Here is a 144,179-nt window from a genome sequence, read left to right as displayed (position 1 = left end):
AGAAGACCACTCCTTTCCTGATTTTCCGCAGACGCCACACTGGATGATCTGAAAATTACCCTTTCTCATGTGCGTGATATCATAAAAAAAAACAAGACATCTCAGAAGCATGTGGACCCGATCTCCTCCCGGCTGTGCTATTAAAACATGTTTCGCTGATGTTGCTCCAATCCTCTCTAAACTATACAACAAATGCCTTAACGAATCTTGTTTTCCTGACTGCTGGAAAACTGCTTCTGTGATACAAGTTTACAAGAATTCTGGTGAAAGAACTGACCCATTAAATTATCGCCCCATTATCCTCCTCTTGTTTTTCGCCAAAATATTGGAGTCCATAATTAACAAGCTCTAGTCTATCACTTTACAGTATAGATTTTGTCAAGCCTATTCTACAGCAGATATCCTAACTGTAATCTCTGAACATACGTACCATACACTGGACAAAACAGGGGAGGGTAGAGAGATAGTACTCGATATATCTAAGGCTTTTGACAGGTCTTCTCGTGAAAGTCAGATCATACGATATCACTGTACGAATACGTAACATAATTAGATCCTTCTTAAATAAGAGAATAATCCAGGTTGTCCTCGACGGTCGTACATCTAAATAATATGCTCTTAATGCGGGTGTACCTCAAGGGTCTATCCTTGAACCTTTATTATTCTTAATATTCATAAATAACCTCCCTGATAAAATAGTCTCTGAGATGGGCATATTTGCTGATAACATCACACTCTATAACAGGCACGAGGGGAAAACAAATGAATGGCAGAAAAACTAGAGAAAGACCTCTAATCTGTACTGGAATGGGGACAAAAATGGATGGTCACATTCAACGCAGTAAAGACTACGCTTGTTTCCTTCAATAATTACAAGAAACTTTCTCAACCAGCAATAGCTATGACTAAAGATACATTACCTGAAAGTATCACGAGGTTTCGGCCAACTATTCCTCTGGCCTTCGTCAGGTGGTAACTGCGACGGGATAGGAACTCCGAATCTCCTAACTGCATCCTCAGCAATTACTGCTTTCAATAGTTGTCGTTTCATCACATTTTGGCCAACTAAGACTCTGGCCGGCTTGGATAGGATTGAAACCGCTATCTTCAGACAATGTTCAGCTGGAACTGTAGAAATTCAACGTCCCTATCCACTGCGCCAAGGGCCCCGAAGGTGTACCTCTACAAGGTCACCATTCGCCCATGTATGGAGTACTGTTGTTACATTTTGGCTGGTGCAACTACTGCTAGTCTCTTGCTCCTGGACAGGGTTCAAAAGAAAGTCGCCAACCTGATAAGAACTGAACTGTCATCTAAGATTCATCCTCTGCCCCATCGACGAAATGTTCCATTCTTCTGCCTGTTCTACAAGTATTTTAATGGTAGATGTTCCGACGAACTACAAGCCCTTGTACCCCCTCGACGTAAATACCCCTGACAAACCCGACAAGCAGTAAAATCACACCCTTACACAGTAGAGATCCATAGATGTAAAAAAAAAAAAGCCTTCTACTCTAATAGTTTCTTCCCAGAACTGCTAGACTTTGGAACTCCCTTCCGGGTTCCTGTTTTCTCGACTGTACTGACATGCAGAAGTTTAAGTGTTATTTGAACTGACATTTTGCTGCTCAACTCCCTACATAGTATCCCTGCAACTTATGTCCCTGATAGTAGCCTCCTACATCAAAGTGGCACTGCGCTTTGTTTGAGGTGAATTTCAGCCGTGTTAATTATTGTTTTCCGTTGTATCTTCTCGGCCATGCCTCTAATTCCAATCTCTCCCATAATCTTTTCAAAATTTGTCGATATTGTTCTTAGTGCTCCTATTATTATTATTATTATTATTATTATTATTATTATTATTATTATTATTATTATTACTGGTGTTGTTGTTGTTTGTTTGTGTTTTATTTTGTTTTTCTTTAGCAATTATTTCTGTTTTTATTGCATTGGTTTTGGGGCGTTTTTATTGCTGCTGTTAGTGATGTTTTCTCTTAAAATGGTCGCTGTTTAATACGGAAAATAACGAAAGCCAAAAAGATTCATAAACATTCGTTATTTTTACGCCATTTGCTTTGAAGGGTTAATTAAGCCTGCAAAACCTTTTGGGTGTATCAAAGCTAATAAAACGAGCGACGCCAGGGAGACGACCACGCATGCGCGCCGACTTCTGTGTGTGCGTTTGCACGAAAACAACGCTAAGATTGTGTGCCTTAATGCAGGCGCTAATGCATGTGTGTGTGTGTGAACGTTTGTGCGCGTGTGTGTGTGTGTTGAGTGTACATGAAAATCTATACTTTTTTACGTATATATTCCTTATAAAATAGTCCAGATCGTTACAAATAATAAGCTCATCGAAAATGTATTTCCGGCTTCATAGCATTTATCCTGTAGAATTACATTCCAGTTACTACAAAAATCAGTTCACAATTATGATTTTTATTTTTTATATGCATTCATTTATTTTTAAATAAATGGTCATCTCATTTTTATTTACCTTTTTCATATCGAAAAAGGTAAATACAAAATGTTGCCTAGATTTAAAAACAAAGAAAGAAATTTCAAAAATAAAATAAGGCAATAAATGAATATAGATAACAAAAATTATGATTACGAACTGATTTAGAGGTAGCCTGAATGTAACTCTAGATTATATATATATATATATATATATATATATATATATATATATATATATATATATATATATATATATATATATATATAAGTAAACTAAAATAAAAAGATAAGGAGTAAAGTTATATAGACCTTTATTATATTTTCAAATCAATAAGGACAAAAGTATTAGGTTTGTTTTATTTTTTGAAAATATTTTTCAGGTTCATTTATTATATATATATATATATATATATATATATATATATATATATATATATATATATATATATATACGGCCGAGTAGCTGAAACAATAATGTAACTTAACAGAAAGATACGGTAATAAAAAATAAAACGCATATTTGCTCTACAACAGTATTGAGCACTTTCTTCAGTTCTTATTAATTACCATTTCCACTATGTATATATATATATATATATATATATATATATATATATATATATATATATATATATATATATATATATTCAGGGTCCTCCAATGAATCGGGAATATTGTAAAAATTAATTAGTTATTGAAAAAATAGATTTTAACAACGTTATTATACATAAATGGAATCTACATTTTTTACCATTTTTTTATACTGCAGAAGCAATATAGGTAGCCTTGTGGAAGGGGGGTAAACCTTGCGAAGCCATGCTTAAGATTTTTTAAGAAAATCGGCCTCAATTGAATAACTTTTAAATGAGAGACGAAGCCCATTTTCATCCGAGCGGTTTGTAAACAAACAAAACTTCGGGTATTGGGCGGATAGAAACCCTTGTTTGCTTCATGAGAAGTCACTTCATGCTCAGAAACTTACGATATGGTGAATTATGCCTGTAAGGGACATTATTGGTCCGTTTTTTTTATGAAAGTGAGGCTGGTAACGCAGTCACTGTAAATGTTCTGAGCTATATTGAGATGATAAATAACTTTTTTAATCATCAACTCGTTCGTTTTGCAGTGGATGAGTCCAGAATATTTTACTAGCGATACTGCGGTGGGCTTATATAGCTTCGTTTCGAGGAGTTTTCTAGTTCTTCTAAAGTATTCCTCTCCAATTTTCTCTTTCATTTCTGTTGCTTTGTAGCTATCATGTTCATCTAGTGCCCTCATCTCCGTTTGATTGGCTAATATCATACCTTCCGTTGCTCTCAGTTTTCTCCTTCTCGTCATCAGGTGCGCACACTTTTTCATGCCGAATCCCATTCGGATATCCTAACTGAAGATTCTGATTGTGTTTATTAGCGTCTGTAATTCCTTCCTAGTTTCTGAAAGCATCTTCAGGTTATCCATGTACATTAGATTATTCATTAATTCATTTATTATTATTATTATTATTATTATTATTATTATTATTATTATTATTATTATTATTGTTGTTGTTGTTGTTGTTGTTGTTGTTGTTGTTATTATTATTATTATCATTATTATTATCATTATTATTATTATTATTATCATTATCATTATTATTATTATTATTATTATTATTATCATCCTCATCATCATTATTATTGTTATTATCATTATTATTATCATTATTATTATTATTATTATTATTATCATTATTATTATTATTATCATTATTATTATTATTATTATCATTATTATTATTATCATTATTATTATTATTATCATTATTATTATTATCATTATTATTATCATTATAATTATTATTATTATCATTATTATTATTATTATTATCATCATCATTATTATTATTATTATTATTATCATTATTATTATCATTATTATTATTATTATTATTATTATCATTATCATTATTATTATTATTATCATCATCATCATTATTATTATTATTATCATTATTATTATCATTATTATTATTATTATTATCATTATTATTATCATTATTATTATTATTATTATCATTATTATTATTATTATCATCATCATTATTATTATTATTATTTTATTATTATTATCATTATTATCATTATTATTATTATTATTATTATCATTATTATTATTGTCGTCATCGTCGTCGTCGTCGTCGTCGTCACCATTACCAAGTGTAAGAATTATTTTCCGTTAGCTTTGGAAATAAAACGAATGCATAGGGTTAAAATCTAAATAATCCCAGAGGTAGTTAGTACGCTGGTATCAAGACGTATTTAAGGGCATTTGAAAAAAACTACAAATCCCCGACGCGTTGGTCGACCTTCAGACCTACTGACTGAAGTTTGAGACAGAGAAGCAGAGCAAATACACTGAACTGGCCAGAGAGCTCAAGGGGATTTAGAAGAGTAAGAAAATCTGGATAATTCCAATAATAGTTGGAGCACTAGGAACAATACCAAAAAAAAACTTTGAATAAAGAATGGGAGAGATTGGAATCGGGGGGGTTAAGATACAACGGATAACAATAATGAAAACTGCAGAAATATTAAGGAAACCCCTTGAATGTGGAGACTAATACACATGACCTCCAGGTACAAATTGGACATGCAGAAAACGCTACAGATATAAAACACAAAGGAGTATTACGTTGAATCATGAAACTGGAACTGTATATGTGTAAGTTAACTCTTTGCCTTTCCCCCAAATTTGTGTGTCACCATAAACTGAAACCACATCAAATAAGGGAGGAATCTCAAGGAGGCTGGAAAGACCGAGGAGAGAAAGCACTAGTCAGACCTCTGCTGGATGAGTGCAAAGAGTACTGGAACCTTGGAAGGTTTTTTGCCACCCAAATTCCAGTGAAGATTAATGATCGTCGCCAACTAGAAATGAATGATAAGTGGCTGTTGCAATAACGCAAATCCATCTGTAATGGTTATCGAAGGAGGTGGAGAGTACTGGAAATCTGGGGAAATTTGTTGCCATTCAAATTCCAGAGAATCCCGCAAGTTATTTTCAAAGAGAAATCTTTGGTGACTTGTGTGACTACTCCTAGTGAGTAAAGTCATAATAATGATAATATTAGGTTGGTGCAAAACCAATATCGTTTTCTCACATATGCTATTTTTATATATGATTTTTACAAATGAATTCCTTGTTATATATAACCATTTAATATATCATTTTGAAGCACGTTTTTCACTCTATCGAATCGTGTTATTCGTTACCGTTCTCAGTCTCTTCATTCGTTTTTTTTTTTTGTTTTTTTTTTTTGCAGACTTTTCGACAGCATCGACAAAACTGAAATCCGCAAATCTTCACAAAACCACGCGAGAAGTTGCTGTGGAACTCGAGGTCGACGACTCAACAGTCATTCACCATTTAAAGCAAATAGGGAAGTAAAAAAAGTTGGATAAATGGTTGCCACATGAATTGAATTATTAATTGATAATTAAAAAATCGTCGTTTTGAGGTGTTTTCTACACTCATTCTCGCAACAGAAACGACCCGTTTCTCGAGCGGATTGTGACGTGTGAGAAGAAGTGGATCCTCTATGACAACCGGCGACATTCGGCACAGTGGTTGAATACCGAAGATGCTCCACAACACTTCCTGAAACCGAAATTGCACCAAAAAATGGCTATGGTGACTGTTTGATGGTCTACGGCTGATCTCATCCATCACAGCTTCAGAAACAATTACAGCAGAGAAGTACTGCCGACAAATTGATGAAATGCACCAGAAGCTCCAACGTATGTGCCCGAGATTGGTCAATATGAAGGGAGCAATTCACCTTCATGACAACGCTCGACCGCATGTTGCTCAACTGACCCTGCAGAAACTGAACAAATTGGTTTACGAGACTCTTTCTCATCCGCCATATTCACTGGACCTCTTCGTCCACCGATTATCACTTTTTCAAGCATCTCAACAACTTCCTGCGCGAAAAATGCTTCAAAAGCCGAGATGATGCCGAATCGGCTTTCAATAGCTTCATCGCTTCCAGAACGGACTTTTATGCTAATAGGATAAATAAATTTGTTTCTTATTAGCAAAAAATGTGTCGATTCTAATGGTTTTTATGTTTGCATACGACTTTGTGTTATCGCAACACCCGTTTGCCATGACAATTGGTCTTGTCTGGGATTTGGGTGGTAATAAACCTCCGCAAGGTCCCACTACTCTCTGCAATATTTTAGCGAAGACAGTGCTCTCTCTCTCTCTCTCTCTCTCTCTCTCTCTCTCTCTCTCTCTCTCCTCGGTCTTCCCCTCCTCCTCGACACTTCACAATTATTTTGCGTAGTATAAGCCGGGGCTGATACCCTTTTAGGGGGTAGTTCATAACCATTTTAATAGTTTCAGTTTTCTTGGTTTTATGTGGTGTTCCTTCGATTTCTTTTTTGTCTTACTTCTACTACACTTTCTCTGTGTCTAGTAAGTGTTCGTAACTTATAGGAGTTGGTGGCCGCATTTAAGGATTTTCCTGAAGATTTCAGCTGTTTCCATTACCATTTTATAGCCTCAGTGTACTCTTTATTATTATGATTATTAGTATTGGCTTACAAGGAGCTTTCGCACAAATTATCAAAGATCTCTTCTTGAAACCAACCTGTCGCGTTCCCTGGAAACTGAGTCTCCTCAGATTTCCAGTACTCTCCACCTCTTCCGATAATATTTGCGAATAAATTTGCATTATCGCAACAGCCGCTTTCCATTGATTTCTCCCTGGCAGCGGCAATTGGTCTTCATTGGTATTTGAGTGGCAATAAGCCTCCCCAAGTTCCCAGTTCTTTTCGTACTTGTCCAACAGAAGTCTTGTCAGCGCTCTCTTCTTAGTCTTTCCATCTTCCGGCTATTTGGTATCACTCTTTGGGGGTCGATGAATGGAGGGATGGAATAGCGGATTTTTAGATATGCAGCTTCAATGTTTTTGTTTCCATGTAATCCTTCATCTTTGGCCTTTGCCGCAGATGTGCATTAGTCTCCGCATTAAAGGGTTTTCCTTAATATTTTAGCTGTTTTCATTATTGTTATTCGCTGTATCTTCCCAACCATTCCTCTGATTTCAATTTCTCCCATTCTTTTTAAAAGTTTTTCGGGATAGTTCCTAGTGCTTATTATTATTATTATCATCATCATCATCATCATCATCATCATCATCATCATTATTATTATTATTATTATTATTATTATTATTATTATTCGCTAGGAGCTCTCACACAGGCCATCACTAGCGATCACTCAATGGCAATAATCTGTAGTATACTTTGGAGTCTGAGTGACAAGTCTGATCAGATTTCCTGTGCTGTTCGCCTCTCTCGATAGCTAGCACAGATTGCTTCACGTTATCGCAACAGCCGCTTATCATTGATCTCTCGCTGGCAATGCCCATTAGTATTTCCTTGAGTCTATGTGGCAAAAAGCCTCCTCAAGGTCACAGTGATCTCCGCGCTTTTTCAATGGAGATTTAATGTTCTCCTTTCTTGTCCTCCTGTACTCTTTACTACTCTTTGATGTGGTATCATGCGATCAAGACCCATTATTTTAGGGGTGGAGTACTTAACTTTACATTTTGCGATTTCAGTTTTCTTGGTCTCTGTGGGCCGTATTCTGTTTTCGCTTTATTTCTATTACAGTATTTTTAGAGTTCGTAGTTTATGTGGGTTGGTTTACGCATTCTAGGGTTTTTGTTAAGATTTCAGCCGTTTTCATTATTGCTAGCAGTTATATCTCCTCAGGCTTTCCCTGATCCCAATTTCTCCAATTATTTTTTTTAATAACGAGACCATACCTAGTGTTTCTACGATTATTGGTGTTTTTTTGATTTTGTTTATATTCCAATTATTATTATTATTATTATTATTATTATTATTATTATTATTATTATTATTATTATCATCATCATCATCATCATCATATAATTAACTCATCTATTTTAACGTCCCTGGTAGAGTTGCATCATCAGCTCATGATAAACACGACAAATATGTGATTACCACTTCCTTTGAAGCCATACCTACATGCTTATTGTGTTAAATGCTTCATCTATACGCGTCTAACCCAAAAGGAAAATGGCATATATTTTGACATCCTAAAACCAACTTCAGTCAATCTTGGCTCTGAATTCAACTTGTACCACGTGATATATGTACCACGTGATATATGTACTCATAAAATGTAATTATCAGTGATGTTCACAAAACCTCGAACAACCAGCGATTCATTTCGATTTGTCTTGGAGCAAATCCCATGAGTCAGTCAATGAAAACGGAACGATGCGGGGGTTGGGCCTAAAACAAGACATTCCATCCTCAACCCACAAGCAGCGACCATCGATGAACCTCCAACTAGTCGGATGAACCCTTTATCTTCGTAGAAATGAGATGGAAAAAAACGGGGTAGCCAAGCGGACTACAACTGCCAGGGTAGAAGGGTTGATGTGTATTCATTTCATATTGTAAAACAAACATGCGTGCATATAAATATATACACATAAATAGACGCGCACGCATACACATTTACAGGAGACACACATATTCCGACAAGAAGAAGAAGAAGAAGAAGAAGAAGAAGAAGAAGAAGAAGAAGAAGAAGAAGAGGGAGAAAAAGTTTTCCATTTTGTCAAGTTGCCATGATGATCTAACCCCTTCTCTTCTTCGTTCTTCTTTTTGTTAACTTCTTCTTTTTCTTCTTCGTATTTTTGTTCTTTTCACTTATTTTTTTCTCTTTTACTTATAACTACTTGAACTTTCTCCTCCGTTTCATTTTCCATTCGAACTTATTCTTCATCCTTTCTTTTCCTTATTATCTACTTTCAAACTCTTCCCGACACTCTTCTATTATTTCTCTTTTCATATCAACCAACTCCCTCCTTCTTCTTCATCTCGTCCTCTTCCTCCTTTTATCCTTTATCATTTTTTTCCTCTAACGCTTTTTTTTAAACTCTTCTCAGGTCTCGTATTCTTACTTACATTTCTATCTTTCTTCATTTTCTTTTTTTTCCCCAATTTTCTCTTCGTGCCAATCCTAATATTTCCCAACCTTTTCTCTTCTCTCAATTTCTACCGCAATATTTATACTCGCCGTTTCTCTTATTACCGTTCCGACAAATTTGAACTGACGCCTGATTCCGATGAACGCTCGACACCGGACCCGTCCAATCAATCACACTACCATTGACGCCATTTTATGACAGTGAATTAGACACTGTATCATTCATTCGCCTGTCAGTTCCGGGCGGAAAGTGCAAAGCAGCGCCGCTAACGGAAAACAAGGGGAGATAAGCATCGCCCGTTCACAGCGAAAGTTCGGGATCGACATGGTCGCGTTATCCGGTTCTGGGGGTTCCCAGTACAGGATTAAGAACTCATATTAACACATCCTAACCTTATCGAACCTGGTTATCTTTCCACCTTTACCCTAACCCTAACCCTACATAATACCGACGATCGCTACTTTTATGGGAGTCGAGGAGAAGGGGTTTACTCAGAGAATAAAGATGAATTATGTGATTATAAGATTGGGTCGGGAGATGCCCGAACAGTTATTCTTGCCGGACGTGTCCGGTGGTGGCTAAAGTAAATACATGCTGAAGAAGGCCAGACCAAGGTCGAAGATACAAGCGGGCAATGAATATATTTCGTGTTGCGATTTCAATGAATCTTGTCCAGCCAAAATGATTTCGCTGGCTTTTCAATTATCAAAGAACAACGTGCGTATATAATATATAAATCAGAGATGAGTCGAAAGTAGTAGACATCTTATTTTTTTCTCTTCAGTTCTCGATATTTTCTCTCTCCATCTATAATGCTGTCTCCATTGTAATAGTTCTTTCATTTTTTTCTCGTCACATTTAAGTATCGGAAGGAGATATGAATTATACCAATGCGTCTCACGTACAGTAAAAAGCCAATTTCATCTAAGATTTTCCAGTTATTATTCATCTCATAAGATTTTGGTTTCTTCAGAACCAATTGCTTTAAAGAAACCAATAGGAACTAGCAATGTAATTACAGAAAATATAAATATACAAGTTCTTGAGTGCTATTGCGTCGGATATCTAACAATTTTATTAGTACTAACTTGGAATTTATAATTTGTCTAATATACACTGCGTATCAAATTATTAACGAGATAAAAAAATTTTACCTGTTTAAGAAACTTACCGGTAGTTTCGTACCAAAAGCTTCGGAAACGTTGGCAATGCTGAGCTGCACGTACTGTGAGATTTTCGTACTGTTCCGTTCAATGTAAACAACTTGCCATCGTAATTGCTGAATCCACGGTATTTGAGGTGTGTCAAATTATTAACAAGGCAGTTTGTTTCGTCAATAAAATGGAGCGTAAAGGTGGTTTGAGTAGTTCTGAAAAGAGTGCTATTACGGAACAGCTAGCAAAAGCTAAAACTACCATTGAAATATTGAAAATGATAGAAAGGTACCATCAAACTGTGAAGAACTTTGTTAAGTACCCTATAAAGGTACGTAAGAGAGCTGATAAAGGTAAATCTAGAGTTGTTTCACGCCGTTCTCTACTCTAAATTAAACATGTTGTTAAGAACCCTAAGCAGACAAGTCGAGAAGTCTTTTACCAAGCCGGATTGAAGAGTGTCTCAAAAGGTATCCGATGTCGCCTTCTGAAAGAAGTGGCAAAGTTTGTTAAGCCTTTGACAAAGCCTACATTAAAGCAACATCACATACAAAACCGATTGAAATGGGCAGAGGACAACATGAAAACGGATTTTTCCAAAGTTTTGTTCACGAATTAAGTGCGTGTCACTCTTGATGGCCCAGATGGCTAGAGCAAGGGATGTGTCCTAGATGGACGACATCGTCATCAGCGTTTAAGGCGCCAACAAGGCTAATGATTTGGGATAATGATTTGGGATGGGATTATCGGAGGTACTTTAGTTGACCCATGGAGAGTCCCAGAAGGCATAAAAATGACGTCAAATGCTTACATAGCTTGTCTGAAGGAGCACTTTGAACCATGGCTGAAAAAGCAAAAGGTTGAGGTTCAGAAGAACCATTATTTTTATGCAGCAAACAAAAGCAAAGAATATTTGCAACAACTGGGGTTCTCTGGGCTATGCAAAATTGAGTGGCTTGCGAATTCACCAGATTTGAACCCAATTGAGAACCTGTGAAGTATCATGAAGCGACGCCTCCATGAAAGTGGACGCCAAGTTAAGAGTAAAGATGAGTTGTGGGGGTTATAGCGAGAAATAACTGTTGACGAAATCACAAATTTTACTAATTCTGTGGACCAACGTCTTTTACAAGACATTCATAAAAAAAAGGATCGCATATCCCCTACTAATTATGTCAACGTAGAAATTGCTATGTAGTTATTGTGTTCTATGCATTTTTCCTAGTTCTCTTAATGTTTGAAAATTATTTACCATAAACAAGTTATGGGTATATTATGTTTTTTTTTCTCAACCTCGTTAATAACTTGACACACAGAAATCAACAGACATTCCTATCTTCTGCCATAGTTTCGGTAATACTGCTTTAAATAAGTTTATTTTCTTACTGGAGTAGCTGAATAGTATTGTAAGCACTTTCGCAAAGTTTCATGTATTTTTATTCACTCGTTCCTTAAATATTTAAAAAAAATATAAACTCGTTAATAATTTGATACGCAGTGTATATGTATATATATATATATATATATAATTTTTTAATAAAAATGATTAACATTTATTTTATGCCCACAGACACGCAATCATCAGTGTAGCCAGTGATAATTACTACTGATAAGGAGATATGAACTCAGTCAAATATCACCCTTTATTTCGTAGGCTAGTATTTTACTTCAAAGTTATAGGCAATTAACATAAGAACTGAGGAAAATTAAGTGCCTGTAACTGCCAAGCTAACATACATACATGGAAAATAGTACGCATGTAGGACTTTAGACGACCCAGGTAGACTTTATCTGAATGAGAAATTAGTTATCCTAAATTTTAAAGAATCCCAAAATTTATTGAATAACAGAAGTGAAATTGCAAACGTATGCATACACAAAGTAAATTTTACTTTAGAGTAATAACACACAAAGAAAACATAAATAAATAAATTAAAAATAAATAAATGATAAAATAAATGATAAAATAAACAATAATAGCAACAACAATCACAACAATGGTTATTATAATTATGTTGTTATTATTATTATTATCTAATAAGGTGGCCGTGTGTGTGATCGTCTAAATGTTCTGTCTATTTGTGATAGGTTCATATCTAATTGTGTGTATGTGTGTTGTGTATGTGTGCGTGTGTGGCACATGTATTTTGGACATACCTTCTTTATGCGTCGTTGATCTTCCACCTGGAATTCCTCTTGTTCTTAGAGGTGAGTGGACCTGTTTTGGACGAATATTCATTCACTCCTAGACGAGTAATTGATTTTATATAGATTTATTCACCATCTAGATCGATCGCAGAAGAATGGAAAGTGAATCTTTGCTTGCGTGGTTAAGGTCTTATTTTCACACACATCAGCTGGTCCACCTCCACCCCCACCCCCTGTGAAGAGGAGGGGACGACCCGTTAAGCCGTCTGCTCTTGTCTACGTCCAAATCCAAACTCACTGACTCCAGCTAACCTGATCACGTGACTCACACGCATATCCGATCAGCTTATCTTCAGTTCCGGTAAACGTGTCTACAATATGACTTAACATTTTCTTTCTTATCTTCGATCTACTTCCTAACATTCCTTCCCCCCTTTTTTATCAAAATGTATGACGAAGACATACATTTTCTACTACCCACATTTACTAAGAAGGGAATCCTAAGCTCACCCCACTGGCAAAGAAACTGTCATACCATTATCCAATAAATTATAACATCTAATAGTTAAAATAACATCCACAAATAATACCATGTGGCGCGAATCTTTGCGCCCTTGAAGGTCAACCTCCCTGTGACCCCATGGCCTCCATCTCACACTTAGGATCATGCAGAGATCACGATAATCTCTCGTCACAACTATAATGCGTTTCCATAAACACATGACTCCTACGAGATAAAAAAAAAAAAAAAAGATTTTTCTTATAACATTACGAGGGCATTTTCCTATGTGTCCCGCCGAATTATGAATTCGGAGAAAAATCCCAGGAAAGAAAACGAAACACAAAAAGAAATTCTCCGACCATCTCGAAAATTGAATACCGAATGAACCGGTGACTCTTTCAATACTTAAGAACTAGTTGACCCCTTATTCATAACCCAGTAGTGTGTCTTTTTTCTATTTCTTACACTGCTTAAATATTCTTCCCAATTTTTTTATTATTATTATTATTATTATTATTATTAATATTATTATTATTATTAATTAAAAACTTTTTAAAAAATCATTATTTAAATAAAGATCCTCCTTCTCCATTCTGCGAAAAAAATACATGTCAAACAACAAGAAAGTCCTGCACAATACCGATTCGAGAAAACATCAATTACATAAAAATAATTATAATAAAAAAATTTTTATAAGCATCCAAAAAGTCTCATCTCACCAATAATAAAATCCCAAATAACAAAACACAGATTCGTGGAAACCCAAAATTGTCCACGTCATCAAATTCTGAGGTCGGCTGCATCACCTTTACCATTTCACAGAATATCATCAAAAATAAAAAAAAATCACAGTTGTTTACAAAAAGTACATAGACATTTACAATTAAAATACATAGTCGTTTACCAAAAAAAAAACGAATGACTTATAAACTTCAGACAATCCTTCATCAAAACAAAACTTCAACAACAAAATAACAGATCCATGGAACTGAAATTGTCCACGTCACCCAACTTTGGGGTTTTCTGACAAAGAAAAAAAAATCGCATTTTACTTATCCGAGAGATTATTATTATGGCCATTTCTGCCATTTCCTCCTCTGCCCCTTATGCTACGTCAAGGGAATTCCATTTGCTCGCTGACGCTGGACAGAAATATCTTCCGCTCTGCCACATCGGAAAAACTTCTTTTTTTTTCCAGGTCGGTACCCGCGACTGCCTTCAAGGCATATAGCTTAGCAGAAAACATCGGGATTTCCACACATGAATTTTTCCATGTTGATCCTACTCGAAATCAACGGAAATCCCATCACTCATAGACACTACTTGTGTTTTTTCTTTTCTTAATCTAAAAAACATGCATTTTAAAATTTCATTATACAGTTTATATGCATTTACATACAATGAATAACATTTTTCCACAGCAAAAAAAAAAATCCTAAGAAAAAACACCGTACAAATTGGAAAAAAAAATTTTCACATTGGAAGAAATTGTCCATTGTTTCTCACAAAAAGAACGCCAAGTTTTACAATTGTTTAAAATTGTGATACTGTAAGTGTGTGTAAATGCTAGCCGTCTTCTCTTGTTTACGTCCGAATCCAAACTCACTGATTCCAGCTAACCTGATCACGTGACTCACACGCATATCCGATCAGCTGACCCTCAGTTCCGGTAAACGTGTCTACAATATGATTTAACATTTTTCTTTCTTATCTTCGATCTACTTCCTAACAATTATAATAATAATTAATTAATTAATTAAATAATAATAAAATAAATAGACTAGTATAATCTAAAATGTAACCGAACATATCTAAGCCTTTCTATAGTCAAACTAGATCACTAACACAAAGAAAAGGGGCCTCTACCCCCTCCAAAAACGAACGAAGTAAAGTGGGGAATTAGAAGTCAAGTTAACCTTTGCATGTTATTCGCAACCATTGTCTACAATAAATGGGTGTGTGAATAACAAAGAATCTGATTGGATAACCAGCAAACACGTGAATATATAAAAAGATGAAGTAACATTGATTTCATGGAATTAACTGACGAATCAATATGAGGAAAAAAACACGGGAATTCTGTGTATCTTAATTGCAATATATATTTTCTAAATCGACTACTGTATGCATATAATATCTTTAAAATAATATTAACAATTTTAAAACCTAAAGGAAATAATGTTTCATGCTTATCCAATCATTAGTGCAGAAAATAATAATTGTTTCTGGTCGGGAGATGCGAATCAAATCAACAAAACTACCTTTGAGATCGTGAGCTAGCATCTTTCCTCCGGGCCAACAGCAATCAATATCTAAATAGAAGGAAATTAAGTAGTTATGAATTCCATGTCGACGAGCGAAAAAACTAACAATTATGAAAGTATTTGACGACAAGAGCTCGGAATTATGCATTTTCACTAAAGTCTTTTTTTCTCAATTCCCTAAATAGGGCTCAACTTTAAATTCTTCAAGGGACTTTATAACTATAATATTTTCATATAAATTATTAACACTTTTTATACTTACAGACAATAGTGATTCATAGATTATGCACTTATTAATGTAGGAAGTGATAATTACAGCTAATCGGGATATATGTGTGCGTATATATACATAGTAAAATTCCGCCTCTATTATTCGAGATTGCCAGTTGCTCGTTAGCATATTGCATCAAACCTTATTTCTTGAATTTTATCATCTTATTAACTCATACTGTGAGATTTTTTCTATGATTTTAAATTGAACAGCTTTTAAATTGTTTTTGATAATTATAGAAAATGTTTTACTTGTTTGTTTGTTTTTGTCTTTTTGTTATTTTCTTTTTGTGCTTGTTTTTTTTTTAATTTTTTTTTTTTTACTGCTCCTCTCCATTGAATTTGACACCCTAATATCTGCATTGTACGTGAATATTTAAGGAGTAATATTTTGAATTCTTTTAAAACACTTTTGATATACATGAATATACATTTTGTGCACGTAGAGCGCTGATACACCTGTCTTCTGTGAGGATTTACCTATTCAAGAATTCAGATTCCGTTTAATTCTTTGGATTATTTCTTCGGTGATTTTCAGACTCATTACGAACATTGAAATTTTTCTTCTGGGTTATTCTGCACGGGAGTGTACTGGATATTAATCTCGTTTCATTTTAATCTGAAGTACACATAATTCTTGATAAATTATCTTCCAGGGATTTGAGTTGATTTACATTTTAATTTTTTTTTTCGTACTTAATTTTTCCTGCTTTATTTATATTTTATTTTTTTCTCCTCGGAACTTTATTGTAAGTGTTTTTGAATTTTTTTTAATTGTCATTTTTAAACTTCTTAAAAGAATTTCAAATTTTTTGACATTTTTTATATTTTATAAATTAAAAAAAAAACTTATTTTATTTTCTTATACATTCCTTTATATATCTTTAGCCTTTACTGCTTTTCTATCCCTATTTTCTTTTATCCCCATCATATTACCCCCCCCCGTTATAAATTTTTTTCCAATTCTAACCTGAAAAATGTTTCCATTTCTAGTCTGACTCTTTTCAAGGTTGGAGTTGACTTTTTACATTGAAATTTGTATAATGACGGCTTTTTCTTCTAAAGAGAAGAATTTAGCTTCAAAATGTCATGGCCCAAAGAGATTTCTCCCTTATTTCCTTTTTGTAACCCTTATTGATATATTACAATGTAATCTCCTATTTACTCTTTATCTCTTAATTTATTATACATATATTGTATAAATTGATAACATGATATACATATATTGTATAAATTGATAACATGATATACATATATTATATAAATTGATAGCATGGTATACATGTAATGTATAAATTGATAACATGATATACACGTATTGTATAAATTGATAACATGATATACATGTATTGTATAAATTGATGACATGATATAAATGTATTGTAAAAATTGATAACATGATATACATATATTGTATAAATTGATAACATGATATACATATATTGTATAAATTGATAACATGGTATACATATATTGTTCATGTATTTTTTAAATATATCATGTTATCGATTTATACAATACATGTATATAAAGTGATCAATTTAAACTTTAAATCGATAACATGATATACATGTATTGTATAAATTTATAACATGATATACATATATTGTATAAATTGATAACATGATATACATGTATTGTATAAATTGATAACATGATATACATGTATTGTTTAAATTGATGACATGATATACATGTGTTGTATGAATTGATAACATGATGTACATGTGTTGTTTAAATTGATGACATGATATACATGTGTTGTATAAATTGATAACATGATATACATGTGTTATATAAATTGATACCATGATATACATGTATTGTATAAATTGATTACATGATATACATATATTATATACATTTATAACAGCATATACATGTATTGTATAAATTGATAACATGATATACATATATTATATAAATTGATAACATGATATACATGTATTGTATAAATTGATAACATGATATAAATGTGTTATATAAATTGATAACATGATATACATGTATTTTATAAAATGATAACATGATATACATATATTATATAAATTGATAACATGATATACATATATTATATAAATTGATAACATGATATACATATATTATATAAATTGATAACATGATATACATGTGTTGTATAAATTGATAACAGATATACATGTATTGTATACATTTATAACATGATATACATGTATTGTTTAAATTGATAACATGATATACATATATTGTATAAATTGATAACATGATATACATATGTTGTATAAATTTATAACATGATATACATGTATTGTATAAATTGATAACATGATATACACGTATTGTATGAATTGATAACATGAGATACATATATTGTATAAATTGATAACATGATATACATGTATTGTATAAATTGATAACATGATATACATATATTGTTTAAATTGATAACATGATATACATGTATGGAATAAATTGATAACATGATATACATATATTGTTCAAATTAGTAACATGACATCCATGTATTGTTAAAATTGATAACATGATATACATGTATTGTATAAATTGATAACATGATATACATGTATTGTATAAATGTATAACAGGATATAAATGTATTGTATAAATTGATAACATGATATACATATATTGTATATATTGATAACATGATATACATATATTGTTCATGTATTGTTTTAAATATATCATGTTATCGATTTATACAATACATGTATATCATGTTATCATTTTAAACTTTAAATTGATAACATGATATACATGTATTGTATAAATTGATAACATGATATACATGTATTGTTTAAATTGATGACATGATATACAAGTGTTGTATAAATTGATAACATGATGTACATGTGTTGTTTAAATTGATAACATGATATACATGTGTTGTATAAATTGATAATATGATATACATGTGTTGTATAAATTGATAACATGATATACATATATTATGTAAATTGATAACATGATATACATGTATTATATAAATTGATAACATGATATACATATATTATATAAATTGATAACATGATATACATGTATTGTTTAAATTGATGACATGATATACATGTGTTGTATAAATTGATAACATGATATACACGTATTGTATAAATTGATAACATGATATACATATAGTATATAAATTGATAACATGATATACATGTGTTGTATAAATTGATAACATGATATACATGTATTGTTTAAATTGATAACATGATATACATGTATTGTATAAATTGATAACAAAACAGTTATATTCTAAATTCTTAGATTTTATTCATCTTAGATCTATTTTTTCAACGTGTCAAATTTTGAAATTCTTTATAGGACCTGTTTCGTAACGTAGAGACACTATGTTCTTTTATGTCTATACTGATTGTTTCCATGTTGACTCATCAGAAAATTAGAATTTTTTAACTTTATAAAGAAACAAAAAAGAATTGAGTATGATCATATAAAGACAAAAATGTTTGAAGAATAATTGCAACGTGTGATATGGTATTGAAGCCATATTTTAATAGAAAAACTATTCAAGTCATTTTTAAATATTATCATAACGTTTCAATATTATTTTAATCAACACTAAACATTTATTGTATAATAATTTATTTTTTATTTCAAAACAACTAATATTTATTGCCTAAATTATGTTAAGTACGATAAAATCTACAAAATGAGGTTATTTGGTTGGTTTGTTTTACGGTATATCAACCTTTTTCAGGTTATTTAATGCAAATCCAGTGATTTTGAAGAACGATGTTTTTATAGAGTATATTTGTTTTGTTTTGTTTTTTTTTAGTCGGTTTCTATTTAACCCATAGTTGGGACCCTAACAGGTACTACCACTCCGGGTCAGAGTGGACCTGGGAGCAATGGCAATTAAAGGGTGGCTCCACACTCCCCAAAGCCTGCAAGCTGGGGCCTCACCATCGGATATAGTTTTAGGTCATATTCAAGACCGGGTGTATTTGGGTTTTTAATGTAAATCTTACTCCTTATTCTAAAATCATATGTACGTTTTTCTTAATTAATTTTTTTCGTATAAGCTTAAGGTATGGTACACTTTAACCTAATTATGACGATGACTAAATATTTATATTGGGAACATACCTCTGCTAAAGCAAACATCTATTGTTCGATATAATTAACCTTTTTCTTCGTATTAAAAGAGATGTCTTTATTTCTCAGCTACGTATGTGGCAAATTCAGCGCAAGGGACGTAATTTAACATTAAAAATATTCTCAATTACTTCCCTTATTTATTTCAATAAATTAATTAAAATAATTAAATAATTCTATGAATTTTAACCACGATAATTAAAGATTTATTTTAAACCAATCATACTATTATATTATATTTGCATTATTTAAACTCATTCCTATTCCTATGAATGCGACAGCTAAACGGTAAGCTTTTGGGGGAGCACTTTTTTTTCCTCCTTCACAGCTTCGAGCCTGTTTACCTACTACTTTGTATCTTATTTTATTTTATTTTTACACGTCTATCAATCCAGTTACCTACTGCGTCTGATTCCCCCATCCCCACGCTGCTATTTTTTTCGGTTGGGAGTTGTTCAATATTCTTACTACACCACCTCTCCTCGCCCGTCCTTGCCATGAGATGTTAGGGGTATCCATTCCGATAGACGTTCTTATCATGAGGAGTTGAGGATGTCTAATCCGAAAGCCGTTCATAACATGAAGAGGTTGAGGATTAAGAAGCAACAACAACAACAACAACAGTGATAATTTAATTTATTTGAGGGAGGGGCATATATGGGAACCAAGTTCTCCACACAAACACAAACGGATGACCTTTAGGCAAACACGATTATCACCCCTTTAACTCTGGTAATATCATTCTTGGCCAAAGGGGGGAGATACAGCCACCTTCACTTCTGGTTAGTATATTTCGTTCTCTTTCTTCGTTTGGACATCAAAGAGTGAAGATGTGACGATAAATTTTCTCCAGTCTGGCGAACGCCTCTCCGCCGCTGACTTCGCCGTCGACTTCTCATCAAAGACTATACACGCAAGTAACATTACTTATAATCTCTCACTGAACTCTTATTATCATTTATTTTGTATCTGCTTAAATAAATTTATTTGGTTTTTATTGTTTATTGGCATACTTCGTGTCCTCATTATTTGGCATAGAAGGTCAAACGACAAATAACTTTAATCTCCTAATCCGCCCTCTACACATGCTTCCACTGGGCAACGCCCGTTAGCGGGTACTGCTAGTATATATATATATATATATATATATATATATATATATATATATATATATATATATATATATATATATACATATATATACATATATATATACATATATATACATATATATATATATATATATACATATATATACATATATATATACATATATATACATATATATATATATATATATATATATATATATATATATATATATATATATATATATATATATATATATATATTGCAAGTTTAATAAAACAAACGACATTTTGTACGTAAAACTGACGTACTCGTTCAATTCATCCGGTCGTTCGCCTCAGTAAATTTTCGCGCCTCAACACCGCGCCTTTTGTGTACCAATCAAATTTTTTGACGGGTGATGCGCAACCATTTTGGCATCTTGATTTTACTTTCTTTCTCTTCGGCCTCAAGTTCCTTCTTTGCTTCTGATGTTGTTGTTTATGTTTTTTTTTTTTTTTCGCTCTTTTTTTTTAATGTCGTCGCCCACTCGCTCTACTAATGTCTATTTTGTTGAAAACCAAAAACAAAAAAACAAAAAACAAAAAAAAAGCTGCTGACATTTTTGAATAAGTTGTGAGGCCACGTAAAAGGAATTAGGAAAATTGATGTGTTTTGGTGTTCTCGCTTCTATGTTGAAATATTAGTTTGTTTAGGGACTCTTGTGTCTAAGAAAAGTGGAAAAGTAGAAATAAAAAGTCGATAAATATAAAGACTTAGATCATGCTCAAATAAAGTACAACTAAAGTAAAACTAATATACTAAAACGAACCACACATACACACACGCACAGACATACATTCTCATACTACTATTGTACAACTATTATTTGTAGACTCCTTTCAGTCAGGCCCTTTAATGAGAAATAATATCAGCCGTATAATCTAAACTATAAATGCAAGTTTCTTTCTGTTCAACACTGTTATGACGACTGACTACGATTGTTCGCCTGCTTGACATATGGGTTATTTCTAATCACATTGTAACCGTTCAAGTTAATTAGATTGTTCGGGTGATTTTTGTTCGGTGGTTTTTTCTTCTTACTACTGTAGGTAGATAATAATTAACTATTTATTACATTAATTATTATTATTATTATTATTATTATTATTATTATTATTATTATTATTATTATTATTATTGGCTCACATGGAGCTTTCAAACAGGTCGTCAAAGATCTGATTGAAAACCTGTGGTGTTCCCTGGAAGTTGAGTGACAAGTCTTCCCAGACGTCCAGCACTCTCCACGTCCTTCGATAGCATTTTCAAATAAATTTGCGTTATCGCAACAGCCTCTCGCCATTTATTTCTCGCTGACCTTAAATGCTCCAAAAACTAAACCTCTATCTTTTCACAACCTGCCACAATTAAAATAATCGGCTCTTGTTATAATAAATATAATTTCTGGGACTGACTGTCACTCCTGGCTTGAAATGGAAGACACACCAGAGCTGCTGTGAAAATGTTTGGATCATTCTATTGCTCAAGACAGTATCTCACTTCCGGTGAAATTCTCTACTTATACAAAAGCTAAATACATCATAAGATGGACTACTGTTGCCATATCTGAGGAAGGGATGCTCAACAGATGCCTGAACAGAGTATAAAACTATGTTTGAAACACAGTATGCGAGGGCCCTTTCGCCCCCTCTTTAACAGAGGGGATGCTGCGAGTCTTTCTCTGCTATTCTCATGACAGGTGCTCGATAAAGATTCAATCTATGGCCCAAACTCTAATCAAGTTCCATCATTAGCAATCACCACGATGATGTCTCACAGACTACCTGACACTCATTAACACTTATCCCATATATGTCAGTCAGTCTGGATGGAACAAGCATAGGGAGAAGACAGATTTGGATATCTTGAAATCGGTTTGAATGAAGTGACGCGCTTATAATAAGGATTCGTTTTGTTTGCAGTAAATACATACTTGGGTGCATAAACCAATTTTCTTTCATAAGAATATTTTGAGTTATTGATTAATTGACCCATCTTTTGTGGTTGCTGATGTTTAATTGGAGATCGAGATTTTCCAGTGCCAGATCACTACAAGACATGCAAACATCAAAATGTCGATTGCGAGAGCAAGGTATGAGTGTTTTTACTAGCGGGTCATTGGGGATAAGTTTCATTTAGTAAATTTACCAAAATGATCCAATGATAAAATATATTATAAATATTAAAGAATCAATATTTATAAAATTATTTTATAATATTAATATATATATCTTATATTAAGTCTTAACTGTTTGTTAATATATATATATATATATATATATATATATATATATATATATATATATATATATATATATATATATTAAAATGTTTGACTCATTTCCAGTTAACTTACACTTAAAATTTCAAGTGTTTAGACCAAAAATCGGCGAAGGAATTTGGTAAAGTCTGCAAACTTTGAATCAAATTTTCGCTCAAAAAAAATAAAAAGCTTGCTGCGTGTCTGAATACCCTTTATGTAAAATTTTAAATATTTAGACCAAAAATTGACTGAATAGTTTGCTAGAGACTGCAAAGGTAAAATATTTTGAACTTTGACTCCTTGGTAGTCAAATTTTCAGCCAAAAATCAATTAAAAAGCTTGCCCTATGTCTGAATACACTTTATGTAAAATTTCAAATATTTAGACTAAAAATTATCTGAGAGGTCAATTTTTTTTAAACTTTGACCCCTTAATATTTGTTCTTTTGGTCTCAAATCAAATTAAAAAGTTTGATCCATGTCCAAGGAACTTACATCTAAAATTTCAAGTGTTTAGACCCAAAATTGCCGGAGGAGTTTAACAGAGTTTTCAAAGGTCAAATAATTGAACTTTGACCCTGGCCTAAAACCGATTAAAAAGATTTTCCCAAATCTCAATACCCATTATGTCAAATGTGGAGTCTTTAGACTGAACATTGACATAATGTAATTTGGTAAGGAAATGTACACACACAGACAGACAGACACACACAGACAGACAGACACAGAGACAATTTCAAATATCGAGAAATATGTTTAATTATATTTCATTTTTTATTTATACCAGACCTTTGTTTTATTAAGCTCAATGTAACTACAGAGCATATACAAATAAATGACAAAAGCGCAGAATCTTTCGGGTAAATATGTAAATTGTTTAATTTATTCAGTTTTTATCTCATCAGAAGAAAATGAACTTATCAATTTTAAAAGAAAATAAAGGAATATGAGTATTATTACACAATCCGAAAATTGGAAGAGAAGTTACAATTATTTTTCAGTTTATTCCGTCGTGTTTGAATTTTTAAATTAAATAAATTGAAATAATAATTACATGTATGATTCTGCGCTACGAAACATGTGCTGTCAAGAATTGAGCACTTCAAAGTACTTAAAGAAATAAAAGTTAGATGATCAATATCTTGAAATTTGGAATGTAGACTTTTGTTTTATATATATATATATATATATATATATATATATATATATATATATATATATATATATATATATATATATTCTGTATCTTTTCTTTCATCAATCATAAAAGGTTGATTTATTATGACTTATAGTAATCAAACCATTTTCTCAATTTATCTGTCAGATTTCGTTTTCCTGTTTTCGACATTTTGACTTAATGCCAACATTTTTGGAGATACAAAAGCGAAGAGAGAAAAAAAGGAAAGAAACGAATAAAACAACATGGCAGTTGGATGAAAAAAAATCCGCTTTATTTGATGGTGAATTAATAAAACAAATTTAATTGCCTTGTTTGTTTATGCCCCGTTATGCTGTCTTGCTTGATTTATGGAAGGCCGAAAGTGCTACTATTTACGTCTTTTTTGTCTGAGTGATTTGTTAAAGTATTTTCTGAATTTCTTTTGTAATTGTGTCTACAATATAACAAAAAACAACAAAGAGTAATATGAAGAAGAGATTCTCACTTGATTTCTCTAATTTCTTTCTGCCATAAACTAGAAATGCTTTAAGGCGCCTTAATATTGGGTGTTTTCTGACTCAGCATCCCAGCTGTTTTTCGTCTAGTATGCAAGAAAAATTGTGCATTGGGTTTCATTTCGAATTGTGGCCTACACTATATATATATATATATATATATATATATATATATATATATATATATATATATATATGTTTTGTTTTTTTATTACCGTTTTATCTGCTTAGTTATACATGTTTCGGTTACCGAATCGTATTAACGATCCAGTAACTTCATCAGACATTACAGAAATGGTTATTATGATTGGAAAATTATATCAGAAGAAGCACGAAAAAAAATGGAAAAGAAAAAAAGGTGGATGGAGATCGATAACAGTTAAGTTTTAAGGTTAAATAAACATTAGACGGTTGTAGGGATTCGGTGGGAGGTCAAGAATTTCAGCTAGACATGAATAGGAATATAGGGAGGGGGAGAGAGAGATAGAGAGAGGGGTAAGGAAAAAGAGCCGGAGAATTTTAAAGTTATGTTTTAATATTTAATAAATATTAGAAGGTGGTAGGGGTTGGGAGGGTTAAGCTGTTCAACCAGACACGGATAGGAACATATTCCTATCCGTGTCTGGTTGAACAGCATAAACCGTAACCGAAACATGTGTAACTAAGCAGATAAAGCAGCAATAAAAAATAAAATATATATTTGCTCTGCAATAGTATTGAGCACTTTCTTCATGTTTTTACTAATTACCATTTTTGCTATTTCTCTCTTTTCCCCGTTCTCTTTTCCTCTCTTCCTCTCTTTTATTCTCTTTTCTCTTGTTCATTCTCTTTCTCATGTATATAAAACAATTAAACTAACTCTGTTGAGACTCGTTGTTAAAGTATCTTATTCATTGAAACACACTTAGTGGGTTTGTTGTTGTTTTTGTTTTCTCCAGTTAATTGGTATTATTAATCATAGCCTTCGTAATAGTAAGCCAATCACTGGAAATTGACGTCACGTCTGAGGTCCTAGCAAGTAAGATCTGTCAAAAAGTCAGACTATTGATAATGAACAAATGTTTTTGTAAAAAACATTTGAAAACTTAAAAACTTGCATTGGAAACGAGACAAATGAGAAACGCAACTGAAACTGAACTTATTCAATATTAATTTTTAAAAATGAGAATTAATTCAAACGAAAATGTGTTGTTTCTGCGAATAAACATTTTGTTGTTCTAATGAAGACTAAAATTCGTTTATTATTTACTTTGCATATATTAATTTATATATGTATATATGTGTGTGTGTGTGTGTGTGTGTGTGTGTGTGTGTGTGTGTGTGTGTGTGTGTGTGTGTGTGTGTGTGTGTGTGTGTGTGTGTGTGTGTGTGTGTGTTACTTAGAAATTTGCATTCAACGACAAATAAAATAAAGGAATACGATTCCATTTGAACTGAAACTGAACTTTATTAAATATAAATTAAAAAGCAAAAACATGTATGTAAAATTATTTATATTGAAAACAAGGCCGATTTAAATACTGCAAAACTGGATTCTGAATTCAATGAACAATTAAGCAATAATTAACAAACAAATTAAAATCGAATGATAATTTTTTAAAATGAAAATGGTTTAAATTCAAAGAAATAATTTTAATATAAAGTTACTAATGCGAAAAGATATCTTTTAAAATATAACTTATAGAAAAATGTGTTGGATTTGTTAGTTGAAAAGGGTTTCTAAATAATAACGTTATTATTTCAACACGACCCGTATTCTGCATCAATACCAAAAACTGATTAATGAATTTTGAGTTTTTATTTAGAATTCGACTTAATAAAAAAAACATAAATAGAGAAACTAAAAACAAATCTTTATGGTGTACATACTCGTCATGAAATGAAGAAGTCATATTCCAAAAAATCACTTAAATTAATCAATATTTTAAAATTAAAACATGAACCAATAGCTATTACGTTACGCATGCACATTCGTGATGCTGTCGTTTGACCTTCACCTGGTAAATTCCATTTTTTAATTTTCACACTTTTGCACCGATTTTCCCCGGCTAAAGTCCAAATGTGAAGTTTTGCATGGGTTTGAATATGCTAAGTTTCATTCTGTAGACCAAAAACTGACAAAGCAATTTGGTAGGCAAAATTTGTTAAACAAAAATATATACGTATACATAAATATATATGGAAACAATTTTGTGTTTACTATAAACGTTTTACGCAAATATTATGCAAGTATAAATCATGTAGAACATCTGCATGAATATAATTACACGTAATAGTTAACCAGAGATGATCATCCTATAAGAAAACCGAAAAAAAACTAATAGGGAATTAATCAAAATGAATGTTTAAAAGAATATGTAAATTAGCTAGATCTTTTGCAGATAAATGCAATTCCACGATCCATATATAACAAAATTTTGAATAAATAGAAAAAATGTTTTTTAATATGAATATCAATACAAAAAAATATATAGGAATATAGATATATTAGTAAATCCTTCCCTCGTACACTACCCATCTTTCTTTCTTTCTTCTATATTCCCTATCTCTTTTTCTGTCTTTCTATATCTTTGTCTCTGTCTGTCTGTCTGTCTGTCTCTCTCTCTCTCTCTCTCTCTCTCTCTCTCTGTATATATATATATATGTGTGTGTGTGTGTGTGTGTGTGTGTGTGTGTACATACATATATATATTCAATCAAAACATGAGTACAATGTCCAGCTTCATTGTACTTTTATTATAACACACGACAAATCAACCAAATTCAAATAAAAATATTTTTGTTTTTGTAATCTTATCAAATGTTTTAGTCGTTTCTCTCTTTCCACCCCCACCCCCCTATTTATCTTGAATAACAATCTTTGTCGTTTAAAAAAATCTTTTTCCGCGTTTCTGACGGGATCTTCACCCACTTTTTTACTTCATTAATTGCGGTATTTTACTTTTTACGTTGCATTTTTTTTCTGTTGTAATTGTTGTTGTTTTAAAGTCCTGCCTCTCAGTCGGGTTAGTCCCGCACCTTGTTCTAACCACGCCCCGACATGCCACGCCCAAGTGAACCGCATTGGATCATAAATGTCGTCTGAAAAGGCTTGAATTTTCTGTGCATGAAAACATTTTTTCGGTACAGACACACGCACACAACGTGGGTCTGTTTAAGGATGGGCGGAGAAACAAGAATTACACAAGAAATATTGGTACTCATACTAACACACGCAAAACATGCTCTCACATATACATGAACACCTACGAATACACCGACGTATACAGACGAAAATGATCTTTTTTTTCTTATACGCATGCATTCCCACACACATACATACAAGTATACTTCCGCATACAAGCACACAAAAATGCATACATCTACATAGCAATATACATGAACACAATGTAACTGAAATTCACATTTGAATGCCTATTAGGAAGAACTTGAATGTCTACTACACACTATCCACGAGTGTCTAAGATCTCTTATCAGGACAGCCTGGTATGAGCATAGTTTTGCCTACGACTAAATATTCAAATCACATAGTAATCGCGGCCTAAGATCTCAGTATAGTTAACCAACATTGGCTTTTACGGGGGATGGTACACCTTTTCCAAGTGCTATTACCTCAAGTAATAGCACTAAGCTGGACACTCCATCAGACTAGATGAATTCTTGCCCTAGAATCCAGAGATCACAAGACGGATATAACATATTTAAATGGCCAATTTGGGAGAGGAAAACCATGTTCTTAACTTCTTTACGAGCTCAACATTTGAGACGCAAAGGAGATTAAATGGAATATTCGAATATCTGTATCTCATATAGAGATCAAGTGTTTGCCCCCTAAGAAAGGACGCTTTGATTTTTTAGAACTTCGACTGAAGTAAAATGAAACAAATGTACATACATATATGCATATACACGCAATATGTAAACCGACGAATGTAATACATACCAACACCTTCGTCTACACTTGAAGGGTATTTGAGACGTAAAGGGGATTAAATGGAATATTCGAATATCTAAAAAATCTCATATAGAGATCAAGTGTTAGCCCCTAGGAAGGGGCCCCTTGATTTCTGAAAATTTCGACTGATGTAAAATGAAGCAAAACACACGTATACACACATACATACAAACACACTAACAGACCATCAAGTAAACGTATCCATGCAAATGTCTAATTATTTACTCGCCTCTCAATGAGGGTACATTTAACACACAGTCATTTTGATGAGGATGATGAAGGGCGGATTAGCGCATCGCAATGTCCACCTACACACATGTCCCGTTAATAATGAACCTGCCCCTCTCAGTTTCATGGAAGATTTGGAATTTATAACCGGTAAGATATGCTGACAGGTTTGTTCGAATCTGTACGTGTGGGGGGGGGGGGCTACCGAGTGAAGAAGGCTAGTAAACTGAAGAATCACGTGACATATATACAGATATATACACACCTATATATATACATATATATACATACACACGCACATATATAAACACATATAAATACATATATGCACATATATACACACGCATATACATGTGTATATATACACACATATATTTTTATATTATTGTCAGTTCACCCCAAACAAAGCACAGAGTCACTTCGCCGTGAAGGGCTACAATTTGGGACCAGATTTACAGGGATACTATTTATGGGGTTGGCCAGCGAGATGCCTGTTCATAATAAAAATGAATTTCTGCATGTCAGTACAATCAGGGAAGCAGGGGTCCGGGAGGGAATTCCAACATGCAGCAGTCCGAGTAGAAGGCTTTAGGACATCTAAGGATCTCTACAGCGTAGAAGTTGGGATGTTGCTGCTTGTCAGGTTTGTCGATGGTAATAGTGCTCAGAATTTGTCAGGGCACTTGCCATTGAAATACTTGTAAAACGGGCGCAAGGATTCCATGTTTCGGTGATGGTACAGAAGTTGGAGTTTAGTTGGTAGTTCAGGACTTATTAGGTTGGCAACTCCTTTTTAAACTCCGTCTAGGAGCGAGAGACTAGTGGCAGATGCACCCGCCCAGAAGTGGCAACAATAATCCATGCATGGGCGAACCGTGGCCTTGCAGAGGTACAGGATACTCTCAGGTGTGAGTAGCTTTTTAACACGGCATAGAAAGTCCACCTTCCTCGCAGCAGCCTTGGCAATTGCCTCAATGTATTTGTTCCAATTCATGTTGCCTGTGAATGCCTCGGAACTACTATACACACATATATACACACACATATATATACACATGTATATGCACACATATATATACATAATATGTTGGAGTCCATAATAAATCAAGCTCTAGTCCACCACCTTACGGATGCTAAACTTCTGTCAGACTATCGATATGGATTAAGACAAGCCCGTTCTACTGTGCATATTCTAACTGTAATATGTGACCGTATATACCATGCACCGGATAAGGCAGTGGGGAGGGGTCAGTTGTCCTAGATATATCTAAGGCTTTTGACAGGGTATGGCACGATGGTCTTCTCAGAAAAAACAGACCTATGGTATTACTGGACGAATACTTAACATAATTAAATCCTTCTCAAATAAGAGAAGAACCCAGGTTGTCCTCGATGGTCGTACGTCTAAACGATATGATATAAATGCGGGTGTACCTCAGGGGTCTATCTTTGAACCTTTATTGTTCTTGATATTCATAAATGACCTCCCTGATAAAATTTTCCCTGAGATGGATATATTTGCTGATGACACCATTCTCCATAACGGGCATGAGAGGAAAACGAATGAATATATATCCAAGGCAATAGCGGAAACCTTAGAGGATGACCTCAAGTCTGTAGTGAAATGAGGACAAAAATGGATGATAACGTCCAATGCTTCCAAGACAGAGCTCGTTTACTTTAATAATGACAACAAACCTTCTCAACCACCAATAGCAATGGCTAAAGATACATTGCCTGAAAGCACTTCTTTCAAAGTCTTCGACTTAACGTTCACAGGGAACATGAGTTGGAACAGATACATCGAGAGCTTTACCAAGGCTGCTGCGAATAAGGTGGGATCTTTCTATCGTGCTAGAAAGTTACTTACGCCTGAAAGTATCGTATACCTTTACAAGGCCACCATTCGTCCATGTACGGAGTATTGTTGCCACATTCGGACTTGTGCATCTGCTACTAGTCTCTCACTCCTTGACAGGGTTCAGAAGATAGTCACCAACCTGATAGGTCCTGAATTGACATCTAAGTGTCAACCTCTGTCCCATCGACGAAATGTGGCATGCCTCTGCCCGTTGTACAAGTATTTTAATGATGGATGCTGCGACGAACTACAAGCCCTTGTACCCCCTCGACGTAAATACCCCGAGAAACCTGTCAAGCAGCAAAATCCCACCCCTACACAGAAATTCCTAGATGTAAGAAAGTCTTCTACTCTAATAGTTTCTTCCCCAGAACTGCTAGACTTTGGAATTCCCTTCCGGGTTCCTGTTTCCCCAACTATACTGACGTGCATTTACATGATGGTCTGTTTGTGTGTTTGTATGTATGTGTGTATACGTGTGTTTTGCTTCATTTTACATCAGTCGAAATTTTCAGAAATCAAGGGACCTCTTCCTAGGGGCTAACACTTGATCTCTATATGAGATTCTTAGATATTCGAATATTCCATTTGATCCCCTTTACGCCTCAAATATCCTTCAAGTGTAATGTGAACAGATATCTTGCTGCTCAACTCCCTACATACTATTCCTGCAACTTATGTCCCCGACATCAAAGTGGCACTGAGCCTAGTTTGGGGTGAAAATGGAATATAAAAAAAGAGTTTTTATCAGAATGCCTCTGATAAGTATCAAAAATCAATAATCGAACAAATCCATTTAAAGAAGGAACAGTTCGATTTTGATCAAAGTTAATATTCTTATACAGCCTAACATCACAAATGCATTTGAGAACTTTTATCACTACACAAGCAAAAGGACCCAGCGTATAAAATTAACAGTAAGTTCTTTGATAAGAGAGGGGAACGGTTTGAAATTAATATTTCTGTTTATAGCTAATAGAACCATGGTACTTGAATTTGAGATTTAAACTTTAATTCGAGACATTATATTTTTTTAAAATATAAAAAGTACAGTAAGTTCTCTACAGTACAATGTAGACTACAGTGTATCTTTGGCTAAGTGACTGCAGGGAGGTATGTGAAGCTACTAATCTCCGACTAGAGCAGGCAAACAATCGAGTTAATTTTAAAAAATCAGCGATTTTGTCGATTTCAATGACAATAAAAGTATTGAAAGCGTGAAAAATTCGTTGATCTTCGTTCAATCCCGGATAATTTCAGATATCCCTGCTATTATAATATAAAGGATATTTGATTTCAGAAAAAAGATAAAATCAGCAAACGGTGTGAAGATGAATATATGTAGATTTATTATACCTCGAAACGTCTTCTTTTACATTATATATATATATATATATATATATATATATATATATATATATATATATAACTGAAATTTTGAAATACTTTCAGATTACAAACTGCATAATACTGCAAACTTAAAGTCCATATAAATATTAGTATCAATATTTATAAGACAATCCCAACAAGATAAGAAAGCTCAATATACGAGATAGAGCAGTAGTATAAATGAAAATTTTGAACTAAATTCTGTAAATTACAAAATTTAAGACAAATTTATTATTCAACAAGGAATACAAAAATTTAAAGTGTTTTTCCTTAATCCATAGATTTTCAATATATGGCTCATCTCATCAGAGGAAATGTTTTTAGCAAAATAATGTTTATAGGCAGTCATAAATTTTGCTATTTAGCAAATAAATGTGCTAAATAGCTTCTCTTTTTTTGTTTGCATTTTTTCTATCACGTGGTTTTAGTTTATTTTTAGTTTATTTTTTATTTTTCTGTTTACTACGTGTTTTTAATTTAGTTTTAATATTTATTTTTTTCTCTCTATGCGTGCTTTCATTTATTTTAATTGCACCACGTATTTACGATTCCTTAGCACTCTTTATCACCTACCTTTCCTTGCTTAATCTTCCACTTCACTCCTCCCTCATGCATCGTCGCCAGTATTCGTCTCCAATTCTTCTTCAGCCTTACATATTCACCTTCTTTTCTCCTAAGATACCCAACCCACTAGATATGCCATCTACTGCCCACTCTCACACTCTTACTACCGCTCTCCTTCCCTTGATTTTTCTTACTTTCACTGTATAAAGTTTCAAGTTCTGTTTAAAAACGCTCATTTACTAAACGACTATGGCCGAATGAATCGACCGAAATATCGTTCAAATAAATAAAACTCTGAATATAATGTGGTACCACCAAGATTATTAGCAGTAATTGTTTTACATTTCAAATATTTTATAATTATTGTTGTTAATCTAACCAAATCAACTATCTATTCCACATACAACCTCACGGTCATCCCCCATCATCTCTATTCCATAGCTTGACCCATGGTTCCCCCCCCCCATCAAATTGGTATTATTCATGAAAAACGGGCTTACTGAAACGATTTCGACCATAACCCTTTATGACCTGGTTGAACTAATTCATTCAATCGTAAATAAATGAATATAACGGCATAAATAAAGTTACAATTGATTTAAATACGCCTTGTACGTATTAGTTCAGTATCTGTGTATCAGATTGCAACTCTTCATTGCTTGTATTCAGCATGTCGCCATCTGCCTCAAAGAGTGAAGGATTTCGTTGTTGTCATAAACACACCTTTTCCAGCGCTATGAATAATCAAGGTAAGTTTATGAAATGCAAAAATTCTCAGTGGTAGTTTAATTATTGAACTTCATATTTTTCTAGCTTGAAGACAATCATAGTATGCAACTTTTTAAATAAAAATCAACAATGAATATTTTTTTAATCATCTACATCATAATTTAGGTCATAAAGGGTTAATTATATTTTAGTTTTTTATCTCTGAGTTTTTTTTCTGATTGGAGTTTCTCTACATGGGATTAAACCAATTTCCCTCACTCTAAGGATCTTCCTGTGTTATATGATTATAATTGTCTTAAGCAGTCAACTCCTCATGCACACCTCAAAGTGACCAGTCGGAACGACGAAGACTATCTGACTATCATGGAGGGATGATGGATCACACACGTTGAATAATGAAGCAAGGGTTGCGCATTCCCTAATCACTCATCTCCTGAGTCAACTACTTGATTCCAATGGCAAGGAAAACTCCAGGGCGACTGAAAACAATGTCAAGATAAGCAAGTAGCACATACAACACTTTGCTGACTTTATTTTATATTATTAAACGTAATTATGTCGTATATACTACCAAAATATATAACTTGCCGAACCGTGTACATATATATATATATATATATATATATATATATATATATATATATATATATATATATATATATATATATATATATATATATATATACAGGCGGCAAAACGAAAGTCAGCACTTGTAATTTTTTCAAAAACTGCAAATTTAAGCTAAATTTAATGTAACTGTTTGAACAACCTATACCTAATTTGATTGTCATCTTACATGTAATATCATGCTTTTCCAGGAACCTCTTGACATTGCCAGCTGTGTGAATGGGAGCATTATCCTGCATGAAGATGGGATTATCATACAAATTTCGACCAAAGTAGAATAGAACATGCTCAGTCAACATATTAATGTACGAAGTCGTATTAATTCGACCTTGCAAGTGAACTATAAGCCCTGGACCATTGGTACTAATAATGCGTCACACCAAAACTGAACCTCTACCACCTTGCAGCGTTTAAATTGTGCACTTTGGATTAAATTCATCTTTTTTCGACGGACGTACTGCTTACCATCACTGCCTAGCCTATTGAACTTGCTTTCGGCGCTAAAAAAAATATTTTTGAATAATATGAAGAGTCATGATATTCATTGCATCTGACGAAGTCCAGACAACGCTTTCTGTTCTTTACAGAAATCATTGGCTTGCGTCTTGCAACTTACCCTCGTAAATTAAACTCCTTTAATCTGTTCTTGACAGTAGAAAGAGAGAACTTTTTAACAAGATTGCACTGTTGTTGGATCTGGGGAGCCGTTTCAAATCTGTTTCTTAGGCTGCAGATCTTGATAGCATTGTCTTCCCTGTTAGAAGTAACCCTAGTACGGCCAGATTTAGTGTCATCACGGACACTACCTGTGTTTTGGTGCTTTTGCACAGTTTTTCGTACTGTTTTCTCATCACATTTTAATCTGCGGCCGATTTGTCGATTGGATAAATCAGAAAGGTGGAGATTAATGAGCTCCTGGCGATCACTAAGAAAATGTTGTAGCATATGGACTAAATGTTACGTTTTATAACCTGGAACAACAATAATTAAGATTAGAGATGCTTTGTTGCCTGTTGGTGGATATTTTAAACTGATTTAGGGGCGATAATTTAAGTTGGTTTTAAGCAAATTTGTTGCTGCGGACTTTCTTTTTGCCTCCTCAATTTGAAGTTATTTTTTTAATTGACGTGAACACTAGAATATTTCAATTAAAGGTCAAATATGAACAGGTAAAAATATAGAGGAATAAAAGGCGAATCAAATGAGGTATAGTTCGTTTAAACAGTTACATTAAATTTAGCTTAAATTTACAGCTTTTGAAAAAATTACAAGTGCGTACTTTCTTTTTTGCCGGCACTGTATATATATGTATATATATACACACACACACACATATATATATATATATATATATATATATATATATATATATATATTTGTAGTCATCGACATACAGTCCTGTTTCGTTATATCACAACTCATCAGTGCCGCTAGACTAGCATCTCTCCCAAGCCAAGGATTGAACCTAGAACCGTCGTGTTGACAGTCGGCAGTTCTCCCACTCGACCCTGGAATCGACGACCGTAAATAACTCGTCGGAATGTCTATTTAAATAGACACTCGCCACCACTTTTTTAGTGCTCAAATCGCCTGTTCGTAAACAAACAAACAACGAGCTTCGCATTTTCAGCCAATTAAGTAGCGGGTGAGATTATTTACGACAGTGCTCTACCCAAAGAGAGGGCTTAAAAAAAAAATATATATATATATTGTTTGGTTTCATTAATAATAGATTAGGATTCAATTGATTGATGCCTCCATTCAGTCTCAAAAGACAAAGGATACCCCCTGTAGGTTCAGTTACAGATGCAATTGTGAGGCAAGGGTTGCGCAATCTACAACCACACCTCTCCTGAATCAGCAATGCTTGAGTTCAGTGGCAAGAAGACCAGGACGACTGGAAACAATGCCGAGATAAGCGGAGAGCACATACAGCACCTGGAAGTCCCAAGTGGTCACCCATTTAGTACTGACCAGGTTTAACGTTGCTTAACTTTGGTGATCAAACGGGAATCGGTGTATCAACGTGATTATGCCGTATACAGATTATGATTAATGCAATCAAAAAATATAAAACGCAACAATCTTCAATCTCAGATCTTCATATATTATGTGATTTAATTAGCTAATCAACTAGCTAGTTTTTCTTACATGAGAGTTACCACATTAAGGCTCAAAATCTAATCGAGGATAAGAGTTAATGAGTGTACGGTAGTCACTGAGACAACAGAGTATTAATAGTTAGTGGTGGAAATAGAATAGAAATTGATATTTATAGAATGGCTCAACAAGAACTTGTTAACATTGGACTTGAAGATGACCATATTGTAGTAAGCTGAAAAATAGGCCAACGGAACAGTTCCAAAAGCAGGCAGTTCTAGGAATCTCCAGAAATAAATTTTACTTGTCCTATGAATTTTTTCTGACCCTAGTCCATCTTCCGTGAATAATACCACTATCCCAGCATACCCGAGAAAAACTATCTGCATTTAACTTCGAAAAGTATATTAATACCAAGTAATATAAAGCATTTATGTACGTTACGCGCGCGCGTGTGTGTGTGTGTGTGTGTGTGTGTGTGTGTGTGTGTGTGTGTGTGTGTGTGTGTGTGTGTGTGTGTGTGTGTGTGTGTGTGTGTGTGTGTGTGTGTGTGTGTGTGGGGTCTTGTTTTACATTGTAAATCAACTCTAAATTATTCCCGTCATTGCCTAACCCCTGGTTTCGGTTGTTTCTGTGGCACTAAGAAAGTGATTTGACCTCATAAAACCGCGTACAAACTCATTCATATGTAAATGTATGGCGGTCTGATCAACAAAAAACATGATCAAACAAGTTTCTGCTAAGTTAACATTCAACTCCGCGTTGATAACAGCTTAAGTCTGGGATTTCTATTTAAATCAGCTGATTATTTTTTAATGTTCAACTCTTACTGATCGTAAAAGATAATATGAATTTGGAACGAAAGTTCTGTCCGTTTTATTTAAAAAGAAAACTAGGGCCGTTAAAGGTCAATTTTATCTAAATTGAAGGTGTTGAATTCGTTCACTTGTTTACTTCCAGCAAAGAAAAAATTCGTTATATTATGAATATAATATGAAATTCAAAGGCGAAGTAGAAAGAAATTGTCCTAATATGCGTTTTCTATTGCCACAAACATAACACAATAATAAATAAAAAGTAGTAAGGCAAAATCAAATAGCAATTTGTGAGATGCATTATTTTTTTCTGATAATCATCAAATAGTGTTATGTTGGGTCTTTTGGCTATGATCACAGCATAGTGTCTGTGTTATGTTGTGGCGGACAATGCTAAAGGTCTGAGCAATTATTATTATTATTATTATTATTATTATTATTATTATTATTATTATTTGTTAACTGTTATGCAGAAAAAGATATGCAAAGAGAATGTTTTGAAAGAAAGGAATGTTTAGCTAAACTATTTATGTTAAAAATCTAACGGAGGAATTTTAACTTAGATTTATGAACAATTACATATTAAAGAGATATTTATGTAATAAAATAGATTTAGAAATTCAATTTTATAAACAATAAACAATGGAATTGACCTGGTAACAAAGAATGTGTAGGTTTTGATATAGATTAGAAATACAAGTAAGGGCAGAACGAGGTAGCCATCCACGAGAGGAGGTCGACTTGTCAGTCGTGGAAGCATTCGATTGAGTTAACTAAGAGACGATGTTAGAACCAAAGGGAGAGAAAAGGGAAACATCCAACTGTGAAAATGAGAATAAACGAGAAAAAACAAAAAGAAGTACTGTTGTTACTGCTTCACGATGAAATGTTTCCGTGCGATGTCCAAGAGACAAAGGGAGTCACAACGTAAAGTTAGTAGTCCGTTATCAAACGGCCATTGTGTGCTTATGTGTCATGTTTATTGAACTTGTCCTGAACTAATGACTGTTATCTTGTCCATGTTATGTGAACTCTGTTTAAATATGTGTAAACACACACACACACAACAAACATTTATAACCACTAAACGATGCACGAGCATCGGTTTCATACACACGTATATTTACATAGACTTGATGTGCATTCATACATGTATATACACTTGTTATATAAACACCCAATAATACAATTTAACGCATCAGCAGGAATTCCTTTTACGAATTAAACAAATGAAAATTTGTTTGAATTAGCATGGCACAATTTATTTAATTTTAATTTTTTATTTATTTATTTGTATTCATTGTTTTTTTTGTGTTTTTTTTTTTTTGATGATTTTATTTCGTTTCTTGGCGTTGATTTTCCTATTTCTTTCTAGAATATGTTAGCCACAGCATGGATCATGTGCATGTTGCAAACATGTAATTGGTATTATAGAACCGACTGGATTCGAACTTCGCACCCCGGGTGTTCAGTGCACGTGCTTACCGACTTCACCACCGCCACCTCCCATTTCTGGATTTATAGCATTGAGTCATGATTACAAAACAAAATGAAAAGAGGTGACGCTGGCTAAGTGGTTAACGTACGAATTGACAACCTGTGTGTGTCATGTTCAAATCCAGTTTGTTTCACATAAACATTTTCACATGGATGTTGGTAACCTTCAAGTGGTCTCTCCTATAAATACTCAATGTTTTTCTAGAAAGAATTCTAACTAGAAAGATATCGGGGAAATGAATGCCAACAAAAATCATCTGATTCATTCGAAATGAATAAACGCTGCTTAACAAGAACAAGGAGCTGACAGTGGCTCAGTGGTTGACGTACTGACAACCTGGGTGTGTCAAGTTCCACAAAAATACTTAGGAACGTTGGCAATCTTCACGTGATTCTTTCCATTAGTACCCGATATCTTCTAGAAAGAATTCTTAATAGAAAGACATCAGGAAAACGAATGTCAACAAAATCATAATGAATGCTCCTCCTCCTCCTCCTCCTCCTCAACAACAATAATAACAACAAGTTTTAATGAAGTTCTGCTCATGATCAGATGAAGTTCTTCGAACAACAAATACAACACGTGATGTGAATGAATGAAAATAATGATTTTAATAACATGGACTAAAAAGAGAGGCAGAGAGAATGGGGGGGGGTAGACAGGTGGTTGCGGTTCACTTTATTTCTTCTTCATCAAAGGTGGGTCATCAATCAACGTGAACATCACAAGGTTCGTTTGATACATGTTATTCCTTATTTTGATCAGCTCTTGATAAGCATCTGAAAAAAAAACCAACAAAACTAATTTTAGATAAAAACAAAAATCGCCATTTTCTTGTAACAAGGATGTTATTGGACACATAAAAAATGAGAATATTTAAATTAGAAATTGAAACCAAAACTAATGCAATTTTAAAATCGGTAGAACTATTTATTATTATTATTATTATTATTATTATTATTATTATTATTATTATTATTATTATTAGCTATTTTCAAATATTTATATATATATATATATATATATATATATATATATATATATATTCAATTGGTTAAATCAGCTAAATGAATCCTTCGACCAACATCGATCGTCACATCTTATATAGATAATTGCGTAAGCATTAAATACTAGTGTCTGTCGGTATAAAAATAATTATATATATATATACTTTTTATTTTTACATGAGTAGTAATATGTTGCTACACAAGCATGAGCATGTTTCGTTCAGCTAGCTACCAGTAATTTAGAGACATCTTCAGACAGTACAGCTTATACAAAAGCAAAATTTGCAATATATATTAATATATATACACACACAGACACACACACACATATCTATATATATATCTATATATATATATATATATATATATATATATATATATATATATATATATATATATAAGTAAACACTCCAACAAACATACACTCCTACTTACATATCTATATCGACAAGAACAAATTCAGGCTGTGGCTGCAATATGCATCCATATATGCAGCCAAAAATGTTTTGCTTTAATCAACATTAATTCTATATAAAATTAATCCTATATATATATATATATATATATATATATATATATATATATATATATATATATAAAGCTAAATATGTGTGTGTATGTGTGTGTATGTGTGGTCACGAATAGGCTCCTATATGGTTGACTATTTTAAAAAACTGATTACATATAATGATAGAAGATGTATCGAGGATCAGGAATGGGTATGTTTGATCTGGCAGAACGGTGGTTCATTAAAATTGTGGGGTCTGCGTTCGCGCATGACCCCCAAAGTATGGAAATAAAAAATGACAAAAAAACATTTACAAGAGTTTTTTATATAGATGTACATAAGGATACTTTGATAAGTATGTTTTAACTTAAATAGGGATGGTATAATAAAATTGTGGGTTCTGCGTTCGCGCATGGAAATATGGCACAAACTTTAACAAAGACTTTTCATATCTATTTGCGTAAGTATACTTTGATAATTATGTTTCAGTTTGAAAAAATATGGTGTAATAAAATTATTGGGTGTTCGTTCGCGCCTGACCTCCATAGAATGGAAATATGTCACAAAGTTTAACAAGGTTTTTAAAAGGGGTGAGGGCCCACAATAATATCTTAACTTTAATCTTAATTCACGTTAGCTTTTATTCATTTTTTGGAGTTGAATCATATTGTGTCGAATAAATTCACCTCATAAATTCACGTTCTTATTAAAGTGAAAGCCAAAAAAAAAAGTCGGAACTTTAGACAATTCTCGACACAAATTTTGCATAACTCTGTTTTTTTCCTTCTCCACTTGCACGTGGCACTCTTTCTAAAATAGATAAATAGATAAGTAATAAAAAATAAGAACGTTACTTGTTATCGTGTCAAAAGAAGGAAAAATCCTGCTCACGTGATTACGAGTCTTTTTAAAAACATTTACATAACCTTATTATTTTTATTTATATATCTGTTTAAGCTTTTTTGTCAGTATAATAGAAGGAATTCAGTTGATTACAACCCTTTCTGCGTGTTCTTTACATTACAATAGTATAATCCTGAATCCGACGGCGCAATACTACACCGTTCAATACTGTAAAACTGAAACGAAGCTGTTCTGCTTGAAAAGGGCGCTATTTTCTTCTTATTCATATTTATATCGATTCTTTGCTTTAAAAAACTAAAGTAATTACGTTTTACTTTTTTAATATCCCATTTTGCTGTTTCGGATTATTTTACTAAAGTAAGTAAAGCTTCATTATTTTTCGAAATTAAAACGAAATTTGAGGCGATAACTACTTAAATTAATTTTTATATAAACTACACATGCCATAATAAAATATTCCTCAAGCACAAAATAACGGAAAACATTAAAATGTGTTTATAAATATTCCTTGCGTTGACGGAACTCTTAAATTGTTAACACAGAATGCTCAGGTGCCCCTCCTTCAAATTGAAAACGGGACTCTCCATTTCAAAGTTGCTGCCATTTTGATTTTTTTTAAACCGGTTCGTGAATTAAAAAAAAAAATTTTTTTTACAAACAACTTAAAAATACAAACCAATGAACTTTCTACCATAAAAGTAACTTTTATAGGCTATGGTTTATTTCTTGTACATATATATATATATATATATATATATATATATATATATATATATATATATATATATATATATAATATTTTCTCTTTGTAAGGAAACATCATTTTGTTGGTCACTCTTGGCTACGAATGGAAACAAAGTTGATATAAAAAGTATATTTTCTCGAAAATTATCTTTACTTTCATATTTTGTCTTAGGGTAAAATTTTTGAGTATCAAACCCTATCTCTTTACAATCCCTCCTTTTTATAACCTATCATACTTTCATCAATCACAGTCCATTTTCTGTAGGCTGTTTTTGAACCCAGTCAACGACGGGTACTTCTGCTAGTATATATATATATATATATATATATATATATATATATATATATATATATATATGTGTGTGTGTGTGTGTGTGTGTGTGTGTGTGTGTGTGTGTGTGTGTGTGTGTGTGTGTGAGAGCATTTTGTAAATTTGAATTACTAAATGTTAGAAAGTTTTATCAACGAATATTTAAAAAAAATAGAAGCCAATAACAATACAGATGTCTCAGCTGGTAAGATCTAATAATTAATTCGTGTCATTTGTTTTATTAGTTTTTTATTTTCAAAGCATCGCTTGATAATGCTTTGTAAAATATCATAATAATATATACGTTGTTTACATGTTTATTTTGTATTGTCTGTTGGGTTTCTGTTGCCTTGTTAACTATTTCATCCTACTTTCCATGTTGCTACTTTGGTTTGTGTCGTTGTCATGACAACTGCAGCAACCTTAAACTTAGCCATTCCTCATCGTGGCAGGATCGGTGGCAACATGCTAGTATCAGAGCTAATGGCTAATAAGGCTGATTAAAATTCAGTACGCGTAGGCATCAGGATCCTCTGGTCATCTCTGCCTTTGCATGCGGCTAGCAAAGACATATCAGATGCAGTACCGGAAATGAATAGAATGCGAGTGATATGCAACCAGTGATCAATACTGTTTTTGTTGTCAATGGAAAAAACTCCAACAAACCAGACGATCCTGAGGCACGATCTTTGTGAACTCTCTATGCTAAAGTGTGATTCGTTTAATAACAACAACCAACAGCAGCACAGTCCAAAAAATGTGATAATGAAAATATTTTTTTAATAAATTATATAATATTATTGTGTTTTCTAATATTCTCAGAGTCACCTAACGTAATAATGTTTTAAAAGATGTGATCAAGTTCCTTCTATTCAAAACTCGCGCCAACCATGCAGACACACATCGATTTGCATCTTTTTAACAACAACATTGGATTATAAATGTCTCTCTCCACCATTAATACCATTAGCAAAATGAAGAGAGAAAAAAAAAAAAACATATCTTGGCAAAAAACATATCTTGGTTGTTTAACAGCGAAAGTTAAAGAAAAAAGATTTTAATCATTTAATAACAAATATATATATATAAATGCATCCTATCTTGGGTTGAGCATATTAGGGAGTGAAATAACAAAGTGCAACTAGCGTATAAGGCAATGTTCTGTATGTAAACAAATCACGCTTAGGTCGTTTGGACAATGTTTAATTATTGTAATTTCACATACCCATCATAACAGCAGGCAAAAAGCATAACCGTTAGAAGCGTTAAGTGTTGCTTAAGCGATCGGGTTTCAATCCTGGCTTGAGATAGTTGCTAATCTAGCCGCACTGAAGAGCTGTGATACAGCAAAACCGTTTTCTGTGGATGACTATATACATATTTTTTATATTATTAAACTTTTGTTGTAAAACAACTTTTTTCAAAAAGACATATTTTTTTTGTTTTTTGTTTTTTTCTCTTCATTTTGTTAGTGGTATTAACGCCAAATGGTCGGCCCCTGGTGGAGAGAGAAAAGTATCCGTCCAATGTTATATATATATATATATATATATATATATATATATATATATATATATATATATATATATATATGTGTGTGTGTGTGTGTGTGTGTGTGTGTGTAAGATTATTTTGTTTTCTGATATTTTCAAATTAACCTTATAAAATAATGTTTTCAAAGATGTGATCAAGTTCCTTCTATTCAAAAATAAAAATACCTGTTTCTTTTTTATTTATAAAAGAAGTCAGTTCCAGGTGACCATAGCATAGTCATTTTTTCAAGTCTAATGTAAATAAGTACTCTTATATAATTAAATCTTGTCTACGTTCCATTATTACTGATCATTACGGTGTTGTCTCAACATCTACCTAACACTCATTAACTATTATCCTCGAGTGGTCTCTGGGGCTTGATAAGTAGTGAGCTCCAAGTAAAAAAAAAAAATTTTTTTTAACTCACCGCTGTTGTAAAAATAATCGAACTGTTCCGGTGATTTGTACTGGTGTACAACAAGGGTTTTTCCATGGAAATCCCAGTTGACCTGTCGGAAGTGGGTGATGCCATTTGAGGCCACGACTCCATGTGCCACATGAAACTGATCCATGAGAGCTGAGGCCGGACAGACATATTCCTTTTCAAACCGAGCCACCATTTCATCGCTCAAGGGCACTTTTACTTCCATCAAAGTAAAAGTCTTGTAATCTATAAATAAATGGAAAAAGTAACCATAATAAAACATTAACTGGCATGTTCTGGACAGACTAGACTGATCCGGATGTTTTCAAGGAGGTCAATGTGTTGAGAGATGATGTTCAGTATATTAAGAAGCAACGTTCTGAATAATGTATGCATTCTTTATAAAATGATAAACGGAAGACTGAAAGCCAGAGAACATAAGAACACAAGAAACAAGTGATTCACACACAATCCAACCAATGAAGTTCATTTCTTTTTGCTTTATTTATTAAAAACGTACAAAAGAACTATTTAAACATTGAAATATCGAAAGAAAAAAATGGAAAATTTATCTGTTTGTCTGTTAATGTAATGTAAATAAAACATTTAAATTAGTTTCAACAAATGATAAATTTTTCAAACAAATTAATGACACATTCACATTATCCTCTTCATTTCGGATCATTAGTTTTTTTAATTGATTCTAAGTATTGCTTATCAGAAATGAAATCGAAAACAAAGATCTATGTCAGGAAAATCTCATGAAAAGTGCTCAACTGAGATTCAATTTCTGGTTCCTATTTGTCAGACATTGACAACAAAATTCGTATCTCTACCACAACTGAACTTTACTTGATTCCTCTGTATCTAACATCAAACGAAATTTCCATAAGCAGACCTTTGTTTTTTCAAGAAGTTCTTCCGATCCGTGGAATATATCACAATTGGTTTCCTTACATGAAGTGACTTCATTTTCTTTGTTCTTTTATGTCTGGCCAGGAGTTGCTCGGCACTCCCTATCCAGTCTTGATAGAGTTCAAAACCGGCTTCAAAACCTAGTAGGTGATGCCGTTTTCTCTTCCCTGCAACCTCTTTCCCACAGAAGAGACGTTGCGAGCCTGTCCCTGCTTTATCGTAATTTTCATGGCAAGTGCTCAACTGAACTTCAATCTATGATTCCCGAACCTTCACAAAAAAACACTCGACTAGCTACAACCAATATAAACGATTTCCCCACTCTCTATCCGTGCTTAAATCTAAACACAGATTCCATAAACAAAGCTTCTTTCCTAGAACTTCCAGCTTGTGGAACACTGTTCCGCCGGTCTGCTTCCCTGTTGAAAACAACATGGTAGCGTTCAAACCAATAAAAACAAGTTTTTGTTGAGCCATCCCCATAAATAATCAAATTCTACTCAATTTTCACCATTAACGCTTACTACACTAACACCTTATTCATTAACCCTTATCCTCGACTGGCCTTCAGGCCTTGTTAAGTGGTGACTCAAGTAAAAAAAAATGTACCTTATTAAAATTAGAATCTCATGAGATGTTAGGGAGTTCTTTTTATCAAGGCTTGAAGGTTACTCAAGGATAAGAGTTAATGCGTGTACGGTAGTCACTAAGACAACAATGTTGTGATCGTTAATGATGTAAATTGAATAGAATTTGATTATTTAAGGGGACAGCTGAACAAGAACTTGTTTATATTGGACTTGAATATGCCCATGCTATTAGCTGGAAAGTAGGCCAGCAAAGTAGAGGAAAGAAGTTTTGTGTTTTGTCATGGAATTTGGATTTAGATTTAGGCACAGATAGAAATTGTTGATAGTGGTTGTAGCTAGTCGAGTGATTTTGTGAAAGTTTAGCAGGAAGTCCATAGACTGAAGCTCATGCAAACACTTGCCATGAAAATATTGATAGAGCATCGACAAGCTCACAACATCTCTTCTGTGGGAAAGAAGTTACAGGGAGGAGAAAAGGGCATCACCTACTAGGTTTTGAAGCCGTTTTGAACTCTGAAGGTAGGATAGGGTGTTCTGAGCACCTCCCATCCTAGATGTGGCAACAGTACTCCATTTTAGGACATATCTGGCTCTTATACAGGTAGAGTGTTGTGTCACAAGTAAAATACCTTCTGGAGAGGTAAAATGACACAACCATTTTTCCAGCAACATTGGCAACAGATTTGATGTATGTCTTCCATTTCAGGTCAGCATTGAAGGTCAGTCCCAGAAGCTTGTCGAAGCAGAGTGCTTCTTTCAAATGGGGCAAATTAGAGATCAAATAGCTGCTGGTGAAAAGATAGAAGCTTGGTTTTGAAGGCGTTAAAATTAACCAGCCATCTTTGTCCCATTGCACCATATGTCCAAGGTCATAGGAGAGAGACTCAGAAAAATCTTGGTCGTTGCTGGCCTTTGAAGTGTTGCCACAAATGATAGTGTCGTCTGCATATATGTCGATGAATGAACTCAGAATGTGATTTGGCAGATCATCGATGAAGATAAGGAAAAGAGATATATCCTTGAGGCACACCAGCATTGATACTTTGAGCTTCAAGCTTCTACCCATTGACGACTACTTGTATAAATCTATCAGAGAGAAAGTATGGTCGGGAAGACATTTACAGATATTCCACAGCTGGAAATCCTGTGAAGTAGACCTTTTTATGTCTTTGATATGTCAAGAGCTATTGCACGGATCCTATATAAAATTACAGTCAGTACATTAGCTGTAGATCTTGCAGGATGGAAACCATATTGCGTGTCAATGAGTAGGTTGTTTTTGCTGAGGTAGTTGACAATTTCTCTTTTTAACACAGATTCCAGCAACTTACTCATGACACACAGGACTAATTGGTTTGTACTGGAATGCAGAAAACCTATCTTCAGTAATTTTAAATATTGGGCAAACTAATTAAGTTTTCCAACGTGTTGAGAAGAATTTTTTAGGCATCGATTGAACAACTTTACAAAAATGGGTGATAGTTCAGGTTGCAGCTTTTGGAGTATTATGACTGGAATATTTTGCAGAACTAATTGCTTTGCTGGCATCAAAGTTCTTGAATGACAGCAAAATGTAAAATGGCAGCATCACAGATATGTGAATATTTTTGCTCAGCTTATTTTTGGTCAGAGGAGGAAATTTAGGAAGTAGGTGATCTTGAACGCATATGGTTGTGTTTCATGCAAAGTTCTTGGCAAAGAGTTTGGCTTTGTAGATGCTAACGAAATCACCTCAGACCCGTTGATGGTGGTCAGGATAGAGAATGTGCATCTGTTCCAGACCTTGCTTGTTATTCACCAAAACTCATCAGAACCAAGCCTCTGTTCTTCTACTTTGGACTTGGTAGACTGAGCATACGACTCTCTTGCGTTTTCTATAATCCTTTTGCAGTGGTTGCTGACAGTCATAAAGGGGACTTTAGTTTCAAAACATTTTTTACATTTAAAACAATTGAAGTAGTGTTTTTTGTGGCAGCACATTCAGGTATGTACTGTGGCTGGCTGTTCAGTTTCTGCTGAAATTTCTTGCAGAGTATATAGTTGCCTATGCCGATAGTTAACCAATCAGGTCAGATGCTATAGCGGACTCATTCTTTTTAAACATAGAGCGTAGGAGTAGTTCCAATATGGATATTCGGAAATTGTCTCAGTCAACCATCATGTATCGATAACCTGTTCGATGAAGAGCGATATTTTGGGTTTTGTTATATTTTGTTTTTTATCTTTACTGAAATAACTGAATGATCAGAAAATCCTAGCAGAAACAGAACCGAGGATAAGCACAGTTCATGGTATGTTGTTAGAAAAAGATCTAAAAGATTTGCAAATTGTTCATCAGCTTTGAATACCTGAGTAGGTTTGTTAACAATCTGACTTAGGTTATAAGACACGGAGAAATGATAGCAAAATCTCCCTTTGTCATCCGTTTTATTTGAGTGAACTCCCATTCAACATTGTGAACATTAAAATCTCTACAGATGTGAATGTTGGCTGAGGGATGAGCAGATAGGGTATGATCAATTTGCTTAGCGATATTCTCAGAGATAGCTACTCCATGTAGAGGATTGCATTGGAAGTTAAATGCCTTATGAAGCCATATGGCGTAAAATGTAAAATGAAAATTTTTGAGAGGAGTTGTCTATTCTGATAGTTAACCCGTCTGTTAATTCGGATGCTATATCAGACGCATTCTTTTTAAACATAAAACGTAGGGACGATTCCGATATTAACGTTTGGAAACCGTCTCACTCAGCCATCGAGTATTGGTATATTTTGATGAAGAGTGATATTTTTGTTTCGTTATATTTTTTTTTTATCTTTATTGAGACAATTGAATGATCACGAGCCACTTAACATTGTGAACATTGTGTACCCGAGTAGATTCTTTACCAATCTGTATTAGGTCATAAGCAAGTATTATGTAAGATTAAATCCAGAAAACTTTTCAGATTTCCAATAGATTAAAAGAATTTATTTTATCCTTCTTTTAACAAAGATGAATTATTTTTTCAAATAGCATTGCTTGTTTGGATATTAGCAACTCATCTATTTAATCTAATTCGAATCCAATTTATAAAGAAAAATCAGTTTAAAATAAGTATCACTTCTCTCTATCTCTTGCGTATTTACAATATGCTAATATAAATAACCATTAATAAATACGCTAATATAAATAACCATTAATAAATACGCTAATATAACCATTAATAAATACGCTAATATAAATAACCATTAATAAATACGCTAATATAAATAACCATTAATAAATACGCTAATATAAATAACTATTCATAAATACGCTAATATAAATAACCATTAATAAATACGCTAATATAACCATTAATAAATACGCTAATATAAATAACCATTAATAAATACGCTAATATAACCATTAATAAATACGCTAATATAAATAACCATTAATAAATACGCTAATATAACCATTAATAAATACGCTAATATAAATAACCATTAATAAATACGCTAATATAAATAACTATTCATAAATACGCTAATATAAATAACCATTATTAAATACGCTAATATAAATACCAATTAATAAATACGCTAATATAAATAACTAGTAATAAATACGCTAATATAAATAACCATTGATAAATACGCTAATATAAATAACCATTAATAAATACACTAATATAAATAACCATTAATAAATACGCTAATATAAATAAACATTAATAAATACGCGAATATAAATAACTATTAATAAATGCGCCAATATGAATAACCATTAATAAATACGCTAATATAAATACACATTAATAAATACGTCAATATAAATAACCATTAATAAATACGCTAATATAAATAAACATTAATAAATACGCAAATATAAATTACCATTAATAAATGCGCCAATATAAATAACCATTAATAAATACGCTTATATAAATAACCATTAATAAATACGCCAATATAAATAACCATTAATAAATACGCTAATATAAATAACCATTAATAAATACGCTAATATAAATAACTATTAATAAATACGCTAATATAAATAACCATTAATAAATACGCTAATATAAATAACCATTAATAAATACGCTAATATAAATAACCATTAATAAATACGCCAATATAAATAACCATTAATAAATACGCTAATATAAATAACCATTAATAAATACGCCAATATAAATAACTATTAATAAATACGCTAATATAAATAACCATTAATAAATACGCTAATATAAATAACCATTAATAAATACGCTAATATAAATAACCATTAATAAATACGCTAATATAAATAACTATTAATAAATACGCCAATATAAATAACCATTAATAAATACGCCAATATAAATAACTATTAATAAATACGCCAATATAAATAACCATTAATAAATACGCCAATATAAATAACTATTAATAAATACGCCAATATAAATAACCATTAATAAATACGCCAATATAAATAACTATTAATAAATACGCTAATATAAATAACCATTAATAAATACGCTAATATAAATAACCATTAATAAATACGCTAATATAAATAACCATTAATAAATACGCTAATATAAATAACTATTAATAAATACGCCAATATAAATAACCATTAATAAATACGCTAATATAAATAACCATTAATAAATACGCTAATATAAATAACCATTAATAAATACGCCAATATAAATAACTATTAATAAATACGCTAATATAAATAACCATTAATAAATACGCTAATATAAATAACCATTAATAAATACGCTAATATAAATAACTATTAATAAATACGCTAATATAAATAACTATTAATAAATACGCTAATATAAATAACCATTAATAAATACGCTAATATAAATAACCATTAATAAATACGCCAATATAAATAACTATTAATAAATACGTCAATATAAATAACTATTAATAAATACGCTAATATAAATAACCATTAATAAATACGTCAATATAAATAACTATTAATAAATACGCTAATATAAATAACTATTAATAAATACGCTAATATAAATAACCATTAATAAATACGTCAATATAAATAACTATTAATAAATACGCTAATATAAATAACTATTAATAAATACGCCAATATAAATAACCATTAATAAATACGCCAATATAAATAACTATTAATAAATACGCCAATATAAATAACCATTAATAAATACGCCAATATAAATAACTATTAATAAATACGCTAATATAAATAACCATTAATAAATACGCTAATATAAATAACTATTAATAAATACGCTAATATAAATAACTATTAATAAATACGCTAATATAAATAACCATTAATAAATACGCCAATATAAATAACTATTAATAAATACGCTAATATAAATAACCATTAATAAATACGCTAATATAAATAACCATTAATAAATACGCTAATATAAATAACTATTAATAAATACGCTAATATAAATAACTATTAATAAATACGCCAATATAAATAACCATTAATAAATACGCTAATATAAATAACTATTAATAAATACGCTAATATAAATAACTATTAATAAATACGCTAATATAAATAACCATTAATAAATACGCTAATATAAATAACCATTAATAAATACGCTAATATAAATAACTATTAATAAATACGCTAATATAAATAACCATTAATAAATACGTCAATATAAATAACCATTAATAAATACGCTAATATAAATAACCATTAATAAATACGTCAATATAAATAACTATTAATAAATACGCTAATATAAATAACCATTAATAAATACGCTAATATAAATAAACATTAATAAATACGCTAATATAAATAACTATTAATAAATACGTCAATATAAATAAACATTAATAAATACGCTAATATAAATAACCATTAATAAATACGTCAATATAAATAAACATTAATAAATACGCTAATATAAATAACCATTAATAAATACGTCAATATAAATAACCATTAATAAATACGCTAATATAAATAACCATTAATAAATACGCTAATATAAATAAACTGGATGTTTCAGCTCGTTATAAACAAGCAAAATAATATTCTGTTGATTTAGAATAAATGCTTTATGTCAAGTTGATAGTTGAATATGGTTAAATTTATTCTCATTTTTGCTTTAAATACTAATCACTGTTAATCCCAAACTGTGCATCGAACAGATATCATAATAATTTGTTTGTTTTACCTGATCATAAGATTTCTTCATTCCAAAGTTCAGCTAGATCGGCCTAATAGTTTCCATGAAAACGTGAGAATATATGTAGTTTTATGGTGACTAATTGCTAATAATCCCTAACTGTGCATTTAACGGACACCATAATGCTTAATTTGCTGTATCTTGATATAATAAATGTCCGTCCAAATTTTTAACCAAATTGGACCAGTAGTTTCGGGGAAGAGTGAGAGCAAGTGGAGTATTATTGTGACTAATCCCTCTTTATCCCTATTAATTCCTAACTATGCATCGAACAGATACCATAATACTTAGTGCGTTTCACCATATCATAATTAAGGTGCATACAAAATTTCAGCCAAATTGTACCTGTAGTTTCTAGGAAAAAGTGTAACAGACAGATAGACAGACAGACAGTCTAAGAGAAATATAATCTATATAATATTCTGCTTGACCCTTTATTTAGTCCATTGTTATGTTTTGAGAAAACTAAATGGAATTTTTGAAGGCCAAACTACTTAGCCTCGTTTTCAAATATCATAATAATATACGATAATTGTTGTAATCGTGTGAGAAAGGAACTCATAGTAATTTCGACATGCAGTTGTTCTTCACCAGAGAAAGAAGTCAGTGAAATGTTATGTTAAAAGGGAACATTCGAAAGATATAGCGCAAAAAAAAGGAGAACGTTATCTGCCAAGAGGTGCCGGACTGAAGGAGTAAATTAAAGATTGTCTTTTACAATGTGATTTTATTGCTTTCTGAGTATTTATTAATACTTATTACTTCAGTTTGGTCAGTTCTATATTTAAAATATAATGGATGCTATTTTCATAGAAATGTTAATAAACTCATATTTGCTGCGTGTTATTGGTTTTTCTGTGTAAAAAAAAATTAATTCTTTGTGCTATCCAGAAAAGATATCAGCTTTATGAAAACATATTTGTTGATTAAATATATTTCTCATTTTGTGGAAATTCCACAGGTCCTGCTAGTATAGCCCATTCTACTTCTGGCAGATTCCATTGATTAATTAGAATTCATTTGATAAACTTGAGATGGATTTTATTACAATGATGCCATAACATCCGAGAATAGAAAGTATGATTTTAATTTAAGTTGAACTGAGTTAAAGTATTGATTTGTGAAATGAATTTGGGGAAGGGGGGTGATTGTATAGGGTCAGCATGTGGTTGTGCTATGGTATTAAAAATATTGCATTCGAATTTACTCAACATTTAGAGTGATAGATGAAAAACTGCATAGAAGAATCCATCAGATTACCTGATGACGCCAATATTACATTAATGCTTCTTGATGCGATGTCTAGAACAAAAATTACCTTTAAAATATCGTAGATGGATACCGACCTAGAGTTGGGATGTACTGAAGAGGGACCATGAAGGCCTCGTATTCCATGTGCTGCTGTTTAAATATACGGTCACTGTTCATCCAATGTGTTGCTTGATCGCCATTGCGAAAGATGAGAAGATTAATGCAGTGTTCTTCAGGCCAAGTGGAATTCTCTAACACAGTTATCTGTCGAGTAAGAAAGAAAGAATGTGTTGTTACTGCTAAAAGCAAATTATGCAACGTTTTCTTACGTTTTAATTAATGGAACAAAAATATCAAATAATGGATGCCTTTAGAATACTGTAGAACCATTCGTTTTTGGAAACTTAACAACCGAAATGTTTTTTCCTCTTTTCTCGGTTTGTTTGTTCGTCCGCCTGCCTGTCCATGCCACTTTCTCTCTGAAACTACTGGGCTGATCTGGATGTAATTTTGTATGGAGCTTTGTTACAATAAGGTACAGTAAACTAAGTATTATGGTATCCATTCGATGCACAGTTAGGGATTAATATGGATTAGTAATTAATGCAGAATATTTTGGACGAAATATTTTTCCCGCAAATACAGAAGGGAAAAATTTCACAAGAAAAATTGAATAAATATTCTTAAGTTTATTCACACACAGAAATGTACATGGACAAAAACAAGTGAAATTGGAAGTTGCTGATTAATGTTGCATTTAACAGTTTCTGTAAAATAAAATATAATATTTAGATATGAAACGAAAATTATTGAACAAGTTTATGAATGTACTACACTTTTTAATCTGTTTAAAACGGGAAAAAAGTTATTGCCTGTTGACTTAGAATGAGTGCTTTATGTAAAATTGATTGTTAAATCTGGTTAATATGGTTATGTGCTCATTTTTACATTAAATATTACTCCCCATTAATCCTTACTAATCCCTATTAATCCCTAACTGTTCATTGAATAGCTACCATAATACTTTTTTTTTGCTGTACTTTATCCATGACAAAGCTCCATACAAAATTTCATCCAGATCGGCCCAGAAGTTTTTGAGAAAAAGTGGCATGAACAAACAAGCAGGAAGACAGACAAACTAAGAGAAATATATAAAATATATAAAACTTACTTTTGACCATGAATCGTTTCTTGTGGAGATAATGCTCTGCTCATAAAGTCAACTCGATAAAAGTTCTTTTGCGCTCGTCCAAATTTTTTGATACGTTGATTGGTTTTTAATGGCATATCGATCCTGTAAGGTCATTTAATGCCATGAAATATTATTTATCGTAGAGACTTACGCGTAGGTTATTTGCACTAATCTTTGGTCATATGTTTTGTTTTTGTTTTGTTTTTTGTTACTGTATAGCGGTAGGAATATTTTGAGAGATGAGCAAATTTTCTTGTACAGTCCTGTAACTTTCAAAAAATTGAATCTATTGTCTACATGAACTTTCATTCAAACCACAGTAAATAAGATGGACGAAGTGAGAGTCACAAAACATGAAAGATAATTAAAACATCATATTTGAACACTTGTTGCAACGTTTGTTTCACAAATCAACATACACTATTAAGAATACTAATAATTGGATCAGCGTTACACACTTAGGACCCTACGCCAGTAAGTAGCGATTAAATCAGCTAGTGTGAATTTTGATAAGGGTCACATTAATACATGTAAGGATGACCTAACTGCAAACAGATTTGTACTCAGAGGCAGGTGACCCAAAGTTTAAGTGGGAAGAAGGTTGAACTCTTCAAAATACTGTTATATCACAAAACTGAGCGTATGGAAGCAAGAAAGTGACAAACGGAAAGGTTGAGTTTAAACTTTTTATTTAAAGTTAAAACGATCCTGAAATGAACTTTTTTGTGCGTCAGGATAATTCGACGGTGGCGGGGCATCGGTAGGAATGCTGGTCGGGTGTTGATATGAACTTGACGATGATCTAAATTATTGTCAGGCTGAGGAGACGAGTGGCGATGGCAGGAACGTGGCTTGTATGTTCTGGCGTCTGGAATACGTGTGCGGTGGCGATGCTTAGTGTTCTGGTCTCTGGGATATGGCTGCAGCGATGGGCAATCCTAAAAGCAGGTGTCGCTGTGGCGAGTTGATGACAGTGGCTTCTGCTATTAGTGGGACACTCCTCGCTCTCTGGTGTGATGTGGTGATCTCGCGGCGGTGACGGCGGAAGTGGGGTAGTCTTCAAGGCTTGCTGTCCAGTATCACGAGTGAGATGACGGCGGTGCGGCAGCTCAGTAATTTTACTAACTGTTGTCGCTGTCAAGGGGTTGATGGCTGTTGGCTGGTGAGCTGTGGTGATCTGGAGGCAGCGACGGCGGAAGTAGGGTCGTATTTGAGGCTTGCTGTCCAGTATCATGTGTGAGATGGCGGCGGTGCGGCGGCAGCAGTGGTAGTAGTAATTTTAATAGCTGGTGTCGCTGGCGAGAGATTAACAGCTGCTGGCTGGTGATGGAGTGGTGTTTACAGCTTGACACGCAGGGCCTATCTGCCTGCTTGTCGAAAAAGCTGTCATTTTTATACTTGCGATGCGGACATAGGTGCAGACAAAAGGTGTCTTTTATCACTGGTTGGCGTTTTCACTTTTTGTTTGTTTTTCTGTGTTTTAATGTATTGTAGGGAGTCGTCTGTTTGGTGTTTGTATACATGTGTTATATCAGTTTAAAGCTAAGGAAGTTGTGAATGTGCTCTAGTAGATGTTGTACTGTTGTCGTGTTTTATGATATAATTATTCATGTTTATATGCTGCCGGAGTTGCATCTGCTGTGATGTTTGTATGTTGTATTTTGACTTTTATTTAGATGTGCGGCTTCCTTTGGTGGTTTTCTTTGTTGAGGCAAGGTGAGAGTTATTCCATTGATGTGTGTACATAAAAAATAGGATTTGAAGTTATTATGTGTGTTTAGTGTGTTAATTTATGTTGCATCAACGAACGGGGTTCGTCCTGGCGTTGCCATTATTGTCACTGTCGCTGCTCCTGCTGGTTTCTGGTTTATTCATGTAAATATGGAGGGATATGCGATATACACATCAGAGAAACAAAGGATTTTAAAAGTCTATCTTTCTCGGGCACTAATACGCTCAAGACATGGTCGGATGATGTAGAAACTTAATCTGAGCTGAATGTTTTTGATGCCTGTCCATCTGCGCGTCAACCATTTTGTTGAATAGAATGTATGCTTAAGAAGTTAAGCATTAGTCTCTTTCTCTCTCTCACCATAAGTAAATTCTCTCCAATAAAACCTTGAAGAATTCAGCAAACGTTTCCTTGTGTTTTTTCATGCATGATTAGTTTATTCATCTCAGTTAAACAGACAAGCACTAGACACAAACCACTAGACATACTAGCTATATATGAAACGGCAACGATATAAAACAGTGACAATGCAAAGAATAAAAAGACCAGCATGCATAAAACCCAACACATATATCAATAAAAAGACTTTTAGTTTATTTTTTTAATTTTTGAGATGAGGATTAATTATTCATATTATTTGGACTCTTCGGACTACTGTTCTCATCCTAAATATTATCTTCACAATGTTTTGTTCTATGTAACCTCAAACGTTCTTTAAGTGTATCTTGTCAAAACTCGGGAATCTATGGTATAGTAGATAAAGTACTTGTTAAAATTCATTTATGAGTTACACTCTTCTGGAGGTTGAAGATTCAATCCTCGAAATACAATTGTGAATTACTTCTACTAAGTCATGCCTGAACGAGAACATGCCAACCCCGTGGATTAAATAAAGGATTCCATTTGAAATTTTGTGCAGATTCCTGGGTTTGGCAGAAAGATTCCTGGGTTACATTGACCAAAACGTGAAAATGACATTCCAGATGAGAACAGTAGTCCACAGTATCCAAATAATATGAATAGACTTTTATTTATTTGGATTCTTGATTGCTCATTGCTGAAAAAATAACACATGCAGTCAATGATGATGTGCAATAATGACATAACACTAGATACATTATTAGTTTTTAAAGTCAGCAAATAAAAAGCAATACTAAAGTAGCGCTTCATTAAAAGGTCAGCGAAAATGATAAAAATTACACAAATTGGAATGACAAGATGTTTGTCCATTACTTACCTTATCAGAAAAACCAAGAAATTTTCCACCATAATTTTCGATAATCTTTTGTTCCAAGACCCAAGCATTTCGAAAGAGTTGTTTGTTTTCAAGTCCATATCGAAAAATCACGTAAACTTCATCTTTCGCAGCTGTAAACTAAAGTGAAAAAAGAATTAAGAGTCATAAATGAGAATTGCATGAATTTTGCAAACATAAATGATGCGTGTCTGCAAATATGCAGTGATGAGAATGGTTTTTTACTGCTGAGAGTTCCTGGGGTGAACATGGATGCAATGGCTGCACGTCTGAGGATGCAATGGAATACTAATGTTTTTTTTAATTTTTAATTTTTTTTTTACTCACGTCCACCCCCAATAAAGCACATCGCCACTAGGACGTAAGGGGCAATTATTTGGGACCATGTCTTGGAAAGATTAAGATGCTGGTTTATGTTACATTTAAACTTCTGCATATCAGTACAGTCAGAGAAGCAGATAGCAGGAATGAAATTCCAAAGTTTAGCTGTTCAAGGGAAGAATCTATTAGAGTAGAAAGCCTTCTGGCATTTGGGGACCTCAACAGTGAAGGGGTGTGATATTGTTGCTAAGCAGGTTTGTCAGGGATATGTACATTGAGATATGTACATTGACAAGTACAATGAGTTCATCAGAGATAATTCTATTAAAATACTTGTAAAATAGACACAAAGATGCACTATTGCAGCGATGGGATAGGGGTTGGAGCTTAGTTGACAAAATGGGACCGATTAGATTGAAGACATTTTGGGGCCCTATCCAAGAGGGAGAGGCTAGTGGTAGATACACCAGCCTAGATACGGCAACAATACTCCATGCATGGGCCAATGGTAGTCTTGTAGAGGTACAGGATACTCTCAGGTGTGAGTAGTCTTCTAGCACGATAGAGGGAACCCACTTTCTTTGCAGCAGCTTCCATAATGTCCTCAATGTTCCAGTTCATATTACCTGTGATCCGAGGAGTTTGAAGGAAGGATTCTCTTATTATCCTCCTAAAAACAACTTTATTTGTCTCAATATTTTTTATTTGCTATCTCCCTTTAGACAAGATTGCGCCCTGACATGAATATTCTTATGACAGTTTTCGAAGCCTTACCACTTCCGTGCTGGCTTATGACAAATTTGGAGTGAGTATTTTGTTTGTGATACCATCATTAAAAGATTGCTAAGACTAATGGGTTCTCTTTAACGGATCCCCCTTTCCTAAATATATTGCTTTCACCACTGCTGAGAGACTTCATCTACCCTTATATGTTAACCCACCAGAATATTAGAGGGACGCTAACAGGTGCTGCACCTTGCCTAAGAGAGACCTTGACTGTGCAAGGTAGGAGTGTTCATCTCCCTGAGGTCTTATACATACCCGCTTACCTGAATACATACAGCACACAGTATTCCCAAATGGTCACCCATCTGGTACTTGCCAGACTCAACTTCAGTCATCTAATGAGAACCAGTTTTGCAACATGATTATGGCGTATTGTAAATTGTTTAAATTATATTGCATTTTTCAATGTCCGTTAAAAACAACGTTTGGCACCATTTTTTTATTAACCATCTGTGGCTAGCTGAAATCTGGTAAAGATATTGACTCTATAATTGAACAAGCCGAGAATGCAGGATCCCCCCCTCCGCAAATGAAAATTTAATTTCACAATAACTAATGTTAGGGCAAAAATCTTTTTAAAATCCAAGGCGTGGTTATTGAGAAAAGTGCAAACAATGAATGGACGAACGTGATTGAGTTATTAAATCCAATCTTTCCTTTGTTGGGAACCAAAAATCTAATAAAATGAAATATTCTAAAACGGTAATATCTTGAGAATTTCTTTATTACCAATTTTGATAAACCATCTCTTTCATGTTTCGAAATTTTTCAAATGACGATTAATAATTGGTAATATTTGAATGATTCGTACTATCAATCTCATCTTGTATGTTATTCTGATTATTATGCATCCTATGTTGAACTCGGGAATCTGTGAGATTTTTCTATTTTTTTATTGCATTTTCACCCCAAACAAGGTACAGGGGCACTTTGATGTAGGGGGCTACTATCTGGAACATAATTTGTAGAGGTACTATGTAGAGGGCTGAGCAGCAAGATGTCTGACTTGAACTTCTGCATGTCAGTACAGTCAGGGAAACAGGAACCCAGAAAGGAATTCCAAAGTCTATAAGTCCTGGGGAAGAAACTATTAGGCTTTCTTATATCTAGGGATTTCTACTGTGTAGGGGTGGGATTTTGCTGCTTGTTGGGTTTGTCGGGTGTATTTACGTCAAGTGAGTACAAGGATTTGTAGTTCGTCAGAGCACCATCACTAAAATACTTGTAAAACAGACAGAGGGATGCAACATTTTGTCGATGGGACAGCAGTTGAAGCCTAGCTGATAGTGTGGAACCTATTAGGTTGGTAACCCTGTCTAAGAGGGAGAGACTAGTAGCAGATGCACCAGCTCAAATGTGGCAACAATACTCCATACATCGGTGAATGGTGGCCTTCTAAAGTACCTTTCTAGCATGGTAGAGAGAGCCCACTTTTGTGCAACAGCCTTGGCAATGCACTCAAACTTATATCTGTTACAACTCCTTTTCCCTGTAAACGTTAATCCGAAGAGTTTGAACTAAGTAATTTCAGGTAATTTATCATTAGCCATGGCTATTAGTGGTTGAGAAGCAAATATGCCCATCTCAGAGAAAATTTTATTAGGGAGGTCATTTATGAATATTAGGAATAATAAAGGCCCGAGGATCAACCTCTGGGATATACCCGCATTCATATCATATTGTTTAGATGTACAACCATCGAAGACAACCTGGATTCTTCTCTTATTTAAGAAGGATTTGATTATGTTAAATATTCGTCTAGTAATACCATAGGATTTGATTTGCATGAGAAGACCATTGTGCCTTGCACTGTAAAAGGCCTTACATATATCTAGGGCTACTGCCCTAGCCCTTCCTCCTTTATCCAGTGCATGTCATAATCGTTAACAAGAAGGAAAAGTCCTGCCGTTCCAGCAAACCATATCAAGAAGGAGAAGCAAACCAAATACACAGAATTGACCAGACAGCTGAAATGGATACGGAAGTTAAAGAAAATCATGATAGAAAGTAAGAGCACTGAAAATGAAAATGAAAAAGAATAGGAGAGATTGAAATCAGAGTGATGGTTGGGAAGATATAACGAATAACGATAATGAGAATGGAGAACACTTGAATGTAGAGACTAATATACATGAGTTACAAATGCTAACTGGACATATAGAAAATGCAACAGTAGTAAATCAAAAACCATAGAGAAATAACACATGGAAACAAGAAAACTAAAACCGTATAATTGTAATCTCCCCCCCCAAAAAAAAATATCAATAATATTACACCAAAGAATCGAAAAACGCTGAAGAGGATGGAAAGACTGAAGAGAGAAAGCACTAAACAGACTTCAACTGGATGAGTGCAAAGATGACTGGGACCTTGGGAAGGCTTATTGTCATCCAAATTCTAGTGAAGGTCAATAGTCAATGCCAACGAGAAATCATTAGTAAACGTCTGTTGCGATAATGCAAATTTATTTGCAAATTTTATCAAAAGAGGTGCAAAGTACTGGAAATCTGGGGAGACTTGTTGTCACCTAGATTCCAGGGAACACCAGAGGTTATTGACAGAGAGAAATCTTTGATGATGGCCTGTGTGAAAACTCCTAGTGAGTATAAATAATAATAATAATAATAATAATATATAATAATAATAATAACAAAACAATAATAATAATAATAATAATAATAATAATAATAATAATAATAATAATAATAATAATGATAATAATAATAATAATAATAATAAAGACAAAAACAATAGTAATAATCTTTATACGAAATTAATTTCCAAATATGACCATGTTGAAATATTTTTAATTTGTAATTTATATTTATGAATTTTAAGTTGACCTCTTTTTAAATTTTAAGTTGTTTTTATTTGAAGATTAATTTTTGTAATTGGAAACTTAACTTTTTTATTTGAAGCTGAATTGATTGTTTTCATTTAAAGTTTAATTATTTTTTCCATTTGAAGCTAAGTTTTATTTAATTCATTTTGAACTTGTATAATTTGAAGGTGAGATTTATTAATTTGATATTTTTGTTTTTGTTAATGGTAATTTGAATTCTTTTTTTATCTGAAGTTCAACCTTGAATAGTCTATGCTATTTCGCACATAACTAAAGGAAACACAGATTCATGCAAGTAATACCAATGGATCTTTAACAGTGCTTGACAACCTTAGAATTTAAAGCCACAACCATGTTATCAATTCCTAAGCTTTTAATAACTAAGGATTAACGTATATTTCCAAGTACTTGCTTTTAAAGCAAGTTAATTTGCCTCACTTTGCAAAAAATAGTTGTCTTAGCTAGCAAAACCCAACTATCTCAATGCAATTTATAATGTTGAGTGTTCGATTTAGCTTTACAAAAGTATGTTTACTCGGTCTAACATTTGCGGGCAATATGAACTGGAACAAATACATTGAGGACATTGCAAAGGCTGCTGCAAAGAAAGTGAGTTCCCTTTATTAAGCTAAGAGACTACTCACACCTGAGAGTATCCTATACCTCTACATGGTCACCATTCGCCCATTGTTGCCATATCTGGGCTCTTGCATCTACTACTAGCCTCTCCCTCTTGGATAGAGTCCAACAAAGAGGTTTCAATATAATAAGTACCACTTTGTCAACTAAGCTCCAACCCATCCTATCATCACAATACTGCATCTCTGTGCCTATTTTATAAATATTTTAATGGAATATGCTCTGAAGAACTCGTTGCACTTGTGGCCCCTTAACATACAGATTCCTGAAAAACCCACTTAACAACAAAATCTCACCCCTTCACTATTGAGGTCTCTAAATGCCAGAAAACTTTTTACTCTAATAGTTTCTTCCCCTGAAGAACTCGACTTTGGAATTCCTTTCCTGCTATCTGCTTTACTGACTGTACTGATATGGAGAAGTTTAAATGTAATGTAAACCAACATTTTATTAATCTTTCTTGGTTTTTTTTTTGGTTTTTTTATTACATTTTCACCCCAAACAAGGCACATTGCCACTTTGGTGTAGGGGGCTACTATCAGGGGAAACATCTACTGGGGCACCATGTAGGGATTTGGGCATAGTCCCAAATAGTAGCCTTTGCGTCCAAGTGGAGCTATGTCTTGTAAGAGGGGAACATAAATAATAAAAAAAGAAATCCCTGTTCGGAATTAGCAAACGAAGTTGGTGGCCTTTTCTTGCTGTTGCCAAGTAAACACGTTTCATCTGCACGTACATAACTTATAAATTATTTGCACGTACAGTAAAATCAAAACGCCCTATTCAAGTTAATTAAACTTTACATAATAGACGCACCATCTTATATATATATATATGTGTGTGTGTGTGTGTGTGTGTGTGTGTGTGTGTGTGATATATGTCAGAAGTTTAACTAATTTGCATATTCGTTTTGAAAAAGGACATTTTATTAATTAACTATCCTTTTTAATTATTTCATTTTACTCTTCGCTGAAACACATTTAAAAGAAAAATGGCTTTGTTCGCAAAACATTTATCTGTTTTTGGTGAATGAAGCGGCATATGCTGAATGGAGGCAAGATATAAACATATGATTTATATTTACAAACTTACCTAAAGAGAAACAGGGTCTTGGTGTGTTTTGTCACAACCACAAACAGTAAGAGATTGTGTTCAACACCAGGCAATAACGAATATCAGTGGAGCAAATGAATTAAATATCATAATTGAGAAACTAATGAAAATACGATGGCATACATGTCAGTTAAATATGTTTATTCCTACAAAAGGGCGACCAGAGTTAATACAAATGAATTTTAGTTACGATATGAATTTCTGTATCAAAAATTACAGAAATTTGGAATCACTTTACCAGAAAGAGTTCAGGCCATTTTGTTCTGAACGCAGTTGGAGAAAAACGAAAAGTTAACAAGAACCACGTGTTGAAGCTTGAAAAATGCAACAATGAAAGATACATTGAAAAAAGGATTTTCTGATATTTCATCTACAGAATTTAAAACTGTACCTGCTATGAAAGAAGTTGAAATAGTAAATTTCAATAGATACAGAAGTATTATGGAACAAAGACATGACAGGGTATATAACTTAAATCCTAATGTAATGTTATGACCCTTTAGGCTGTGATCATAGCGTAGTATCTGTTAACTGTGGCAAGCGGGAGCAATGGTGAAAACATTATTATTATTGTTATTGTATTTCTATTAATTGATTTGAGCAACGGATGGTCACTGGATCAGTGATTATGATTAGAAGAATAAACAATTAAACTGGGGAATAAATGATTGACGTGTGAATCGCGAAAAGAATGCGAAAATAGAAAATAGATGTAAACATTCTTTTGGTTTTGAATAAACAAATAACTAGATGGATTAGATTGGTATGAGACACGTAATTAGGTGACGTAAGAGAACACGTGATGTAGTTAGTTTTGGGGAGATTCAGTGAGAGTTGAGGATTGACCACCAGAGCAGACAGACGTAGACAAGGGTGGACATACAGCTGGGAGCGAGCTGTATGAACAGAAAATGTAGAAACTGCCGATAATGTGAAAACCAATTGAGACAACTTTAATAAATTTATATTATAAAAATATAAAGAGTTGTTTTATGGTTTTTCACAAAGAAGAACAGATGTCTCAATTATATGGTGCGGATCGCTTCATGGTTCGTCACGGAGCAGCGGGAAGATACAGAAGAAATCTTCAAGAAAACAAAAGGTATGAAGCATATATTATTCTTCTTACATATGAACTGTAAAAATATCCCGTGTGATAAGTCTGATACAACATGAATCGGTTTACACGTCAATATCATGTCCCCTAGCTAACAACATACATACGATTTATACGTTTATTATCTGTCTGTTAAAAGAACAATAGCTTACATCCACTAGATAACACATGACACGTTTTAATATATCATCTCCATTCCAATTTCAACCAACATACAACACTAAGGATAGACAAGATAATGTGTTGATTTAAATCTATTTTGCTCAAGATTGTACGCGTTTCAGTTCTAGAAATAGTATCAACACTGTTGTGGATTCAGACCAGATGAACTTTACTTTGTTTAAAATTGATTCATGTTGTCGAACATTGATAAATGATTCTTATTCTAATGTAAAAATGTCCAATCTTGTAAAAGACATTGGGTATGACAGTGTTGGAGTCACGAACTGTTGCTGGAGAAATTTGGTTTAATGTATTCTTTGATAGACTAGCCGTTCATCCCGGCTTTGCACGGGCCCTATGTACTGTGCATAATTTGCCCTATGTAAAATTTCAAATGTTTAGACCAGAAATTGTTTGCGTAATTTGGTAGAGACCGCAGAGGTCAGATCTTTTTTAACTTTGACCCCAATGTTGACACTTAGCATTGATTGTTTTGGTCTCAAATCAAATTAAAAAGTTGGATCCATGTCCAAGGTACCTACATCTAAAATTTCAAGTCTTTAAACCTAAAATTGGCGGAGGAGTTTGGTAGAGTCTGCAAATGTCAACTCTGTAAATTTTTACCTCTTGCCAGCAAAATTTCGCCAAAAAACTGATTAAAAAGCTTGCTGCATGTCTTAATACCCGTTATGTAAAATTTCAAATGTTTAGACCAAAAATTGGCTGAATAGTTTGCTAGAGACCGCAAAGGTCAAATTTTTTTAACTTTGACCCCTTAACAGCTCAAATTTTCGACCCAAACAGATTAAAAAGCTTGCCTCATGTCTGAATACACTTTATGTAAAATTTCAAATATTTAGACCAAAATTTGGCTGAGCAATTTGGTAAAGACTGCAAAGGTCAAGTTTTTTTTTTAATTTGACTCTACTTTTGACCCCTTAACATTGATTGTTTTGATCTTAAATCGAATTAAAAAGTTTGACCCATGTCCAAGTAGCCTACATCTAAACTTTCAAGTGTTTAGACCCAAAATTGGCGGAGGAGTTTGAGAGAGTTCTCAAAAGTCAAATGGTTGAACTTTGACCTCTTGACAGACAAATTTCTGGCCAAAATCCGATTAAAAAGATTTTCCCAAATCTCAATACCCCTTATGTCAAATCTCGAGACTGTAGACCGAAAATTAACAGAGTAATTTGGTAGGGAAATGTACACACACACACACACACACACACACACACACACACAATTTAACTTTTATAGATATACTAGCATGGGTGCCCGACGTTGGCCGGGTATTTGGAGGTATAGGTTGAGCAAAAAAAAAAAAAAAAGCGGTGAATTTTTTTAACTTTGACCCCTATTATGATCCCTTAAAATATATTGTTTTGGGCTCAAATCAAGTTATTAAGTTGGATTCATGTCCAAGGAACCTATATCTAAAATTTCAAGTGTCTAGACCCAAAATTGTCGGAGGAGTTTGGTAGAGTTCTCAAAGGTCAAATCGTTGAACTTTGACCCCTTAATCACCAAATTTCTGGCCGAAAACCGATCACATAGATTTTCCCACATCTTAGTACCCTATATATCAAATTTTGAGTCTGTAGACTTAAAATTGACAGAGTTATTGCCTATGGAAATGTACACACACAGACACACACACACACAGACACACAGACAGATACACAGACACGTTCACTTTTATAGATATGCTAGCATTTCGGCCCGGTGTTGGCCAGGTGTTTGGAGGTGTATGCTGGGAAAAAAAACAAAAAAAAACAAACAATTTTTTTAACTTTTACCCCTATTTTACCCCTATTATGACCCCTTAAAATATATTGTTTTGGGCTCAAATCAAGTTATTAAGTTGGATCCCTGTCCAAGGAACCTATATCTAAAATTTCAAGTGTCTAGACCCAAAATTGTCGGAGATTTCTCAAAGGTCAAATCGTTTAACTTTGACCCCTTAACAATCAAATTTCTGTCCGAAAACCGATCACAAAGATTTTCCCAAATCTCAGTACCCTGTATATCAAATTTCGAGTCTGTAGACTAAAAATTGACAGAGTTATTGCATAGGGAAATGTACACAGACACACACACAGACACGTTCACTTTTATATATAGACTAGCAGTTCAGCCCAGCTTTGCTCGGGCTTTATTTACTGTTCATAACTTTATGTGCATATGTATATATATATATTAAAAAGTTTTACTTATATCCAGGAAATCTACATCTAAAATTTCAAGTATTTAGAGCCAAAATTGACAGAGAAGTTTGGTAGAATATGCAAAGGTCAAATCTTTTGAACTTTGACCCCAATATTTACCCCCTGAACATTTATTGTTTTGGGCTCAACTCAAATTAAAAAGTTGGACCTATGTCCAAGTAATCTACATCTAAAATTTCAAGTATTTAGACCCAAAATTGGCAAAGGAGTTTGATAGAGTCTGCAAAGGTCAACTCTGTAAACTTTGACTTTTGCCAGCAAAATTTTCACCTCAAACTGATTGTTGCATGTCTGAATACTCGTTATGTAAAATTTCTAATGTTTAAACCAAAAATTGGCTGAATAGTTTGCTAGAAACCGCAAAGGTCAAATCTTTTGAACTTTGACCCCTTGGAAGCCAAATTTTCAGAAAAAAAAAAAACGATTACAATGTTTGTCCTATGTTTGAATACACTTTATGTAAAATTTCACATGTTTAGAACAAAAATTGGCTGAGTAATTTGGTAGAGACCGCAGAGGTCAATATTTTTTTAACCCCAATTATGACCCCTTAATATTTATTGTTTTGGGCTCAAATCAAATTATAAAGTTAGATCCCTGTTAAAGTAACGTAAATTTCAAGTGTTTAGACCTAAAATTGGTGGAGGAGTTTGGTAGAGTTCTCAAAGGTCAAATCGATGAACTTTGACCCCTTAATAGTCAAATTTATCGCCGAAAACCGATTAAAAAGATTCCCCCAAATCTTAATACCCTTTATGTCAAATCTCGAATCTGTACAGAAAATTGACAGAGTAATTTGATAGAGAATTGTACACACACAGGCAGATACACACACACACAGACATTTTCACTTTTATAGATATGTAGATAGATAAATTAAATGGCTGATATAAGTGGTTGGTGGAAACTGCTAGGTCTAACAGAATATTTTGCTTTGGAGATGGAATGGAAGTAATAGCTATTAAAACATTTAAATTCCCTGTGACAATAGGGAGTATAAAAGGTATCAGAAGTTATATTGCGGTTGACATTGTTAAAAATTAATTAACAGTTGAAATAAAGAAAGATAACTGTCTGCTTTTCTTCGCATTGAATCTGCAGTGGCACTATTGAAGGTAAATTAAAAAAAACTATTAAAGTCTCTTTACAGGTAAATTAAAAAAAATTATTAAATTATTAAATTTATTAAAGTCTCTTTACAGGTAAATTAAAAAAAATTATTAAATTATTAAATTTATTAAAGTCTCTTTACAGGTAAATTAAAAAAAATTATTAAATTATTAAATTTATTAAAGTCTCTTTACAGGTAAATTAAAAAAAATTATTAAATTATTAAATTTATTAAAGTCTCTTTACAGGTAAATTAAAAAAAATTATTAAATTATTAAATTTATTAAAGTCTCTTTACAGGTAAATTAAAAAAAATTATTAAATTATTAAATTTATTAAAGTCTCTTTACAGGTAAATTAAAAAAAATTATTAAATTATTAAATTTATTAAAGTCTCTTTACAGGTAAATTAAAAAAAATTATTAAATTATTAAATTTATTAAAGTCTCTTTACAGGTAAATTAAAAAAAATTATTAAATTATTAAATTTATTAAAGTCTCTTTACAGGTAAATTAAAAAAAATTATTAAATTATTAAATTTATTAAAGTCTCTTTACAGGTAAATTAAAAAAAATTATTAAATTATTAAATTTATTAAAGTCTCTTTACAGGTAAATTAAAAAAAATTATTAAATTATTAAAGTCAACCACCTCAGCAGGAATAACCTTCTTAGTGACACACAATATGGTTTCCGCTCTGCAAGATCTACCGCAGATGTGCTGACGGTTATATCTCACAGGATTAGTGAATCTCTTGACAAAGGCTTCCTTTCTAGGGCAATTGTTCTTGACATATCAAAGGCCTTCGACAAAGTATGGCATAAGGGTCTACTTCACAAGATTTCCAGCTACGGTATAACTGGAAATGTTTTCTCAATCATTAAATCATTTCTCTCCGATAGGCTCATAAGAGTAGTGGTAGATGGTCAAAAATCGGAGGCCTGCAATATAAATGCTGGAGTCCCTCAGGGGTCAATCCTGGGCCCAACTCTCTTCCTGATCTACATCAATGACCTCCCTAAACACATACTTAAATCATTCGTTGACATCTATGCTGATGACACGACCATCTATGGCAACACATCAAAGGCTGTAAATGACGAAGTTCTATCTGATTCTCTCTCCTCTGATCTCGAGCGTGTGGTTCAGTGGGGGAAGATGTGGCTAGTTACCTTTAATGCATCCAAAACCAAACTCCTATCCTTACATCATCAACGCTCTGATCCCCAGCAGGCATCAATTGTGATGGATGGCTCTCGTCTGGGTGAGGCCCCGTGTTTTGACAAGATTCTGGGCTTGACCTTTACTCCTGATCTGAAATGGAACACGTACATCAAGTCTGTTGCCAAGGTCGCTGGAAAGATGGTGGGATCCTTCTACCGCTCCAGAAGATATCTCACTACTGATGCAATTCTCTATCTATATAAAAGCCAAGTACGGCCAAGGATGGAATACTGCTGCCATATCTGGGCAGGAGCTGCTAAAAACAGCCTATCATGCCTTGACAGAGTACAAAATAGACTTCGTGATTTAGTGGGGGATGCCCTTTTCTCTACCCTGCAACCCCTCTCCCACAGAAGAGACGTTGCAAGCCTATCCTTGTTTTATCGTTATTTTCATGGCAGGTGCTCGTCTGAACTCCAATCCCTGGTCCCCCCTCGCCAATCTTTCACGAAAAACACCCGTCTAGCTGAATCCACTGTGAAAAATTTCCCCCACTCTATATCTGTGCCTAAATCAAAACGCGGATTTCATGAACAAAGCTTCTTTCTTAGAACTGCACGCCTGTGGAACTCTGTTCCGTCTGCCTGCTTCCCCCGGACTACAACTTGGATGTCTTCAAGTCTAATGTTAACAAATTCCTAATGAACCGCCCCCTTAAGTAAACACTTCATCAAATCTCCTCACTAACATAATGTACTTGCAATAACCCTTATCCCTGAGTGGCTTCCGGGCCTTGATAAGTGGTGATCTCTGTGTAAAAAAAAAAAAAAAAAAAAAAGAGTCTCTTTACAGGTAAATTCAAAAAAACTATTAAAGTCTCTTTACAGGTAAATTCAAAAAAACACTTCTTTTTTTGTTTTAAATTAGAATATTTTATTTATTGATCTTTTATCTTCAATTTGTGATATATAAAACTTTGGTACGTAAATTAATTATTCAAATTTTAATAGACATTTCAAAATTGGGGGGTTGAATTTAAAAAAAATACGTTTGTCTAAAATATTATATTTGGTTTATTGGAAAGAGCATAAAATTTCACATTGAGCCTGAAAATATCGTAAAAATTGAACCAATAGAAAAATTTTGATAGATTTTTAAAGTTTAAAAATTTAAAAATATTTAACTCGTAAAATTCAATTGATTTCATTACGTAAAAAAAATAGCTGCATGAAGGCGCACCAGTAGGTGTGTCAGAAACCAACCTTACGAATATGTGAAAAAATATTGAATAATTTGACTTCCTATCTTTCCAAGCTTATAACTACTTGAAAAATGCAATTCAAAGCCTAATTTTTTTCAATTAAAGGAGCAAAGACCAAATAAAAAAATAACAGGTTTAATAGCAAATTATACAATATTTGTTTTTTTAAATCGGTTTTCTTTAAAAAGATTTGAAGAAAATAAACGAAAATTAACTTATGTCGATTATAAAAAATCGATATAAATTCCAAAATATCACTTACCTATAAAAATTACTAATCAATGTGTGGTTCCATTCTTCATTCTCAAGAATTTATCCATATTTATATTTTAAAATCCATTTATTTTTTAAATAAAAGAATTTTTTAAACGCCTATTTGAAAAACGCGCCATGACGAAAGCATTTTACATTTTTATCCAAAACCGGAAGTAGTTTTTTTATTGTTTTAAACTACGGATGGACATGAGGGAAGTAAAAACCACACTTCGCGTTAGTCGTCTAGCCTTGTTCGTGAAGAATATGTGTTCCCATAGTTTAAAAATAGTCAAATTTTACTTATAAGATTTTGCCTGTAAAAAAAAAAGACACTCATGGAATTTTTTTTTCTTTTCTCAAAGAAATACATAAAGTTTTGATTTATTATATTTTCATTCTTTTTTTTTCGAGTGAAATCTTTTTTTTTAATATTTAAAAAAAGAAAACATTGAATGAAATTGAAAAAAATTGTCGTCATCGTCCATTACTTATTGGGCAATATAAGCAGAACATAGGCTTCCAATTAAAAAAAAAAATAACGTGTTTTTTTTTAAAAAAAGGTTTTACACTTTGGACTTTACAGTTAAATTTCCAAAAAAAACTTATTTTTTTGTTTTAATTTACAATATATTATTTATTGATCTTTTATCTTCAATTTGTGATATATTAAACTTTGGTACATAAATTAATTATCAAAATTTTAATAGACATTTCAAAATGGGGGAAGGGGTGAATTTAAAAAAAGCGTTTGTCTAAAATATTATATTCGGTTTATTGGAAAGAGCATAAAATTTCACATTGACCCTGAAAATAGCGTAAAAAAATTAACCAATAGAAAAATTTTGATAGATTTTTAAAGTTTTAAAATTGAAAAAAATTAACTCGTAAAATTCAATTGATTTCATTACGTAAAAAATGGCTGCATGAAGGCGTGCCGGCACTTTGTAAACACTGTTTTATTTTAATAAAAAAAATAACATTTCTATTATTTTTTAAACAACTTTAATAGTTTATTTCGGAAGTATATTCCATAAAGAAAATAAACAATCAACTTTAACAAGAGAAATTACGAGTTTTTTTTATATTTTATTCTCAGTTTCGTGTTAGGGGTGTTAAAAATTCCCCCGAAATTCTGATACACCTAGCGCACCGGCACTTTGTAAACACTGTTTTTTAAAAATAAAAAAATATATTTCTATTATTTTTTAAACAATTTTAATAGTTTATTTTGGAAGTATATTCCATAAAGAAAATAAACAACCCACTTTAAAAAGAGAAATTGCGAGTTTTTTATATTTTATTCGCAATTTTGTGTTAGGGGTGCCAAAAAATTCCCCCAAAATTCTGATACACCTATCACACATGCACAAAAAAAGAAGCAGACAGACAATTTAAAAAACATGTAACAAATAAAACACGAGTTAGGGAAAAAGGACACACAGCTAAGAAAGAATTTGCAGAAAGAAAAATCCTGTCTCCATAAAATCGATGTGGTAATTTGCATTGGGTTAAAGACTGTCCATATCTATCTAAAAAATGTATAATATGTATAAAAAAAAAAATAGGACACAAAAAAAAAGGCTCCCATTGCAGAAATAAAATTAAAAATAAACCCAAAATGCGTCTGGCGGAAACCGAAAATAATGAAGGTTTATGAAAATATGTGCTTATAAGAATTCATAAAGAAATAAAAATGCAACGTGATTTAAGTTCATATCTTTCGATAGTAAATTTAAATACCTGGAAAAGATTAAATGTATATAATTTAATGTTATCAAGACTGACAATGCTGAGAACGCCAAACAGCAAAGGCAGTTAATGTCACACAAATTAACTTTGAACATATAAAACAGATAAACCCATCCAAGCAAGAAGACCGGATGTCATAATAATTAACAAGAAAGAAAAATCTTGTCAAATCGTAGACTTTGCTGTTCCAGCTGACCACAGGGTGAATATCAAAGAAAAGGAGAAAATAGAGCTAGCCAGAGAGCTGAAAGGGATATGCATGATGAAGAAAATCAAAATAATACCTATAATATTAGGAGCACTAGAAACAATTCCGAAAAACTTTGAAAAAGAATGGGAGAAATTTGAATAAGAGGAATGACTTCAAAGATACAATGACTACCAATAATGAAAACAGCTGAAATATTAAGGAAAAATCTTGAATGCGGAGATTAATACATATGAGCCACAGGCGCAGGCCAGACTACCGCAGAGGCAAAACATGAAGTGTTACATGGAACCAAGAACATTGGTTTCAGCTGCATATAAGTTCTCTATGCCCTCCTCCACCCCCTCCCATTACCTCATTACCCCCAAAAGAGTGATGCCAAATAGTCGAGAAGGATCAAGGAGGATGGGAGAGAGCACTGACGAGACCTCCGCTGGACAAGTGGGAATAGAAATGGGACCTTGGGGAGGCTTATTGCTACTCAAATTCTAGTGGAAATCAATGGCCGCTGCTAGCGAGAAATCAATGGCAAGTGGCTGTTGCAATAATGCAAACTCATTTGCAAATGTTATCGAAAGAGGTGGAGAGTACTGGAAATCTGGAGAAACTTGTTGTCATTCAGCTTCCAGAGAACACCACAAGTTGTTTTCAAGGAGGGATCTTTGATGACCTGACTGAAAACTCCTTGCGAGCCAATAATAATGATAATAAATCAATTAGTTCAATAAATAAAAAAGAAAATAGAATAAAATCACATAGCTTGAACACTGAAGAATGTCAAATACTATTAAATAAAAAGGGTAGATGCTCTGTTAGCAGTCATCCTACACCAGTGAGAGTTGCCTCCCTTTGATTAACGTGTTTAATGTTAACTTTCGTCCAGCATGAATAAAATGAGATTTGGCAGTCAGCCATCTTGCTCTCAACTGATATGCTTTGTCTTTTCTTATTTTCCCAATAAAAGTACAACAAAACATTAAGTGAGACTCTAAATTCTGAGAGCTCTAAGAAATGAGCTGATGCTTATGACAGATTTTATTCAGTTGTTGTGGTGGAAGTAGTAGTGTGTCAGATTATTTTTATTGGTTGGTTATCTATAGACTAAATATTTAAGGTCATTTGGGGTGCTGTGTAGAGTAATGCCTTGAAAATTAAGGATTGGATTAGTTTCAAGGTAAAGGAAACAGCGTGTTCAATTCTATTGAATTTGTCAACAATGTCAGGATTGGCAATGTGGTGTCGGTAGATGAGGAGTATTATTGATATATCTAAAGTAGTGGGGATTTTGATGATGGAGTTCAAGAGATTGTTTCTTAAAAATCAAGTAAAAGATAGGCTGGAACTCTGCATTTTGTCTTTCATTACATTTTGTCTCCACAATATTACACACACACACACACACACACACACACACACACACACACACACATTATATAAAGGGTAAATATTTAAATGTTTAGTTAAAACTTGAAAAATTTACAACAAATATCCACAAGTTGATATTTTTTTGTAATCGACATAACCTCAGATGTATAACATCTAAACTAAAAATGACATCTATTATTTAAGAGGGAGCCAAATGTATATAATTTAATGTTATCAAGACGTATACACATCTTTTAATGTTGGTATGTAAAGAAAAGTAACTTTGGGTTTTTTCAAAAACTTATTTCCCTTATGTCAACCTGAGTTAGGTGTGTATGTATAGAGAGAGACATGGGCAGAGCAAAGAAGAAAGGGGGCTAAACGGAGGAAGGGGGAAAAAAAGGATAAACTTTTACCCTGGAAAATGCCTAATAACCTTGCTAATATGTATATATGTATATGCATATGTATGTATAATGGTTGTATAGATTGGTTTCCTAGAGGTAAATTCAATGAAACCTATGTGATTATTAAAGGGCTTTCAACGGAGAATAAAGCAGGTATATAGTCTGTTTATTATACAAACATTATTGGTTACATATGTGCATACATGTTTCAGTGGAATCTTAATTCAAGAGGACCACCTCATCAGGCCAAAATGATGACATGGTCTCCTTGAATTAGGATTCCACTGAAATGTGTATGCACATATGTAACCAATAATGTTTGTATAATAAACAGACTAAGCTAAGTGGATTATCGATCAACAAATTCAAAGAGGCATAATAAATGAATCTAAATACAGAGGGGTTAGAGTAAGGGTTTTTTAATTTGCCTACTGTTAAAAGTTAAAATGGTATTAATGATTAAAATAAGAGATTCCCAAAGTGGCAAAATAAATTATCATAAATAAAGATGGCGGTAGTGGAGGCGGGGGGTCAGGTAGAAAATAAAAATGGCGTTACCACATCTTCTCGTTTCCAGGCACGATGCTCATCTTGTGTTTGCACCTGAAATGCAAACAAAAACACACACTAATATTATCAGAAGATAACATATATACTAGCTGTATCAATCCGGTGCTGCCCGGGGAGTAAAAGATGAAAATGGCAAACTGGTTTTCGAATTTTGTAGTTTAATTGGCACTGCAAAAAAGTTTGCTTTAGTTGTTTAATTTCTGATTTAAAAAAAAAAAAACGATTTGTAGAAAAAATAATGTCTAAACAGAAAATCCTGATACGTGTTAAGTCCCATAAATTTACACTAGGGACCTCTAAAACTTGTAAAATCAGTAATGCCATCATTTTGTGAGTACATTAAAAAAACTGTGCGTGTATTTTTAAATTTAAAAAGAAAATCAAGTTGTATTTATAGTTTTTTTAAAGTAAAATAGTTTATTCAAAGTTTAAGTTTATCGAACTGGAAAAAATACCACTAGTTATTTTGAGAAATAAGTAAACAAAATTCGTTTTTTTTTTTTCTTTTGTTTTGTTTTAGTTCTTTTTTTTTCTTTTTTTTTTTTTTAGCTGGGGAAGAGAAGTCTGTTTATATACCAAAATGAAAATTTTATGTGACGTTTTTAATATCTACAGATTGATCAAAAGTGTAAAATATGAATAATGAACTATGACTATATAATACAGTAAATATAAATGTGCATAAAGGTATGTATTTTTTTTTTTTTTTACTTACCTCAGTAGCCATTTTTTCAAATAATCCTCCTTTTTTCTGAAGGAATAAAAGAAAACATTTTTGGTTAATGACATTAACAAATATGTTCTATGATTTCAATTATAATTGTGCGTCTGTTTCAATATCTATATGTATAAATAGATAAGGGAAGTAATTCAGTGCGAATTATAGCGGACGTAAACATCTGCAGCAACTGGTTGAAGTATTGGTAATTGTTTGCAATGTAAACGACGCCGAATGCATTGCAAATTGTTTCTAAATGAAATGAGTTTGGTTTTATTTAACAATGTTTTTGTATAAATAAAATAAATATTTTTTTTCACCCCAAACAAGGCATGTTGGGATTCTAAAGTGTAGCAGCCCAAAGAAAATAAACTATTAGATAAGAAGACTTTCCACCATCTAAGGACCTCAACAGTGAAGAGGTGGGGTTTTGTGAAGAGGTGGGATTTTGTGAAGAGGTGGGGTTTTGTTGCTTATGGGGTTAGTCGAGAGTATGTATGTCAAGGAGGCAGAAGTACTGCAAGTTCAAGGCAGATTCCATTAAAATACTTGTAAAAACAGACACAGGGATGCAACATTATAGCGATGGGATGTAGATTGGAACTTGACTGATAGTGCAGTACCTGTTAGGATTTGATCTTGTCTAAAGTTCGATAATAGTGGCAGATGCACAAGCCCAGATGTGGCAACAATATCCATGCATGGGCAAATTGTGACTTTGTAAAGATATAGGACACTCTCAGGGGTGAGTAATTGTCTAGCACGGTAGAGAAAGCCCACCTTCTTTACAGCAATCTTGGCAACATCCTCAATGTATTTGTTCCAATTTATGTTGCCTGTGAATGTTAAGCCGAGGAATTTGAAAGATGGACTCAGGTAGAGATGTTATTTGTTATGGCAATCGTTGGTTGAGAAGGTTTTTTATTGTTGTTAAAGGAAAAAAAAAAAAAGCTTAGTCTTAATAGCATGAACTATATATCATGTGAATTATGAATTATCTGTTTAAATATGGATGTGTAACATGAAAAGATGTTTAAATGCTGCACCTCGCCCATGGTACAAGCAGGTTAATCATGTGTTAATTCGTTTGAAAGGAATGGTGAGTGCATACGACAATGCTTTATTTCTTTGACACAATCCAACTGCTGACTTGATAGGCATTTTGGCAATATATGTAGATGATTTTATCTTCCGTGGAAATGATCGATTTCAGAAAAAAATGTAATCGCAAAATTGAAAAATGCATTTAAAATTGTATAGCGTGAAAGTGGAACACTTAAATTTTGGGGATTGAATGTTAAGCAAACAAAAAAAATTTTTTTTTATTACATTTTCACTCCAAACAAGGCACATTGCCACACATTAATCGTTGCAAACTATCTAGGAGGAGACATGGTTATTTAATGCAGATCGCTTTGCTTCTGAATACATACTTTGGCTGTTAAGTACCTAACTGGATAGGAATGAACTCTAATGCATGTCTTAGAGGTAGAAATGTATAGATGTTTAGTGATGACTATTAAGCGGTCAGCATGTGAAGGTTAAGGGCTGGAAGATTGCACTGCAAAGGCGTGTGATATGTAGGAGTTTTAGTGGCACCTTGGGGGTGGGATAGAGCAGATTGTTAGCTTTCAAGAGACGAGGGTTATTAACTTACAAATTACAGTAGATTTTTATTAGGATTTAGAGTTTCAAGTAAAGTTTGGTTTGGGGAGGAAAAAAAAGTTTCTTTTTTTTTTAAATACGCAAGTTAGACAACCTTGTTATCTATGCAATAATAATAATATGCAAGTTAGACAACGCCTTGGAGGTAGAGTTTATATTGGAATTACGTAGCTAGCTGTCAGGTGTTTTTTCAGTTATAAGAGAAAAAATTAGTTCATGGTGTTCCGGAATTCGTATTTCGTATTTATAGGCAGTCATTAAGGTCAGGCACAAAGCATTGTATCTATTTAGAAAATAGCCCTATTAACACAGCTAAGATAACGGTATATTTCAGTTACAAATATAGTGAAAGTTAAATATCGGTTATATTCAGTGGTTTGGTATAGATACCAAGGAGGCCACTTTATTAATACAAGCAAGCATATACTAATTTCAGATATTAAGTATACTACTTAATGAAGTTCTTCTGACTTCTGCAGTAGAAAAAAATAAATCCTCGTTTCTATTAAGTTAAGAAATCTCTCTTGCCTAAGCGTTCCCCTTTTCCGAGTCGAATTTTAAGAACTACACAAGGCTCGCAAGGAAACACAAAGAGATAAAGACAATATATACATATATAATTAAAATACATTATAATTAAAAAATAAAATAAATTTAAAAAAGAAACAGTATAAACACTCTTTATCTGTGCCTAAACCTAAACGTAGATTCCATGAACAAAGCTTCTTTCTTAGAACTGCACGCCTATGGAATTGTCTTCCGTTTTCCTGCTTTCCGGCTGACTACAATATGGTTGTGTTCAAGTCTAACGTAAATAAGTTCTTGATGAGCCGTTCCATATAAGTTATTAAATTTACCAAATTTTCATTACTAATGATTACTATATTGACCAATTTCTACTGTACACTCTTTAACCCTTATCCTTGAGTGGCCTCTGGGCCTTGATAATGTAGTGATACCTTTGTAAAAAAAAAAAAAAAAAAAAAAACAGTTGGCGAGAAAAAGTAAAAAAAAAAAAAAAAAACAGTTCGCATTTTGTTAGGATTAGGATGGGTTAGGTACATTTAACTTGCTTGGGACATCTTGACTTCTTGATTTGACTACCAGCATGGGTAACCATGTTTTAGGTGGAAGCGTGGAGGGTGTTTCCCTTACCGGGTGTTTGTATCTATTTATAAAGGCGCACATGCGTATATGATAATTTTACTTTTTTTTATTTACTTTTTTTTTTGCTGCTTTAAAGTTCTGACTTCTGCAATAAAAAAAAAATCCTCACTTCTGTTAAATGTGATTATTATAGATCAGCCTCAGCAATATCCCTAATAGAGATGAAGAAAGGAAGATCATTAAGGAAAAATGATGAATTAGGTCAAGATGAGAGGACAGAGCAAAAGAGATTGACAGGTCAACTCAACCAGATGCATCATTTCAAGTGTGTAGAATGAGTAATATTGGAAAATCTCCAAAATGAAGTTAGTCTTCGATGCAAAAAAATCACTAATAAAGTTAAAATCAAAGAAAGGTTTCATATCTTTTCCCAATCTTGGGAAATCTTCGGATCTGAATATTGGTTGTTATTCAGATGTCACATACACTAGTTTGGAAGATAGATCTTCACGGGGTGGTTTTATGATCTTTGGTTGTAGCGAGAGGAACAGAATGTCTTCTATATGCTGGTCATCAAAAAAACTTGACTGTGTAACAAAAAGTCCATTAGTCAGAGACTCTTGCGTTGACTAAATCAGCTGATACTAGTATATTGATGGGCACGATGCTTCAGGAGATAGTCAGACTACCTGTGTTGCATGGAGTTCTTTGTAAAATGGACACTGAATCTTTGTAGAGATTTTAAATTCATCAAACTTTGTGAATGGCCGGCATTTGAGAGTTTAGATGGCCGAAGTAAAAAAAATGATGGTGAAGGTGGAGATCGAAATTGAAAGGATCAAGAGCAAAAAATAAAAAGGTTGCAGATTGTTTGACAAAGATGGAAGTGTCTTCTGAAATTTTGAAAGATTTGTTGCAATGATGCTTTATTTTTGTTATTTTACTTTTGTTTTTTTATGAAACTGCAATCATCACAAGAAGACACCAGCCATGTTATCTCCTTTGTATTGAAATGTAAAAGTTCTAATTCTTTTGGTAAGTTTTTAGAGTAATTCCCGTTACTTTCTATCATTGTTGGTTATTACTTGGGAAAACAAAGATGGCGGTTTGGACAAGCGGAAATGTATTCATAACTGTATTTATGTAACGAGTAAATTTATAACTTATAGCTTCTTTTAAATATAAATTGTTTGACGTAAATAGGTCGCAAATGAGTAGGTAAAACAAAACAAATTTTTTCCTAAATTCCCAACAGCATTTTCTTTAAAATAATTTATGTCATTAAGTAATAATTGTTAACTTGTAGGGAAGTTGGGAAGCAATAAAATATGTGTACCATCATTTTAATGGTTAAATAAACTTGTTATAATTGGCCAAATGTTCATTTGATTGCTTCTCCTACGAGTTGAAATCAAAGTGTAGTATTTAGTTGTTCTGTCCTCGGTCGGGGAAATCCTTCTTGACTGGGGCAATTTTTTTTTTTTTTTTCCTATGCAGAGTTCGCGTTTAGAGAAATAAATATAAATAAATCGATCTTTGCCCTCGTGGGGAGGCAAATAAATAGAAACTCTGTATCAGCTGAAAAATCTATGATTTTTGTAGATATACCTTTGATCCCAAACATATTAGTTTTAAAAAAAGTCGACCGATTAAATAGTTTTGAGGAGAGGGGATTAAAGTCAGTTGGGGATGAGTGCTACTAATTTCTTGGCAAAACCTTTGAGCTAAATATCTATTCGAGTAATTTCATACTAGCCAAGAAACCATTCTCGACAATCAATGCAACAAACCAGAGGTTGATTTGACAGAATCAAACCCTCATTTGCCGACTCCAAGAGGTAACCATACAGACCAAACTAAAGCAACACTCACCCTAGGCGAGTTGAACCTGCTTCCTCTGAAGGAAAAAGTTTCATGGTAATATCAAATTCATAAGTGGTCTCCAGTCGCTTGTATATCTCTATCTGGGGAGATGACGACATTAAGTTTTTTCAATTCTTGCAGGAAGGTTTAGATGGCCTTTTACATGCAGTGCTTGGTATTCCCAAATAGTATCTTTTTTTTATTTTTTTTTATTCAATTTTCACCCCAAACAAGGCACAATGCTACTTTGAAGCAGGGGGCTACTATTAGGGAATTAATTAGCGGGGTCATTATGAAGGGAGAAGAGTAGAAAGATGTTTGTTAACATTACACTTGAACTTCTGCATATCATTGCAGTCGGGAAAGCAGAATCCCGGAAGGGAGTTCCAAAGACCTGCAGTTCTGTGGAAGAAACTATTGAAGTAAAAGGCTTTCTTGCACCTAGGGATCTCTACTGTAAAGGGATGAGACTTAGTAGCTTGTCGGGTTTGTCGGGGGTAGTTACGTCGGGGAGGTACAAGTGTTTGCAGTTCGTCAGAGCATTCACCATTAAAGTATTTTGTAGAACAGGCAGAGGGATGCAACATCTCGTCGATGGGACAGAGGTTGAAGCCTAGATGACAGTTCAGGACCTATCAGGTTGGCGACTCTTTTTTTAACCCTGTCCAGGAGCGAGAGACAAGCAGTAGATGCACCAGCCCAAATGTGACAACAGTACTCCATACATGGGCGAATGGTTGCCTTATAGAGGTATAGGATACTGGCAGGCGTAAGTAGTTTTCTAGCATGGTAGAGGGAGCCAACCTTCCTTGCAGCAGCCTTGGCAATGCTCTCAATGTATCTATTCCAGTCCATATTCCCTGTAAACGTTAGGCCGAGGAGTTTAAAAGAAGTACTTTCAGGCAATGTGTTTTTGGCCATTGCTATTGGTGGTAGAGAAGGTTTCTTGTAGTTATTGAAGGAAACAAGCTTAGTCTTAGCAGCATTGAATGTGACCAACCATTTTTGTCCCCATTCCACTACGGATTGGAGGTCGTCCTCTAGTGTTTCTGCCATTTCCTTGGATATGTGTTCATTTGTTTTCCCCTCATATCTGTTATAGAGAGTGGTGTCATCGGCAAATCGTTTATGTCATATTGTTTGGATGTATGTCCATCGAGGACAACTTTGATTTTTCTATTACTTAAGAAGGATTTAATTACATTATGAATTCTTCCAGTGATTCCATATGATCTAATTTTCCTTAGAAGACCATCGTGCCATACCCTGTCAAAAGCCTTAGATATATCAAGGGCCACCGCTCTACCCTCCCCTGTTTTATCAAATGAACGGTATATACGTTCAGAAACTACAGTTAAGATATCTGCTGTTGAACGGGCTTGCCTGAATCCATATTGTTTGTCAGTCAGGAGTTTAGCAGCTGTTAGGTGCTGGACTAGGGCTTGATTAACTAAGGACTCAAATAGTTTGGCGAAAAGCGGGAGGAGGCTAATGGGGCGATAATTTAGTGGGTCAGTTCTTTCACCAGAATTCTTGAAGACTGGTACCACAGAGGCGGTTTTCCAGCAGTCGGGAAAACAAGATTCGTTAAGGCATTTATTGTAAAGTTTGGACAGAACTGGAGCAACCTCGGCAGAGCATTTTTTTAATAGCACAGCCGGGATGAGATCTGGTCCACATGCTTTTGAGGTGTCTAGTTTTTTATAATAGCATGTACCTGAGAAGGGGTGATTTTCAAATCGTCAAGTGTGGCGTCTGTTCGCAGAGGAAAATCAGGGAGTGAGTGGTGTACAGAGTTCAGTGTGGAGTTTGAGGCAAACCGACTGGCAAGCAGATTAGCCTTGTCAGTTGCCGTGCAAGCAACCTCATGATTGTTTGTTAGTGGGGGAATAATTGACTGTCCATTATTAACTACGCTGTTGTAGATTTTCCAAAAATCCCGGGTTCCTAATTTCTGTGCTTCGATGCGCTTTCTGGTGGTTTCAGAGTAATCTGTCTTAGCTGTCTCTATCACTCTCTTACAATTATTTCTAGCTTCTATAAACTTCTGTTTATTTGAGTTGGACTTATGTCTGTTGAATCTGCGGAATGCATGCTGCCTTTGACAAATGGCAGCTGCACAAGCAGAGGTAAACCATTGGGGAGAGTGGGGCTTGCTATAGTATTTCCGTGCGGGAACATGTGCTTCAATAGCAGTTTTGAACCATTCAGTTGTCTCATCTGCACACTGTTCCGCTGGAAGAGTAAAGATATTTTGCGATGGGGCATCTCTGATGAGCTCCCTGATGGCTTCCCAATCAGCCTTTTTGTAATACCTCGTTGTTTTGAGTAGTGGGTCTTCAGTTTTAGGGCAAGAATTTAGGCTGATTTCTACCATTATCACAGCGTGATCAGCATTCCCGAGTGGGCTGTGGGCATTTGTTGTACAGTCATTGGGAACCGTTGTCAGAAAGAGATCTAGAAGTGAGGCATGTTGATCGTGCTGGTCTGGGAAACGTGTCGGAAATGTAACCAACTGAGATAGGGAATGAGATATAGAGAAGCTATGAGTTGCGCTACCAGCTACGTCTGTGTGATTTGAGAATCCTAGCCAGTTACTGTGGTGGACATTGAAGTCACCAAATACATGTATTTGTGCGCTAGTATCGAGGGAGAGTGCTATATCTATGCTGTCTGAGACTTTGTTTATTAGGGTACAGTCTTGGTTTGAGGGAGAGCGGTAGGGAAAATACAAGTAGCTAATATTGTGTTGCATATTTAGTCTGAAGCACATAAAGGCCTGGCCCTCCGATTCTAGTTTTATTTCTCTAGTTAGGGGGAGGGTGTTTCGAATATAGACTCCAAGTCCATGCATATGTCTGTCCGAGTCCTTACGGTAGAGTGGGAGATAACCAGGCATGTTAAAGTGGTTAGAGGGAATGGAGGAGTGAAGGTTAGTTTCACTTAATGCTAAGATATCCGGGGTGTTTACAAGGAGAAATGACTCAACATCATCTAAGTTAGTTCTAAGCCCGCGGATATTAGTAAATGCAAGCCTCAAGGGAGGAGGCAGGTTGGTTTTCTTTGAGTTTAGTCCTGGTTTAAACGTAACTTTTGCTTGAGCTGTCATTTCATTTTATTTTATTTAAAAGTTTCAGTTAGGGTGGATGAGTGAGGGGGTGCTGGACAAGTAGTTGTGCAGAATACCAGACATGCAATACAAGTAGACCATCAGCTGTCCTCACCCACAGGATTGTGGCCTCAGGAAAGCCCACCGGGGATGAGTGCATGGTCCCTACTACAAACATCCCGATATTTTACAACTGTTGATGGAGCAGCCGCTCTAAGCGCTACCAAAGAGTTAGGGCTCCTGTACTATCAGTTGGAAACAGCAGCCAGGAACTGTCAATCCGGTACCCTCAATCCATTAGGCAAAGCCAGCCCAGTCCAACTGCACCGACATATATGGCACTGAAGCACCCCACTGTGTCCAGTTTAGGGGGATGGGATGTGGCGGGAGTGGGGAAAAGCGGCGTTCATTGCCCTAGTCAGGAAACAAGGTCAACCACTGGGTGATTCAGACAAGTCCCTGTGATAGTACCTCTACGCCTGGCCAATAGGCAAAGAAGGAGTATGAAAGCCGGGCGATAGACAGAGTCTATCTCCTCCTTAAGCAGTTTAGGTTTGCCAACCGGTAATTTGTTTGAGTCACCAGCTGGCATTGATCAGGCTCAATGTTGCTTAACTTTGGTGATCTAACGAGAGCCAGTGTGTGAACGTGATTATGTTGCATACACTTTGTTTATGTAATAGTACTCAATAACAAGTAGAGTTATGTATTTAGTATTATTAAGGTTTTATCCATACAAACATTTCAGCAACATGTAAACTGAGATAGTTTAGGCAAAACATGTCTGTACATATAAAGTCAGAATAACGCAAAAAAAAAACAATTATTAGATTTCTATCTGCATAAAGAATGTTTTGAGGTGCAAAATTTATTACTACACATTTTTTCTAATAAGAAACAAAAAAGAAAATTGAAAGCAATCACATGACATTCGTGTTATTAGCACTTCTTAACTTTAACGCATTCTCTTCACTGCCACACACTCGTCTCATTCTCCTCCACATTTCGTCCTTCTTATTGCAGCCACTCCTCTTAGACCAAAACATTCATAAATTTACTAGCTGCCGTCCAGCATTGCCTGGTCATAAAATACTCATAAATTTTATATCTTAATTAATGCAGATTTCTTATTTAATAATATAAACAGAAATACCGTAGTATTAAACTTAAGGTTAAATTCCTTTTAAAAAAATTCAGTAAAAAGAAATAGAAAGAAACTGAAACATGTGCATGCGAGTATTACGTTTTTTCTAAACAGTTCACTTCTGGTAAATAAATTAAAAAAAAAACTCGAGCTGAGATCGAAACCAAAACCTAAAGACAGTGAGTCAAGTACGATAACCATTACATCAGCTTGTCATGATTTCTAAAAAGTGTTTTCAAACCTACTTATTCTTAACATATTTATTGATTAAATATATTTCTCATTCAATAGAATTTTCACGGGTCTCACTAGTTAAGTAAGATTCCCTGAAAATAAAATTCTTCTTTAGACTCACATATTTTGTACCAGCCAGAGTATCCTTTCTCCATCACCAACCTTGTTCCATGTTTTCCCATATTTTGCCGCAGTGAGAAAATAGTAAATTCCAGCAGAATACATTCGAAATAATCTCATCAGAATGACGTCATATTTGTTCGCAATGTTGCTACCATTTTTTTTTACTCCTTTTAAATTTTTGTTTGTTTTTTTATTTTTTGACAACTTCTCCACCCCCACCACCGCCCATACACAAAAAGGGGTCAAAAGCATTGTTCGATTCACACCGTTTTATGTTAATAAAGTAAAAATATTTTCGCTCATTTTTTTTTTAATCTGGTAACTAAACGCTTCGTCTATGGTAATTTGTGATTTAAATGCCTTCTCGTGTCAGACGAATGTGACAAATGGCCTAGTATAATGGCCATTTCTATACACTGCAAAGGTGATTGATGGCTTGTAGAAAATTGCCATCGAATCTGTCACCATTTCCTGATATAGGTGTTTCAAGCAGTAGGCTATAAACCAACCCCCTCCCAATGATGGAGATAATGCCTGGGGAGATGGCTTCCTGATACCAAACAGAAAAGATTTTACATTTTATCTTAGCTGAATTATAAATAAAATAATTTATTGTTACTTAAACAATGCTTTAGTAAAGAAAATACAGTTAACAACACTAAGTTATAACTTAGGGTTTTAACTGTATTTTCATTGTTAACGTAGCAGGTAAAACTAAAAAATAATCCGAAAAATATAGCCGCCATTTTTATGAATCCGTGAAGACGAGACGATAACACCTTCATTCAAATCCATCATTTTGCACTTTCTCTCTTTCCCACTTTTTCTCAGTCCTGCTGTTTAGCAATCCACAAACAACTTTACTTTTTTGTCTTCTAGAGTACAACAAGGATCTGCCCTTGATCTTCGCTGCGTAGATTAATAACATAACTTAAAGAATGTCATAATTGTGAAATATAAAGCTGTGCCTTGAAATATTAAAAGCAGAGACTGAATTCTATAAATCTTTCCTGCAATCAGACCTTGACACAATGAAGCAATAGATCAAAGTAAATGCTGACACAGGACATCCAGAAATCTTTTCGTGAACATAGTCTGGGTATTACTGTCAGCAGTGATATATTTTTTATTTATTTATTTTTTATTTTTTATTTTTTTTTGCTCTTATTCACCTCAAACAAGGTATATTGCCACTTGGACGTAAGGGACTACTATTTGGGACCATGTCTACAGGGGCACTATGTAGGGAGTTGAGAAGCAAGATGTTTGTTCACATGACATTTAAATTTCAACATGTTGGTACAGTCATGGAAGCAGGAAACAGGGGGTATTCCAAAGTTAAGCAGTTCGAAAGAAAAAAAACTATTTGTTATGTGTATATATATATATATATATATATATATATATATATATATATATATATATATATATATATATAGAGAGAGAGAGAGAGAGAGAGAGAGAGAGAGAGAGAGAGAGAGATGTTATTTGTTTTTGCGATACATCCTGAACGAATTCAATTATTTACGAAAGTGCACTTTTACCTAAATGTAAGCTGGGAATAATTTTCCCCTCAACCAATTTGGTACCCCCACATGGGGAGCGGTATATATATATATATTATTTTTAAAATATAATTATCCACTGACACGTGTTTCGTCGTCTAGATTAAGCCACTCTGATGAGTCGTAGATATATATATATATATATATATATATATATATATATATATATATATATATATATATATATATATATATATAAATCTATTTCACCACAGGATATAGATTTTAATGAATTGTCAAAGAAAGAAAATGCATAAAATGATTATTCCGCTCAGAGGTGAAGACTAGCTAAATTGCTTAAGACAAGAAATGACCAAATGAAAAACCGACAGACACCCATTCCCTCCATGCCTTATGCCTAATGTTACGTATTACTGTACATGCAGTAACCCTTATCCCTGAGTGGCCTTCGGGCCTTGATAAGTGGTGACCCACATGTAAAAAAAAAAAAAAAAATTTACAATAGATATAAGCTAACAATCTAAATGCACTAAGTTTTACGAGTTTACAACCGATGACCTGTTGACTCTGCATGTGTTATATTATTAAATACTAATGAGAACCATGTCCCGGTGTTATCTGGTAAAATTGAGGAACCTGCTCCTAACAACGAATCCCATTACAAGTATTTTTATTTGAATCAGCAAATGTCTCTTCTACCTTTCTCTATGAATGACTAATGAAAAACAAAATATCGGACAAGATTAAATATAAAAATTTTAAAATCGAATGGATATACTTTTTATTTGCAGAACACGGATCAGTATGTAGTGTCGATATGTAAACATCAACATACAAAATCAAAATGCATAAACACGTTTGTACACACATCGTCTGCGCATACACTATCCTGACTAAAACAAATAATTATATTTTGGACTAATCAGAAAACTTTCTGAATTTATTTGAAACGGTTTTTGTGGAAGCCGTTTTAAAAGGGCCAGATTTTCTTTCAATAAACGAATGGAGCCCAGTTGATCCGAGTCTATGGATCAGTGGTGTAAGGGTGCTCCATTATAGGCGTTTGTCTTTGTAGCATGCAAACATTAATGAACACACAGACACACACAACTCATCACCTTATCGTCTGTCAATCTATATAAATTTTATTCATTGATACAATCTTTTTCACTGAACTTTTATTATAATATGATATCAAATGAACATTGACGCTTATAAACAATTTTCAATGAATTATAATTTATTTAATTGAGCAGAAAAGTTTTGAATACGGTTTTTCTGAACCCTTACACTCACAGCTCTTAATTAATCGACCCAGACTTCTTCTAATGTCTCAGCTAATGAATCCCTTGTTTTTACAAGAAGTCTAAAAATATTCAAGAACATTCTATATTTTCCTATTGCTGTAAACCTTCCATTTTAAACATATATAAATTATCTCTTTTTCGAATATATACCTTTTTAACTTATTATTTTGTTTTCTTTACGATATGACAATGTCTTTAGTATTCTCACATTTGATTATAAATCCTGCAAATCTTTTTCACTGATAATATTTCTTTGAATCCAGCTCATCCCAAAAATACCTCCCACCTTACAAATCAACCTCAAGTAAAACCTCCGAAAATCAGTTCGAACAAATCCCTATAAAACTAATGACCGCCTCCCCATAAAAAAATATGGCAAGAATGAATAACTAAACAAATTTATTTATGTAGTTTTTGAAATGTTCAATTTACTTTATATATAACATACTAGCAGGACCTGTGGAAATTCCATAGCGGGCTCTTTCATCTGTAATATATTGATGTTGGCATTCTGTGGATGTTCAGCGTAAGCAGAGAATCCCTAATATTATAGTAGCTCTTTTGTTAAAACTGCAAAAGTATTTATCTAAGCTAGCAGGGATTCCCGGCATAGCCAAGTTATAAAGTATGCTTAAATATGATTTTTTTAACTCTTGCAGATTTTGTATATATTATTATAGAGTTAATGTTCTCGATGTAATCGATTGTGTATATTATAAAGTTGCGATTTCAAAAATAAAAAAAGATATCCATATAACTTGGGTGCATCAGCTTGAATCGGAACTGAAACCAAAATTTATGAAATATATATATATATATATATATATATATATATATATATATATATATATATATATATATATATATATATATATAACTTGAGTTCCTTCAGTTATAATCGAAGCCAATACTAAAATTTATGAAAAATTTTTGGTAAAATTATTTATAAAAAATAAATTACTTAAGTGCCATAAGCTATAACCGAAAATCAAAACTTATGAAGAATTCTTGGTAAAATTATTTATTATAAGAAATGGAACTCCATAACAATTAAACAACAGTCACTCGGATGTAAGCATGATACACAAAATAAATAACACACACTCTCTGCATATGTGTGTATATCCAGCTAAAGGTAAAAAAAATTTAAAAAAACTACGATACAAATACTCGCAAAGTTGGCAAATAACTGATTGGCGTTGTCCTGGATGAATAATAATCTAAAATTTAGAAAAAAAATGATTCCTTCTCGGGGTTGGGGGGACTAGGAAACTATTTTATGTCCTAATTTGGAGAGAAAATGCAGACTCATTCCTCATGGAATCTATAGAAAAGAAATTTGTCTGCGTATACTTCCAGCTCGAGGGGAATGGGTTGAATGGAAGAGAAGGAAAGGAAGGAGAAAGAGAGACGAATAAAGAGAGGTATAGAGAAGCTTTAAGAGAAATAAGTTACACTTTTGACCTGAACGCCAAGTAGCTTTGTGAGTATAATATAATTAACTTTGATATTGGTAGGAAAAAACAGTTACAGCTGCTACTACTGATTTCAAACAAACATGTACGTCCACAACATATGACAACCATTATTCATTATTTATGACATCATACTGTTGTTGGCAACTACCATTCATTCTTTATGATAAAATACGAATTTTGACAAATCTATTTTTTTATTTAATTTATGCCATGTTTATTAATTAAGTAAACTATTACTTGTGCATAATGAATGAATAATTTTTACTTATCATTTTTTTTAATGGAATTCGCTCCAGACAAGACATGCAGCTACTTAATGCAAGGAGGTAAAAAATACCACTTCAAAGCTAGAAACTAGCCAATGGTAAGTGTCAGATGGATAGATTCCAACTAAGAAAAAAAGCAATTCTTCCCTCTTTGTCAGAAGCATCACTCATGAAATGTGAGGACTAAAGGACAAAATAAGTGACAAAGTAGTTACGAGGCTGCCGAAAATAAACAAAGGGTCCACTTTCTGCTCTCCTTATTAAACAAATTTTATTTTTTTTAAACAAATTTTAATTATTGGCGATTTAATAGTTCTATGCATAATTGATTATATCTTCATCTACATCTACACTCTTATATAAAAATCACTGTGTGTGTGTGTGTGTGTTCCTTCTTCATAGGTTCTGAAACGGCTGAGCCTATCTTTTGCAAATTTCACACAAAGGTAATTTATATGTCTGGCAATGTTCCTAGATAGGGTTTGTACAGAAATTCATCCAAAAAGTATCAAAATCGTAAAAATAGCCTTTCCCTTTTATAGATAAAAAAGAATTTTTACAGGGAAATATTTTATGTTCCACCGACCAAGGGAAATAAAAAAAAATTCAGCAAATCATTTCTTCTTAAAAAAAAACAGATTTTTATTGTCATCTGGAGATATAGCTCAGTGGTAGAGCATTCGTTTACAGATTGAATGATCCCCTGTGCAAGCCCATTTTATTCACCATTTTATTTTAATTTTTTCTTAATTTTTGTGATTAAAGCGTTTCTGTGGAATGAACTGGATTTGAACATGGCACACTCAGGTTTTCAGTCTATTTCATTGGCCACTTAGCCACCGTCACCTCCCAAAGAGCGCTAAGAAAATACTGGCAAAAAATAACAGCCAATATGAGAATAGTAGTCCAAATAATCCAAATTATCAATCCTCATCTCAAAAATACTGAAGCATAAAGAATTCCATGTTTATCACTTTTCATTGGCTAAAACATTCATCAGTCAAGATGCCCTACAACATCTACATATATACAAGGCGGGAGGACGATTGGTAAAACTTCGACAACAATCTTATTTACAGTACCCAACATTCAACATGGCCGCCACACAAAATTTTACTAAAAAAATGAAAAGGTATTTAACAAAAAAAAAAAAACATAATGAAGAGGAAGAAAAAAACAAAGTGACAAGACTTGCAACATAAAGTTCTACAACTTTTACTTTGACCTCAAAACGGTTACCAGGGTGGAATTGAGGTGATTGTGTAACACATACGTTTGGCAGTGTGACTCCCACGTGACACTTCCAGTAGCTGCAATTTTTTGCATGTCATAGTTAAGGGTGGTTGTGTGATCCAACTGTTTCCATTAGTTTTTACTCTTTGGTTCAGTCTGAATGAAATTCTCTCACAGTTACCAATCTCGTGTGTTTTATCACTTGACTGTTTTCTTCTGTATCACCCCATACAGTTTGTGGTGAAGATAGAGTAATAGGACTCAGTCAGGGCATGCTACCATCACTCAAGACTTTTCATGTAGGAGGATAAAAAGATAGGATCATTTACTTTTTGGCTAATTTTTGGCAATTAAGTTGGTTTTTTTTTATATATGTATAAAACACTTTTCGTTACTTTTTTGAAAGTGTTTTCTAACATACTTCTTAAAATGCAATTTCCATTTAAAATAGCACTAACGAAAGGAGAAGAGTTGTATTTTCATTGTGTATCTTCAAAATAAATGTTTTGGTTCATAAGAATATTTTTATTCATTATTTCATTTAGAGTAAAAATTTCTCCTGGGTTTGCCTTTCACGTTAACAAATTAGAGAGTAACTATTCTATGGTTAAGAAGCATTCACATGGAGTGGATTAGGCTAGCTTCATCCATTCTTGTCACTGCATCCCTTGTAAAGGCTAACCAGGCCTGACAATTTGAAATTAACGATTGAGTGATCTCTAACCATCAACTATTACAATCATGAACTCTATAGATTTGGGGACCCACGTTGGGTTCTATGTCAGTTTTAACAGTCATCATCCAGGTTTTTCTTTCCCAGTCACATCATTTTCCCCAACCCCGTAGGGGAACTAGAGCAGAGGCATCTTTGTGGTTGATGGCAAAGGGCATGATCCAGCCAATGTTTGTATTTCATGAGGATGAATTGTCGGAGAGAATAAAGTTGGCAGGAGAAACATACAGTATTGTTTAATAGAAATTGCTGCCATCTACCACAGAGGATGCAACACAGGCAATGATGACCAAAGATTTCCAATTGCCTAATGTCTTCCACTCTCATTGTTCAGGACTTATTGACATAAAGAATGATTGTTGAAACCAGCGCGTGGTAGATACTTGATGCTGCACATTATCTCAGATTTTGGCCAGAGTTGGAAATTGAGTTGGTGGAAGGCATGAGATGCAAAGTCAGTGAGTGCATTGATGCCAGCTCCACGTTGATCCTTGGCTGTGATGGTGGCACTAAGATATTTGAAATTCTCAATTTCTTCAAGGAAATCAAGGTCAAAGATGAGAAACTGGAAACCATCAAAAGTACACCATTTTTGGTCTTAAAATGCACATCGGCTTGTGCACAAGATCGACTTATATACAAGTATATGGGGTATGTTTTTCCTAAACAGTTCACTTCTTATAAGTAAAAAAAAAAAACTAAAGACAGTGAGTCAAATATTATAACCATTAGGCCAGCTTGACACGATCTTTTCAAACCTACTTATTCTTAACATGATGTGAACAATTCGCGCATGTGCAGTTGTGAAACAGTTGACAAATGGATAAAAGTCCAATGACCCCTTGTACGAATTTTTCAATTTTGACCGCTTAGCAGCACTTTTTTCGGATGAAAATGGATGAAAAAGTTTTCCACGTGTCTGAATACCCCATATACAAATTTAAAGTCTGTAGATCAAAAATTGTTGAGTATATAGGTTGAGAAGTGCCCTCACACACAAATTCTCACTTTTATAGATATATAGATAAGAGGAATTCTGGACAAGAACGAAAAGAATTTCTTTATTTCCATGCACCATATTATAGCGGGGGGGGGATGAATGTTATTTTGCTATTAATATCTTTATTCTAAAATAGACATTGACTTTATAGCCAGTGTAACTGATTTTTAAATTTTTACTTTTATTCCTTCTTAAACAAGGTATATTGCCACTGAAACATCAATATCTACTGAGATAGGAGTCATATTAGAAAAGGGAGGCACCTGAGTGGGGAGCTGGGTAAAAAGATGTTTGTTCGCATTACATTTAAATTTCTAAATGTTTATACAATCAGGGAAACAGGGAGCAGAGATGGAGTTCCAAAGATAAGCAGTCCAATGAAATAAACTATCAGAGTCAAAAATCTTTTGGCATCTAGGGACCTGTAGAATGAATGGGTGTGATTTTTCTGCTTGTTGTGTGGGTTGGAGGTGATTGTGTTGGGAGATACAAGTGCAGTAAGTTCATTGGAGTACATTTCATGGAAGTACCGCATCATGACAGAGTTACATCTGTGTATTTGTTTTGTAATGCATGAATGCAACTGTGCATTGTGCAATGATATGGGACTAGAAATACTTTTTTTTTTCACCTTGTCCAGGAACTGGTGGCAACAAGATGCCATCCATTGGTGAATAATAGCTTTTTAGAGATATAGGATATTGGCAGATGTAATTTTAATGCATCTAAAACCAAGCTTCTATCTTTACATCATTAATGCCTGGCATCAATTGAAATGAATGGCTCTCGTCTTGGGGGGGTTCCATGTTTTGACAAACTTCTGGGTCTGACCTTTACTCTTGATCGAAAATGGAATACATACATCAAATCTGTTACCAAGACCACTAGAAAAATGGTGGAATCATTCTACCGCTCCAGTAGATATCTCACTGCTGATGCAATTCTCTACTTCTATAAGAGCCAAGTATGCCCAGAAGCAGCTTATCCTACTTTGACAGAGTTCAAAATAGACTTTGTAGCCTAGTGGGGATGCTCTTTTCTCCTCCCTGCCATCTTTTCCCCACAGAAACGTTGCGAGCCTGTCTGCTGTATCGTTATTTTTATGGCAAATGCTCGTCTGAGCTCCAATCTACTGTTCCCCCTCACTAAACTTTCACGAAAACCACTCATCCAGCTAAAACCACTACTAATAATTTTCACCACTGAGCCTAAACCTAAACGTAGATTCCCTAAACAAAGCTTCTTTCTTAGAACTGCACGCCTGTGGAACTCTGTTCTATTTTTCTGCTTTCTAACTGACTACAATATGGTCGTCTTGAAGTCCATGTGGAGGATGGGGGTGTCTATTTTGAAAACCACTCTTAATATGAGGAGGCTGGAGGTTGGGTAACAATAACAACCGCACTTTAATTTTTTAGGGGAGGCTGGCCTGGTCCCGCTAGTAAATAAATATATCTGGGTCGGCATTTTTTCTTTTTTTAACAAAAGCATTTATTACTGTTACTCTCCTGTCTTGACAACACTTAAAAAACGTCACTGCCACATGTCCAACTAATCTGGTCCACGTTTCTCTTTCTTCCGACCGTATGCTGGTCTTGGCCAGCCCATTATCACCTTCACTTTACATGTCCATTTTCTTCAACGCGCACTTTGCTCCTTTTTTGTTCTTTTAGCGCCAGTTAGTACACTAATTTGCATATGCGTTCAAACGCTGCTCCTGCTACTAATACAATCGCTTGCCATCCATACTTTGCTGCCGATATTTTCCCATGCACTTATACGTGCTCTGTTACAGTAATTTTATTTTTAAATAAAATAACTCAAAGTTATGAGTATCTGTGGAGTGATTGTCTTGCCTGCCAATTTGGAGAAAAATCAAGAAAAAAGGGGAGGTAACTCAACAATAATTCATATTTAATAGGCATATTACAATGCCAACAAATTCGCAATTCATGCTTACAAATGATTTTCTTTGTAAAAATGAAGATACTTGATCAATTCATGGAATTTTTGGAAAATGATATTTTGTTTCGTCACGGGTACGTATCTCATACAGAATTTTTCTTTAATTTTTGTTTGCTTTTTAATATAAGGGGGGAGGGGAATTCTGGACAATAACCAGAAAAACAAATCTACATATGTATATAAGTAAAATTGTGTGTGTGTGTGTGTGTGTGTGTGTGTGTGTGTGTGTGTGTGTGTGTGTGTGTGTGTGTGTGCGCGCGCGAGTGTGCACACGCGTGCGCATTTTGTGCATCTCCTCTCAGTTGCCAGCAGCCGTTTTCCTTGGCAGAACGCGAAAGCCGTTTCCGGAGACTTCATAATAGTTTCCAGCCTGGAATTGTTCATTTTCCTTCTTGTCACAAGATTAAAGACTTGTTGTTTGAAGCGCAATGAAACTCTTTCCTTTCTCTCTCTCTCTCTCTCTTTTTTTTTTTTTTTTTCCCCCTTCCGGTTTTGTGTCGTCTGCTCGCGTTTTCTTTTGCCATTCCGTTTCTCAGTGAATAAGTTCACTCGGCATTTTCCGGGCCGGTTTTCGTCGTCCGCCGGGCACTACCGAGTGAGACTCACGGAAAACGGAATTTAAACTGCAGAAGTATCTCCTTTAATCGCCCAAAATCTGCATTTCATTTTCCATAAATAGATACTTACGCAGAATGAGGACCATGCTGAAATAATAACGTTATTACTTAGAAAACCATTCTTAACATAAGGAGGGACGAGGGTTTTGTAACTATTCTGACCACCTAACAATTTAATAAACAAAAGATAGTGTAAAAATTTTAAGTGTTTATCCACTTGTGTTACCGTGCTATTTTTTAAAATCGTATTTTCAAGTTAAATTCAAGTTTTACAGTATCTTTTTATTAAATTGTTAGGTGAAAGTAAATAGTTACAAAACTCCCTCCCCTCCCCATGTTAAGAATGGATTACTAAATAATAACGTTATTATTTTAGCACGGTAACATAAGTGCATAAGTACCAAATTTATGTTGCAAATTCATCTAAAATAATAATAATAGTGCGGTCCGTATGCTGCATAAATAAATCAATATCCCTTAACACGTTGTGGCCTCTATTCCGAAGTTGCCAAAAATACACAACTCTAACAACAACAAACGAATTCTAAAAGCGAATTTGCAAATTTAAAACTAACATTGAAAATAAATTATTTTAAAATTAAACAATTTTTTTTTTAATACTTTTTTATGAAAACTTACCTAAGTCCAGCAAAAAAAAAAGAATAAAGACGTTGAAAGGTGTTTCTTTTTCTTTTCTTTCTTCCACAAATTGTTGACGAAAAAAATGTTTTGTTGTTTCAATGTAATAATTGCTATTTTTTCTACAAAAGTCGAAATGTTTCTTTTTTTGGCTGTTTTGTTTTATTTATGGTTTGTTTTGCTTTGTTTTTTTTTAAGAAAAATATAACATAATTTGAAAATATATTTATTAATCGCGCTGGCTGCACGGTTGCCACTACTTCTGTTGTCCGTTGTAACCATGGAAACAGCAGACGCTAAAATTTGGACCAAAAAAAGAAAAAGAAAACATGAATCGCTCTTGTGTATTATCGTAGCAATAATGACACTTTGACTTAACAAATGTTAATTTTATGTTATACGGACATTATTATACAGAAAGAAAGGTCGTAATATTCAACATTTTTTTAGTTAATAATCCAAGTTAAACCCACGCAAAAATCTTAAAATACGATTCCAATTTTCTGTTATATAAATTTGGGTATTAGTAAAGCTTTTGAACCAGACAAAACTAGCTTTCCATTGTTCGACCTGTTCCGACGTAAACAGTCGAAAGACTCTGAAGTGATTATCCAATCAGAAGGCGAGAAAAGCAGACGAGTTAGATTGCAAATTGATTAGATTGTAAATTGACGATTGGCAAGAATTTAAAAAAAGAGAAGAAAAAGCTGTGAAAAAAGTCAACAAAAACTGTTACCAAAAGCAATGAAGATTAGCGTTACCGTAAAAAAAAAAAAAAATTAAAAAAAGGAAAACGGTCCGATTTTGTCTGATTCAAAAGCTGAACCAAATTAAATTTTCTTGTTAAAAAATTATAAGCTGTTTAACTTTTTTTTCTTTTTTTTTTTTTTGCGTCAGAAAACTAAATGTTTCATAAAAATAAAACGCTGGATATGTACAGCTTTAAATGTTTCATATTTTATTTATTTATTCGTTCCTTTCTTTCTTGTTGAAACACAGCCTTATTTTTATTTTGACACAGACTGGTTTCTATTCGTTTTTTTTTTTTTTTTTTTTTTTTTTTTACGTAATTTTGCATTTGCAAACGTCGAATTTGTCTGGTTCAAAAACTGTAGAACTACCTAAACTTTGGTAAAGGCGATGTTGGACAACGAGAGCATCTTTGGGCATCAGAAGAACAATACTAAAAATTAATAAAAAACTGGAGTATAAAAGTTAGGTTATATATATATATATATATATATATATATATATATATATATATATATATATATATATATATATATATATATATATATATACCCTTCACCAGACTATCCATCCACGCGAAATCACCTTTTCTTCACCCTATTTCCTCTGCTTCACTATTTGTTACCAAGTAAGATCTATGACTTACTTGTAGTTTCATCGAATACTTTTGCAAGCAAAATCCGATCCCGCATTTTGCTAAATCCTACCTTCTGATGAGAAGGAAAGTATTTCTTTGAAACTCCACGGATTAAGGATTATCCACTTATTTTGTGCTTCCTTTTTCAAATTAAATATGTTTTTAACTCTTTTTCAAAGTGTTTTTAACGTTTTATAAACTACTTGTTCTCACTATATATATATATATATATATATATATATATATATATATATATATATATATATATATATATATATATTAGTGGCCTAGCAAGGCCACAGGGGAGACAACCAAGTAAAAAAACAACCATAAGCAAAATTCATCCCAAAGCAGCAAAACAAAAGCTGGTGACTTGCCAGGACACTATATATACAAATATGTAAGCAAATTTGGGAATATTTTATTGGTTTGAAAATATAGGTTCGTTTTTACCAATTTCCATAAACTAGGCACCGCCAAAACTGGGGGGGCAGGTCAGTACTTTTTGACGGACCGTCTTTTTAAAAATCTACCAAAAATCAGGTAATTATCCGATCAATACGAAATTTTCAGCGATTATTAGGAGAAGAATGAACTTTATAACAGTGTACTTATTTTTCATAAACGATATTTATATATATATTTTTTTTTGCTTACAAAACCGTCCCTTGTTTTGAAGTGGGAACAAATATGTTTAAAATAATCATCTGAAACTGAACAAAACATATTGTGTTGTTGTAAGGGACAGAATTATAGATTAAAAAAAAAAAAAAAAAAAAATTGTTTGCATACCTTATTTTGACGTCTGAATATCAGAACTTCGATTGTGTTTAATTATCCCGCTTTTGAGTTTTGAAGTGTGAAATTCGGTGAATATGTTAAGTAAAATAATTAATTTAAGTTAAGCAAAACAAAAAAAAAAATTTTTTAATATTTATACGAAAAAAGCCATTTTAAAATTTTTGATAAATAAATTAACAATTTTTTTTTAGCGAGCCGAATAATGCATGACCATTATTAAACAGGGCATGCTTTGAATAATCGATGCAAAAAAAAAAAATTCGATAAATATTGTGCCCTTTGTGTTAAAAATAGCATCATTTTTTTCGATCTCGTTTGAAAACGTTTGCCGCCTTTCGACTACGGTGGACCAAACGCGCTGAAATAATTTTTTTTTATTCTGCTTTAAATTGCCCCCCCCCATTTTGGGGAGCCTGGCTCCCACACACATACACATTAAAAACCAAACTCATACAAATGGTCACCCATCTGGTACTGGCCAGCCTCAGCTTAATAATACATTGAAATTTTCGTCACTGAAAAATAAGTTTTTTTGGCCTGTTTGGTCTTCCATAGTTTTCTTACCATCAAAAGAAAACGTAAACAGAGTCGATCTGAACTCTACGTTGACGCGAAATATTTGGTTACCTATATGAATAAGTGGAATTATTTGAAATTCAGGTACTTATATTATAATATTTTTGCATATTCTCTTAGAAAATCATCCTAAATCTTAGTTAGACAATAAATAAATAAATTAATTATTTCAAAAACCCTTTTTTTTTAAATATTTAAGTACGTTTTTTGTGCAAGACAAAAAATGTCAATTGTTAACTTTTTGGGAAAATTTAACATTTAAAATTGAATTAAAAATAGTAGAAAAAGTTTTACATTATTCTGTTTTCTATATGATAAAATTCAGGGTTTTATCTTTCTGGAAAAAAAAAGTTACTCAGAAATAATGGATTTTAATAAATGTAATTTAGTTTTAAAAAACAACAACAACTTGATTTTGCGGCCATTTTTGGCGGTGCCTACCATAAACTTTTAAGCTCAGACGAGCATTTGCCATAAAAATAGCGATACAGCAGACAGGCTCGCAACGTTTCTGTGGAAAAAAGGTAGCAGGGAGGAGAAAAGAGCATCCCCACTAGGCTACAAAGTCTATTTTGAACTCTGTCAAAGTAGGATAAGCTGCTTCTGGGCATACTTGGCTCTTATAGAAGTAGAGAATTGCATCAGCAGTGAGATATCTACTGGAGCGGTAGAATGATTCCACCATTTTTCTAGTGGTCTTGGTAACAGATTTGATGTATGTATTCCATTTTCGATCAAGAGTAAAGGTCAGACCCAGAAGTTTGTCAAAACATGGAACCTCCCCAAGACGAGAGCCATTCATTTCAATTGATGCCAGGCATTAATGATGTAAAGATAGAAGCTTGGTTTTAGATGCATTAAAATTACATCTGCCAATATCCTATATCTCTAAAAAGCTATTATTCACCAATGGATGGCATCTTGTTGCCACCAGTTCCTGGACAAGGTGAAAAAAAAAAGTATTTCTAGTCCCATATCATTGCACAGTTGCGTTCATGCATTACAAAACAAATACACAGATGTAACTCTGTCATGATGCGGTACTTCCATGAAATGTACTCCAATGAACTTACTGCACTTGTATCTCCCAACATAATCACCTCCAACCCACACAACAAGCAGAAAAATCACACCCATTCATTCTACAGGTCCCTAGATGCCAAAAGATTTTTGACTCTGATAGTTTATTTCATTGGACTGCTTATCTTTGGAACTTCATCTCTGCTCCCTGTTTCCCTGATTGTATAAACATTTAGAAATTTAAATGTAATGCGAACAAACATCTTTTTACCCAGCTCCCCACTCAGGTGCCTCCCTTTTCTAATATGACTCCTATCACAGTAGATATTGATGTTTCAGTGGCAATATACCTTGTTTAAGAAGGAATAAAAGTAAAAATTAAAAAATCAGACCAGCAGTCTTAGCAACGCCCCACTGCCGTTGCCTCCATCAAATTATCCTGACACGCCAAACAGTTCGTTTTACAATCCTTTAAACTTTAAATAAAACGTTTATACTCAACCTTTTCGTTTGTCATTTTCTTACTTTCCATACGCTCAGTTTTGTAATAAAACAACTTGATTCCAAATATTTCTCATATGTCATATCTCCCCTCTTTTGGAAATAGTGTACGATTATGAATATCTCCAGTATCAAATAATCCTTATACACTGTGAAATTTCCTTTATGTATAAAAATCAAAGAGGGGAGATATAACATATGAAAAATATTTGGAATCAACTCTCCCCTTGCTGTTATTTCAGATCAATGGAAACGAAGGAAAGAGTTATGGGACTTGTCCAGTGACTACCATACAACAGAACAAAGAATTGCGGACCAAGAGAGGCTGGCTCTCAAAACTGAAACTAGCAAAAATACAGCGAAAAGTAAATGAAAAAAGTGAGCATGAAACATACCCTACTGGAACTGCATGTGTAGAAATCCCAGAAGTGGAAGCCCCACAAGCAAAAACACCACAGGCGGAGGACCAGTGAAGACTGGACTCTACAAACATGGAAATTAAGAATAATGAAACAGAGCTAACGGAGGATGAAGCAAATAAAATAGAAAAACTAATATAGTTCATGAAAGAGGAAAAAACAAAGCTCTCATCTTTAAGGAACCAAGAACAAAAGAAATAAAAAAACATTTACTTTTTTTAGGGAAACTATCAAAGCCATGATGCTACTCAACAACATGCTTAGAATGTACAATTTTGGATAATAATTTACAAACAGAAATAAAAAATAGACCATATTATATGGATAAGGAGAAACTATTTGCAAATGGCAGAAATGAACTAAAAAATCTAATGAATACAATCAAAATCTTCAAAGATATTCAATAAAGGAGAAAAGTTACTTCCTTCATAGATGGTTTTGTATTCTTGGAATTGTTGGGGGTTTTTTCGCTGTGATTTTGTATATGTTTTTTTATTCACACATACAAAACCACAGCGAAAAAAACAAAAACAACTCCAAGAATACAAAACCATCCACGGAGCCAGTAACTTTTCTCCTTTTTTTCCAAGATGACGACCAACATGTCTCATAACGGTCGAAGGCTACATCAACTGAAACGTTGCATGAATAACACTCAAAATGAGAACAATGCTCCGATCAAAACAAGTATTACAAACAATCAGCCCTCATCTCAAAAATTCAGAATTGTAAGACATTCAAATAGAATTTGGAGTGGGAAAATGTGCATTACTGGAGGTGAAAAGGGGAAAACTTGAAACAGCAGAAAATATCAAACTATCTAATTGAGACTGGATGAGAGAGCTTGGTGAATATGACATCTATAGATATATCTGGTATTTTGGGATGTGGACGCCATCAAATGAACAGAAATTAAAAAATGGATCAGAAGAATATACTTGAAAAGAACAATAAATTCCTTGAAATTAAATTAGATAGTAGAAATATAAAAAAAGGAAATACATACTTGAGCAGTATCTCTAGTAAGATACTCTGGACACTTCATAAACTGCACAAAAATAACTCAGCTAGCAGGATCAAATCAGGAAAGTAATAATGCATCCAAATGATGACACTAACAAATTCTATATAAAAAGGAAGGAAGAGGGAAGAGGACTCGTAAGTATTAAAAATTGTGTCGATGATGCAAAAATGTGGCTTATAACATATGTGCTGTCTTCCTTTAAATAAAGAATTAGAAAAATATATCAGACAAACTACAAGGCTAATTACAGCTGGTAAATGCACTGTAAACAGATGGTGACATTAAATGCTACTAAGTCTAAGCTGCTTTAAATAATTACAAGAAGCCTTCCCAACCACCAATAGCCATGACTAATAACACCCTACTTGAGAATTCTTCCTTCAAATTCCTCTGCAGGAAATATGAACTGCAACAAATACATTGAGGACATTGCAAAGGCTGCTACAAAGAAGGTGGGTTCTCTATATTGTGCTAGAAAATTGCTTACACAAGACTATCCTGTACTTCTATGAAGCCACCATTCGCCCATGCATGGAGTATTGTTGCCACATCTGAGATGATGCATCTACCACTAGTCTCACCCTCTTGGATAGTGTCCAAAAAAGAGTCTGCAATATAATAGGTACCACTTTTTTAACTAAGCTCCAATCCCTGACCCATCATCACAATTTTGCATCCCTGTGCCCGTTTTACAAATATTTTAATGGAATGTGCTCTGATAGACTCATTGCACTTGCGCCCCCTCAAGGTACATACCCTTGACAAACCCGCTTATCAACAAAATCATATCTCTTCATTGTTGAGGTCCTTAAATGCCAGAAAGCCTTTTACTCTAATAGCTTCTTCCCTTGAACAGACTTTGGAATTCCTTTTGTTGCTACCTGCTTCCCTGACTGTACTGAGATGCATTAGTTTCAATGTAATGTAAACCAACATCTTCCTCATCTATTCTAAATGTGGTCCAAAATTGTAGGTCCTTACATATTTTTATTTTTTATACGGCGGTCACCACTTATCAAGGCCCGGAAGCAACTCGGGGATAAGCGTTATTGCAAGTACAGTACGTTAGTGTGGAGATTTATTGAAGTGATTACTTAAGGTGGCGGTTCATTAGGAATTTGTTTACGTTGGACTTGAAGACATCCAGGTTGTAGTCAGGTGGGAAGCAGGCAGACGGAACAGAGTTCCACAGGCGTGCAGTTCTAAGAAAGAAGCTTTGTTCATGGAATCTATGTTTTGATTTAGGCACAGATAAAGAGTGGGGAAAATTTTTGACAGTGGATTCAGCTAGACGGGTGCTTTTCGTAAAAGATTGACGAGGGGGGACCAGAGGTTGGAGTTCAGACGAGCATCTGCCATGGAAGTAACGATAAAACAAGGATAGGCTCGCAACGTTTCTTCTGTGGGAGACAGGTTGCAGGGAAGACAAAAGGGCATCCCCCACTAAGCCATGAAGTCTATTTTGTACTCTGTCAAGGCAGGATAGGCAGTTTTTAGCAGCTCCTGCCCAGATATGGCAGCAGTATTCCATCCTTGGACGTACTTGGCTTTTATATAGATAGAGAATTGCATCAGTAGTGAGATATCTTCTGGAGCGGTAGAAGAATCCCACCATCTTTCCAGTGACCTTGGCAACAGACTTGATGTACGTGTTCCATTTCAGAAGCTTGTCAAAACACGGGGCCTCACCCAGACGAGAGCCATCCATCACAATTGATGCCAGATGGGGATCAGAGCGTTGATGATGTAAGGATAGGAGTTTGGTTTTAGATGCATTAAAGGTAACCAGCCACGTCTTCCCCCACTGAACCACGCGCTCGAGATCAGAGGAGAGAGAATCAGAGAGAACTTTGTCATTTACAGCCTTTGATGTGTTGCCATAGATGGTCGTGTCATCAGCATAGATGCCAACGAATGATTTAAGTATGTGTTTAGGGAGATCATTGATGTAGATCAGGAAGAGAGTTGGGCCCAGGATGGCCCCCTGAGGGACTCCAGCATTAATACTGTGGGCCTCTGATTTCTGCCCATCAACCACTACTCTTATGAGCCTATCAGAGAGAAATGATTTAATGATAGAGAAAACATTTCCAGTTATACCGTAGCTGGAAATCTTGTGAAGTAGGCCTTTATGCCATACCTTATCGAAGGCATTTGATATGTCAAGAGCAACTCCCCTAGAAATTAAGCCTTTGTCGAGAGATTCGTTAATTCTATGTTATATAATTGTTAGCAGGTCAGCTGTAGATCTAGCAGAATGGAAGCCATATTGCGTGTCACTAAGAAGGTTATTTCTGCTGAGGTGGTTGACTACTTCTCTATTTAATATGGATTCCAGCAACTTACTCATGGCACTCAGGAGACTTATTGGTCTGTACTGAGAGGAAGATGACTTATCACCTGAATTCTTAAATACAAAATAGACTTTGTTACCTAGTGGGGGATGCTCTAAATGGCGATATGGTTTGTTTGGGGTAAACATGAGTAAAAAAATATAAAAATATTGTTATCTGCATTCAAATCAACCATACAATCCTGCCTGGTGAGCAAGCTAAAATAAAATTTTCCAGTAAACCAGTGTTACTTCGTCTTTCATGAAAGATATTCCTGCGGGAACATACTTCATGCACAACAGTTGTTTTTACAACCACCTTGTCGGGCTTAGGGTTAGTGATCAACACCATGGATTTAGAGTTGATGTTGGGGGTTAATAAAGGACATACTTTTTTCTTTTTTTTTTTATTGAAATTAAAATTTCCCTTTTTACATGCGTTATTAATACAATAATAATATTTTGTAAAGTCAGGATTTTTTTTGCAGTTGCAAATTGAAGTATTTTGGTACATGTTCCACATTTTCCTCAGCCTACTAATGACATATCAGCATCGACTTTTGCATATCTCAAATATTTTACATATATCATAAATATTTTACATATCTCATGGGGGAAGAGGTGGCTGGTTACTTTTAATGCATCTAAACCAAGCTTCTATCTTTACATCATCAACGCTCTGATCCCCATCTGGCATCAATTGAAATGGATGGCTCTCGTTTTGGGGAGGCTCCATGTTTTGACAAGCTTCTGTGATTGACCTTTACTCCTGATCTGAAATGGAACACGTACATCAAATCTGTTGCCAAGGTCGCTGAAAAATGGTGGGATCCTTCTACCACTCCAGTAGATATCTCACTACTGATGCAATTCTCTATCTATATAAAAGCCAAGTACGTCCAAAGATGGAGTACAGCTGCCATATCTGAGCAGGAGCTACTAAAAACAGCCTATCCTGCCTTGACAGAGTACAAAATAAACTTCGTTACCTAGTGGGGGATGCCCTTTTCTCTTCCTTGCAGCCTCTCTCCCACAGAAGGGACGCTGTGAGCCTGTCGTTGTTTTATCGTTATTTTCATGCTCGTCTGAGTTACAATCTCTCGTCCCCCCTTGTCAATCTTTCACGAAAAACACCCGTCTAGCTGAAAACACTGTCAGTAATTTTCCCCACTCTTTATCTGTGCCTAAATCAAAACATAGATTCCATGAACAAAGTTATTTCTTAGAAGTGCACACCTGTGGAACTCTCTTCTGTTTGCCTGTTTCCCACCCAACTACAACTTGGATGTCTTCATAATAAACCGCCCCCTTAAGTAAGACACTTTATCAGATCTCCATTACTAACGATTACTACGATATTGTCCCATTGATTACTGTACATGCAATAACCCTTATCCCCGAGTGGCCTCCGGGCCTTGATAAGTGGTGGCTTCCATGGAAAAAAAAATCTCATAAATATATTACATATCTCATAAATATTTTACATATCTCATACATATTTCACTTATCTCATAAATATTTTACATATCTCATAAATATTTTACATATTTCATACATATTTCACTTATCTCACAAATATTTTACATATCTCATAAATATTTTACATATCTCATATAAACATTTTACATATCTCATAAACATTTTACATATCTCATAATAAATATTTAACATATCTCATTAATATTTAACATATCTCATTAATATTTTACATATCTCATAAACATTTTACATATTTCATAAATATTTTACATATCTCATAAATATTTTACATATCTCATAAATATTTAACATATCTCATTAATATTTTACATATCTCATAAACATTTTACATATCTCATTAATATTTTACATATCTCATAATGAATATTTAACATATCTCATTAATATTTTACATATCTCATTAATATTTTACATATCTCATAAATATTTTTTACATATCTCAAATATTTTACATATCTCATAAATATTTTTTACATATCTCAAATATTTTACATATCTCATAAGCATTTTACATATCTCATAAACATTTTTAAATATCTCATAAACATTTTTACATATCTCATAAATATTTTACATATCTCATTAATATTTTACATATCTCATAATAAATATTTAACATATTTCATTAATATTTTACATATCTCACAAATATTTTACATATCTCATAAACATTTTACATATTTCATAAATATTTTACATATCTCATAAACATTGTACATATCTCATAAGCATTTTACATATCTCATAAATATTTTACATATCTCATAAATATTGTATTGAATGCACCAGTAGCTTTTTTCTTAGAACTACTGCTGTTAGTTACATGTGTAACATAAAAAAATGACAGGATGCTGATTGGTTGCTGAGGCATATCATACTTGTTCTTAACAAAGTTGTCAAAAAAGGTGTAAAACAATTAATTTTACATTTTAAATGCAAACTGTTTTGAGATGCAAAATAAATTTGAACATTTTTTCAACAACAACGACATAGAAAAAATAGATTTTAAAGAAAAAGTGAAGAGATTAAAACTCGTTAATCAGTAATTTAATTCTTTTTAAAATGGCCGTAATTGAGAAAATTTTAGAATATAAATTTCATTTTGTATACATTAAAAAGCAAAGTATAATTTTATAGTGTCGATGCAGAACTAATTCTTTGCCCTCCGCATGTTAAGAATGGGTTTCTAAATAATAACATTATTATTTAAAAACTCATTCTTAACATGAGAAGATCAAGGAATTTCTTAACTAAATTTTACTTTCACCAATTTTTATTTCCTTACAATAAAGCCCAAAATACAAATGTATTCTAAATTTAGATGAAAACCAACCAAAATTAGTTAAAATATTTCAAACGACCTTATCTTACATATGAACGTTTTCCCATCCACCCCCATTGATCGTTTATAAAATTTAAAAGCAAAAAAAAAAAAAAAAAAAAAAAAAAAAAAAAACACAAACCCAACTTTTTCAGGTGTTGTTAAACAATTAGCCGAACAAGAAAAAAACGAAAAATATTAAACACGGTTTCTTCTAAAGAAATCGGCAGTTAAGGGGAGAGAACTTTGATTTACATTACACTCACTTCTGAATATAAAGTTACAAAGACATTTGAATTTTATTTTTTAACGTTCCACAAAGTGGATGACTTCGAGCAATGGATTAAAGTTTTCCATTTCAGGCTAATAGTCTAAAATTAAGCAATTTTTACTTTTGTAATTTTTTAAAGCTGCATTTTTTTTCCACATTAAAAACCAACGTTGTGTCTAGTTTTACAATCATGGAGAAACAAATAATGTTCCAATTTATGTTTGAATATGAACGATCTGCTGGAAATCTCCCTGATGTTATAGGAGAGTGATTTCTGGATGCATCAGATGCCACACTTTGACCGACTCTCATTCTTATCTGGTATAGGGTGACCTCCATCGCCTCCACCACCAAATAAATGTCACCCATGAAATCATCATAGAAATCACAATTCTTTGTGCAATTAAGGAAAGGAGAAAGTGGATCTTAGGTTTATTTTCGACAGCCATAACGATTGTTCCCTTTATTTTGTTCTTTAGTCTTAGGCTGACTATAATATGGTCATCTTCAAGTCCAACGTTCCGGGAATGGCCCGTTTCCCTTAAGTAATCCAATGTACCAAATTTCCACTATTAACAATTACTATGTCACTATCTCATTGACCACTGTACACTTATTAACCCCCTTATCCTCGAGTGGCCTCTGGGCCTTGATAAATGGTGACTTCTTTGTAAAAAAAAAAAAAAAATAGTCCTCACATTCCATTTTTTTTCATTTCTTTCTTTCTTTTTAATTAAGTCATGGTGAAAAAAAAACAGTTAGCAATAGACAGAGGCTACCTAGCTAATTAGGGTATGCATAAAACTTTGGAACGTCACGATAGAGAATACAGAACTGTAGAGATGAGACAACGCAATGGAATTTCATTCTATATTAATAAACAACTTTATTTGTCATCTGCGTGAGTAGCTTTAGTAGAAGAGAAACAGGTTCGTATGAGAAATTAGTGTTCGTGTGTAAAGATAGATTTAAGTATTGCCGGCTTGTTGAGGAGAGAACAGTGTCTTTTACACATGTTTATAGCTAGTAGTTGCTGGGACGAAGGAAACCGGGTAAAGCCTTCAGTGTATTTATGTAGGAGCGTGCGTACGATAGTAGAGAAAGGACAAAGGGTTAGTGTCTCCTGGTAAGAAAGAGTATGTGTGTGGAGTGCACGTTGAAGCATGTACGAGTTTGAAAGGTCGCCATGTTGTCTTGCTTTGTACTCTCGTTCGGCCTGGGGCAAAAGCCCCAGGCTAATGTGTGCTGCCTGGCAGGGTCAGGATGAAAGAGGGTTAAGAGTTTCAGATTTCGCCTTTTATGTACTCAGTCATGTGATTGAGAGCTGGTTTCTGATTGGATAAACCAGGAAGGAAATGTATCCAAATCTCCAGTCGCGAGAATTTGCTCCTGCTTGTGTTTGTTGAAATTTCGTCTGCTACACTTTTCTTGCAACAAAATAATAAAAACAAAGATTATATAAAATTTTTATTCACATAAATCAACCGATCTTGTATTCAATATCTAATATAGAATAATAATGGTGAATGTCAGTGGGACAGTTGTGCCTGGTACTTTTTAACTACTGCTGCAATGTGTGGGTGAATGTGAAAGAGATACACTCTTAACTCTTCTTCCATATTTTAAAAAGCCTTCATGTTATTTTCATATTTTTAATGTTGTCTATGCAAAAAAAAAAAATTCCATTCACAAAAGTACGAAGTTGAGGATTATAGTAAAATTTTAATGTCTTTTCCTTTTAATTACTCTCCCATAACAGAAATACCAAGGCGTCTAATGATAGTTCTGCATACTTCAATTTGAGACCATGATCACTGAAAAGGTTTGCTAATTCTTCCTCTTCACATAACTAAAAATTGAAAAGGTTGATGACTGAAACAAAATCAAATTAAGTGGCTTCTATTATCTCTTCACGACACACCAGTAATTATTCCACTAGCGTGCCATGGCACAGTGGTTGGGAACCACTGTGTATAATTCTATGAAGCCACCATTTGCCCATGCATGGAGTATCGTTGTCACATATGAGTTGGTGCATCTACCACTAGTCTCTCACTTTTAGACAGGGTCTCAAAAAGAAACTCAACTCTGATGGATCGCACACTATCAGCCAAGTTCCAACCTTTGACCCATCGCCACAACATTGCATCTCTGTGGCTGTTTTACAAATATTATGTGCTCTGATGAATTCATAGCACTTGTTTCCTGCCAAAGTACATACCCCCAGTCAACAAGCAGCAAAATCCCACCCACTTCACTGTTGAGGTACTTAAGATGTCGGAAAACCTTCTACTCTAATAATTGAACCGTTAGACTTTAGAATTCCATCACTGTTTCCTACTTTCCTGACTTTACTGACATGCAGAAATTTTAATGTAATGTGAACAGACATCTTCCCACAATCCTCTGTTAAACTTGATCCAAATTATGCCCCTTGACCAAGTGACAATGGATTTTGTTTGGGGTGAAAAAAGTTTATATATATATATATATATATATATATATATATATATATATATATAAAATAAAAATTACAATTAAATTTACCAAAATGATCCAAGATGGTAAAACTAAAGTATATTATAAATATTAAAGAATTAATATTTATAAAGTAATCTTATTTTTCTTTTATTAATATTATTGGAATTTTTCCCCTTTTTCCTTGTACATATTTGTGAATTATTCCACGGATTTCGGTTTGGATTATTTTGGACCATCTTCCAATTACATGATTTCCTTGGATTTTACTTGTGCGAATGGAAATTCAATTAACTTTCTTGGATTTACATTTTTAGATTTTACCGTCATTGGATATTTTACCTTTCACCAAACTATCCATTCACGTGAAATCACATTTTCTTCACTATATTCCCTCTGCTTCACTTTTTGTTATCAAGTAAGATCTTTGACTTACTTGCAGTTTCATCAAATACTTTTGTATGCAAAATCCGATCCCGCATTTTGCTAATTCCTACCCTCTGATGAGAAGGAAAGTATTTCTTCGAAACTCCGCGGATTAAGGACTATCCACTTATTAAGTGTTTCCTTTTCAAATTAAATATGTTTTAACTCTTTTTCAAAGTGTTTTATAACATGTTTTATTAACTATTTGCTCTTATATATATATATATATATATATATATATATATATATATATATATATATATATATATATATATTGTTTACAGAAAGTTGTAGATAAGTCATTGGTACCGTTGGTTTCAAACCCGATAATTAGAACTATTTTAAATACCCATATCAAGCTCTCTTCAGCCAATACGCATTTATTTTATGGGGAATTATCGGGTTTGAAACCGACGGTACCAATGACTTATCTCATCTAAAACTTTCTGTAAACAAAATATAAATAATACGCTCTTATTTTCGGATTTTACTTATAATTGAGCACTCTGCTGGACTTCTTTTTCAAAAAAACAAAAAACAATTATATATATAAAAACAATAATTCCAAGTGTAGTATCTGTTCTATTCGACCACAAAAGGCTTTCCTTACAATTATTACCACCTCCTTTTTTTTTTTTTTTTTTTTTTTTTTTAAGCGGGGTGATGCATAATCACCCTTACCCGCAAATACCGACAGGACCCAATAATGGCATATTTTTCACTCTCTTTCTTTCAGCCAAGAGAGCTGAATTCGGAACAGTTGGGCTGGAATTCCTAGTGTAAGTTTACCTTCAGTCTGACGTTGAAAAAGTACGAGTATAGAAACGAGTAACTTTTTTGTTCCTTTTCTCCACATTAAAAAACGACCCTGGTGTCTAACTCTGTCCCGTGGGGAGGCATTGTAAATAGGAACTATATTGATTTCGGCCTCGGAATATACGGCCTAATATTAACATATTAACTTCTTTGGTCGAACACCGGTAAAACGGATCCGGAAATTACACCGTGTTTTAAAACAAATTTCATCAGTGTAAAACAGCGCCAATTGTCAAACTCTTTGAAAAGAGAAATTTCCGTTATTTTTCTCTTTTCTCACTAGAATTTTCGCAAAAAAATCCCGAGTCAACCATTTCGCTTCTTCTCCGTCTTCTCATTAAAAAAAAGAAAATGCTTCGGCGAAACCCGACTCGTATCGAACTGAAATTGGAGGACATCAAAGAATATGAAACGATGAAGGCCGAGAAATTGAAGCAAATTGGACCGAAACCGATGGCTCTGGAATGTAGCTCTTCATCGGCTGACCCAACGTGCGAAGGGGCTACGGCACGGCCTGATGGCCCCGGGGCCAGTGGAGCAGACATGAAAACAAAGGCTCAGTTGATCTTGGAAATGCATGAACGAATTGGATACGACCCCAAACCACAACTGGGGGCATCGCGGGTTCATGCCCCCATTAAGGATTTAGTGAGGTAACGAAAATCACAAAAAAACAAAGCTAATCTAATGTATAAATATTAAATTTGAAATAATGACTGAAATTATTTTTTAATATCTTTTTTTTTTTTTTTTTTTTTGAGGATTATCAGAGCTGGTCGAAAAATACTGTTTTTCTTTAATTTATGAGGAAAAAAATATTAAATCCTGAATATTTGGATTTCAGTTCCGAGTATTGACGGAGAATCCTGGAAATTGCCGAAAGAGTTTACAATCTGAAAGCCATAAAAAATGTGGTACTTATGCAGTGCATAAAGTACCAGTCCAGCATGGTTCAATAAGTGCACTGCATAAGTTATAACAATAACGTTATTATTGAGAAAGCCATTCTTAACATGGGGAGAGAGGGTGTTTTGTAACTATTCTGTACTTTCACCTAACAATTTAGTAAAAAAAAAGATATCGTACTTTAATTTAACTTGAAAATACTATTTAAAAAAGCGCGGTTCAATAAGTGCACAAGCACCAAAAAGGTAAACAAACAGTGGACATTAACCATGCGAAGTGTTAGGGTAAAAAAATTTTTTTTAAATGAAAGGACTTTGTCAAAAGAAAATTAGATATCGCTTTCAAATCGTAAATCTCCAAAATTAGTCATTTCTGCCTGCAAATCCAAAATTCCTTTATATTAAACAAAAAATCAAGATAAATCTTTGATGTACGTACCCATCACGAAATGAAAACGTCATATTCCAAAAATCACCTAAATAGATAAATTAATCTTTTTTAAGAAAATCAAATTTTACGAGGAAGCGAGAATGGCTTTATCCGCCATATTTAATAAGAGAGGCAACTTAATTCGAACTATCGAGATTTTTAAATCAGCCTTGTATTCGCTAAAAAAATTATTTTCTATATTAAAAAAAAAAAAATGATTAATTTATATGATTTTTGGAATATGACATTTTCGTTCCATGACGTGTACGTGCATCACGTACACGTCATGGAACGAAATGTACTGCATCATAAAGATTATTCTGTAATTTTGGAGGGGATGGGGGGATTCTGGATAAGAACCGATTTTTGCCTATGATCTTTGGTAAAATTGATTTTTAACTGTCCCTAAAAGTTGATTGTAATGTGAATTTTCTTGATGACATTTTTATGATGAAAAAAAAATGTCAGTGTGAGATAATCAAAAATGTGTAAAAATATTGTGCAAAGATTAAGAAAGTTTTGGCCATGGTGGTTTGGTTCACCTGTGGAGAAGCAGGGTTTTTATGAAAGGTTTGAAAACTACATGTCGTGAGTATTAGTGCCGGGGATAAGAAATTGTAAAAAAAACGAAAAACATTTATTAACACTAAGTCTGATTGGCATTCTCAAAAAAAAAAAAAAAAAAAAAAAAAAAAAGACGGAAGCTGTGGATGGAACACCTGTTCTATTGTCAGAAATATCACCCTGCAATGGAATATAATAATAATGGCTTGCGAAAACAGTTCCTGTTTTTAGGATCCTACTTTCGTCCAAGGTTTTTTTTTATTATTTTAAGTTGAGACATGCAAAAAAATCTGTTCTGGATTGAGAGAACAAAAAATAACTCAGTCTAGGAGGATCTCTTTTTCCTCTGACTGTGGATGGAACAGATAATACACCATTATCCTAATAATGATGATATCCTTTAACGTAATTAAATCTATTAACGTCTACAAGATTTGTATTTACAAATGTTTTGTAAAAAAGAAAATCTGTTTGAAAATGAATTTCAAGCATAACAAACAATATTTACATCAGAAAGATGACTGTCATCATCATCATCATGGTATATAAAAATAAATAAAAAAATTTTTAAAAAATCTGCAAAGTCGGCTGTAAATTTGTTTATATTTGTGGAAAAATTTAATATATGAGTTTAATTGTGTTAGCATCGACATATGTGGTGTCACTATATACCATTGTCAAAATAATAATGGAGATGGTTCGAATGGAGAGTCATGTCTTGTACCACCAGCCTAATCATTGAATAAGACTTGAATTTTTTTAATTTTTTTTTTTTTTGTACACTCTTTTCCTTCTATTATTTTTTGTTGTTGCCTTTTTTTTATTTCTTTGTTTTGAAAAAAAAAATTATTTTGGATTTTTAATTCTACCATGGCTGACAAAGAAAGTGTCTTCCAGTAAATATGACAAAAATGAAAGGAATAAAGTTGATACAAAAGATAGCACTAACAGGAAGACTACAGCAAGATTGGAATGTGATTCTTGATTCGGATATAGATTGTAGTGATGTCGTAAGGAGTACTAACAACCTAAATTTGAAATCATTTCTGGATTTTATGGGTAACTTTAGTCTTGTCGATAAGTTCCAGAACAAAAAACATCAAAATATATAAGGGTTATTCAAAAAGTAATGCCTCCTATTTTTTTAAATAAAAAAAGCTGAAGAGCTATAAAGACAGGAGTGGTACCATTAAAACAAGCGACTTATTGTGCTCCAGAATTTATTTTTCTACATAATCACCACCATTCTGAATGCACCTTTACCAATGATAGTGATGGCTGCATGTGGGCATCCAGTGTGCACTTTGTCACTTGCATCTCTGTCGCCACTTTGAAATCGACGAACCCATCTCCTAACTCTGCTGACATCAACTGCATCAGTTTTATAAACATTCAACAGGCACTGGTGAATGTTGATCCGTTCAATTTTTTCTGCATCCAATGTCACACATCTCTGCTTCTGATGTATATCCATAACGGGTTGCTTTCTTAGAGTCTCAAACCGTCAATGCAACAGAGAAATGAAAATTTTAGGTCATGAATACATAATTTTAGTCATAACAATGTAGTTTGCAATCCCTTTGATCGATTCAGGCAAAAAAAATAGGCATTACTTCTGAAATGCCCCTCGTAATATGGACATAGACTGATAATCCCAGTGCCAGAATGGGGCAGCTTACAGTTACATCAACCAGTTCTTAGCTAACAGAATTAATGTAGGACTAGATTGTCCAAGTTTCATGTGAGTTTACATTGACCGGAGATTTGTTTGGGTATGCGTAAACTTAGCTGTAAGCCTAGATTCGATTAGCTGGCCACATGTATTTGGTGACTTTAATGTCCACTGCAGTAACTGACTTGGTTTCTCTAGTTACGCAGCTGATAGTATCACACATAACTTTTCTATATCCCATTCTCATACACACAGTAACGTTCCCGACCTGTCTCCCAAATCGACAGAATCAGAAAGCCTCACTTTTAGGCCTATTTCTGACTACTGTTCCCAAGGATTGTATAACAAATGCTCATTGCCTACTTGGGAATGCTGATCATGTACTGATAATGATAGACATCACCTTAAGCTTTTGACCCCAAGTTGAAGAGCCATTGCTCAAGACAAGATACTACAAGAACGCTGACTGAGAAGCCATCAGGGATCACATCAGAGATGTGCCATGAGCAAATATCTTTTCTTTTACTACAGAACAGTCTGCAAATGAAGCTACTGAATGGTTCAAAGCAGCAATACGGAAATTTTATATATAACAAACCCCGACTCTCCTCAATTGTTCACTTCTACTTGTGCAGCTGCCATTGCTCAAAAACAACATGCATTCTGCAGTTTATCCTACATAAGTCCGATACGAATAGACCAAAGTATATATAATCTGTAAATAATTGTAAGAGAAGACATCAGTAAACTTATCGAGTTATAGAAATTAGGAATTTGTGATTTCTGGAAAATTTATAACGGTGTAGTAAATAATGGAGAGTCAACAATTCCTCCACTATCCAACAATCTTGAGAAGACTAACCTGCTTGCTAGATGGTTTGCCTCCAATTTCACTTTGAACCCATCTAACCACTCCCTTCCTGATTTTCCTTTACAAAAACCATGGCGCTTATACATTTTTAGTCAAGACATTAAAAAATGAAAATATTGAAAAGTTATATTGTACGTACTCGTTATAGTCTTAAGTTCTCTGAAAAAAAATTTCACTTAATTTCATCAAGTAGTTTTTATTTTACAGCGAAAAAACAATTTGTTATGATACCGAGCAAAAGGTTTGATTTTTTAGGAAGAAAAGCTAGTATTAAAGATGGGGAGGGAGTGTCAGCGCTTTAACTGGAGTTATCTCCCTTTGACGAGTTCAACAAATTTCGTAATGGCTGACTTCACCGCGCTCTCATAAAAACATGTTTTTCTGCTGTAAAATAAAAACTACTCGATCAAATTAAATGAAAATTTTTTTCGGAGATCTTCAGTCCAAAATAGATACGTACAATATAACCTTTTTTCGCTATTTTCATTTTTTTAATGTGTTGACTAAACTGCACAAGTACCAAAACCACAACTCTTCATTAAATACTTTATCAAATCTTGCTTTTCTGACTGCTGAAAAATTGCTTCTGTGATACCAGTTTTTAAGAATTTTGGCGAAAGAACTGACTCACTAAATTATTTCCCCCATTAGCATTCTCCTTCTCTTCACCAAAATCTTTGAGTCCATAATTAATTGAGCTGTAGTTCAGTACCTCATAGATACTAAATTTCTTGCTGATTAACAGTATGGATTTAGGCAAGCCCGTTCTACAGCAGATATCCTTTTATCTCTGAACCATGCACTGGATAAAGCAGGAGAGGCTAGAGCAATAGCCCTAAAAGACCTTTGACAGAGTATGGCAGGATGGTCTTATGAAAATTAAACCATGTGGTATTATTGGACAAATACTTAACATAATCAAATCTTTCATGAGAAAAAAGTCCAGGTTGATTGTCGTACATCAAAACAACATGATATAAATGTAGGTGTGCCTTAGTTGATTCTTGAACTTTTATTATTCCTGATATAAATAAATGACCTCCCTATAAAATTGTCTCAGAGATGGGTATATTTGCTGATGACACCATGCTCTACACAGACACAAGGAGAGAACAAATGAACACATTAAAGAAATAGCTGAAACCTTAGAAGACCTTGAGTAATGAAATGAGGACATAAATAGATGATCACATACAATGCTGCCTAAACTAAGCATCTTTCCTTTAATAATTACATGAAACCTTGTCAACCACTGATAGCCATGGCTAATGATACATTACCTGAAACTTCTTCATTCAAACTCCTCAGCTTAATATTCACAAGGAACATGGATGGGAATAAATACATCAAGGGCATTGCCAACGTGAGGAAGGTGGGTCTTTCTGCCATACTAGAAAGTTATGTCTGAAAGTATCCTGTACCTCTACAAGACCACCATTGGCCCATGCATGGAATATTGTTGCCATATTTGGGTTGGTGCATCTCTCACTTCTAGACAAGATTAAAAAAAAGTTGCCAACCTAATAGGTCTCTCACCATCAACCAAACTCCAACCTCTGTCCCATCAACTGTGCTTATTTTACAACTATTTTAATGAAAAGTGCTCTAATCAACTCTATGCCCTTGTGCTCCCTAGATGTAAATACCTTTGAAATCTCACCCCTACACTGTAGAGATCTCTAGATGCAGAAAAGTCTTCTACTCAAATAGTTTCTGCTCTCAAACTGCTAGACTTTGAAATTCCCTATCAGGTCTCTATTTACCTGATTATACTGACATGCAGAAGTACAAGTGTAATGTGAACAGGCATCTTGCTGTTCAACTCCCTACATAGTATCCCTGCAAATTTTATCCCAAATAGTAATAATCTTACATGAAAATAGCACTGTGCCTTGTTTGGGGTGAGAAAGCAGTAAAAAAAAAAAGTAATAGCAGCTAAGGCTGAGTTGATTTCTTTGCTTATCCAGAATGATCAAGTTCTGGTGGTTAAGGCTTAAATGATGTCATCCATATTGATTAACGAACGTCACAGAACCTCTTATGGACATATTGTTAGTGTCACATAGCCAGATGATTGACATGTGACCACAAGCAAAAACATTTTAGAGACATTTCATTCCTTCTTCCAGAATTTTTTACAAAAGCCAAAACTGCGTATTTCTTTGTTTCACATTTGGCTGGGAAATCAATTATCCACCTCAAATGTTTAGCCGCAACTCCTTTCTTTTACTCCTCCTCCTCTTTTGGAAGGCTAGCTATCCTTTCCCATTACCTGGAATCTCTATCTCTGACTAACTCTGGCCTTTGTCTTGGTGGTCACTGTCTGGTCACCCAGAAGTTGGCTGCTCGAAAAATCCACTAAAGAATTTAGCTGATCTCCATTCTTGGATTCATCCATAGATGATCTGAACATTTTTTTTCGCACAAAGCCGATCTCAGTAGGACTTTTCCCATTCAATGAGGCACTGACTCTTAAAAACAAAGAGAATATCTCTTAGATGGTCTGACTCTGCTTTCTTTGCCCCCCCTTCCTTCTCTTGGCCAAGCATCTAACAACTGCAACTTCTGCCGTTCAAGTCTAACGTAAATAAGTTCTTGATGAGCCGTTCCATATAAGTTATCAAATGTACCAAATTTTCATTACTAATGATTACTATATTGTCCAATTTCTACTGTACACGCTTTAACCCTTATCCTTGAGTGGCCTCTTGGCCTTGATAATGTGGTGATGCCTATGTGAAAAAAAAAAAAAAAAAAAAAGAGATAGGTTAGTTTGGAAATCAATTTCTTAAAGCCGTCCAGTGCATGCCAGCATGTAAAACAGACATTAAACTGATAATGATGATGATGTTCGTCCTCCTGCTGCTGCTCCTCCTCCTCCTCCTCCTCCTCCTCCACTTAATACGACTACCAATCTTAATACTAATACTATTACTACTACTAACTTACCTGAGCAGTTGAAGAGTTTGATGTTGGTTGTCTGTTTGTGCCAAGCTCAACAAAAATATTGATGGCTGCAAAACCCACAACTATTAAACCTTTTGTCTCTGCATTCTTTCAGTATACCTAAACAGAAAGAAAAAAAATATGTATGTACTACTTGTACACATCCGGCCTTGTCCGGGATAAACTACTGTCAAAAAATTTCCCCACTCTTTATATGGGCCTAAATCCAAACGTAGATTCCATGAGCAAAGCTTCTTTCTTAGAACTGCACGCCAGTGGAACTCTCTGCCGCTTGCCTGTTTCCCACCTGACTACAACTTGGACGTCTTCAAGTCCAACATAAACAAACTCCTGACAAACCGCCCCCTTAAGTAAGACACTCTATCTAAACACCCAATACTAATGATTACTACAATACTATCTCATTGATTACTGTACACGCAATAACCCTTATCCCTGAGTGGCCTTCGGGCCTTGATAAGTGGTGACCTCCATGTAAAAAAAACAAAAAATATGCACCAAACAAACCATGCAGCAGCACACATTTACATCATGACTTTCCAGAACAACCTTAATTTGTTCCGCTCGACCATAGAAACTGTTGAGACTAGCATTGCAGTGATCAATTTAAGATTAATCCAAAGCATTTGACAAGGTGGATTTTCTGTTGTTATGTTTGTGGTTTTGACACTCAATTTTACTCCTAGATTCATCTTTTGTATTCAGTTTTATAGTGAAAGTGAATTGAATGATGTAGAAGTCCTTTGAACTGTTCAGATCCATTGATTAAGGTCGTCCACATTTGCATTTGAACTATTCCTATGCGAGTTAAATATGTATTGTGTTCTTTTTGGCATTACCTGGCCAAATGCTTGCATTCTACAATGCTTGTGCATTATAAGTTGATATCTAAAAAATTAAAATGCATTTTAAGTAAAAACATTAACATGTACTTACATGACGTATTAAAATTATAAAAAATTCCAAAAGTTATCAAAAAATGGTCGAGTAGAGGATTTGCTATAACTATTTTTTTTACAAAAAAACATTATCAATCTGCCATTTTTATGTGAAACAGCAAAAGTTAACAAAGCAAGGGAGATAAGTCTGTCATACAAAATAAACTAAAACTGCATTATTCGATAAATTTCATTTTACCTTGTAATTATTTTTGTATGTGATCATTTTTCATAATTTTTGGAATTTTGACATCACACGTAACATGTAATTATGTTTTTACTTAAAATGCATTTTTAGAAATCACCTTATAATACACAAGCACCCATTCTGCTAAAGTACAATGTCTATGCCAACAATGTGAACATGCTTGTAAAAAGCAATGCTGAGATAGACGCCATCGTTGTGGAAATAAGTCGGTATGAAATATCAACAGAAGTCAAGATTAAATGGGTCAAGTTTGAGTTCGGGGAAAGACATCTCTTCCTACATTGTCAGCATCTGATATGGCCCTAACCTTCAGCTAGATCAAAATTAGTCTGGTAGCAGTCAAAACTGTAGCTTGTATATAGTCTTGTAGGAATCTTCCTTTTAAGGGCAGGATGGAGGTGTGTTATTCATACATTTGCTACCTTATTCTTTATCATTACCAGTCTCTTTTGGTTTGTCACAAGATCTGTTATCTTTAATGAAGTGAAAATGGTCTGGGTATACCAAGTTATATATATATGTTACTTAAACCTAATGTTTGTGCAACCACAGGTAAACAGCAATGTCTGTAAAGAGGATGTTTTGAAAGCTTTTTCAGATTTAAAAAGTGTGAACTCAGTTGCCGCCAATTGTCTCCTTTGAACAGTTCCAGACTGCCTCTTCAGAACATTCAACCGATGTCATTGGAAGACATTGTATTTTTTTTGTGCTGAAAGCTGTTTCTATTTGTAGTAATTATTTGAAAAAGATGGCATTTATCCAAAATTCCTATGAAAAAACAAAAATAAAAAAAAAATCTGTATGCTGTACACACTCATGGAAAGAAAATCTCAACAATTGCATAAATTGATCAAGTATATTTTTATAAAGAAAATCATTTTTAAGTGAATTTCAGTTATTTTGCAATGCCCCCCCCCCTGTTAAGAATAGCTTCCTAAAATCTCACAAGTTTGAATTAAGTAGAGTCTCTTGTTTCTGCAAACTGTTTTCAAGATGGTGTTGTAAAATTATTTGCTCATTTAACCATAATATTTTATTTTCTTATTTAAAAATAAAACAATCAATTTATGTGATTTTTGATGTACGTTATCTTTTTCTGTCATGATGTGAGCTAGGAGAAACTTATGTCTGACAAAGTCCCACGTGCAGCATCTATGACTCTACAAAATTGCAGAATCTCTCTACATCTTCGCAACATTAATAACATATATATATATAAATAATAGCAATACACATGAAAAAATTGAAATGGCTTAACATATTTCAATAATAGCAGACATAGAAAAAGCTAGATAAGCTAAGAATCTTTTTAAATCCAATTAAAATTGAAGTTATGAACATTTTTGTGCCTTGCATGTTTGGATATTTTTACCTCTTTAAGACCATATGCGTTTTGTCACATTTTTTACACAACGTTTTTAGTAAAAATGTCATACCTTTGTTAAAACACAAGATTAAGTAATGAAATTTGCTGTGCAAGTAATCAGAATATGCTACTGAAAATCAGAAATTAATGGTTTCCAAATAATCTGCAATAAATGCACAAATATGCTGCAATTTTTTAAAAATGGCATGTATCCATTAAAAGAAAAGAAGTTAGAGAACTATACTCAATTGTAATACATTTTATGCACAAAAAACTGAAATCTAAATCTAGGACTGTTTAAAAATGAATATATTGCAATATTTCTTTGGTATTAATGCAGATTAATACCTTCCGTTATGCCTCACCCCATCTAATCACCTCTCGAAAATATGCGATTCTACCTTTATAGACAATTACGCGAGAACACTTTGAAAAACTTTAATGAAAGATAAACAAAAATTAGTTTGGAATTTAATGTAAAACGATTTCCCATCTTAAATCATTCCAGCGTTTTAGGGCAGTTAACCCATTTTTTTTTCTATGGTAGATAAATCCTGGGAGTTTTGGGGTGTTTTTCTAAAAGGCGATTATGTGTGGTTTTAGGAAGGTCTTTATGCAATTATGAGAAGGTGGGGAGGTTGCCACTGACTTTGCGTTAATGATAGGGCTGAGGGAAATTATGTGTGAACATCCTGAAGATTTAATAGAAACAAAATAAAAACAATTTTAGAATTTAGAGCAGGGGTTAGTTTCACAAAAGTTTAATGTAAAATAATTTACGATTTTGAGACCATTCTAGCGTTTTAGAACAGTTGACAAATTTATTTTTTTATGGGAGATTAATCATGTGCACTTTTCTTTAAGGAAAAGTCTTCGTTTTGACGCTTATATGTAGCTTACCGAAGAATTTTGTTTGGTGAGGAGCTTTGCCACTCAAACTTAGCGTTATTGTTAGGGCTAAGGTTTTAGGAGGAGGCTTGCTACTTGTACCTAAGGTTAGACGTAAGATTAAGAGAGTTTTTTGGGTTTTTTTTGTTAAGAAAGTGTTTGACATCTATTGTGAAACTTTACAAGAATTACAACAGTCAAAAGTAAATGTTATTTAAAACAAGTGACGTCACGAACAGAAAACGTGACCTTTGGTAACGTACAAAGTATTTTTGTCCCACCTATTTAAATATTAAAAAAGAAAAAAAGTTTATTGCCGAAAATGGAGAAGCCATTTTTTTCGGGCACCTGTCATAAAAATCAGGAAGAAATCAGTATTTTAAAGTATAGCCGAAGTAGGAAATAAATAACAAAAAAATTAAACTAGATATTAATTATTTCCGGAAAGAACCCAAAAAAGAAAGTGAAAGAGAACACTGTAATTGGTTAATTGGAAATGTTTGGATTTAATTCATGAAAACAGGAAAGTTAGCGCCATTTGAAACCCAAAACATTTATTGTATGAAAATATAATTGTAAAAACATTTATTGTATGAAAATGTATGAAAATATAATTGTAAAAACATTTATTGTATGAAAATGTATGAAAATATAATTGTAAAAACATTTATTGTATGAAAATGTATGAAAATATAATTGTAAAAACATTTATTGAAGTCTGCGTAAGAAAATACAATTTTAATAAAACACTTTTGTAATTTTTTTATTTATTTCCTACTTCATTCATAGTTTAAAATACTGATTTTTCCCTCAAAAATCTTATCGAAAATGCCGTTTTATGATGTTAACATTGCCTGTCCAACGAGGATGGGAAGCACTGGATATTGGATGTGTAAGCCAAAACCCAAAATCAAGATATCAGGAAGAAATAATATCTCCAATCTCAAAGTTTCCTATAAATCAAGAAAGTAGTACTATAATCCAATGTTAGCACAGTCTTTCCTCTCCATTCTCTTTAATCAGATTGGTACAGTTCCTCTTGCATAAATATTTTGTTTTTCATTCAGCAATTAGTCTCTCGTGGTCGGGAAGCAAATCTTCACTTTATTATAGTTTTGGTTTTCGCATCTCTGTTAGTTGCTTGTTGTAAACTTCAAGTTGATTGTTAATTAGTCTTTATGAGTTTGGCAAACGCATCCCATTTTGTCCTGGCGACTTCATAGTCCTTTGCAATATATAATATAATGTAGTGCCATTAATAAGTAAACTTTTATTAAAAGAACAATTTAATTGTAGACACAGGTTAACACTCTTCCACCATAGAAACACCTATAATAATTAATACATATAATCTCAATCAATAAATTACATAACAAAAACACACTCATTTCATTTCTGTTAAACACCTACAATATTTGAATTTTAACAGTTAATTTTAAAAATTCCAGAGATCAGTTATCTGCCTATCAGTACAGCCCAATCAGTCTTTTGAAATAAATAGAGAAGTGGTCAACCACCTCAGCAGAAATAACCTACTGCAATATAGTTTCCATTCTGTTAGATCTACAGCTAATGTGCTAACTGTAATATCATACAAGATTGTGAATCTTTTGACGGGCTTTATTTTTCAGAATTAGCAAGGCACATGAGAGACAGTTTCTTTTTATTAGCTGTTAGTTACCATAGCAAATTTTTTGACGTCAACACTGTTGCGGGCCAGGATATAAATACCCTAACTCGCTACAAAAGAAAATAATGAAACAAATGGAAAGAAGGAAACAAAACTCAATTGCTGGATAAAATAGATGTGTTGTTTATTTTCTGTTGAAAAATGAATGTTTTAGGTGTAACTCGTGTTCATGTCCGCGCATGGAAAGAGGAGTGAGTAATGTAGTGGAACGAGAAATGGCAGTCCAGCGTGTAGACAAAGATAAAGATAGAGGGTTGACATCAGTAAAGCTGTGCGCACATGTTGGTACTTGTCCACGTGGAAATGTCTTCAGGCCACTAGCTGTGGACGCGAACTTGTCTGGTTGATGGACCAAAGCAAAAGGGAAAAAAGAGTGAGAAAGTCAATCCAGTTCATGGAGAGAGAAAGCGTATAAAGTGTACGTACTGTCTGTTAACTCTTGCCCCACACAGTAGCAGGTGGCGTGAGGCGCGCACCCTGAAAGGGAGGCGGCTGGTCCGCCGACCACTTAGGTCGGAAGGCGACTCGAAAAAGGCTGAACAGCTCAGCTCTCTTGCTTTTATAGGTGTTTCCGGTGGTCTTTTGCGCATGTGTGGATTTCCTTTAAATGGGAAGTGACGTTGCCCATGTGTGCGTATGTGTGTGTACGTTAGCGTGTGTGTGTATGCACATGAACACCTTCATAAATCATAGCAGGAATATCACTCGCATGCCATCTATTTGTGTTATATAGAAAGCGTTAACAAAAGTGATGTTTTTTGACGTGCTACAACAGAATTAACAGACGACGTCATAAGTGAAAAATATTTCACTTATGACGTCGCCTGTTAATTCTGTTTTTCTTTCTTGGCCCTTTTTTTCTGTTTATTTACTTTATTACGTCCTTTATTTGATTTTTTTTTTTTTTATTTAGTCAACTTAAGAAGTTGGTAATAATTATTTTTATGGATCGTTGACAATGTGTATGATATTGAACACAAGAAAATATTATTTTAAAGCAAAGCCTGAAAAAAGTCTGATTACATTAAAAAATGCGAGCATGAAAAGCAAAAGGACTAGTTGTTAAAACTGGAAAAGAAAAGGACAAGATATTTTCGTAAAAAAAAATAAATTTATAACTTAAAATATTACAGTATTAAGAATTTATGTATAATGTTAAATTGAATTTAAAAAAAGATTTTTAATGCTGCAATATTTTAAGTTATTAATTTATTAGATTTTTTACTAGAATATCTTGTCCTTTTCTTTTCCAGGTTTAACAACTAGTTCTTTTACATTTCTAAGTTTAATCTTAACCATATTACTTTTCTCGCATTTTTCTATGCAATAAAGAATGTTTCTTCTTTGTTTTAAATTTTAGCAATTTGATTATTTTTAAAGCAATATTTGCTCACCATAAAAAAATTCTAGAGCAACATTTACTCACCATAAGAAAATTTTAGAGCAATATTTGCTCATCAAAAAAAAATTGCCAGGCAATCTCCAAACACACCTCACTTGAATCGGCACTGCTTGAGTCTAGTGTTAAGGAGAAGTCCAGGACGACTGGAAACAATACAGAGATTAGTAGAGCACCAGGAATTCCCCAATGGTCACCCATTTTAGTATTGATCGGGCTCAACATTGTTTAACTTCAGTGATCTAACGGGAACCGTTGTGTCGACGGGATTATGCCGTATCTATACTACTTTTCTTGTCACTGACTTCATTTACCTTTTGTTTCAGTGAGTGACAATCTTTTTGTGATGTTTTCCATGGATGAAAGCAAGATCTACAGTTTAAGTAACATTAGTGTGCGTGTCATCTATACTCCTATAAATTTGGCGTTTTTTTTGTGTATTATTCTATAAATTTTTTTTTTTCTTCTGTATTGATATTCATATTAAAAACACTTTTTTCTATTTATTTAAAAAGAAAATATAACTTTGTTATATATGGGTCGTGGAATTGCATTCGTCTGCAAAAGATTTAGCTAATTTGCATATTCCTTTAAACATTCATTTTAATTAACTTCCTATTAGTTTTTTTCGGTTTTCTTATAGGATGATCATTCTTTAGTTAACTATTACGTGTAATTATATTCATGCAGATATTCTACATGATTTATACTGTAAATTTGTGTAAAAAGGTTATAGTAAACACAAACTTCTTTCTATATATATTTATGTATGCGTATATATACTTGCTTAAAATATTTTGCCTACCAAAATCCTGTCAGTTTTTGGTCTACAGATATGAAACTTTATATATAGAGTATTTGAATTCATGTGAAACTTTATATTTGGGTTTTAGCCGGTGAAAATTGGTGCAGAAGTATGAAAATTAAAAAAATGGAATATGCCAGGTGAAAGTCAATTGACAGCATTACGAATATGCATGCGTAACGTAATAGCTATTGGTTCATGTTTTAATTTTTAGCCTTGCATCAAACATGTCTTCATATCTCAGGCATGAACGTCAAAGGAAAAAGTAAATGGTCAGCTAAGTGTTTTAGTTTTAATTCTCAGTGATGGCGCACAAGTCATTTGTTTCGGAACTTTTTAAATCATTACTATATATTGGGTCCAATATAATATGTATAAATACGAAATCTGTATTGATCAAAATATCATATTTAAGCGTATTTTACGACCGAGCAATGCTGGACAGATTGCTAGTTTTTATATAAGGTTGGATGTTTTATGCGTGTGATCAAATATATTTGCTTTGTAGGAGTATTTTTTATCGGATGTAATTTCTTAGTAAGTATTATCAAATTTTTCAATTTATGTTTTCCTTCCTTGAAGCAACCTTTTTTCTTCTTTATTCCATCCATTTATGTACAACTCTCTAATATCTCTCTCTGATGATTTGTGTGATAGCAGCATCGGTTATATATATATATATATATGCACAATGAAACCTGTGTAAGATGCTTATGGAAAAAGTAAGTATAAAAATTCACCTAAATATTAAAATGAATTTCATAAGATTGTGGTAACTAGAATGTAATTTTACAATATATATATATATATAATATCTCTCTCTGATGATTTGTGTGATAGCAGCATCGGTTATATATATATATATATATATATGCACAATGAAACCTGTGTAAGATGCTTATGGAAAAAGTAAGTATAAAAATTCACCTAAATATTAAAATGAATTTCATAAAATTGTGGTAACTAGAATGTAATTTTACAATATATATATATATATATATATATGTCTAATATAATAAATATGAGGTGCTACAAACAAGTACTACAAAGTGCCTTCTATAAATTTCCAGACGATTTTTGTACAAGCATTAAAAATTGTCGTAGATTCTTGAAAATCTAGCATGTCATTGCTATTCATCTTATGAGGTGGCTGACCAATTTTTATGATTTCAGATTTGAATGAACAGCTACAGCAGAAATTGGAATACACCCTATTGAAACCGGATTGTCACAGCTGGTGGATTACAAAAATGCTATGTGAATGTGAGGGCACGTTAGAAGAATGATATGCAATAAAATTCTGTTTTAAACTTGAAAAAATGCCACAGAAACGTATGAAATGCTTCAGCCTGTTTTTGCACCATCTTGCATGAATTGAGCATCAGTTTCTGAGTGGCATAAGAGATCCAAGGAAGGCAGAGAGTCTGTTAGGGATGATGAGAGATGTGGGAGGAGTAAGGAAGTCAGAATACCAAAGTTGATTGGCTAAATAAAGAATTTCATGGATAAGGACCGTCGTATGTCTTATAGAGACAATAAGTGCACAGTTTGATGTCAGTGTGGGAACTGTACACACAATTATTCATGAGGAACTGAAGATGTGAAAGCAAATGTACCAATCCACAACTCCATCCTTGTCACTGACTATTTGACAAAGATGAGCATCAAGACCCTCACCATTCCTATAGTCCAGACAATTCTCCCTGTGATATTTGGTTAATCCCTAAGCTCGGGAAACCCTGTCGTTATGAGACAATTGAAGGCATGAAAGAGGCTGTGACGAGGGTCATTGACACGCTCACACAAGAGGACTTACATGGGGCCTTCCAGAAGTTGTTGGAATGGTACAACAATCGTTTTGCAGCTGAAGGAGATTACTTCGAAGTGGACTAGTTTCATGTGTGTACTATCAATTAAAGTGTCATGTGTGTACTATCAATTAAAATTTCATGTGTGTACTATCAATTAAAGTGCCCATACGAAAAATGTTCAGAGACTTATTGAACATACAGTGTATATAATTTAGTGTTGGGACAATTCCAATATTTTTCTCAATTCCGATACAATTACCGATTCCATATGAAATTCCTAATTTCAATACTTTATAAATCTCGAAATATTTAACTATAAAATTGTTATTTTGTCCAGATTATTTTTTTTTTTTTTTTTTTTTTTTTTTTTTTACACAGTGATCACCACTTATCAAGGCCCGGAAGCCACTCAGGGATAAGGGTTATTGCAAGTACATAAAGTTAGTGAGGAGATTTGCTGAAGTGTTTACTTAAGGGGGCGGTTGATTAGGAATTTGTTAACACTGGACTTGAAGACATCCAAATTGTAGTCCTGAGGGAAGCAGGCAGACGGAACAGAGTTCCACAGGCGTGCAGTTCTAAGAAAGAAGCTTTGTTCATGGAATCCGCGTTTTGATTTAGGCACATATATAGAGTGGGGGAAATTTTTCACAGTGGATTCAGCTAGACGGGTGTTTCTCGTGAAAGATTGGCGAGGGGGGACCAGAGATTGGAGTTCAGACGAGCATCTGCCATGGAAATAACGATAAAACAAGGACAGGCTCGCAATGTCTCTTCTGTGGGAGAGAGGTTGCAGGGTAGAAAAAAGGGCATCCCCCACTAAACCACGAAGTCTATTTTGTACTCTGTCAAGGCAGGATAGGCTGTTTTTAGCAGCTCCTGCCCAGATATGGCAACAGTATTCCATCCTTGGACGTACTTGGCTTTTATATAGATAGAGAATTACATCAGTAGTGAGATATCTTCTGGAGCGGTAGAAGGATCCCACCATCTTTCCAGCGACCTTGGCAACAGACTTGATGTACGTGTTCCATTTCAGATCAGGAGTAAAGGTTAAACCCAGAAGCTTGTCAAAACACGGAGCCTCACCCAGACGAGAGCCATCCATCACAATTGATGCCAGCTGGGGATCAGAGCGTTGATGATGTAAGGATAGGAGTTTGGTTTTAGATGCATTAAAGGTAACCAGCCACATCTTCCCCCACTGAACCACGCGCTCGAGATCAGAGGAGAGAGAATCAGAGAGAACTTTGTCATTTACAGCCTTTGATGTGTTGCCGTAGATGGTTGTGTCATCAGCATAGATGTCAACGAATGATTTAAGTATGGGTTTAGGGAGGTCATTGATGTAGATCAGGAAGAGAGTTGGGCCCAGGATTGACCCCTGGGGGACTCCAGCATTTATATTGCAGGCCTCCGATTTTTGTCCATCGACCACTACTCTTATGAGCCTATCGGAGAGAAATGATTTAATGATTGAGAAAACATTTCCAGTTATACCGTAGCTGGAAATCTTGTGAAGTAGACCCTTATGCCATACCTTGTCAAAAGCCTTTGATATGTCAAGAGCAATTGCCCTAGAAAGAAAGCCTTTGTCAAGAGATTCACTTATCCTGTGGGATATAACTGTCAGCACATCTGCGGTGGATCTTGCAGAGCGGAAACCATATTGTGTGTCACTAAGAAGGTTATTCCTGCTGAGGTGGTTGACTATTTCTCTATTTAATATGGATTCCAGCAACTTACTCATAACACACAGGAGACTTATTGGTCTGTACTGAGAGGGAGATGACTTATCACCTGAATTCTTAAATACAGGGCAAACTGATGAGGTCTTCCAGGGAGTCGGAAAGCACTTCTCCTTAAGGCAGCGCTTAAATAGTTTCGTAAGTATGGGAGCAAGTTCTGGTTGAAGCTTTTTTAACACTATAATTGGGATGCTATCAGGACCAGTTGCTTTACTGGAATCTAGGTTCTTTATTAGCTTGGCGACCTCATGCACGGATATTTGTATGCTACCCAGCTTGTTCTGTGTTATAGGAGGAAATATGGGGAGTTGATGGCCTTCGTCGCATAGGGTAGAATTAGCTGCAAAGTTCTTTGCAAATAGTTTCGCCTTGTCTGACGCTGACGAGATGACCTCTGGTCCATTGATAATGGTTGGGATAGAACGCACACTTCTGTTCAGGATCTTATTTGTTATTTTCCAAAACTGATGGGATCCAAGCCGCTGATCAGCTACCTTGGATTTAACAGACTGGGCATATAGCTCTCTTGCATTTTTTATTACTCTTTTACAGTGGTTGCTGGCAGACCTGAAAGCAGCTTTAGTTTCAGTGCATCTATTACGTTGGTAGCTATGGAAAAAGTGATTTCTGTGCGCGATAGCAGCAGCACATTCTGGGGAGAACCATGGCTGGCTGTTAGGTTTTTGTTGAAATTTTTTAGATGGTATGAATTGGTCTATGCCTACAATTAACCATTCGGTCAGATCTGATACTATAGAGGACACATCCTTTTTAAACATGGAGTGCAGAGGTAAATCAGATATGAATGTACGGAAGCTATCCCAGTCAGCCATAGAGTATCGGTATACAGTACGGTGGAGGGGTACGTCTGGGGGCTTCTTACATTTCGTTTTTATCTTAACTGATACGACGGAGTGGTCGGAGGATCCTAGAGGAGAATGAACGGAACATGAACATAGCTCAGGGGAAGTTGAGAGAAAAAGGTCTAAGAGGCTTGCATATTGACCGGGTGTATCGGGCACACGGGTGGGTTCGCGAACAATCTGAGTGAGGTAATAAGCAATGGCAAAATCATGACAAAACCTTCCCTCATCGTCTGTCTTATTTGAATGGGTCAGCCATTCCACGTTATGGACGTTGAAATCACCACATATGTGGATGTTAGCCGAGGGATGTGAAGACAGTATGTGGTCTATTTTTTCAGATATGCTCTTAAAGATAGTAACTCCACTGTTGTGGGGCCTATAGAGGGCAAATATAAATGCAGTGGTGTTAGCAAGTGCAACCCTGAAGCACATATAGGGTAAATTAGGATCTTCTCTAGAGATATCCCTGCCACACGGGAAGCCATCCTTAATGTAGGCACATATTCCATGCCCATGGCGATCTTGGGGGTCAGATTTAGCTGTTAAATTTGAGTATCCGTTAATTATGAACTCGTCTAGGGTAGTGGTTGGTCCTATTCCAGTTTCACTTAGAAAGAATATGTCCGGTTTCGTCTCCTGTAATTGGGTTTCAACCTCTGGAAGGTTGGAACGTAGACCCCTGATGTTGGAGAAGAAGACCTGGTAGTAGGGGTCTACGTTGAAAGATGGGGTTCTAGGTTTAATCGAGATTACTGTAAAAACACATCTTAAATGTGCATGTAGTTTCTCAAACGTAAAAACACACTTGTGAGTGTGTGATCTACTCGTGCTGGTCAAAAAAACAGAACATGTTTTTTGGCGCTAAATTCTTATTGAGGACGATCTGTAAAATGTAATTCGTGCTAAAATATCCTATCATGCTTAACTAACTGAAATAGTTGTTTTACGACAGAATTTTTTTTCTCATATCAATTGCAATGTCAGTTTTTGAATATTTCGTGTTTCAAAATAATAGAACAATGCAGGTAAGTAAACAAAATAGTTTTTTTATTAATATAAATACAAATAAAATTAATCAGTATTTAGTAGCAGCACCTTTTGCCTTGATAACAGCATCCATTCGCCGGGGCTTCTCGCAATCCTGTATAGACACTGAATCCCATGTGTTTTGGATTGCAATCTTCATGGCTGCAAAGGTAGTAGGTTTTTCTTTGCGGAGCTTCCTCTTCATCTGGTCCCACAAGGCTTCAATAATGTTCAAATCTGGTGAGTTCGCTGGCCATTCAAGAAGAGGGATCAATCGTTCTCGGAGCCAGGAAGACATGGTCTTGGCAGAGTATGCCGGCGCTATGTCATGTTGAAAAATGATGTCTGTAGCCTCCCTGTCAAACTGGTTATCCAACACTGGCAGTAAATTAGCTTCCAGGATATCTTGGTACACTTTTGTGTTTACAGTTCCTTTGATGAAGCATAAATTACCAACACCTTTAGCACTCATGCAGCCACAAACCATGTAAGACTACAGGAACTTTACAGACTTCTGAAGGCATTCTTGGTTATACCGTTCCGGAGTTCTTCAAACACATGGCCCTTGGTCTCGAAGGAGATACAAAATCGAGACTCATCTGAATGATGTGACTTGTTGATTGGAATCGACTTTTCTTTGCCACCTTGTCCAGTGCCCGGTCTGGTATTTCGGTGGTGCTTTTCTCTCATCCGCATTTCTTGCGATTGCTGTTGGAAACACCCTCAGCACCTTTCTGGAGCACTTTGGTCACTACCGATCTTGAACATCTGACCTTGATTGCAATTTCCATGTGCGTCTTTCCTTCTGCCCACAAATCAAAGATACACTGCTTCTCAGGCAAAGGTATGTCTTTAGAGCGACCCATACTTATATAGTATTATTAAATGGCTTTCAAAATCTTTTTAAACAATATTTGCAAAATTTTTTAAGTTTAAGATTACTCAATGACAAAATGATTAAATTGAAACGTTGGCTTTTCTAAAGTACTAATTGTCTGCCAAATGCACCTCCTCAAATGATTAAAGATAGTTGCAATTGTTATTTAAATATAAGATATCTCGCCTGTACAATTTACAATTGTTATTTAAATATAAGATATCTCGCCTGTACAATTTACAATTGTTATTTAAATATAAGATATCTCGCCTGTACAATTTACAATTGTTATTTAAATATAAGATATCTCGCCTGTACAATTTACAAGCCGAAAATTATCCCAAACCGAATGAATTTACATATGTTCTATTATTTTGACTAGCACGAGTAGAGATTTTAGTCTAACTGGAAGTTTAAAATCAATAAATATTTATTATTTTATTATTACTACAAGCAGTGAAAGATGTTTTATAAAACAAAATTAAATAAAATAGATAATTAGAGGAATCAGTTTTGGCATCGGAAAATAGGCTCAAATTTTCCAGATTCCGATACTCTAAAAAGTACTGATTTTTCCAATTCCCAATTCCAATTAACCGTCTCAACACTAATATAATTACTGCATATATATATATATATATATATATATATATATATATATATATATATATGCTCAAATACTATATGGACACATGCGCTGAATCTGAAAACGTTGTAAACGTATGTCATTTAAAAAATGAAGACAAGAATATTTTTTAATTTTTATTTTACTTTTTAAATTCAACAAAATTGAACAATCAGAATCCATCTTTAAATGGATTTTTTTTGCCAACATACAAAAAAAAATAAAATAAATAATAAAAAAACCAGCAAAAAGTGCATTATTCTGTGAAAAAAAAAATATATTTATATACATATTATATATATATATATTTATAATTCTTAAGTAGTCAACGTTGAAGGTATCGAAATTCATTCAGAGTGAATTTCAAACTTAAAAAAAAGAAACAACAACAACAAAAAATATTACCATAAGTTTTTTTTTGTTGTTTTTTTTCCAGCATTTGAATTTGCTCAGTTAAAGAGACTAAGCAGTTTGAGTTTGTTAAGTGTTCGACCCAACAGACAACTTCCTTTAGACTGTCCATCAGATCCACCCACTCTTACTTTTTTTTTAAAGAAATGGCATATGGCAATAGAAAGTCTATATATATATATTTTTTCATCAGGTGCTTAAAATAAATATTCAATTTGTATTGTTTTTAAGCTTAGAAAAAAAAAATGTCCACATATTTACAAATATTACAAACATTTTCACCATTTCTTTTTAAGTAGTAGCTGATTTGTAGAGTCTGTGTAGAAGTGTTTTAATTACCTAAAATAAATAAATTAAAAATATAAATTAACTAAATTTAGTCAGTTAAAAAAAACAATTGTAAATTGTCCTAAAAATAGAAGCAAGTCTATTTTTTTCATGGAATATCCTAGAATGTTGTTTTTTTTTTTTGTTATATAACATCCATATCTATTTTTTCATAAAACATTCTAGAATTTTTTTCCCATCTCTTTATTAGAATATTCAAGATTTTTTTTTTTTTTTCATTTTTTGTTCTGGAATTTTTTCTTTTTTTGTATATTAAAAAAAAGAAAAAAATCTGGAATTTTCTGTCTTTCATTCCTGTTTCAAATCAGAGGAATAACATGAGACGAGGCGGCTTTTGTTTGGAGGATTGGTTGCCCCAAAATGTAATTGTTCCATCTGATGCGGACACACACAAATGTTGGGAATCGTGAGTGAACGTTAAACTGCAAAATTAAAAAGAAAAAGAAATTAACCAAATTTAAATGAAAAAAAAAACAGACATTTTTTTTTTCTGTTTCTTAAACAAAAAGATTGACATCCATTTAATTATTTTTATGTTTTGTCTCCCTGCTATGTCTTTTTTAAATAAGGTTTTGAAATTAAATTTAAATGTTTCAAAATTCCCACCAAGTTTACAAAATAATTATTTCTGTCAAATATTGAGCCGTCAGTATTAAAATGACTGACTTGTTTACAAATACATTGTGTTGGATTGAATTTTAAAAAGTTAGTAGAAACTAGTATAGACTGATCAGTCTATTGTGCGTGATGAGCAAGTTGTTTATATCTGTGATGATTAAAAAAAAATGACAATCACTTCAGCAACAACAATCTACAATATGGATTTTGTCCTGCAAGACCAACTGCTTTATTTTAAATCCTCTCATAATATTCATCATCATTCAACTGACAATCTATCTATCACATTAATCCTTATCTTCGAGTGGTTACTCATTACTGAAAAAAAAGAATTATTGCTCAATAAACCCAATAAAACGACAGAGAACTGACCTTAATATTTGTTTTCCTTTCAAGGCTTCATCCATTAAATCTCGAACTGGCTCTAAAGTCCAAGTGTTCCAGAGCCTAAAAAAAAATTAAAAACAAAATCATACGAAGGAAGTGCAGATCTCTATTAGCATTTAGAGGGACCAAAAAGCAAATAATAATAGAACCGCGATATTAACAGACAATGCACCTCCCTCCTCGACTCATTAATGAACAATATAAAAAAGAAAGATGAAATGATGTTTCCCAACCTAGGAGTCATATTTCTGCTGGAACTTGAAAGAATGATAAAAGAAAAGAAACACATGCAACAATAACACAATAATACAGGCAGTATAAAATGATAAAAAGAACTAGGAAGACTCTGGAAATGGTTCAAGGGAAGCTTGAAGGTGTCCCTCAAACATTTTGGTTTGTATTCCGACTCCTGGAAAAACCTAACTCAAAACAGATGTTCCTGGAATACCACAAACTGCCAAGGAGCTACAATTGCTGAATCTGCATCCATTGAAGAATACAAGAAACATAGGAGCAACCGGACTTATAAAAAGAATTTCGAAAACTGTTGAATATACCCAGTGAACTAAGTGCAAGAAAAATACAAACAATGACACTCAAAGGAACGGTTAGAATTTTAAAAAGATCTCTTGGTTGATGTGACTGAAATAGTAGGTGAATGTCTGGCATCCTACTGGATGCCCCATCCCCATAAAAACAAAATGATTAGAAAATTAAAACATTAGAAAAGACAGAGCAGTCAGCATCACGATCAAATGATGGACAAACATCATCAAATGCTTTCAAGGTTAGTAGTATATAAAAATCATATGGATTCTTTATTAGCAGCCTAGGACTTATTAAGGGATGTGTTAATCGAACGCATCTGAAACAAAGTTGTGTCCATTCGATCAGTTTCAATGTTAAGAGAAACTAACAGACAATATTCAGAGATTAATATCTAAGCAATCGATACAACTGTCTATGGCTGCACATTGAAGAGCATTGGTCTGTATCATGTGGTGCAATGTTACCTTTAACACGTCTAAATCAAAGCTTATCTTGTTTCACCACCAATGTTCTCATATCGTTGTTTTACTCCAATTGAAACAAATGAGGAAGCTGCCTAGAAGTGATGCTGACTCCAGATCGAAAATGCAAGATATATCTAATCTAATTTGTGGATGCCTTGGTAAGGGCAAACGCTAAGAGAGTAAACGCTGATAAAAAAAATCCATGTTGGAGTACTGATAGGCAGATGGTGAAGCACTGCAACACCTTTCCAGTAGCTGCACTGGCTCTAACCATATTGGCTTGTCTTTCCGTTGGATTTTATCTGCAATGGCAAGAGGGGGACTCTGGTTACTGAGCAAACCTAGGTCTCCTCCTCACACGCACAGACCTGCATCCAGAGAGGCAATTCAGCTTCGAATTTATAGCCACAGTAGATGCTGCAGTACACCAGAATAGATGCAGAACACCATTGTCTCATTAGATAGAAGGTTGCCATCATTTATTCTAATCTGTGTCTTCAGTGGATTTCTCTAAACATTTCAACCAATGTAAACTCTGATTTTCTTCAGGTATATCTTGTTGAACTCTGGAATCTTCACAGAATTTTAAACAGAACCCTTTGTGGAAGTAGCACATTTTTGTTTTGTCAGCAACGACCAAGTAGAAGTTTGAAGCAATTTGCAGTTGTATTCTTAGTATCGCCCTCACTAGGAATTGAACCTTTAACTTCCAAAGAGTGCCACTTAAAACTGACTTTTACCTAGTACTTTATCCGTTATGTCAATAGCTGGATCATTCTACCACTTCAGAATGCAATTTTCTACCCATATATAAAAATCAGATACATCCTAAAATGGAGTACTGCTGCCATATCTGAGGAGGTGCTTCGTAGAGGACTGTTTTTTATTTGTTTTTATTTTTTTTTTTGCCTTTACAGCATTCAAAATCAACTTTGCAATCTAGTGGGGAATGATCTGTGGAACGTGGTGCCAAGATATTGGTTCCCTACAACATGGTCATCTTCAAATACAATTTCCACAAATACTCACCATAAATTTGGTTCAGCCCATTCATCATTTTTAGCCGTCTCATAATATTTATCTTCAGCTAACACTATTATTCTTGAGTGGCTTTTGGCCTTCACAAGTTGCAGCTCATAAATATTTTTAAAAAGGGGAAGGGGGTAAAAAGAGGCAAGAACCCATCTGAAATGATAAAATTTTGTCTGTGGATGAAATGAAACCATTTAATTAGGACAAAACCATGCGTACCTGACGATTCCATTGCTGAGTCCCCCTGCAATGACGTTAATAGACCGACCCTCAGGAGCTGAAGAGAAGGCAGCACAAAGAATTTTCACTTCACAATTGTGTATGGCCACGAGTTGTGCATTCACCGTGTGCAGGTGCATACTGCTGCCAATGTCTGAAATGCAAAAGTTTTATTTGAAAAAAAAGCAAGAAAAATGTTTAGTTCTTGAGCAGAATTTTACTTTAAATCTGTATGATGCATGTACCCGCAATAAAACAAATGTATCATATTCCAAAAATTATGTAAATTGATAGAGTAGTTGTGTTCTTATAAAGAAAATCATTTTTAAGCGATTAATGGGAATTCATAGGCATTGCAACAAATCTCGTAAGTTTGAATTATTGTTGAGTTATCTCCCCTGTTATTCGAGTTTTTTTTTTTTTTTTTTTTTTTTTAGATTTCTTTTTCAAACTGACAAATAAGACGGGCATTTCTTGGATATCCATAAAATTGGATTTTCTTATTTAAACAAAACTACTTGATTGATTTACGTCATTTTTGGAATATAATACTTTTGTTTCATCACATTACATGTATCATACGGATTTTTCTTTTATTTTTTATTTTTTGAATACAGACGATATTCTGGACAAGAACCAAATGTACTTTTAACTGAAGATCAAAAACGAAACGTGCAGGATAATCTTGTGTTGCCCAAGAAAAATTATGATTGTATGAGCCCCCCCCCCCCCCACACACACACAAAAATCCAGGTCTTAAGTCGTATGTTATAGGAAAATTAACTTGAACAAGATAACTTTGCCAACTCAATATGGCTTCACAAAGTTTGTTCTTGAAAAATTAATTTTAAATAAACATCTTATTCATAACTTTGTTGCAAACACAGAACATCTTTCTCATTTATTTTTACAGATAAAAATTTTACCAATTTTGTAATTTTGATACAAATTTATATTTAAAATATGACTAAAGAATTTAATTTGCTTTTTCACTTGCACTTTAGAAATAGATCATAGTTTGTTGAAAATGAAGTCAATCTCTCTAACAAAAAAAGAGAAAGCAATATTTAAACACAAATGCTAAATATTTGTCAAGGAGATTAAACAGTAATGTGAAACAGAACTATTTGTTTTATTAAAAACAAAACAATCCTTGCTTAAAAAAAAAACAAATAATTAATAAAATGTCCTTTTTCAAAACTAATATGCAAATTAATTAAAAAAATATCAATAACAGTAAACCTCTATGGATAATATAATGCAGATAGTGATGGGATGTGATTAAAAAAAAAAAACAGGCACCTATAATAAGTTATATTTGTACTTATATATATTCATGAGTTTTTTTTTGTTTTGAAAAATGGATCACAAATGAATTTACCTCGATGACTGATTGTTACTATGTCACCCAGTGTCTCACTGATCGCAACTATATTAACGGCTCGTTGATGGCTTTCAATTGAACGCACATAGGACAGTCTGAAAAAAAAAAATTTGAATAAAATCATTTTTAGAATTTTTTTGTTCTTGTACAGATCAAGCCCCATGGCAGACATTTACTGGTAATCTGGTAATGAATTACGAAAACATCTGAAGGGTAACAATATAAAATAAGAACCTTAAAAAAACATTTCTCTCTAGTAAAATGTACTCTCTTCTATTTTGGGAAGAAGGGTTGGGCACTGAAATCAGAAGAGTCGCCATACCTGATGTATGAGAATCATCATAAAACTCAGGCTTCTGCAATATCCTGCTCATGTATTTATGATGGTTGAATAAATAGAAAAAAAGAATTATCATTCCAAATTTAATACTAATTATGAAAAAATAAAATGAAACAATATAAATAAATCAATGAGTATTTTTTCGTTTCTTTTTCTTTAGTATTATTTTTGATAAGTAATCACTTTGTTCAAAATGTGTTTGTCCAGTCTATATAATGTTAACATCTGCTTTTATTGCTGATACAAAATATATGCACACACTGACAGCGAACTAAAGTCACAACACAGTTGATCTACAAAAATATATATTACTGTATCTCACTACGACAATTAGCTTTTCTGTGACAAATTGTTATTCTGTTTTGATGTTTACTGGAAGGCACAGGGGGAAGGGGGATAGATGGTTGTCAGGTGGTGAAAAAATGGTGACATGTGCCGCAGCCTCTCTCTAACTTTTTCTCTGTGATGATTTTATTTATAAAAACATTCTTTCCTATTGAATGTTTTTCCTTCTGAGGTTGCCTGCCAATATCTAACATCATTATTTTGTGTTATTGCCTCTTTCAGCTGTTGTCATGACTGTATAAAATATTCTTCAAAATACTCCAGATTTTTATATGCAGCATAATTGTTAGTGCTTGTACAGGGTAGCACAATAAAGTTGCTGCTCTAAAGAAAAAATACTACTTTATTTTAAAACTTTTATTGAAATAAATCAATTCAGGTAACTTGATTATGTAGCAGAGCTGACAGCTATTCAATGTAGCCGTCTTCAGCCTCAATCAATGCCTTGATACAGGTCTGGAACTTGGAGCATGCCTTTTCCACAAGCGCCAGCGAGAACTTGGTGATTACTCAGCAGATGGCAGCAATCATGTTGGTGATATTCTTGACGTATGACAAGACAAAGTAGTTCAGCAGGTTCAAGCCAAGAGAGGGGGGGGCAGTGAAAGAAGGGTACAAAGTCGTAGCACTTCTTCTGAAGCCAAGCCTGGATCTCTTTGAACTTGTGAGCTGGTGCTGAGTCCTGCTGCCACATTCAGGGTCTGCCTAGCAGCCACTAGGGGAGCACCACAATCTTCAACACATCCACGTACACTTTGATGTTGACTTTCAAGCTGACTTTGAAGATGTGAGGTAGCATGATGTGGCCCTCACTTGAAACCACACCAAAGACCATAACCGTGGCTGAAAACTGTTTTCATATCCCTGGGCACATCCCTTGTTACTCGTGGCAATCCAGCGATGCATTTTGACAATGCTAACAATGATCCTGTTGTCATAACTTGGATCGGTATAGAGCATGAGCTGTACAGCAGCACAGCTCCAATCTCGCTTATCGAACATTGTGTCACGTTCAGAGATGATAAGAGGCTTCTAACGCTCTTGGGATTTGTACATACTGGCCAACTAGTAGATGGTCTTCAACAAAAGAAAACGGATTTTCATCAAACAGAAATGGAATCATGCCGTCTTTTCTAGGGCGACAATTTTATTGTTTCACCCTGTACAATATCATGGGATTTCAAATAAATGCATTTTAATTAAAAACATGATTACATACTTAGGTGTTGAAATTAGTAAAAACATGATTACGTACTTAGGTATTGAAATTAGCCAAAAATTCAAAAATTACAAAAACCGACTAGAAAAATAATTAAAAGTAAAAATAAATTTACATTTCTTTTGAGATGAGGATTCGTTATTCTTATTATTTGGATTCTTCAGACTATTATTCTCATTTTCAGTGACATTTTAATTGCAAAGATCCTGGCACAGTGGTTAGAGTACTTGGAAAAATCAATTGTAAAAGTGATATTCTCAGTTTGGACCACCAAAAAATGTAATTGCGAATTTCTTAGGACCTTTATCAAACCATGGCTTACGGAACAAGAGCATGCTACCTCCATAAAGTAAATAAAAAGTTCTGTTTGAAATTCTGTCCAAATTTCTGAGTTGGACAGAAACATTTCCAAGTTCAACAAAATACACCTGATGAAGGTTGGAGGTTATATTAACTAAAATGTTATAAAAATGACACTCAAAAAGAGAACAGTAGTTCGAAGAATCCAAATAACAAATATAACCTTATAGGGTTTTATCGTATCGGTTGTGGTTGAAGAATTCGTAAAATCTAAGGGATGTAACTGCAATCTGTGATTTTGACAAATCTGCCATTTAAATGAAAAATGACTACTAATATCTGATTTTTTTTTTTGTATAAAACGTTCAACAAATCTTTTACTTGATCGTTTGTCATAATTTTTCAAAAGTTTTACTAATTTCGACATTACATGTATATAATCGTGTTTTTACCTAAAGATAAAAAAAATTATGTAAAATATTTTTTGAAATCCCATCACACTGCACAAGCCCCTAATTGTCTAAGTGTTTAGAGACTGCCATAACAATATCAATTTTTCATATATTAGATTTCAGACTTTGTACCTGTTGAGATCCCAAATAATGCAAAGTCCATCTTCGCTGGCGCTGACGAGGATGCTGTAAGACTTACACACCTTAATGGTGGTGATTGGTTTGGAATGGCCGTACAGGTGTTTCTTCAGACCCAAAACTTGAAGGTGTGATTTCTAGAAAAAAAAAAAAGAAAAAAAAAAGGACTTTAATGAATGTTAGATTAACCATAGAAGAATGACAAGAATTTTCATGAAATCAGAAATTTTGCAAGCATCATATCCAGTTTATCATCATCTCTATATCAAGTTAAGTAGATTTACATGTACTGGATTCATTCCTAAACTAGTCAAACATTATGAATTCTTTTAAAAAATTGCTTCAAAGCATAAGGGATCATAATCCTTCATGAAAATTCAGATACCTCTAACTTGTGAAATTTAGTATTAAATGAATTAATAAATATTCTCCAAATGTCTTTGGAGTATTTTAAAAGGATTTTAGGGAGTATAATTTGGCCAATAATTCCTATTTGAAAATTCAAGACATGAATTTAACATTAGCACTAGAATAAAATGAGAGTACATTTTCAGAATAATTATTATATTTTGAAATAAGCATGAAATATTTGTAAGAAAAATAAAAACGTTTACCTTTGCCGTGTTGTGCAGTGATGTATAAACTGTGACAACACCAGCGCTCCCCCCAATGAATAATAATCGGCAATCAGGAACTGATGCAATGCACGTCGTCTGGTAAGAAAGAGAGAATTAAAAATAAGCAAATATTCAAGAAGAAAAAGGATACATTCAAAGAGTAACAAAGCTTTTCATTGGCGATCAATTACTAGGAAGACAATTCCTTAATTATATATGAAAATAAAAATAACTACAAACATTTTTATTCATCTGAGGAGTCCACATTTGTTTTATATATTTTGATTCATTTTTTTTTTTTTTTTTTTTTTATTCAATTTTCACCCCAAACAAGGCACAGTGCCACTTTGAAGCAGAGGGCTACTATTAGGGAATTAATTAGCGAGGTCATTATGAAGGGAGAAGAGTAGAAAGATGTTTGTTAACATTACTCTTGAACTTCTGCATATCATTGCAGTTGGGAAAGCAGAATCCCGGAAGGGAGTTCCAAATACCTGCAGTTCTGGGGAAGAAACTATTGGAGTAAAAGGCTTTCTTGCACCTAGGGATCTCTACTGTAAAGGGATGAGACTTAGTAGCTTGTCGGGTTTGTCGGGGGTAGTTACGTCGGGGAGGTACAAGTGTTTGCAGTTCGTCAGAGCATTCACCATTAAAGTATTTGTAGAACAGGCAGAGGGATGCAACATCTCGTCGATGGGACAGAGGTTGAAGCCTAGATGACAGTTCAGGACCTATCAGGTTGGCGACTCTTTTTTGAACCCTGTCCAGTAGCGAGAGACAAGCAGCAGATGCACCAGCCCAGATATGACAACAGTACTCCATACATGGGCGAATGGTTGCCTTATAGAGGTATAGGATACTGGCAGGCGTAAGTAGTTTTCTAGCACGGTAGAGGGAGCCAACCTTCCTTGCAGCAGCCTTGGCAATGCTCTCAATGTATCTATTCCAGTTCATATTCCCTGTAAACGTTAGGCTGAGGAGTTTAAAAGAAGTACTTTCAGGCAATGTGTTCTTGGCCATTGCTATTGGTGGTAGAGAAGGTTTCTTGTAGTTATTGAAGGAAACAAGCTTAGTCTTAGCAGCATTGAATGTGACCAACTATTTTTGTCCCCATTCCACTAAGAAAAATTTATATAAGAATAAAATATGTATTGAATACGTTAGAAGCCAAAATTGCAATGCAAAATTTTTTATAAAATAAACGAATGTTTTTTAAGAAATATATTTCAGAATCAAACTCCTTTGTCAATCTTTTTTTTTTTAATTTTTTTCTCTTTTTTTTTGCCATGATGTCGAGTGGAAGAAATAAAAAAAAACACAATTAACAACATCACGTGGACTCTTCATCGAACTTTCTTCCACTCGATATCATGCCACCTCACATCTTCAAAGTCATCTTGAAAGTACACAAAGTACACACCAAAGTGTACCTGGATGTGCTGAAGAGTGTGGTGATCCTTTGATGCAATCAGGTGGCTGCTGGCAGACTTTGAGTGTGGCAGCAGGACTTGGCGCTGGCCCACAAGTCCAAAGAAACCCAGTCTTGGCTTCAGATGGAGTGCTACAACTTTGTACCATTCCCCCTCTCTGCTCCTGAACTACTTTGGTCATATGCAAAGAATATCACCAACATGATCTTCCAAAACACCAAAGCAGAGCTCCTGCCAGCACTTGTGGAAAAGGCATGCTCCCAGTTCTGGGCCCGTATCAAGGGGGTAGTTGAGGTTGAACGTGGCTACATTGAATAGATGTCAACTCTACTACATAATCAAGTTACCTGAATTGATTTTTTCAATAAAAGTTTTAAAATAAAGCTGTAGTGTTGTTCTCTTTAGGGCGACATTTTTATTTTTTCACCCTGTATAGGGACAATTCTGGACAAGAACCTCTATTTCTAGCAGGAACATCTGACATTGCTCAGGATTGAATGAAGATCACTAATAAGCACTTTTTACTACTCTCTTAACACTGTATTACTTTGTTTTTATTTCTCCTGTTTTGCTCGTAATATAGTTGGAAGAAGCTGAAATGTTGGAAAACTCTGCATATCGTTTCAATTTCACTCAAATCGGATATTTTTGTATCAGTAAGGATTTTCTGTTTCAGTCATATCTTAGAAGTACGTATACTTAAAAAAATATTTGATAACTTCTAAACCAAAACCCATTTAACTATATAATTTAGGTGACTGAAATTAGAATTAACGTGATGTTTTAGGGTTTAAAACTAAATATCTAAAACGCTTAAGTTTGGAGCATTATATATTATATAGAAAATAAAGCCATGTTAACTTTTGACAACAATGTGATTTTACTTTTTGCAGTTCATTTGGAAACCACAAAAGTTTATAAGAGAATTTGATGACGAAATATTTTGTTAATGAAAATTGGTTTCGTTTTACTGTATTTAAAAAAAAGAAAACTATTTGTCTATGATAAAAGGAAAGTGGAAAACAACAGATGTAATGAAGTTTTATGAAATTTATTCTCAAAAATCCTAAGCAATCTTTAAAATCATCTGTGGCTCATTTAGTAAACATGTTGATGAAAGAAAGAGTGCAATGAAGAACAAGCAAAGATTTTTTTATGAAATTAGGGATTCCATTCAGAATGATCTGTGGTTGTTACAATTTTCCCATGACAGTGGCCTTTAGAAACTTACTTGATCATAAGGTCTAAGTTGTAAAAAGTTGACAGGATTTTTGTCTGGATTGTTGGTTACACGAAGGATTCCATCTGGATGCTTCCAGCTAATGATTGCTGCCCACACAATATCCGTGCTAGTTATACCAATCACACCTGCAAAAAAATTTCTAAAATTGAAAAACCTCAAAATTCAAACTTGGGAAGCACCTAATGCTAGCCCAATTTATGAGCGCAGATAACAGACTAGGTGATCTAGTTTCTGGCAACTTAGAAGCGAAACGTTATTATGTCAAGTTGTTTTTGTTTTTACTTTTATTCATCTTTAAATAAGGCATGTTGCAACGGTGATGTAAGAAGCTACTGTGATTAGGGACCAGATTTATAGAGGGTATCCAAAGTGGGAAATTGTGCAGCAAGACATTTGTTCACATTACATTTAAATTTCTGCATTTTGGGAAACAGGGATGGAATATCAAAGACAGAAAGTCCAAGGAAAGAAGCTATCAGAGTAAAAAGGTTTCTAACAACTGAAGATCTTTATTTACATGGATTCTACATACAAGGCCTTTTTAGTCTTGAAAGATAATGGGTACCACCTGTCAGGATGCATGGGAACTAGTGTGTCAGTGAATACTGTATTAGCAGGGAGACCTGACATTGCTCAGTATTAAATGAAGTTCAATATTCCACACTTTCAACACTTATCGTCACCAAAATTGGTGAAATCGGCCATTTGTCAATCAAATCAATCAATTGTTCTGATCTAATCAAGAATCTACAGCAATACACTGGAAAGAATCTTCACATGTTTCCCTATAGTGATTTAGTCCACAGTTAATTGTAGTCTACATCAGCCTTTGAGACTTTACACGACCGGTTGCCACAG

At 33.7% G+C, this 144,179-nt stretch overlaps 3 protein-coding genes across 6 annotated transcripts in view; 1 reads left to right on the top strand and 2 right to left on the bottom strand.

Annotated features, from left to right (window-relative positions):
- Positions 1–39,351: 39,351 nt before the first annotated feature.
- Positions 39,352–95,826, bottom strand: LOC145288581 (uncharacterized). Of its 2 annotated transcripts, none has more exons than XM_080136339.1 (7): positions 95,298–95,826; positions 75,286–75,321; positions 74,559–74,603; positions 57,255–57,392; positions 53,189–53,357; positions 44,159–44,401; positions 39,352–39,544 (listed from the first exon to the last, which is right to left on the bottom strand). In XM_080136339.1, exons 2-7 carry the CDS (start codon positions 75,295–75,297, stop codon positions 39,444–39,446), a joined length of 708 nt encoding a protein of 235 aa, XP_079992465.1. In that variant the 5' UTR covers positions 75,298–75,321; positions 95,298–95,826; the 3' UTR covers positions 39,352–39,443. The 2 variants fall into 2 exon arrangements, with proteins under 2 accessions (XP_079992465.1, XP_079992466.1); XM_080136340.1 differs by lacking the exon at positions 95,298–95,826 and adding an exon at positions 88,541–88,851.
- A 14,506-nt stretch (positions 95,827–110,332) lies between these two features.
- Positions 110,333–112,825, top strand: LOC145288565 (anaphase-promoting complex subunit CDC26-like). The gene has a single exon (XM_080136338.1). It carries the CDS (start codon positions 110,521–110,523, stop codon positions 110,824–110,826), a length of 306 nt encoding a protein of 101 aa, XP_079992464.1. The 5' UTR covers positions 110,333–110,520; the 3' UTR covers positions 110,827–112,825.
- Positions 112,826–132,743: 19,918 nt separating this feature from the next.
- Positions 132,744–144,179, bottom strand: part of LOC145288529 (lysosomal-trafficking regulator-like) — a 402,321-nt gene continuing 390,885 nt past the window's right edge. For all 3 annotated transcript variants that reach the window (XM_080136335.1, XM_080136336.1, XM_080136337.1), the window contains 7 exons: positions 143,310–143,446; positions 140,646–140,744; positions 140,026–140,168; positions 137,235–137,332; positions 135,854–136,007; positions 133,575–133,649; positions 132,744–133,006 (listed from right to left, as the gene is read on the bottom strand). In XM_080136335.1, coding sequence (XP_079992461.1) covers positions 132,889–133,006; positions 133,575–133,649; positions 135,854–136,007; positions 137,235–137,332; positions 140,026–140,168; positions 140,646–140,744; positions 143,310–143,446 — 824 coding nt within the window. In that variant the 3' untranslated portion in view covers positions 132,744–132,888. The remainder of the gene's footprint in view (positions 133,007–133,574; positions 133,650–135,853; positions 136,008–137,234; positions 137,333–140,025; positions 140,169–140,645; positions 140,745–143,309; positions 143,447–144,179) is intronic.

Source organism: Euprymna scolopes, chromosome 2 (assembly GCF_053919585.1).
Source record: "Euprymna scolopes isolate OS-2025 chromosome 2, ASM5391958v1, whole genome shotgun sequence".
Taxonomy (NCBI): Eukaryota; Metazoa; Mollusca; class Cephalopoda; order Sepiida; family Sepiolidae; genus Euprymna; species Euprymna scolopes.
Note: the sequence above shows the minus strand (reverse complement) of the source record. Positions and strands in the feature narration are given on the sequence as shown.

Excerpts from the sequence above, each read along its gene's own strand:
- LOC145288581 (XM_080136339.1), bottom strand. Across the intron at positions 57,393-74,558 it reads CCTGGAAACGAGAAGATGTG|TTTACAGCTGCGAAAGATGA; the intron begins GTAACGCCATTT and ends TTTTCACTTTAG. Across the intron at positions 39,545-44,158 it reads CGATTATTTTTACAACAGCG|ATGCTTATCAAGAGCTGATC; the intron begins GTGAGTTAAAAA and ends TTTTTTTTTCAG.
- LOC145288565 (XM_080136338.1), top strand. The coding sequence starts at position 110,521 with ATGCTTCGGCGAAACCCGACTCGTATCGAACTGAAATTGGAGGACATC.